This window comes from Capricornis sumatraensis, chromosome 19 (genome assembly GCF_032405125.1).
Source record: "Capricornis sumatraensis isolate serow.1 chromosome 19, serow.2, whole genome shotgun sequence".
Classification (NCBI taxonomy): domain Eukaryota; kingdom Metazoa; phylum Chordata; class Mammalia; order Artiodactyla; family Bovidae; genus Capricornis; species Capricornis sumatraensis.
In genome coordinates this window covers 72,615,446-72,759,624 of record NC_091087.1, presented here as the reverse complement: position 1 = coordinate 72,759,624, position 144,179 = coordinate 72,615,446, and the positions used below count along the sequence as shown (strand labels likewise).

Sequence of the window (144,179 nt, the reverse complement as noted above, 5' to 3'; positions counted from 1 at the left end):
CATACATTTAATGTATTCCAAAGATGTGTGGATGCATTAACAACAATTTTCATCGCCAAATGTCCTCATTCTCTCAGTTCCATGCATAAAATATTAGCCCTAACACTACGCTCCAGCCTGTTGCAGATGTGGTTCCCATAACACCCAGCTCTGGGTGCTGGAGAGTTGGCTAGAAGTGGGGAGGGGGCTCAATTGGGGTGTGTGGGGTTATACTGGGGCTTTTCACTCCTTTTGGGGCCCTGAAGGCACTAGAAAGTGGAAAGAAGGGCCCAGACCCAACACCAAACCTCTGACTCTCAAATGACATTCTGCAAAGGGCAGAAAAACACAGAAGATCAAACAGCTTTTAACAAATGTGAAGAAATTCTAAAAACTGATTACCATATTCATATGGTTATCACCACATCTTCTTGAGTGCCTTGGCACTTTGCTAGAGATTCACTTGATAAGGTCCCAGCCCTCAGGGAGTCGGTCAGTCAATCAACACTCACTCACCTTTCTTCTACTCTGGTCCTGGCCTGGATCCCAGGACTAGGGGCACAGCAGGGAACATGAGAGAAAAAATCTCCTGCCCTGAGAAATTTTACAATCTAAGGGGGAGAGAGAAAGAAAATATTAACATCCATTTAGTTTAATTTCATGTAATTTCAGATAAGCTAGGAAGACAGTGTTAACAGGATGATGAAAGAGGTGGCTAGGAAGAGGTAGGGACTAGACTAGGTGATCAGAGACAGCTTTGCCAAGCAAGCAGCATTTCATCACCTCTGGAATCCCAAACTCCTGCTCTAGAAAGGGCGCAACAATTGGTGGGGGAAGGGGGAAGCAAGAGACTCTGCTGAGGGTCCCCAAAAAGGAGCATGAAGGGCATGCTTAGGACTCAACTCTATCAGAAAGATGGATGGACCTAAAAGGGGGATAAACCGTAAAGTGTGGCAGGCAGAGAAGGAGGTGGGCCACCCTGGGGGCCCTGAGACCCTAGTTACTGTTTTGGAGCCCAGCATGTGGGCAGGGGGGGCTGCCAAAGAGGGGCTCTGGGCAGGACAAAGAGAGCCAGACTGCACTCTGGAAGGGTCTCCCTGGCAAAAGGAGGAGAAGGGAGCCTGGAAGGAGACCCAGGTGGGGGCGGTCTGTGCATTGGTCCAGGCCAGAAAGGGTGGTCCCTCCTGCAGTGCTGTGGCTGGGGGCCTGGAAAGAGAGCGTGAGGACCCCACGAGAAGGAGGAATGTCTGTAGAACTTAGAGGCCTGACACTCCATTGGCGTGGTTACTGCTGGTCTTCCTGGAGCTGGGGAAACCCCTCTGTGCCCTGGGCACTGAGAGGCCATGGGCCAGAAGAGGAACCAATGGGGGAAAAGCATGCCCAGAGAGGAGATGTCAGAGGTTAAGGATGTTGCTTCATGGGGATGGGAATGATGCCCACGTCAGGAGGGGCTTCCGGTAGCTCAGGAGGCAAATAACAAATATCAAACAGCCTGAGGTCATCCTTTGGAGGCGCTCACCTTTCCAGGGGCCCTGGACCCTTCCCATGCCCTGGGTGATCCTGCCGTGCGGGGTCTGCGCAGGGTCGGGGTGGGGTTGGGGGGTCCCCATGTGAAGGAAGAATCAGCAGGTAAGCCTAGCCCAGCACCTTGGCAGCACAGCAGTCAGGAACCGTGGGAGCCGGGTGAGGGGTCCGCTCCGCGCTGCTCTCAGGAACCCTCCAGCATGGATGCAGCTGGAAAATGAACAAGCCAGTGGCTTGTCCTACATCAAGTCCCCAGGTCAACCTGTATGGAGGCTTCGGAATCAGCACCGGAGGTGTGCAAGGTGGGATTCGATATCGGAAAGAGGTTGACTGTATAATATTCATCGTTTAGAAAAGTGAACACCTCACAGGCAACCTATTTCAGGTACCACTGAACAGGGTTGACTGCAGACAGAGGCTGCTTCCCCAGACGTCCCCCGCCCCGACATCACAGGCCCGCCCACAACCCCGCCCTGACCTGGCAGTCCCGTCTAGGGCCCCGCCCACAGATGAGTCAGCACGTGCTTGGTCCTCAGAGGACACCGGACACCGGCGAGCGTGCGGGAGGCATGCAAGGTGGAATTTGATACCGAAGAGAGGCCGACCGTGTATTGTGCGACATGAAGAATGCGAACGGGCCACGGGCAACCTCTCCTCAAGCATCAGGTGCAGCAGCACGCACGGCAGGCAGACAGGCCGGCCCTGGGGGCTCTCCTCCAAGGGGGTCGCCCCTCTGTGTCTCAGGGCACTGGGACGCGAGGGGAAGCAGCTGGGACACATGCTCAGGTGCAAGCCATACACAGGGTCCATCCTAGGCGGGAGGCCTTACGGAGTGACAGGTGCAGGCCAGTTGGGGCGACCCCTGCAGGGACCCCCCCTGTGATTCAGTGGCACTGGGCTTGGACAAGAGACTGAAGCTGAGCCATTCATCACACACCAAACAAATGCTTCATGATCAGCCTCCCGGGGCAAGCCCCACCTCCTCCCAAAGTCAGCCTGCCCTCCAGGAAGCTCTTGCAGGATGAATGTGGAGCCCATGCATTCACATACCCTGGATGGGGTGGGCTTCAGGCCTGGCCCTGCGCACGAGGGGTGGGTGGTACTGAAAACAGGCCATCTGTGTTATATTCGTCATTAATAAAGCGAACTCATCACAGACAACCTCTCCTCAAGTACCCAAAGTGGCGCCTACTCCACAGACTGCAGGTGTGCACCAAGGATGCTGGCCTCCCAGGAGCTGTCCTGAGGGTGGATCAGACGCCACAGGTGAGAGGAGGCAGGGAACGGACACAGCCAGGCACCGCCCCCCTCCCCTTAAGAACCAGGCCTCCATCTGGGCACCCTGCCCGGCGGGCAGTGACACGGGAAGCCCCCACCCCGTTCTCACCCCGACAAGGGCTTCGTCAACAAGCGCTCCTCCAAGGTGAGATTTGATACTGAGAAAAGATCAACCATGTATTATTCGAAGTCAATAAAGCGAATATAACACGGTCGATCTCCCTTCAGGTACCAGGAGAGATGCTGAGCTGAGGAGCCAGTGACTTGCCCTGGCCCGTGGGCCCTGCAGGCTGCAGTGGGTACGGACAGCTAGTGGACCAGGTGAAGTACATTAGAAACAATTACTTTCCAACTGGTCGACCATCCGTCCTGTACCCCAGAGTGGTTGCCGGTACTGACGTTCTTCCCTGAGGTGCCACGGCCTCCCAGATGGCCTCTCTGATGGATTTTGATACCGAAAAGGGGTTCACCGAGCAACATTCGTCGTCCAGATGCAAAGTTGCTCGGGTAACCTCTCCCCGCGTACCATGGAGAGGCTCGGACGCTTGGACTAAGGCGGATGCTTCAAGGTGGCTGAGCTTCCAGAAGACCCTCCCCACTCCAGGGCAGCTTGAATGCTTAAGACATCACCCTCGGCGGGAACCCTCCCGTGTCTAAGGCCAACCCTCCCAATGCCTCCCTGGAAGGTAAGCAAGAGACCCAGGTGGGGATCTTATCCCGCAGAGAGGTGCCCACGCTTGGGCATGGGGATCCAGTGACTGCCCATGGGCATCCATGGATATCTGAGAATGCTTCTTTCCCCCAGCCATCCCATCCTTGGGCGGTCTGCAGGTGGAACGGACCCTGACCAGAGTTAACAGAGATGAAACCCTGTGGGGCCAACTCTCCAGCCCCAGAACCCAGAGAGGGTGACTCCGGGCACCACCCCCCATCCCCGGCACAGGGGCTCCCCTTGGAAGACGTTGCCTTTGGAAGGAGCTCAGTGAGGTGCTGTGCGTGTGCCTGACCCTGACACCCACAGCTCCACTCTCCGAGCTCCCACCAACACTGCCTCTGGCCCACGCGGAGGGGCCGGGGGGTGCCACCCCAGCATCCTTCAGCGGGTGATTCAAAATGGAGAAACCGGTGGACCCTTTGATTAGCTTCATACACAAATCACGGGAAACACCAAATGCGAAGGGGAGAAAGAAAGAGTACGGAGACAAGCAAACGAACCGCAGACAACTGCTCTTCAGGACAAGGCAAGGCAACTCTGTCGTTAGAACCCCAGCCTTTCTCAGAGTTGAATATGCTCGGACCCCGCCCCCCAGTGACGGGCTGGCCCCTGAGGGTTGGGGAGCAGACGACGTATGCCACAAGCAGAGGCCGGATTCTGTGCCCACCACCCATTTTTCGAACTTTGGAGTGGGACCGACAGCAGAATCCTTTCCCTGACGTTGGCCCAAGTTCAGAAAACCCTGTGGGGCTTGCTACAGTTGGAGCAAGAGGCCAGCTACCCAAGGTCTGTCCTAAAGAGAGAAAACATTACGGGCAGGTGCCCTTCAGGAGTCACGGATACTGACCTGCACTTCTGAGACTTTCCCAGAGCTGGCACTGCCTCCCGGAAGGGCTCATGGGGACCGTCTGGACATTGATGGCTAGCGGGGCAGATGACATACATCATCAGTACCTCCGGGGCATGTCCTGGGGCCGCACCCCTGCACCTACCCGGGAGAGGGCTCCGGCTGCTGGCCACCTCCTGTGGGTAGCATAGCTTCTGCAAAGACTCCGAGCTGGGAGTTGTCCTGGAAAGAGACCCACCATGCCAGGTTGGTCATCTGGGAGGCCTGCCTGCAAAGGACAATCTTTTTTTTTTCATGTCCCAGGCAATGGTTTTGACCCCAGAAGCACCAACTCCAGAACCACCTCCCAAATAAGGCTCAGCCTTTGTGACCATGTGGCAGTCAGCACCAGTGTGGAGCGTGTCTGTGGGGCCAGCATGGAGCCCTGAAAGGTGCCAACACCGGGCCCCCAGGGAGCACCACACCCGGGGACGCCATGGCCCTCCTCTGTGCTCACTAGTACTGGGTACGGTGGTCCTGAAGGACCAGACCCCACTGACCAAGGAACCTCTCACTTCCGGAGTCAGCCTGTCACTCAGAGCCCCACGAGGGGGTGGAAGGAATGCACAAGGGAGCAGGCCAGGCAATATGTGTCCCCAAGATGGCACCTACTCCGGGGACAACACACACCCACTTTACCAGCATGTCACCCCCAAGTCAGCACGTCGCTCTGGAAAGCTTTCTGGGCAGATGTGAGAAAGAAAGAAAAGGTGCATAAAGGATGCTGAGATTTGACCCCATCTTCCTACTGACCCCATTGATTCCCATCCAAATACATGTGAATTTAACCATCTTAATGAGAATTATACCAACATTGATTTCCATAAAAACTTGTTTTTCAGACTGAATTCCATTAAACTAATCCAATTCCCAGTTTAGCTTTCCTGGCTTCGCTGTTGAACTGTTTTCATTTCTTTTATTTCCCTTGTTACGTTCTCCAAATCATTTTCATTAGGATCAATTCTTTTCCATTTAAAAATTTGAATGAAGATTTGATTTCCTCTACTTGCTTCTGCCTACATCAAATCTCCCTGTCCAGAGCGGCTGCCACTGTCAATTTCACTGTGTGGCCGCCATGTCTACAATGTTCTATTTCCCCAGGTCAAATGTGGCAGCTGACACGCTGTCAGGAAAATTGGATTCTGCCAATTTGTAGTCTGTTGAACACGCTCTGCTTTGCTGTGTGCCATTTTGGCTGTTTTTAATTTTATTTTGTGTTGATTATTTTTATTACTCTTGTTTAATGCAAATGGGATGAAACGTTGATAGCCTCTATTCATTTCATAACCCAGGAGAAAATTGAGAACAGTGTTGGGGAGATGGAAAGAGGAGAGGGGGAAACAGAGAGAGGATGAGGAGCTATGGCCTCTAAAATTTCCTAGGACAAACTCTGTGCCTAGTCACAAGGTCAGAGTGCCTTCAGAGAGGCAGAAGGTCTTTGGGGTCAGCGGTAAGACGTAAAGGTGATTACAGAGGGTCTGGGGTAAGAACTGAAGCGGATTCAGCACTGACACCCTCCTTCGGGGGCCTGAGTGACCCACATCACCAGTCAAGCTGGTGTTCTCTGATCAGTATCCATCCTCATCCACTGGACAGGTGTGGACACCCACAGCCACACTGTCTGTTCTTGATCAAGGAAGGGAGAGGTGTAGACCCTGAGCTCACCACTGGGTCCCAGAAGCCATCCCAAGCAGGATTTGATACTCAAACAAAAGTTGCCTTTGTGTGATTCAACATAAATAAAGCGAATTCACCAAGGGCAACCTCTGCTCAAGGATCAAACGTCAGCAGGGCCTGAGCACCAAGATACCTCTTCAGGAGAGGTGGCACTGTCTCCAGGGTCCAGCTGCGCACGTCCACCTGGGCGGGCGTCTAGCGGGACGCTGATCCCAACTATCCTGTCTCTGGGGGCTGGCCCTACATCCAGGGGACCCCTTGCATGTGATCGAAACATACTTGTTTTTGCTTTCTTCCCATATGGGAGAGTATCACGCACCAGCTCTAATGGCACTAGGGGGAGGGATGGGCCCCTGAGCTGGCTTAGGCCAGGCCTGAGTGGAGGATGAGGTCGCGAGCTCACAGGTCACGAGCTTGGCCCAGGCTTGGGGCAGCACATGGTCCCTTACCCTGGAGAGGCGCAGACAGCAAGGTCCTCCCAAGGCCAGCATCTCCTCCGAGGGGTCCCTGAGCTGCGACTGAACAGAGAAGGGAGCAGCTGTTTCACATTCTCTGTAAGTGTTGTGGCCACAGCAGGGTCCACCTAGCACCAAGCTCGAAGGATCCCTGACCTGAAGACCAGAGGCTTTTCTTCAAGGTGGGCAGGATTGCAGGGCAAGGAGGCCTTGTCACCAGGAAGACGCAGACTCACCACTGTCCTTCTTCCACTCTTCTGCCCAGGAGGCCTCCAGGAGGGCATTTCATGGAGAAAATATGTCACCTGGCATTAATTCACTCACCAAGCACCACCTTCACTGTGTGTAGCTGGGGACACAGCAGTAGGCTAAACAAAGACTCTGCCTCCAGAAAGCTCACAGTCTAGTGGGTGAGGGGACAAGAAAGGAAGATCTAAGGTGGAATAACAATATCATAATGTCAGTGGTCATCATAAGAACCAGTGCTTTTTCAGCTTAACTATGTGCCAGACACTGTCTACACCCTTTGCACATGATTGAGTTTTTATACCTACCCTATGAGTGGGCATTAACCCCATTTTACAGATGAATAAACTGAGGCACAGAGCAATGGCACATCAAGTAACCTCCAGATCACATAGCTAGCAAACATAAGGTGTTAATAAATGCGTTACTGATTCTTATCTCACACGAGGAATACATGAATCAAGCCATGGAAACGTATCTTCACATTCCGTTGATTCTCCCTGTGGAGGAAACCCATCCAGCCCCCACAAACACACCACCATCTCCCCATTGCTGGCTTTGATTCCCAGAGGTCACCCTGAGGATAAGCATACGTCAGGGGTAGTAACACACTGCATAAATAAAGTACGCACCCTCTACTCATTCAGCCTCTTGGGATAATGCAGAAGGCCCTTCCCCTACAGGGTGTGTCAGATCCAAGGTGACCTCATACCTAAAAAGAGGCTTACCAAAGATGTTTTATTCACCAGTGAGTCTTCAAGGAAGGGAGGAAAACCAAGGTCTCACCTAGAAAGTCAGTATCATTCCTGGGAATTCTGGGCAGAGTGGAATGGGTCACACATCATCATGGGTAAATGGTTGGCTTCCTTACCCTGGAGAGGCATTTGCTGAAACTTCCTCTTGTGATGTCTTCCCAAGAAGAATTTAGTACTGAAAGGAGATTGGCCATGTAATACTCATCATAAATAAAATGAACACACCATGGACAACCTCCATTCGAGTACCCGACTCGGATGCTGGCTTCTGACGTGTCCCGGACATCGGGCCTGAGGACGGATGGGATACCAACAGTGAAGATGCTGGCAACACACTGTCAAGGAAATAGGCGCGGACCCTACTGCCCCTTCCCTGGAATTAGCACCCCTTCTGGGAAGCCATTCAGGAAGGACCCACTGCAACCAAGAGGAGCAAGGCATCATGTTGTACACGAAGAGAGCGGCACGGGGACGACTGACTGTCAGACAGGAAGTGGGTCTACAATGAAGGTCCTGCTTCTCTGGGGAAGCTGGCATTGTGGACCAGCAGTGCCCCTAGAGGTGGATGACACACGGAAGTGCGTGAACACAGGTGACACATATGTGGGGCGACACGCACACACTCAGCTCAACCATCCATCCAGGCGTGCGGACATTGACTCTAGTTTCCGGGTGCTTCAGGGCCAGATTTGATACCTAAAAAAAGGTCAACCATGTATGATTCGTCAAAGAATAAAGCGAATGCACCATGGAAGACCTCTCTTCAAGTACCACCAAGTATCTCTGGTAAGCAAAGCCCCACTTCTTGCTTCATGTTGGCACCACTTCCGGGCATCTTCCTGTGGACAGTCTCACACACACACAGGATGAGGACCAGGACACACAGCATCAGGAGACCGCAGGCGCTGCCATCCAGCTGCGATCAGCACTCCCTGCACTTACCCTGGAGAGGAGCTGACTCCAAGGTCCTGTGCCCTGAAGGGGGGCTCCGCCCCCAGGAAGCCCTCCAAGGCGGGATTTGGTACTAAAAAATAGGTGAACCGTGTATGATTCGTCACAAGTAAAGCGAAGGCTACACGGATAACCTATCTTCAAGTCCCGCAGATTAGCACTAACCAGGTGCCAGGGCCTCATCTTCAAAGCTGGCCTCCTCCGGAAAGTCCTAAGGACAGAGGGAATACTGAGTGTTAGCACACTGGAAGAAAGGGTCATGAGTGAAACATACCCCTGAGTTCATTCAACTGTCCCATCCTAGACCCTGAAGTAGCCCAGACATCAACACCTTTGCCTGTTTGACAGGGTATCTAAGAAGCACTTTCAAGGGTATTGCATGGTGGAGAGGTCAAGGGATAAGAATTCATTATTTATCATAGCAGGGAACACAGCCTCATTTCATATTTGCATCCAAGCTGACAGCAGTGGTCCTTTTCTCACTTACACCTCATGTCCAGGAAGCCCTCCAAAGCTGGAGTTCATCCCAAAGAAGTTGAGTTTGCAATACTGCTCATAAAGAAACGGACAGCATGGGACACGAACTTCCTTATATCCCAAGGTCTACTGCACTGACCTCAGAGTTGTGACCTCATCTCTAAAGGTGGGTTACTTCCAAGAAGTCTCCCTAAGGATAAAATGCATACTTAGGGTTACTAGACCAGCAGAAATATGATGAAAAAATATCCTCCACATACCTAGCAAACGGTACTGACTCCATGTACATCCTGGAAGGTGGCACTACAATGAGGCATCCTGCCAAGGTGGAAGAGGATACTGAGAAGGAGGAATCTGGGTGTAATTCATGTTAAACAGACAAATGCAGAGTGCAAATGACAATAATGAGTCTTCCAAATAGAAGTGGCAGCATGGGGCCAGATCATAGGTTTTTCCCTTCTCCAGCCGCCAATGATATAATAAATGACCATTTACCCTAAGATAAGACCAACACATAGAACAGAAAAGTACTTATACTAGAAGAAGACATCCTTGAAATGAAAAAGTAGCTAACTTGACTCATTAAGAAGGGATACGATTCAGAAAAACTGATGAAGAAAGATAGTGACTGAGTCAGACCCTGCAAAAGAGCTAATAGAGAACCCTCTCCTCCACACGCAGAAAGAAACGACGGATAAAATGAAATCGAGGCCAAAACCAAGTGATACATGCACAGCTGTAAAGAATGAAAGGGAAGCCGGCCGTCAATGATGAGAGAAATCTGGACCAAGGGATCTAAAGGACGCTGAGAGGCTTAGAGGGTCTTTAGTCTTAATGTCCAAGCAGGAACAGGACACGTGACATAGGGATGGAAAGAGGCGGAGGCCTGGGATGGGAAGGAGAGTCAGAAAACGCTGTCCTGGCCTAGAGAGATGACAACAGGGTATTTCCATGAAGCTGTGGGTAGAATGTGCTCCCCTGTGAGAATCCAAGCTCCTGGACCAAGATGTGGTGAGGATTTATACCAGACATTAAGGCGTGGGACTCCTTAAGCTAACAGATGAGTCCTGACTGCTGAAAGCCTGATGCCATACAAAGCCAAACGTAGAACCATCGCGTTGTAAAGCGGATACCACAACACACAAACGTTAATCCCCCTGATGATAACCTCACAGAACAAAGTTACAAAACCCGGGACGGAAAGCATTATTATGAGTCAACCAACTCACCAAAGAATAGCATATACCCTTAAACCTGAGAGAAATGAACAGCAAGTATTGTCAAAATGTCTAAGTGCAAAAAGAACTGAAAATCACAGGGCCAAATAGAAGAGTATGAAAAAAAACAAGCAGATGAGTAAAAGTGTAACAGTCAGGGTGAGACAGTCTCAGAGATGAAAGACCTCACAGAAGACAGTGACCCAAAGCCTTTCTAACAAAGTATACGCAGGTCCACAAGGTATGTATCTAGCTAAGCCAGAGCTATGTAGAGAGTTCACGGTTTAAAAGCTATTATGATACTGAGTGCAGAAGACAATGAAACTGCATCTACCAAGTTCTGAGGGGAAAGAAAAAGTAGACGAGCTAAGGTGTCCCTTGTGTACATAGACAAGAGGCAGGCATCCCCAGACGTGCAAGCACTGAGCAGTGTTACTGAGTCATTCTTGAACAAACAGTTATTCTGATATGAATTAAAATTAAAAGCAATTATTCTGAGATATGAATTCAAAGTTAGGAAGAAAGAAGGTTTAGTTTAAGGGGAGAAAAAAGCACTAATTGTCAGCCATGAATCCATTTAAATACAGAACTATGATTTAACATCTATAAGAACTGTGATTATAGAACACAGTGCAAATATTTATAATGAGAAAATTATATTGTACAGTAGAGCTTTAAAAAAAAGGCAGGAGGTGGAGCTGATTTCCGTATCTTTCAGAACCTCAAGTGAAATTAAAAGTTAAAAAATATGTAATGATCCCAACTATTTCATGTTTTACACAATGATTTTTCTTAATCTTATAGGGATCTTTTAGGAATTAATACTTCTTTCAGAAGAGCAAGAAATATTTATTAATTCTTCTAATTTTCTTAAGCATATTCTTTATGTTCAAGTAAAATAATGGTTAACATTTTTAACAAAAAACTTTAGTAAAATTACAGTTAACATTTTAACAAAGATTACATACTGGTAAAATATTTGCATCTCATTTTGTCTTCCTTTCTATTTGGATAGATGCTCGGGCAAGTATTTAGAAATTTTTAAAGCCCTGACGCTTACTTCCGGGTTGCAGAGATTGGATACTGTCTCCCTTTGTTACTTACATTTTCCCACACTGCTTGAATTTTTACTGTTAAGTATGTGTCACTTTTATGTCCAAGTCTTTGCAACCCTCTTTTATATGTATGGTAACAATGCAAAATAATTAGTCATTTTAAAATGAAAAACAAGAAGTTGAAACTAGCACTGCTCTCTGTCCTCAAATTTGGTAGGACTTCCAGGCCAACAGGTACGATGATTCATCCCTTCTTAGCCCAGAAAATATACTAATACTGGTTCCCCCGCTGTGACTTTGCCCACATGGCTCAGAGGTCCTCCTCTCCAGGACAAGATATAATACTAAAAACAGAAGGGAACTATCCACTGGGTTTTGGTTTGTTTTTCTTTTAGAAAACCCAGATTTCCCAGAAGCATCATGAACATCCCTACTGCCCCAATCACTTGGGTCTTAAACCTAAATCACATGGTCATCCATGAATTGACTGAGTGATAGGGATGCTAGTGGCACCTGTCTGGTAGTTCCAGGGCCAACTGCATGTTCAAGTATACTGGCATGGAACCCACACGAGGGTGTCTTCCCTGCAGGCCCCATCAGCTCCGAGTAGATGCCCGGTGCAATGTGATACCGAAAAGAGATCGACCGTGTACTGGGCATCATTAAACAATGCGAACTCACCACGGACAACCTCCCTCCAAGTACCATGAGGCAGCACTGCTGGTGGCATTCCCACATCCACACGGCCTGGGCAGCTTGGGAGTGGCCACTGGGGCGGACAGGATGCTGAGGATGAGGATGAGCGGACCAACTGGGTCAGTCCCCGAGTCAAATCCATGCCCCTGGTTCACCAACCCAGGATTCCAGGGGACAGCAATGCCACTTCCCGCACTTGGATGGCCATGCAAGGAACACGCAGCAATGCAAAGAAGCCAGCCCCACGCGAGGCATCACCAGTGAAGCCAAGAGCTCTCGAAAGACCACGTGTTTGCAAGAACAGGGAAACCACTGCCTCCTCGGTAAACCTGGCCTCACCCTAGAGGAGGTCCCTGGAGGGTGTGAGGCTACAGAGGATTAGGAAACCAGGGGTCACACAGTCTCCTGGTCTCACCTCTATCCTGACAGCTGACTCATGAAAGATGCTCCTAGGCGCCCCTTCCAGGTTAGCCATGTGTATTGTAATGTATATACACATAATATTTTTAATTAGGGCATTTCTGCAGCCTCGCTTGCTTGTCCTAAAGTTGACAGCACCCCAGGAAATTGCCTCAGGGTGAGCAGGGGTTAGCGTCAGTAAAGCAGGCATCCTCAGGAAAGCACACGTGGGCTCAGCCATCCAGGCACCTACCTTGGAAGCGGCACTGGCCTGGAAAGCCCTCCGAGGCAGAATTTGACACTAAAAGAGAGGAGAGCCGTGTATGACTCGCTTTGATGAATCGAATTCATCACGGCCAGCCTCTCTTCAAGTACCATAAGTGGACACTTGTGAGAAATCCATTGCCTGTCCTGCCAAGGTGGCTGCCTGTAAGGAAGGGGTGGAACAACCTTGGGTAGTGGGCCGAGTGACATGCGAGCACATTCATTGCATGCTCACCCGAGACGCACTTACCCTAAGCAGGGGTGACTCCCGCTCGTCCTCCTGGACCAGGAGGGCTGCCATCTCACGGCCATTGCCACCTCAGCACATCACGGTAGCCCCTCGGATCCTGTGATGGTTGAACCGTGGCTGCTTCCCCACGTGGGCATCACCTCCGTGGGTCTCTGTGGAGAGATGGGAGGCCAGGAGTTAAAGGGTCAGGTACGAGATCTAAGCAGTAAGTATGTATTCAGGGAACAGTCACACCCCCCCAACAGAAGCTGGCCACTGGCTTCTGGTCCCTCAATGGAAAGCAACGCGTTGTCCCAGGAGCACTCCAAGGAGGCTGTGGCCGTGACGCGGATGCCACCACCACAACTCATCCCTTTTAAAGTCCACGTGCCCTCCCTGCCATGGTTGTCCGAATCCACAGAGCAGCCGCCGGCGCACGTCCACCGCTGTCCCCAAAGTCGGCAGGACCTCCTCCGCGTCTCGCAGGCAGGTGGGGTTGGTGCTGAGGGTTGGCGACAAGGCGGCCCAGAGGGTGAACGGAGTGCTTGCCCCTCTGGTCAACCAGTCACACACCCTGAACGGTGCTGACACCAGGGTCTCCTCTGGGGCCCAGGAAGCCGCTCCTCGCCGTCTCAGGAGGTGACACTGAAGACAAAACCACGGCTGTTTCCCCAGAGTGAGAGAGGCCCTTGGAAGGCCTCCTGCAGGAGGACGCCCAGGCGAGGGGCCCAGAGGACTTACAGCTCAGACGAGCCCACGGCCCTGGCCGGCCGGCCAGCCAGTCGCGTCTTCCATGAAGAGCACGGAGTCCTCTCTTCCGGAGTGGCCGTCCCATCTAGGGTGGGCATCCTTAGAGGTAGTATTTGGTACTGAAAAAAGTGTTGTCCGTGAATGATTCGTCATAAGTAAAGCGAATCCACCACGAACAACTTCTCTTCAAGTACCACAGAAAGGCAGAGGCAAGACAGAGCAGGGTCCCCTTCCACTTCTCCGAGGGGCGCAGCCTCCGACTGTGGTCCTGCGGGCAGATGGGACACAGAGTGTTAGTGAGACGGATGACGCGCATCCCGAAAACACACTGGGGTGCAGGCAGCTGGCCACTTACCTCCCTGGAGCGGGGCAGACGCCCTGCCTGCCTCTTCCCTGGAGCGGTGATGGCATTCCCAAGTCTTCGGGGGCAGGGCTCAGAAACGAGAAGAGAGGGGCTTCGCAGTGCCAGCTTGTCCCAGCTCAGGACCCTCCGCGTGGGTGTGGACCCTGGGCTTTCAGAATAGGGACCTTGGACTTCTCAGCACAGCACACTTGGTTCTCTATCAAGCACATCGAAGCACTGGGACTTGTGGGAGCTACCAGAAGACGAGGGGAGTTCCAGAAGAGCCACCACGGGGGGCTCCTGAAGAGGGAGCCCTTCCCACCCCGCCATCCCACTGCTCGTCTCATCCCGATGAACCACACAGGAACACAATTCCCAGAAAGCTGGCATCAAAGGTCACCACCTTCTCCCCAACAACCTGAGACCAGTAGGACCGGGTTCAGTTTCCCAGTCCTCACGCCCTACACTCCTTCCACATTTGGAACCACGACTCATCACCATGTCCTCATTTCTCCGCAGGGATTCACTGTCCACCACTGAGGGCTATCTGCACCCTGCTACCTCCTACACTGGAGGCTTGCAGTGGGTAGATGGCCTCCCGGCTCAGCCTCACCTCCAGACCGTTCTTCTCTTTTCCTTTTAAAATTTCAGCTCACAGCATTTTCATCAGACCTCACTGCCCACTACCTGGAGCACAGCCACCCAGGTCCTCTTTCTGGTTCACCATCCTCCTCCCAGAACACCTCCCAACCTCCTTCTTGGTAATGCCCACCCAGTGATGCTGTCCCCAGCTCTCATTGGCCTGGAGGCTGCCTCACCTCCAGGTACCTCTGCCAACATCCCACCTGACCCTCAAGCCCCATGGTCACTGCCTCTGCTTGGATCTTGGCAATACTGGTAATGATACTTCTCCCAAAGCTCCTGGGACTGACTCACTCCAGAGCCCCAGTTCAGCAGTGGTCACACCTGTAGACCCTCTGGTTCATCCCCAGCCCCACTTTGTCACTCCTGACCCTGGCTGGGCTCATCCAACCCATGCCTGGGTCTGCTGGCTCCACCTGTGGGGCCTCCCATGTTCTTCATGTGGAGACCCCTGTCCTCTTCCTAGCTTCCATCAGCAACTCAGAGATCAATACAATAGCCATCCATGTGGGCTCTCTATCACCACCCTTGTGGTCAGAGTGACCATTTCAATACAGACCACACCTCCCTCCCCACCAGAATCCACCCATAGTTTCCATCACACTCAGACTAAAATCTGGAGGTGCCCAAGCCTCAGAGGCTGCCTCTTTCACCCATAGTCCAGTCCAGCCCTACCTTCCTTCTTGCTGTTCCTCAAAGACGTCAGAGAGCTTTCATGCGCCATGAGCTTCTCCTGAAAATCTGACTCCCAAACCTACTTCATCTCCATTTCCCTCCCCAGAGAAACTTTCCCAGACCCTGTATTTAACATAAATGTCTGTTCTATCTACGCCTCTTCCTCACAGCGTACCCTGCTCTCCTCTCCTTCATAACTCTACGGTGGATAGAATGACACCGCTCGGCTTTGATCTTCCATCTCTCCCACCAGATTGTCAAGTTCACGTGAACAAGGACTTCATCGTGCTCACTGCTCTACCCTCAGCTGAGCGGACCCAACTAAGGTCTAGAATCATCTAGTAGATAGTATGCTCTATCATGATTTGTGGAATGACATTCCTCATTGATTGATCAACTGATGGAAAATTCATTAGCAAAGTGGTTACACTCATTACAAGACAATGCAGAGAAAGAGCCCTGCTGAAAAAGTATCATGGCCCAAGCAGACATCCCTTCCGCAAAGCAATTATCCAAAGGGCTGGGTCTTATGGGGGAGGAAGCCAAGTGCGCCCCACCAGAGACAAAAATGAGACTCTGCTCAACTCACTCTCCACGTGCACTGGAAAGATGCCATGCCAACACGTCTTCCCCAGGTTGGCACTGCTTCCAGAACGCCTTCCCGGGCAAGAGTGGACCATCACAGAGTCTTTCCTGGAGCAAATACCATAAGGATGACCAGTTAGGTTATCAGACAGTATCACCCCACATCATCATAGAGCATGGTCTCCAGGGATTCATTTTATGAAAGGTCTGGTTATCTTGGGAGAAAACAATGGCAACCCACTCCAGTACTCTTGCCTGGGAAATCCCATGGACAGAGGAGCCTGGTAGGCTGCAGTCCCTGGGGTCGCTAAGAGTCGGACACGACTGAGCGACTTCACTTTTACTTTCCACTTTCATGCCCTGGAGAAGGAAATGGCAACCCACTCCAGTGTTCTTGCCTAGAGAATCCCAGGGACAGAGGAGCCTGGTGGGCTGCCGTCTATGGGGTTGCACAGAATTGGACACAACTGACATGACTTAGCAGCAGCAGCAGCAGCTGGTTCTCTTGGGACAGATGGCAGGTGTTCTGTGTGAACAAGATTCTCAGGGGTCAATCTTTCAGACGGGTTCAGAATCAATGACAACATCCCTTCCAGAAATCACAGTCCTACTAGGCAGCCACCTCCTGCCTAGGTTAGATTCCAGCCTCGGGGGCAACAAGTGACAAGCATCTTAAAGGATGCGCCTGCACTGTGATCCACCAGCCACGTACATACCTCGGGTGGGCACGAAAACCAAGACCTCCTCCTGGAAGGTGGGATGCTGTCGGGGAAGCCCTCCAGAGCAGTATTTGATACTGAAAAACTGGATGTCCCTGTATGATTCGTCATAAATACAGCGAACACAGCAGGGATAACCACTCTTCAAGTACCAAAGGCTAACGCTGATGAACCGTGTCTTCACCAGAGTCTGCCTTGCCTGCAGCTAATCCTCCTAAGGACGAATTGGGGACTGGGGGTTAGGAGCATTGGGTGTGGCCCTTTGTAAATAAAGCCAACCATGCATTCCTGTCCCCTGGGAAGGGGTGGAAGCCAGCAGCTCTTCCCAGGAAGCGTTCCAGGAAAGATCAGCACTGAGAAACAAAGCTTCCCTTATGTGACTCAGCATAAAGAGAGCCAAGCAGCAAGGAAAAGGTCTTTTCCAGGGACAGGTACTAGCATGAAGGAGGAAGCAGCGCCTCTTCTTCAAGTCTGTCCTGAGAAGTGACTGGATAGGGAGGGACTGTGGATCAGTTGACATACATCATCGACAAAATGTATGTTCTCTGATCAACCATCCACTCCCCTATCACGGACCATGCCCTGCCCTCAGGCTGGAGTCCTGGTGGAGCACCTCTCCAGGTGGGAGCTCGTCCTGCAAAACAGCAGCTCGGATGTGATCAGCCACACAGGCTGTGATGACATGACCGTGAACCCCGCCTTTGCTCAGCCCTGGGGGCTAAGCATTTAAGACCTCAATGCTCCAGCTGGGGGATGGGGGGGGCGGGCGGGGGCTTCATCCTAACGGAGACCCAGGGTCTGAGACGGGCCATTCTTTCAAGAGTCATGGGAGGTACTTCCTTCCTGAAGGTGGAATCAGGTCCAGGCAGGGTGTGACCGGGCTCCACACTTCTGACCGAGCAAGCAATGAAGAGGGACCCTGCCGTGGACCGCACCTGAGCAGGTGCCTCCTCGTGTACCCAGACTAAGATGCCAACGGTCAGGGGCACATTAGCTCTCCCTAGACTGAGGATTGGTACCAAGAGGCATAACCTTTCTCTGGATCAGAGGTGGCCTCCAGGAACTCATCCTGGACAGAGTAGGGATAACCAGAGCTGAAGGAATGGTCAACCATAAAGACCACACTCCCAGACTAAACTCTCTCTTCGAGGGAGATGGGGTGAACCTGAGTCCCAAAAAGGCCTGGCCCCCAAAATCCCCTATGGACGATTCTGTTCTGAGGGCCCAGGGGTCCTCACAGGCCACCTGTGGACCCAGTGAGGGGGACACCATATATCCCCGTCTGAAGGTGGAGCCCCACAACGCAGTCTTCCATGGTACCAGAACCTCCACCACAGACGACAGATGAGCGCCCGGTGGAGCCGGCACTGACGCTGATAACAGCGTCGGCATCCCGTCTTCCAAGCTTGGGTCACTCCTGGGCGTCACTGAGGGTGGAAGGCATTCTCAGGTTCATGGACGGGGGCCGTGTCCATCCTCCTGGCACACCCTGGGGGGCAGTTCTGCAGTCACGTACCTGAGGGGTGGACAGCTCTCTTACTGGGAAGCTGGGATCACCAGTGGGTGCTGGACTGAAGCCGTAAAAGACTCTGCCAGGCTGGCCAGGAAAGCCGCAGAGACCGGAGCACAGGGCTTCTCGGGAGCCCCAGGAGGCCCACACAGTCAAGACTCTGGAGGCGGCGGGTCATGGGGGCCCCCATCCTCCACTAAACGAGGGGTCCGGGTCAGCCTCCTTTCCCCATAAGCAGGAGGGATCCAGACTCAGAGAGAGCACTGCGTGCAAGCTGCAGAGGGGGAGAGATGTCGGCTGGGCAGTCCTCCTCCCGAGGGAAGGGGCTGTGGCCCCACCAGCCTCTTTGTGTGCCAAGTGGGGGGACGGGAACCCTGTAGGCTCTGCCAGCAGCGCCTCGGGGAAATCTGCCTGGACGGGAAGTGGACCTGGGAGGTCAGCACAGCGAGCAGAGGTGGGCCTGCCTTTCGCACACCTGGGGAGACAGATGCAACCGTGTATGTCCGGGGAGCTGGTCTGGGTGGGACCTGACCCTTGAAAACAGATGGCCCTCAGAGGAGTCTTCGGGAAGGGAGTGACCTCTCCTGGAAGGTCCCGGGGGAGCAGAAAGCACATACTCTCCACAGGGGACGGTGTAGCCTCCAGGAAGCTGCTCTGCAAAGGGCAAGTCTGGGTCTGGATGGTCAGGGCTGGGGAGAGCTCTCGCTGTGGGCGAAGCTCAGCCATCAGGCCCCCACTGACCAGCCCTGCAGGAACACGGACTCAGGGGCCCTGTCTCAGCCCCTCACCCCCAGGCAGGCTGGACTGAAAGTGGGGGCGACCTTGTCCAAATCAGAGAAACACACCAAGTTCACTGCAAAACCACTGCAAAGCAAGCCTGGGCCCCTCCCCCAGCCGGCCTCCCTTCCAGGAAGCATGCCTTCCACATCGCGGCTGGCCCCAGGGTCACAGCTCACACCAGGCACACGCTCTCACGTCTCCTGTGCGGGCGGCCCTCGAGGCAGAGTTTGATATTCAAAGAGAGGTTAACCATGTATTATTCATGATGAGCCAAGCGAACATAACACGGATAACCTCTCCTCAAATATCCCTGAACAGTTCTGAAACGAAAACCATGGCCTCTTCCCCAGTGTCGGCTGTCTCTGGCTCCGGAAGGTTCTTCTCAGGAAGACCTGAATCCAACCAAGGCTCAGGGAGCTGGGAACTCAGATCCTGTAAAGAAAGCCCACAGGCGGGCATCAATCATATATCCCCCATACCTGGGTCCCAGGGCTTGCACTTGGCCTCGACACCCCAGAGCTGGAACCGTGCTCAGAGACACTCCCAAAGCAGGTTCGATCCTAAAAACAGCAACAATGACAACAAAGACAACAACAATGGCAATGCAAGCTCCTTCAGGGATTCCTGGGAGATGGGATTTGATGCCAAGAACACACCCAAGGAATGTGTGTCACAGGTGATGCAAAGCCATCGTGATAATACCTTTTCTGATAAAAACGAAGCATATCACGGATCCCCAAGATAGGGGGTCCCCAAAAGACGGCCTTGGCCCAGGATTGCTGCTTCGGACTGACTGGAAATGGGTGATTCCAGAATTTCGTAGTCCCAGGCATCAATGCCGCTGATGGTCCAGTGCCTGATGAGCCTTGACACTGGTGGCCTCTCCTCGGCGAGGGTCTTGCATCCAGGAAGCCCTGGGAGGTGGAATTTGACTCTAAGGGAGAGTCACCTCATGACATGTATGCGTAAGAGAGCCGGGGGCTGATAACCATTGCGCACGAACAGAAGAGCGGTGTGTTGGCCTGGGAAGTGTTCTCACGATATGGAAGGTGGGGGACAGGGGACACACATCACAAAGAAAGCACATCCTCTCCAGCCCCGAGCTGCTCCGAGTGTTGTCCACCGACCAGAAGCATTAGCATCACTTGGGAACTTGCTAAAAATGCAGAATCTTGGTCCCTGAATCAGAATCTGCCTTTTAACAAGATCCCTAGGTGATGAAAATCTGAGAAGCATAATTGAGGAACACCCCTCTAGCTGACAGTTCACAAATACACACACACACACACGTGCACGCACACACACCCCAGAGGTGCCATTGACCACAATGTCTTATCCCAGGGTCTGTGTTCCCTTGGACTGCAAAGAGATCAAACCAGCCAATCCTAAAGGAATCAACCCTGAATATTCATTGGAAGGACTGATGCTGAAGCTCCAATACTTTGGCCACCTGATGCAAAGGGCTGACTCATTGGAAAATCCCCTGACACTGGGAAAGAATGAAGGCAAAAGGAGAAGGGGGTGACAGAGGATGAGATGGTTAGACAGCATTGAGCAAACACCAGGAGATAGTGGAGAACAGAGGAACCTGGTGTGCTGCAGTCCGTGGGGTCACAAAGAGTTAGACACGACTTAGCAACTGAACAATAACATGTCTCGTGGGAGAGTCTCTAAGATGAAGTGGGTCCAATAACAGGCACAGAGCCATAAGATGGACATTCAATAGATTGCTCCTTAGTAGCGGTGGCAGGAAATGGACTGTGATTTCCTTAATTTTGCATCTTCTCTAAGACATCTTCATGATCAGATTTATGCCAAAGATCAGGGGGCGGGAAAACCAAATGACCCAGTCCATCTTCCAGCTGCCTAGAGAGATGCTTCACAGCAGTCTCTCGTCCAGGAATTCCTCACGGCTGAGATTGAGTAACAAAAAGAGAAAGACAGATGAATCATTACCAGCATCTTCCAAACAGCCATGAGCACCCGAACTGTATGTCCACCCCAAAACTGGTGTTAGTTCAAGGGGCATCATGCTGCAGGCTTGCATTCCCAGGTCACTGAATTAGTCGTCAGGGATCATCAGCAAAAACATGCTCCGTGGTAAGTTAGGCCCCCGTGTCCTCTTGCTGAAGTTAGCACCATCCTCAAGAAAAACCGTGAAGCACATCTGGATATTTGGATACTAAAACAATGGTTGTCCGATATTAATCACCATAAATACAGAGACCATACTACGGACAACCATTCTTTAAGCATCAATGAACTGTGCCATCCAGAAGAACTTGGGCCTCGTCTCCAAGGTCAGTGTCCTTTCCAGAAGGTTCTTCCCGGGTAGTCCAAACAATGAGGGTTAGTGGGTCAGTTTCACACAGAGTCGGCCGCCTACTTGGGGGTTGCTCACGTCCTCAGGCAGGGGACAGGGGAGCCGACAGCAATGACTTGATCCTAAAGTTGCCTTCGTGTCCAAGCAGTGACTTCAAGAAGCAGGATCTGATGAGCCTTGAATGTTGGGTCACTCATCACACACACCCATGACCAATGCAGGTCGAGACAGTACCAGGGAGCCTGGTGGCCCCTGGCCAAGCTTGGCCCCGCCGCTAGTTCCTGAAGGATCGAGCAGTGGTCCCCCAGCACGAGTCCCTGCAAGCTCTCAGCCCGCAGCCAGGCAGGAGACCCCCAAAGGGTTGACACACGCATCTCTATGGAACTCGTCATGGGGTTCAGGAAGTCCGCCAAGGCAGGATTTGATACTCAAAAAGAAATTGTCCTTGTATGATTCATCCCAAATAAAGCAAGCACACCAAGGATAATTTCTCCTCAAGTATGAAATAGCAACGTGGACAGGAACACTGGCACCCCCAGGTCTTCGGTTCAAGAATGGACAGGGACTGCAACTCAGCCAAGCTGAGCACACACACATGTGCGTGCACACACCACACACACACACACACATCATGGACCATGTGTCTCCAGGTGCCAGGGAGGCGGAACTGAACTGCTGCTCACTCTGCTTGGTGACCATGCCCTAGCATCCTGCAGAGGGGGCTGGGGCAGAGAGCCAAGGACTGTCCGCCTTCCCTGGAGCCAACGCTCTTGGTGGCCCACGGTCACAGCCGAGGGCCCCACCATACCCTGCTTTTCCAGATGGCGTCAGGAGAAGGGCTTAGTGGCTGCACTTCCAAAGCCTCCACCACCCTCACTGAACACAGTGGGCTCGAGCATCCATGCACATACCTGAGGGTGATCTGCTGCCCACATCTCAACACCGCTCCAAAACGCCAAAGAGAAATTTCAATAATTGCATCACCATTACCAAGCATTTCCTAGCACACAGTGTCTCGACTATAACTCTGCTCTAAACCATGTACAAGTCTTAACTCACCCAGCCCCCCACTGCCCTCCGGCCCCCCTTCCACACAACACAGCAAGCACGGCACGATGAAATATCCTTGCCCAAGGTTGCCCGGTTAGTAAGTGTCAGAGGCAGGATCCAAACACAGGAAATCGAACTCTACAGTCTGCGCTCTTGATACTGAAAAAGTGGATGACCCTGTACGATTCGACATGAGTAAAACGAACAGGACAGGGATAACCACTCTCCAAGTACCAAAGGTTAGCACGGGAAAGAAAGCCACTGCCTTGGGAGGACGTGGAGCGTCTTCAAGGCACAGTCCTGGGGACAAATTAGACGCTGAGGGTTAGTGCATCAGTTCATGGGCACCCAGCATACACGTGCAGTGACGATACGGCCACCACCCACACCAGGGCCGACCTGGCCGTCTCAGGACCCGGGTCATACACACAGAGTGCATGCCTCCTGACTGCCCCCATTCCCACCCCACGCAGAACCTGGAGGGTTGTCACTCCCCAGGGCCCATCAACTTCTCTAAAGTCAGCCGTGTGCCTGAGATGTCACCTCTGCCAAGTGGTGACCCTGAAGCCATTTGCACACACCACTGGACACACGGTCATGCATACACGTACCGAATCCCTTGCTGTATGTGGACTGGGTCCAAGGTTTGATACTCACAGAGAGCTTGCCCTTGTATATTCTACGTCAAAAAACCGAATATACAAAGGGCAACCTCGCTTTAAGTACCAAACAGTAGTAGCATTGGGCAGGTCCATCGCTACTGTTCACAGAGCTGGCCTTGTCTCCCAGGAAACATCCTAGGGAAGGGGTGGGGGGTGCAGAATCGGCAGACCAGGGGGCAGACACCGCCTGCCAGGTGTGTGCCTGCTGGACCGCTCTCCATCCCAGCTTGGGGATGGGCAGAAGCCAGTGCCCCTTCACTGACATCAATGTCATTCTCAGGAATCACTCCAAATCAGGGCTTATTCCTGAAAAGATCAACCCCACGGCCTTCCAGAGCATGCCCAGAGCTCAGCTAACTTCTTGCTTTCTGCAGAATGATGCTGGAGGTGGAACCAGCATGGACACCTCCTCCAGGAAGTCCTGACTATGCACCCAGGGTGAGGGGATTGGGTGAATTTACATCATGGATGAAGTCAAGGCCCCGTGGTCACCATCATACCTCCCACAGGAGCCTCCTCCCCACACTCCCCATGCCCTACCAGAGGTTGGCATCACACCAGGAAGCCGTGCTAGGAGAGTCGACATTGAAAAGGAGTCTAACTCCACGTACCACAGAGAAATGGATTCAGCAGACCACGACCAGCTCCCCACGGCAGCCTCAACCCCAAGGAGGCCCTATGGAAGGAGTACAAACGGAAGGCCATGGGCGAGGAGGAAACCTAGCTCATCCCCCAGGCGGAGGCACCCACCTCTCGCAGACGGGGCCATGGCAATACGTCTTCCCCGATGCTGGCCTCAGGGCCTGGGGACCCCCACGGTGGTCAGGCTGTACACCAAGTGGATGGTTACACAGCTCAAGAAATGTCTCCACAAACACAGAGCCAGAGCCCTCGTCTTCTAGTCGTCATCCTAGAGATGAACGGGATGCAGGAAGGTCAGAGGCCTGGAGAACACGCGTGGAAACAGAAGCACTTCCCTCTGACCTTCAGCATCCACGTACCTGGCCCAGGGCGGTGGCTCCCATGCTCCTCCCCAGAGCTGGGTGCTTCCTGTGGAGGATGCTCTCTCCAGGCAGGACCGGAACCACGAATCACAAACAGAAAGAGTTCTTACAGATTCATCTTGGGGACCGTGAGCAGGAGGGTGCTGTCCTGAACATCGAAGAGGAGTCTTGGCCAGGAAACTTCAGCCTCTTCCCCTGAGTGAGCGCCACCTCTAGGAAGCCTTCTGGGATGGACTCGCAGGTGTTGGTCCATCCTGCTTGGAATCATCATAAATAAAGCCAGAGCCCTGTGGTCCACCATCACTCATGCGTCTCCTTCACAAGGGTCTGACATCAAGGTCTCTCTTCTGAGTTAGACATGGTACCAGGAAGTCTCCAGGGTGGGACTCGGTAGTGAGAAACGGTAGGTCCACGTGCCTTTAAAAGAGCAAATCACCATTAGACTCAGCACAGACAACAGACAGCATGCACAGAAGGCCACCGCTGTCCTCCACCAGCCTGGCGCGGCCTCTGGGGAGTTCCCCAGAGGAGGACCTGCAGCTGACGTCATGGCCAGAGCCCACATCTGGGCCTGGGAAGCAAGGACATACCTGCGCGGGGCCGACAACAGGGTCTCCATCCAGAAGGTGGGGCTGGGTCCGAGCGCCTTCCCAGGCAGAGTTTGATACGCAAATAAGAGTCTCCCTCTGTATATTCACCATTAATAAAGTGAACATACAAGGGGTATCCTCTCTTCAAGTACCAAAGGGCCGCTCCAGTGAGCACCACGCCGCAGCCGCCCCAGAGGGGGCTCGCCTCCTGCAGGCCCCGAGACCAAGGGAGAGGAGCCGCTGGCGACCCCGCCCCTGCGCACTGAGACCCGGCCCTGGGGTGGCTGGGCTCCCCAGCATCTCTCCAAGACAGGACTGCCTCCGAAAGCCAGCGCTGTCCTGCAGAGCCTGACAGCAGACGTCAGATGACCGACAGTCCTTCAGAGCCTGCGAAACCGCCCTTCCACCCAAAGTCTTTCCCTCCAGGAAGTTGCTCTGGTGACAGGTGGGCTGCCAGGCGTTAGAAGACACAATCTCATGCATCACGAAAGAGCAAAAGCAAAAGAGGAAAGCAACACAGTCCATGACCTGCTCCTCACTCACAAATCGTGCGGCAGCGCTAAGGTCAGCATCCCTCCACCTGCAGCTGACGCTGTGCCCAGAAAGTCACCTGAGCTGCCACTCAAAAGCACTCATCTAGGGCAAGATTCACTAAAGGACAAAGGAATGCCCAGGGGCCAACTCTCTCCAATGAAACAGATAATGTCATTAGACATCCCAGGGTCCTCCCATCACAACTAGCTATGAGGCCAAGAGGAGGACTGTGGACTAAGAGAACACTGGGCTTCTGGTCCCAGGGTGAGTACCATAAAATATGGCACTCAGGGCTACCCGGTTCCTTTCCTCTAGACTAGCAGCCACACCCACTCCCTTCCCTCCCAAGGATGTTAAAGCCCAGAAGTCAGCCCAAGAATAGCCTGTGTGTGTAGAGTGGGTGGGGGCTTCCCTGGTAGCTCAGACAGTAAAGAATCTGCCTGTGATGTGTGAGATGCAGGAGCCATGGGTTCAAGTGCTGGGTCAGGAAGATCCCCTGGAGAAGAGAATGCAACCCACTCCGGTCCTCTTGCCTGGAGAATTCCATGGACAGAGGAGCCTGGCGGGATACAGTCCATGGGGTAGACCAGATGAGTCAAGGATGAGCCAGACCCTGACTTGCTGTTGAGCCTTCTTTCCTCATAGCTGGGAGACACACTGACCTTGAGGTCTCCTTCCAGAGCCTGGCATCGTGGCTGGGGACACTGGCCAGAGTGACAGCTCATGGCAGCTTCAGCATCACACTAAGCAGTCTTCCCACCAAGGAAGACACCACATCCCACACTGAACAGAAAACCACCGCATCCTCTTCAAAGCCATCATCTCTCCCGGCAAGTTCTTGGGAGGGTGCAGGAGATGAAGAGAAGAGACCAGGTCACAGACAGCAAGACAGAGGCACATACAGAGTGGTCAGCATGCATCTGCCCACCCTGTGGTGGTCCTGACCTCCGATTCTCCAAGAAGCCCTCCAAGGCAGGCACTCGCTTCTCAGAGAGATTGCCCTATGCATGTTAAAGACAATCAATGCAAAACCAAGAAGGATAATCTCTCTTCGAGCAAACACCACTACCAGGAGGAAAGCCGCTCGCATTGTGGCAGGGCTGGCCTCTGCTCCAGGAGTGAGTCTAAGACAGACAGATTGGACAGGCAGGGTTAGTGGGCAGGCAACACGGAGCTGTGGGCAGAGTTCCTGGCCGTGGGTGAATCCTGCATCCCGGAAGTGGTACCTCCACCAGGGCCCCCTCCTAACGCTGACCCTCGGGTAAGATTCCTGCAGAAGAAGGGGCTCTGGAAAATGCTATATAAACATGGCAAACACACAGAGAACACAATTCATTCAGACTCGAAGTAATCCCGAGAGCAGTCTCAGGACTGCACGACAAGACCGAGGGCAAGTCAGCTGAACGGCACACCTCACACAGAGCACAGGAGACCCCTGACCACCCCCTTCCTTCTTTGATGGCGATGTCGCATCCTCCGAGGTTTCCAAGCAGCATTTGATACTGAAAACGTGGATTTTCCTCTATGATTAATCGTAAATAATGTACTCATAGAAGGAGAATCTACCTTTTAAATACCAAAGAAGGATTCTGTCCAGGAGAACTCCAATCTGTGCTTCAGTCATCAAACATGAAAGTCACGTCGGGTGGACAAGCCTCCATGGATGGATGGACGAGAGACCCACAACGTGCATCTTACCGAGTGGGCTGCTCGGCCAGAGATGGTTCCCGAGTATGGATGAATCCCAGGTGTCCGTCCTTAACTAAGACACGGCATGCCATCCACCCACCAACCTTCCACCTGCCCAGGCCCGGGGGCCTGGGAGCGGGCCTGGCCCTCCAGTCTCTTCCAGAAACATTTCCAGAGTAGCATTTGATACTGAAAACATGGATTTTCCTCTATGATTATCTATGAATCACGTAAACATAGAAGGAATATCCACCTTTTAAATACCAAAGAAAGATGGAGTTCTGGAAAGGACCTGCGTGCGTAATTTACCGAAAATGGAAGGAAGACGGCCAGTGAAGCTGTGTCCAGTCCTGTGGCAGAGCTGCGGCCACACGCCACGCCTCCTTGGCTGGTGCGTTCCTCAGCGAGAGGGCTCTGAAGGTGATGGTCAGCAGACATATGACACGACGGAAGCACATGCTCCGCAGCCCACCACCTTTCCACTAACCCAGGTTGGGGGCTCAGCCCTGCCTCCTGCCCCTGCCCACAGGTCAGTCCCGATCACGTCTCCAAAGCAGCATTTGATACTGAAAATGTGGATTTTCCTCTACGATTAATCACCAAACCCGTAACCATAGAAGGAAAATCTACCTTTTAAATACCAAAGAGGATGGATCCCAGGAAGCATCACCCTAGGCACGATCCATCTGAAATGAAAGACACATAGCAAAAACTGCTGGGCTGCCCTGGAGAAACCGGGACCCCAGCCTCTCCCCCCAAGTTGGCTGCTCGGCGGGAGGGTCTCCCCAAGACAAGCAGGTGGTCCGCAGACATGTGCCAGGAACGGATCACATGTGCTGGGGTCCACCAACTTCCACTTACCCTGGAGGGGCTTAGCCCCACCTGGCTCCCCTGATGGAGATTTCAGTCCAGGAAAGTTTCCAAGCAGCATTTGATACTGAAAACGTGGAATTTCCTCTATGTTTAACCATAAATAACATAAACATAGAAGGAATATCCACCTTTTAAATACCAAAGAAGGATTTAGTCCCGGAAAGCATGAACCTGAGCACAGCCCGTCAAAAATAGGGACAGCGCAGGACAGGTCCACTAGGCATAAGCCTTTGGAGCTGGTGGCCGGGAAGGTCGCCTGTCCCATCAATAAGGGGGAGGGGGTGGAGTACATTCACTCCCCGCGTGTGTGTGTGTGTGTGTGTGTGTGTGTGTGTGGTTGTGTTCAGGGGCGATAGGTAACCTTCCTCGCTCTTCAATGAGGGGGCAGATTTTGTGTGCAGCAATGTCTCAAAAGCAAATTTAGATACTTAAAATGTGGATTTTCCTCTATGTTTAGCTGTGAATTCTGTAAACATAGAAGGAGTATCCACCTTTTGAATATCAAACATTGAGCAGCCCTGGGAAGCACAAGCCAGAACATGATACAGCTAGAGAAGATGCCACTGAAGGCCGTCAGGTCCTTTCTAAACTCCAGGAAGGTACTATGACATCAGACCCTGGCCCCTTGGGGTCTGCCTTGCTGTCAGCCCGCCTGCTGAGGGAAACCCTGATATCTCCACCCCAATTAGGTCTGGAAAAGCAGAGTCTCATTCTGGAAAAGTGAACAGGCTTCAGAAAGTCACCATAAATAAAGCAAATACAGTAGGTATAACTATCCTCTCAGTAAGTCCTGAAAATATCATAGTGAAGTCGCTCGTTCGTGTCCGACCCTTTGTGACCCCATGGACTGTAGCCTACCAGGCTCCTCCCTCCATGGGATTCTCCAGGCAACGTTCCTAAAGTTAAGGTCAATTCCGTTAAGCCCTCCTGAGGACTCCTACAACACAGAGTGTGGTAAAGTGTACATCCTTTCTCATACCTTGGAGGGACGAGGACATCAAAGAACCTTCTAGAAAGGGAGATTGTATTTGGAAGGTCCCAAACGCAGCACTGGTAAATTGACAGGATAGGCTGTTGGGGCGCATTAGACAAATACATCACAAACAGTACCACATCAAACCCCACCGAGAGGCAGCCGAACATGATGCTTACCAGCCACCCTCCCTCCCAACCAAAAAATTTTACAACTTCCGGAGAAATTATTTTTCAGGTAGACCGGGGGGATACAGAGACTTACCAAAATAGCTGCTGTGAATTCCTGGTAAAGCGTGCTTCCTAAAGTGAAGGTACAAGTGTTACTCAGTCGTGTCCAACTCTGTGTGACCCCATGGACTGTAGCCCACCAGGCTCCTCTATCCATGGGATTGCCCAGGCAAGGATACTGGAGTGGGTAGCCATTTCCTTCTCCAGGGGGTCTTCCCGACCTAAAGCAAACAATACATCAGCAATAATCCCAGACTCAGTCCCTCTTCTGCACAGTTGCCATCACCTCCGGGAAGTCCTTCTAAACACAGATTCAATATTGAAGACAAATGGGCCAAAAGGCACTCTTCAGAAACAAAGCACATATTCTGTGGTTGACCCTCCATTCTTACTCCACAGAGAGGCACTAATACCAGCATTGCTTTTCTACAGTTGGAATTGGTTCAGAAAAACCCTGACCTGGAAAACTACGGCCTGTCACAAGGGTGGAGGCAGGCACTCCTTCTAGAGATGAATGGACCCCAAGGGGAGGGGACCAGGTCACCCCCATCATCTACAGAGCCAGAGCCCCTCCCCTACAGCCTTGGCTTGCTGAGGAAGCAACCCTGAACCCCTGACGTCCCCCAAGCATCGTTTATCATAAATAAAGCAAACATACATAGCCCAGTGCTTTCCACGGGCCATCGGGAAGTATGCCATGCCTTCCAGGTTGGTGTTTCCTCCATGGAGCCTTGTCCAGAATAAATGGGCCATGGATATTTATGGGATCAGAGGGCCTAAGTTTGTGACCAACATTGCTCAAGTACCCAAGAGTGGATCTTACAAGCATGGTCATGCATGAGGAGGATATACCGTTTAAGCAATAATTCCCAGTTGGGCTGTACTTTCTTAAAAAACTGAAATGTAGGCAGCCAGTTGAGATTTGGAACAGACGTAGTGACTAGCCATGAAACTCCTCTGCAGGGGCCCTGGGGAATCAATGTCAACTCACCTGTTGTCTCTTTCAAGAAGCAGGCACCACGCCCTGAGTGTCCTGCTGAGGATAACATGCCAGGTGGGCTACCATGGGTCTATGAGCCGATAACTGTGTCTGCTCACTGTTGGGCATAACCCCCTCCCTCTCTTGTTACCCCCACTTCCCTCTGGAATGGTATTCCTGGAGAACTCTGCCTACAAGTCTCTAGGAACTCTTCTCCAAGTTTAGGTATTAACTTCTCCAAGTTTACATATTAAAAACAGCACTCTGCTCCCCAGCAAAACTACAAAAAGATAAGTCAGAGACAATCAGATGAGATACAGCAGAGGGGCCTTTGAGGAGTGTGTAAAGACTTTGTAGTCGCTTTCTGTTAAGAATTTTAAAATTGTAACTTTCCCAAGAAGACTGGTATTTTGTCTTTAAAAGTTATTATTAAAATAAAACAATCTGAAAAATAAGTTTTATACTAAAACATCGGTACACCTGCCACACAGTCATAACAATTCCCATGATCATCTCATCTTTATCATTATAATTTGTTCAGTGTATTTCTGGTGGCTCATCTGTTCTTTCAGAGGTTAAGCTTTGGAAACCAAAACACTGGAGGTTTTGGTTCAGGATTCTTCTAAAACTCCAAAAAAAAAAAAAAGTGCTAAACAACTTTTTGTTCACATTTATTTGTCAACTCTTTTAAAGAAATTGGTGTTACACAGCCTAATTTTTCACATTGACAGCTTTACTGTAAAAAAACAGGATGATAGGGTATCATATAATACATTCTCAATTCACAAAAGAAGAAATGAAGAAAAACAGAGGAGAACACTAGCCATCTGGTCAACCATCTGTTCCCATGCCCTCAGAGTGGGGTAACACCTCCCCACTCCCCATGCCGGAGCTTGACCCCTCACATGCAGCGAATCCTTCAAGAAGGCATTTGATGAAGAAAAGAGATCAACCGTGCAATATCTGCCACAAATAAAGCAAATACATCACGGACAACCTCCTTTCGAACATCTCAGACCAGCTTCTGTGACACGTTCCTCCTCTGTCCGCTGGACATCCTCCTGCAAAAGAAATGGATGGTGAGCACTCACACGCAGAAAACAGATGCCATCAAAGACCTCACGCTCCCTCCGAGCCTTTCTTTGACCTACCTGTACGCAGGTATGGGTGGCTCTCCCTGACATCAGCTGCAGGATGCGGACGGCCTCCCAGGTAGGAAGGAGGCTCAGTCCTGAAAGCTGTCCCTTTCCTGTTTCCTTGGGTATAGGACAGAGGCATCACCGGGCCACTTCACATCCCATGGGTGGCTCAGAACCAGAATCCCCCCTCCAGGAGGTCCTCAGGGCTGCAGAGACTCTGGGGCTCTGGGGCCAGCTGCCCTCTATCTTGGTTCAGAAACCCTGGCAGGTGTTCCTGCATCTGAGCCTTCCCATCGCCCAGGAGGGTGGCACTTGACTTGGTCCATCAGGTAGGCTCTTTGAGCCACATCTTGGACAGCCTTTCTTGATGGACCTCTAGTGATAGCTGCTTCTTCTCCAAAGTTGTTTGTGCCCCCACGACAGTCTCTGAAGGGAGGACAGGCCCCCGAGGATGGGTGGGGCAGGAGTCAAGCGTTCCGCAGGCAGCCGCTGAGCCCAGCATCACCCAAGTGCCACTAATGGGGCTCGTCATTAACGTCTCTTCCCGGAAGCTGGAGCTGGGCTTCCGTGATGGGATATGATACTCAAATAGAAGTGTACCCAGATTTTTCATCATAAACAAAGCTAAGAAACACAGACAACCTCTTTTCTAGTACCAAACAGAGCACTGAGAGGAACCAACCCTGCGGCCTCTGGTCCCAGTTGGCAGAGCTCCAGAAACTCCTCCTAAGGAAGAAAGAAACTGAGCGTTAGGGGATCGACTGTCCAGGACTGCCACTCGAACTCTCTAGACAGCAACTGGCCACTTACCCTCCGGACCTGCCAATGCCAAGAGTCCCAGCTCCGACGGCCCCTCCTCCATGTCGGATTTGATACTGCAAAGAGGCTGGCCAAGATCGATTTGTCATAAATAAAACAAATTCACCTGGGAATACCTCTCTTCAAGGACCACATAATAGAAGGGTCCATGGAGCCCTGTGGTGCTTCCTGCAGGAAGATGGTGGCAGGTGCATGGAGTGCAGAGGCCGAAAGATGGGACAGCATCAACTTGTCGGTCCCAACCAGGGGGCTGACACCAATGTCCCTGCTTTGAACGACATCTGGGAACATGTGCCTCGGGGGCAGGACTGGAACCTAGAAAGATGGGCTGAGCAGAATTAGACCCAGTGAAATGGCTGTCCTGGGAAAACACCTCTTCTAGAACCCCAGGGACTGCCGCCCTCCACCACAGCAGGTGTCCCTGATCAGCCCTCCTAGGGAGGTGTGGGGGACAGTCCCCCAGGGGACGATCACAGCTAACATCCATGCACCTGGGCACCATCCACCTCCACCTCTGGAGAGGGCTGGTGGATAGTTTTCATTGGCTCTGAGTTTGTAGTTGGCACTGCCGCTATTTAGTTATATTATTTCGGGAAGGGGGCCGCTTCTCATCTGAACCTCCCCCTCAAATGCTGGGTGAAATTCTTCACTCTGGAACCTGGACATGTTTACCCAACCTTTCTTGCAGCGGGAAGTGGGAAACGTGACTGAGGCCTCTCGTAGTCATGCCCGTTCTTAGAGGCAGGCATGACCTGTGATCAAACCAAGGATGGTCAGATACTGGGTGTCCCTGAACCCACCAGCACACAGTGGATGAGGGCTCAGCCTCCACATACATACCCAGAGAGGTAGGGACACCAGAGCCCCTTCCGTGAACCGCCGTGGGGCCTGGGGGCTCCTCACGCTGAGATTTGACACCGAAAAAGAAGTGCACCATGTTTGTTTCGTCACATATCAAGCGAAAAGAACATGGGCGACTTCTTTTCAGGTACCAGCGGTCAGCCCTGATGGGCACGGACGTGCTCACAGCCCACGGTCCGCCTGCGTGGAAGGGACACTGAGCGTCAGGGTGCAGCGGCTGGGCCTCGGCCAGTACCATCCAGTCAATGGGTGCGCGAAGGCAATGGGGCATCTGCTCACCTGGGAGGAGGCGGACCGCGCTCCATGTCTGCAGCATCTGGGCAGCCCACACGGGCAAGGTTGACACGGGGCGGAGGTAGGCCAAATGGTCATCATGGATGAAGTCAGTCAACCCCAGCCTCTCTCCCACTCACGACTCCAGGGAGAGCTCACAGGCAGAATCCAATAATCAGTACAGCTGGGTTCTGTATGTTTGCGATCAAGTCCACAAATGGTCATGCGGAGCATCATTTCAGAGGAAATGGGGTGGTCTGGGACCCTGATATAAAATCTCCTCCATGAGTCAGTGGTTCTGCACGGCATCCTCTTGAGAAATGCGAAGCCAAGGACCACAAATTAGGTGGGACAAGCCACCGAAGTAGCATCTGCTGTCCGTGGACCATCTCTAGGGTGTCTGGCAAGCTCCTGACTCCAGCAGCCCCTTCTTTCAGACACACCTGGTTCCTTCGAGAGATGGTTTAGTCTACAAGACAGGCTGTTCAGGACGACTTGTGACAAATACAGCAAATCCATCACAGAGGGCCACTGGACAGTGGGGATGAAGACATGATGTCTTTTCCAAAGTCAGCATCACTTCCAGGAAGTCTTCCCAGGGAGTGGGTAGCCTGGGGGTGAAGGAGGCAGGGGAGATGTTCTGGGGTCCAACCGTCCTTCAGGTCTCTTGGAGAGGGGCCCATGCCAATGGTGTTCCCTGGACACAAAACACATTAATTGGGGGTTACTTGTCATTCATAAATTAAACCAAGAGGACAACATTTTTGAAGTGCAAACACAGTAAATCCATAAGAAAAAGTCATTTTTCACCAAGAATTCACCTTGGGATATTGAAGATAGCTGAACTAAGAGACATATATCCTTGAAAGATAAATGCAAGGTGTTTTTTTTTTTTTTGGATCACTGCAGCAGCATGGTATCATCTGTTTGTATCCAAGTAAGATAAAACCCAACGCAAACTGGCCAAAACAATAAATGGAGAGAGAGGCTTCATATAATTGATTGGCTTATACAACTGAAAACCATCAAGCTTCAGGCAAGGTTTGATCCAGGGGCTCAAAGATGAGATAAATCAGGGGACACTGGGGAAGAAAAAAAGATTTAGAGCGGGGGGGCGCAAAAAGCTTGACCAGAGTCTACTACAAGTGCCCACATGCCTTCCGTGAAGATGGCACTGGAACCAAGAAGTCTTCGAGGCTGAATTGGATACTGAAAAAGAAGTGCACCGCGAATGTTTCGTCACATATAAAGCGAAAAAGACACGGGCAACTTCTCCTTAAGCACCACAGGTCAGGATCATTTGGCAGCTCAGCTTCTCTACGGTGGCATCACTTCAGCAGACTTCTGAGAGCAAATGGGCCCTGCTGGTGCATCAGCCGATATGTCTTCATGAAAAGGGTGCCAGAAGGGATGTTTCACAATTGTCAAAACACAGAAGACAGCTCAAGGACGACACTGCTTCAGAGCAAGGGGAACAACCTTGGGCCTGGCAGTGTCGCCACTGCTGACTGCTTCATCTCGCAGAAGCGCCCATGCAGACAGGACACAGGAGGTACGGTGAATGAAACCTGAGTTTTCGGTGGCCCATGTGGATGGCTGACACATGCTCCCCTGTCCCCACATCCCACCCTCGTAACCTCCTCGTGCTGGCGTGGACCTCCCATCACGTGTCTTTGGGTTTGGCTGTGTGACTTGCTTTGACCAATGAGACATGGACAGTAGTGTGCCTGTTGCAATTTCCAGTCTTAAGCAGGCTCTGAGTTTCCCCTTACTTTCTAGGGCCCCTGTCATAGCTGCGAGACCCATGCACCAGGCAGTCCAAGAAGAGAGTGACAGATGGTGAGTCCCACCTGCACCGCCTGGAGCAAGCCTCATCTCCAGAACTTGTCTTAGATATGGCAAAAGTGAAAGTCTCTGAGTCCTGTCTGACTCTTTGCAACCTCATGGACTGTAGCCTGCCAGGCTCCTCTGTCCATGGAATTCTCCAGGCCAGAATACTGGAGTGGGTTGCCGTTCCCTTCTCCAGGGAACCTTCCCAACCCTGGAATCGAACCAGGGTCTCTTGCATTGCAGGTGGATTCTTTATCAGCTGAGCTACCAGGGAAGGACACTCAGAATTAGTGGACCAGGAGACATATGTACTAAGCTGAGCATACGGTCTTGAGTGAGATATCAGCATCCGTACCTTCATAGATGGTGAACTCCAGGGCCCTTTCTCTGCCATCAGTGTCATGTCCAGAATGCCTCTGAAGCAGCATCTCACAGTCTGGATGGGTCCTCCTAGGTCAAAACAATGCTGAACAACAGACACGGAGATGAGTGATGGCAACAAAGCCTCCTCCCCAAGTAATGAACGTGGACTTGAAACGCACTCAAGGAGAGGTTGGGTTCTACAGGTGGTAACGATCCGGAAGGGGCACACTGAAACCTGCCTGTGAGCACACTGAGGCCGGTGCCTCAGCTACTCACTCACTGGTGGTGGTACAGATACCAGTGGTGCTGCCTGGAATCAGGTGTCACATCTGGGGAATCCTCTGGGGTAGTTTTACTACTGAAAAGAGATGGACCATGTGATATTCATCTCATACATGACAACCTCATTAGACAGCCTCTTTCCAGACCCCACAGAAGAGAGTTGACATCACGAAAGAAGGTGCTCCCAACATTAGCACTATTGGCCACAGACACACACACACACACACACACACACACACACACACACACACATGCACTCTGGACAGACTGGACCCTGAAGCAGGTAAGACATGTCCTGTCTTCAGCCTGTGCTGTGGGGTGGGCCTCCTCCCGGACGCTTGCAGTGCAGGTTAACCATCCTCCTGGGAGAGGTTTGACTGGGAAGAGACGATTGACTGACGATTGCTTCTACTTATTTTTTAAAAGGCGGGAGACGGACCCCCCAAGAGGGTGACCCCTCTTCCCATACAGCAGACCCACACCGGTCCCCCATCCTCCTACATCGTTTCCAAAGTCGCCATGTGCACCAAGACGTCATCCCACAGATGGACTGGGTGCTGGTGGATAGTGAAACGGGTGACCTACATCATAAATGAAGTGCACGTCACCGGTCTACCATCCCCTCAGCTACCCTGAAGAGCGGCTGGTGTGTCCAGAGAGCCATCCGGGCCGGATCCCACCCTGAGGCGCCACCACCCGCCGTGAGTCATCAAACAGACGAGACCCATAATGGGCAGCCTCCCTCCAACACAGCAAGCTGGGCCCTTCTCCAAACGTGGCTTCCCTTCCAAGGAGCTGTCCCTTGGAGGGCTGGATCCTGGAGGCCACCCTCCACCCCCGCGCTGCGACACACGACAGTCCTCCTTCCCCTGGCTACTCAGAGTGCAGCTGGCCACGTCCCTTCCCTGAAGGATGCACAGGGAACTGGACGTGCCTCCAGGGTGGGATTTGATACTAAAAAAGAGGTTTCCCGTGTATGTTTCATCATAAATAAAGAGAAGACAACACGGATAACCTCTCCTTCAAGTATCGAAGATAAGCCCTGGTCAAAAACACACACCAGAAAAAAAACAAAACATCGTGCAGTCTTCCGCTGATGCTGGAGAAGTTTTCCTGAGCCTGTGTGGCCCCGGATGGACGAGTTGACATGTGTCATATACAAGCGAAGAGTCTGAATCGAATGTCTTGGGGTTGCTTCCGGAGGTCAGCCAAGAAACCCTTTAAGACTTAACACTGAAAAGAGGTCACTTGTGAAATATTTTCCACCAGTACAGAGAACATTTAGTTACAACTGCTTTCCAGGAATTGGAGCTTTCCTTGATGGGGAAACTGTAATCTCCTTCTAGAAATATTGCTATATCAGGCCTCAGGAAGTGTCCCAGCAATGGCTTGCACCCCAAGGTCAATGCATCAGGAGCAAATTCACAGATAAATCCCACATTTTGTGGTCAAGAGGCCGGAGATGTGGTCTGCAGTGAACAAACACCCAGGCCCCTGCAAGGAATCGGCTACGGGTCCAGGTAATCTTCCAAGGAAGCTGTGGTTCTAAAAACAGATGCATGATATCAAGTTAGTCCTTGATAAGTAAGCGCCAAGCCAGGGTAGGGACAGATGGGGATAGAGCCAGGCCTCCATCTTCCACATGAAACACCACTTAACTACCTTCCACTGCCTTCCATTTAATTCAGCAGAATTAAGGAAGAAAAACAACTTTCATTTCTGGAAGTCAGTTGGCCAAATGTTTGGGCCACATCTGGGTTAGCTTTTCTGTTTTACTGCAAAACCCTTTTGACCATAATTCTTTTATGGGGGAATATTGATCTCTGCAGACTTTCATTTCACTAAGGAGGCAGGCCCACCCCAACAGGCCTGGAGAGCTAGGACTCAAAAGTCACAGAAAAAGAAACCCAGGCTTTCTCTTGTCAAGTGGTATAATGGTGCCCTCCCCTCTCTCCGTAGCTGGCCTTTAGAGCTGAGGACAGAGGGTCACCACTCAGGCTGGCCCCCTCCACCCTGACAATCTGTCTCTGATCCCCGGTGAGCCACCAGAGCGCCCAGCCTGCAAGAACGCAGCAGCCGCTACCCTGGACACATCCGAGGCGATGGCCCCCGCCGTGACCCCACTTCTTCACCTTTCTCTATTTTTCCCCTCATGGCTCTTTTCTGGTGTAAGGATTGATGTTTGGGCATCAGCTAACAGGATATAAAAGACTGGTAGGCCTTCCTGGTGGCTCAGATGGTAAAGAAGCTGCCTGCAATGCAGGCAGCTGGGTTCGAACCCTGGGTTGAGAAGATTCCCCTGGAGAAGGAAATGGCCACCCACGCCAGTATTTTTGCCTGGAAAATTCCATGGATGAAGGAGCCTGGTGGGCAACAGTCCATGGGGTCGCAAAGAGTCAGGCACAACAAGCGACTAACACTTTCACTTTCTTCAGTGCCGTTCATGGCTATCACCGCAGCCGTTCTGACACTCATCAAACCAAGTGGGGATGAAGTGGAAAGACCTGGGGCTTCCCAAGAACCCATGCCCCTTCCCCAGCTGCCACGAAAAAGCCCAGCACTGAGACATGGCCTACTGCCATTGAAACAAACACAAGGCAGACGACCTACCTCTGTGCCCCAAAGCCGACGAAGAACCACTTCCTTCCCCAAAGGCTGGCTTCACCTCCATGCAGTCCTACTGGAAAGGATATGAAAGGAGCATCAGGGTCAGATACACCATGCAGAGCAAGGGAAACAGATGTGTGGGCTCACTCACCCTGGACTTGAGCTGACAACTTCTGTGTCGTTCAGGACATCTTCCAAGCTGGTATTTGATACTGAAGAGAGGTTGGTGTGGATGCCTCCTGATGTGTGCATGCTCAGTCATGTCCAACTCTTTGCGACCCCATGGGCTGCAGCCTGCCAGGCTCCTCTGTCCATGGAATTCTCCAGGGAAGACTACTGGAGCAGCTTGCCATTTCCATCTCCAGGGGATCTTCTTGACTCGGGGATGGAACCTGTATCTCTCGTATCTCCTGCATTGGAAGGTGGGTTCATTATCAGCTGAGCTGCTGGGGAAGCCCTTTGGTGTGAGTAATTTGTCATAAAAGATGGAGTATACGAAGGAAACCTCTCCTTGAGGATCGCAGAAAAGAGCCACCTCCAGACACACAGCTTCTTCCTGGACAGCAGCACTGCTCCCTAAGGATGAAGTAGATACAACGGTAAGTGAACCGGGTGTGTCGCAGGTAAAGCACGTGGCTGCAGTCTGCTCATTTCTCCTGGAGCAGGGTTGATGATAAAGCCCCGTTCCTTGAATTGGTGTAGCATCGAGCATTCCTAAAGAGGCACATGCACTCAGAATTCCTACTGGAAATAAACAGCTCCTATCCCAGACCAACTCTAGCGACCCCCAAGGCCTCGTCTTGATCTCAGAACTTATTTTTCTTCCCAAAGATGTCATTATGTCTAGGACATCTTTTCGGAATAAACCAGAGATTGTGGGGCAGTGGTCTAGGCAACCTACACTGTCCAGGGCTTGCTGGCCATGCAACAGGCATTCACCAACATGGGACTTGAGGGCTAAGTCCAAGCTAAATGCAACCACAGATGACCTACCTGCGTGTTTCAGACATGGAGCTATCTTGGGGACCATGGTCTTCCTCTAGGTGGGCATTCCTTCAGGAAGTACTCCTGAGAATGGATAAGATACTGATGGTTAGTGGAATAGGTAACTAAAATCAGAAATACAGGGCAGGCTTGTGGGCAACAAGTTATTCGTGTCCACAGCACCCCATCCCACAGGCTGAGGTCTGGACCAGAAGGCCTCCAAGGTGGGATCTGATACTGGAAAAAAGGTTAACCAGGTGTGTTTCATCCTCATGAAAGAAACGGAGACCTAGAAAACCTCTCCTCAAGTACCACCAATTACACTGGCATGAGCTGGCTCTTCCTCAGATTTGACAGCCAATCCCAGAAGCCCTGTTAATACGGATTGCAGACGGATGGTTAGCAGACCAGGCGACATGAGTCAGGCTTTGTGGTCACCCACTTATTTCTGTCCACTGGGCAGGAGCCGACAGTAAACGTCTTTCCCGGAAGCTGAGGTCTGGACCGGAAGGCCTTCAAGATGGGATTTGATACTGGAAAAGAGGTTAACCAGGTGTGTTTCATCCTCATTAAAGAAACAGAAACCCAGAAAACCTCTCTTCAGGTACCATGGGTGAACACTGACCAGAACACCAGTAATTCTTCCCCAGACTTGACCTTCGATCCTGGACGTCCTGTGAGTAGGGAACTGGACTCTGTGGCGGTTGCAGTGCTGGGTTAAGCCACTGGTTGAGTGCATGCTGTCCATCCAAGTCCCCCAGTGGAGACCTGGTAGCAGCCTCAGCATCCTGAAACTGGCATCGTGGCCAGAGGCTGGAGAGACTACAGAGATGCTGCTCAGAAGAGCTGCCACATTTTTGGTTCACCCCTGGGGCAAACTTTTCTCAGTTACTGTAGAGACATATACGCCCCCAAGCCAAGGTGGCTTTCCCCCCTCCAAATTTCCCCCCAAGGATTCCCTGGATACTGAGGTGTATGACCTGGGTCACACACCCTGGTCAGCTGGTCACTCCAGTACTTTGGGGTGGTACAGACAGCATGCCCCTCCCCCTGAGTGAGGATGGCCTCACAGCTGGGAGGCCCTGCAAGACAAGATCCCCTACGGAAGACAAGTCCAGATCTGTGGTGCATGGCACGCGGGTGGCAGACGCCTTGACGGTGTTCTCTTCCGAGTCTGGCGGAGGCCCGGCTGATCCCGCAAAGTCTTCTTCCCCCAGAGTGGACACTTCTTCCGGAAGTTCTCCAAGAGGGGATTAGATACTGAGGGTTAGTGGACCAGGTCACAAACGGCACAAATGAAGCGTGTGCTCTCTGGTCAACCACCTCATGTACCCAGGCACGTGGTGAAGCCATTCTCCTCGTCCGCAAGTTAGCCCTGCCCTCAGAGCTGCCAAGCCAGCGAGGTCTGCTGAGAAGAAGGCTGCCGCGCGTCAGTCATCATCACACACAGGACAGATGCATCACAAACACACCCCACCGTGTGGCAAAGAGCGCAGAATTAGCGTGCCCACCCCGCCGCTGATGTTAGCTCCAGGAAAGCTTGCAAGGCGGGATTAGATACTGCAAAGAGGTCGACCGTGTAATGTGCGCCATAAATAAAGCGAACGCGCCACGGACCACCTCTCTCCAAGTACCAAGCAGCAGCAGTGCTGACACCGGGCCAGTGGCTCTTCCTCAAAGCTGAGATCTCCTCCTGGAAAGTCTTCCAAGGCGAAGATGTGATATCGAGAAGAAGTAGACCATGTGTCCTACGTCATAAATAAAGCGTACACACCATGGTCAACCGCGTCTTCAAATACCAGGAAGGGACGCCGACCTCGCCTAGCTCCCCTTCATCTGGGACCACCTCCCGGAAGCCCTGGCAATCTACATCATGAGTTGCCAGCCATTAGCAAGGGCGACCAAGACCACACACACCCACGCCCAGTGCCACTACCACCTCCAGGATGCCCGGTAAGGCTGGGATTGAGTGCTGAGTGTTGGCCGGGGGAATAAAGCCCGTGATCTGTGCTGGATGGTGCCTACCACCTGCTTCCGAGCTGGCGTGGCCTCCAGGAAGTCCCCTCAGGCTGACTGATGCTGAGAATTAGTGGACCATGTGACATACGTCATAAAGCACACGTACGTTTTATGGTCGACCATCTCTCCACATACAGCGAAATGGTGCCGAAGCCAGACCAGCGCGTCTCCCACGACGTTGGCTTTGCCTCGGGGAAGCCCTCTGCGACTGAATTTGATATTGAGAAGACGTGGACCACATTACATACGACATAGAGACAGCGCATGTTCTGTGGTCAACCATCTTTTCAGGTACCGTGGGAAGGGCTGATGTCAGAACCGGCGTCTCTTTCCTCTCCTTAGCACCACCTTCCGGAAGCCCTCAGAGGCCAGATGCAGTATTGAGAAGTGGCCACCATGCAATGTCTGCTAGCGGCGCAGTGGACGCGGCACAGAGAAACCCCTCGAGAACCCACAGCAGAGATGACGCCGGGACGAGCGCTACGCCTGATACTCAGCACTGCCTACAGGAAGCCCCCCAAGGTGCAGCGGCTGTTACGAAAAGGTGGACTGAGTCACATGCTTTGTAAGTAAGACGTATGAAGCACGGTCAACTTCTTTTAAGTATCTCAAAGCAGTCCTGGAGCCAAAACCGATACCTCGTCTCAGAGGTGGACATGACCTCCCAGAGACCTTTGAGGCTGAACGCGATACGGAAAAGAAGAAGACCACATTCCATACGCTGTTAATCACACACATGCAGCGCGGTGGAACCCTTTCCAGGTACCGTGAGGTCGGCGCGGGTGCCAGAACCAGGGCTCCGACTTGCCTCTCAGGCTGGCAGCATCTTCGGCAAGTTCCTCAAGTCTGGATGGGAGATGGGGGAAGAAATGGGCCTGTGGACAGCAGATCATCTGAAAGCACTTGAGGCCACCCAGGTCTTCATGGAGGTTCAGTGTTGAGTCCAGAGCCGAGGCGTCTTCCCCGAGAAGACTGAGCTTGATATGGAAAAAAGATAGACTGTACACGCATTGTCAATGAGAAATATGAGTCAGTGTGTCTCTTGAAGTACCTGGTGTGGCATCGTCTTGTGGGCCCCGTATCCGCCTCTACATGGGCACGTGGTCCTGACGTCAGTGAGCATAGCCTTGAGACTGACGGGACGCAGAAGGTGGCACAGCCCTCTGAGAACATTCTCCATGCTGGCCACGGTTACTTCAAGGACCATGGGTGAGGGGTGTGCCACGGTGGAAACAGGATAGCTCCTGAGAGGTGAGCATTGTCCTAGGGAAGCCCCTGAAGGCTGCATTTGACAGGAGAAGACGGCGTCGCAAGCATTAACAGATTAAGTACACATCTACCAGTCAACCATTCCGCCAAGGACCACGGAGCAGGGAGGGCGCGGAGACCAGCGTCGTCTCTCTTAACTTCAGGCTTTCTCCAGGAGGCTTTTGATGGCTGGGCAGGATACCAAGAAGCGGTTTACCGTCCCACATACATATTCAGAATGTATGTGGGACGGTAAACCATTTCTTCAAGTACCGCACGATGGCAGTGACGCTGGAGGATGGCCGGCATCTGCAAAGTTCCGTCTGGGGACCTCTTCACGGCTGTATTTGATGCTGAGAAGAAGCAGGTCATGGTGTCATACTAAACAAGAGTTGCGAAGTCAACCATTGTCACTGAATGCCAGAGAGCAGCAGTGATCCCAAAAGAGAAGCAAGATCCACTCCCCAGAGACGGTGAGATTTCCCGAGGCAGAACTTGATATAAGGAGAGCGAGAGCATGTGATTTCGCATCATGCAGAAAAGAACATGCCATACAGAAAACCATCTCTTCGAGCGTCGTGGCGAGGCCTGGTGCTGGGTCCGAGGGCGCCTCCCTGAAGATGGCGTCACTTCCGGGGGCCTCGAGGATGGATTTGATACTGAGGGTTAGTGGACCGTGTTACATACGTCACAGATAAAGCGTACGCTATACGGTCTACTATCTCTCCAAGTACCACACAGGGACGCCGAGGACAGAGGCTGGGGACACGCCCAGAAAGTCTTCCAGAGCTGGAGAGAATCAGGGGGCAGGCCGACTACAACACAGACATGCGACAAGCACAAACAGGCCAGAAGTCTTGTCTCCACTGTCAGGAGTTGGCGCGGGTGCTGGAACGGGTGGCTTATCCCCAAAGCCAGCAACTCCTCCAGGAAGCCCTCCAAGGATGCAAGTCCCAAAGAGCAGAAGTGGACGATGTTCTGCTTCATCACTCCAAAAATACCGATCAAATGCCTACTAGGTGTCAGGCACTGTGTTGGATCTGAGAGAATGGGTAGGTGGGTATGGCAGGAGGGTGGGCATGGCATGTGGCAGAGAGGAACATGTGAGGGGCTGGTCGTGAGCAAATTGAGAAAAAGAAGACGGCATCTGTGCCGTCACAAGGAACACCTGTCTAGTTCTGAGGAGGCCAAGCAAATAGTCTCCAGGCACATGAAGCCCAGGTCGTGAGCCCTAGTTTTGAGCATCAAAAAAAAATAAATTAAAAAAAAAAAAAAATATATATATATATGCCACAAAGAAAGACTGATGGCCAAGGGAATTTCCAAGAGATTGTTCCAGGCCAGATGGGATCTTAGCAGTAATCATCGTGCCATCTTCGGTAAGCCAGGCAGATGTCATTTTGGTCAACAGACTCCCTAAGGTCAGAACCTCCATCTCATCCCCAGTCTTGGCATCGCCTCCAGAAAACCTTGGAGGAGGAATTTAATATTGATCAGAGGTGGACTTTCATACAAACATAGGAACTTGGACATAGGGGACTATCTCGCCAGTGCCGTGATGGAAGCTGGGCTGCTGGGTCTCCCTGAAGGTGGTGTCGGTTCCATGAAGCCCTCCAAAGTTGGCTGGGCAACTGGGAAGTGGTGGCCCATGTCACACCAGTCTTTCCTCGTGCATAGACCACAAAGCAAGCCATCTCTTCAAGGACCATGACTGAGGCTGGAAGCAGTGTCTCTCCCCCAGGCAGCATCACCTCCAGAAAAGCCCCCAGAGGATGCACGTAAAAGGCCTTGTTGCAAGATTCGGACATCAGACACAGGCCCCAGGGGTGACCGCAGAGTAGGGCCACAGCTAAACCCAGTGCCCTCTTCCCTCACGTTGGCAACACCTCCGGGGTGCCCTCCGAGGACGGATTGGATACTGAGAGTTAGTGGACCATGTTACATAGGTCAGAAATCACACAGCCTACGTTCCATAGTCTACCATCTCTGCAGGAACCGTGGAGTGGTGCTGACCCCAGAATCAGGGCTTGTCCCTGAAGTTGGTGTCGCTTCCAGGCTTAAGGTTTCTGAGGCCCCATTTGGCATTAGGAAGCAGGCACGTGGGGAACACAAACTGCTCCCCTCAAATGTGGGGGAGCAGTTCTGATAGGGAAGACGTGCCCCCCCTCCTGAACCAGCATCTCCCGTAGGAAGGCCACGCCCACTCGGGAAGCCCGAGAAGAGACAAACCACACAACGCTGACTGTGCTTAGGCCACTGCACGGTCAACGGTGTCTTAATCACAGGAAGGGGCAGAACAGGAAGCTCTAAGAGCAGAGCTCGTGAGTGAAAGGGGGCCCTTGACTTCTGGGTAACGACCTTCGCGAGCTCACCCAGGCTCTGACAGTCCTCGCCACATGCCACACCACCCTTGTAGGCTTGAGCCACAGGGCTGGGTGTGAAATGGGCTGTTACCCTGCTCAACACCTCCACCTCCTCCCCGAGGTCTTCCCTGGGTCTCTCCATCCCCTCTCATAGCCCAACTGCCAATACAACCACCCTGGATGAATGGGAGGCACAGCCGTGAGGTCGGGCAGTTGCCATGGAAAGGGTGGGGCCGACTCCAGGCAGCACGGTGGGGCACGGCTGTCCCCTGAAGTCTCGAAGCCCACTGCATGGCACCCCCTGCTCACAGTCCAGCTGTTGAAGACCGAACTGCCTGGAACCGCATTCAAGGCGTCAGCCTTTGTCCCCATCCTCATCCCTGGGCTCCCTGAGCCCTGATCCCACCCTCCAGCTCCAACCTTTGCATCCCCTGCCCCTGCAGGGGGCAGGCTCCACAGCCCCCTGCCCACGTGGTCAAAGAAACAAGCTCATGTTTATCAAACACCCATGAGCTGCTGGAACTGTGAATAAAACATGATCTCTGTCCTCATTGATTTCAAAATTAAAAGGGGCCAAACTGTGAAAAACCAGGGACGTGTAAGAAGAAGGTCTGACCGTTTTAGAGAAAGCTTCTTAGAAGAAGGATAAAGTAAAAGGTAAAGGATGAGGAAGCTAAGCCAGGAAGAGAAGCAAGAGAGGACCATGCAGGACTGAAGCACAGGAGTGGACGCAGTGTGGGCTAGAGGCGTCTCACGGACCAGAAGGAGCATGAGCCAGATCAATGGCTCCTGGACCAGACAGGTGCAGCAAGGGCTGGATGGAGCACCGTAAGCCAAAGAGCATCTACGTGAATGGTACTTGGAGAGCCAGAGATGTGCAGAGACCAAGCCAGGTGACGTCTAGATCATTTAGAGCCTTACAGCAAAGCTTAAAGATTACGGATTTTATCCTCAAGCCAAGAGAAAGAACTGATAAAGACCTTGAGTTTGGCGTTTTTATACGATATCTCTTGCAAATGGGAAAAGAAACTGCTGGGGGGCAAAAGTGGAAGCAGGGAGAAACAATACAGGCGTCTCAAAGAAGAGAGCGGTGCCCGGGACAGAGAAGGAGCCACGGACACGGGGGGAAGTGGGATGTTTGGGAAGAGTTAGGAAGAAGAGTGGAAGAGACACGGTAAGGTCCCAGGTGTGGGTGGGGAACAGGGAGCGGTAAGACCGTGGGAAGCATCTGGGCAAGTGTTGTCCAGAAGCCAGGAGAGGGCCTCTGGGCTGGGAGGACACCTACGAGCATGGGTCGGGGGCAGGCGTTCACTGCTGAACACTCCGAGTTCAAAGCGCTGGTAAGAAATCCTAGTCCAGATGCGGAGTCGGCAATCGGATGCGGGTCACCGACGATCCTAATGGAGGCACTTCTGGGGGAAAGATAGGGTCAGAGAGCAAACAAAAATGAGACACGAAGGATCCACCAAGAAGATGGTGGCTCAATATTTCTTAGACTAGAAGGACGGCAGCCTGGTAGGAGCCCATGGGAAGGCTGTAGGAAGTGGGTGCTGGAAAGGGCAGTGGGAGACCCCTGAGAAGCTGAAGAACGGAGTCAGGCTCCGGGGCAGGTGCTGCTGGGCCAGAAGTAGGTCACCTCCTCCAGGGAGGGAAAGGGAAGCAAGGGGCCGGGGAGGATGAGGGGAAGCCATGGGGGTTCTCTTGGATGGCCTTGATGTTCTCTGTGTCCGGGATGGGGGAGGAAGCCAGTCACATCGCTCCTTGGTACGGGGGCTCCTCTGACGCAGGGAGGGGGTCACTGGCCCAGCATCAGATAGTCCACAGAGTAGTGGGCAAGGGAAGAATGGACAGAGATGGACCCGGAAAGTACCCGTGTCCTCCTGGATAAAGTGACATGCCGCTCCACTGGCATCCTAGATCACTAGAGACGCAAGGAAGCCCACCTTTCCCTCCCACCCTCCAGACCCCAGAGGGTGGCTCTTGTCATTTCCCCAGAGGCCAGGCATCACTCCACTCCTTTGCACACCTACCGGCTCATCCACTCTTTCAAGGGCACATCAACCCACCCATCCACTCGTGTATTCTGCCTCACACACTCACCCCTCACACACATCCATTCCCCCACTAATTCACCTGTTCATTGATGTTCTTGTAGACACACAGCCACAAACACGCATGTGCCAACATCAGGCCCGTGAGGAGCCCAAGGCGGCCCTGGGGCGACTTCTGTGTTCCTGCCTCCTGGGAGCTCACAATCCGCAGAGTGACGGGAGATGACGGAGCGGGACTGAGGGCAAGGATTTCAAGTCCAGAAACAGGACAAGGTTTCAGCTCCTGCAGGATGGGCCGGAACACAGAAAGCACCGCGTTCCTCCCAAAGAGTAGGGCAAGCGGGCGGGGAAGGCAAGCAGAGGCGTTGGTGAAAAGACCCACTCACCTCTTAGCATTTGGGAGGGGATACACAAGAGGAAGTGGAAGAAACAGATACATCCTCAACTGAATAATTACACAGAGGGCAGAGGGAGTACAAAATCATTTCACTTAAAAAAGAAAAAAGATTTCGTTTTTACCATAGAGAAACTTAGATGTAAGCTGTTTAAAAACCAAGCAAACAAAACTGAGGTGTAACCACTAACAGACTTGGAAACTGATTGTATACTTTTTGAATCATCAAAACACAATTTTAAGAAAAATGTTATTGCTGTTGAGTCACTAAGTCATGTCCGACTCTTTTGTGACCCCATAGACTGTAGCCCTCCGGGCTCCTCTGTCCATGGGATTTTCCAGGAAAGACACTGGAGTGAGCTGCCACGCCCTCCTCCAGGGGAACTTCCCGACCCAGGGATGGAACCTGCCTCTCCTGCACTGAAGGTGGATTCCTTACAACTGAGCGACCAGGGAAGCCCAAGAAAAACGTAGTGGATATAAGACAGCAGGACAGAAAGTACGGGAGAAAAAAGGAAACAAGCCTTAAGTGGCATTTTCTGAAGTTAAAACAAGAAAATCCAGAAAACAAACGCGAGTTTAATACGCCCTTAAACGGAGTTTCCAACTCAAGTCAAAAATCCTCAAAGCCAACTCTATGTTGTCTATGTGAAGCACACATTCAACAAATTAAAAAATAATCAAACCCAAGGAATGGGCATCCATTTTCATGCATTTGACTCTCAGGCAGCCCACACAATCATGCGACGACCTCTGAGAAAACCACGGAATTCATACAGCAGCCGCCGGCCAGCAATCAACTTCCTATCAACAGCATCCTCAGTTTTGCATATATAGCAATTTGCTCAATTTGTTTGTGCAATTCCTTAAATGATTCATTGTGGAGGTTTTCAAATGGTATTTTAGGGGTGCTTGGGGCCCCTACCACTCTCAGGATGATGCCCACAGCTCAAGATCTCCATCCAGGTCCAAACAGGGCAGCTTTGATCTGATCTATTTTACTTATTGGGGTTCTGGGTAATATTTGGTCTGAATAAAAGGCTTGGCTGCTGTTGAAAACCAGTATTTAATTACATTTTGCTCTTATTGTTTTATAAAAATAAGTGGAAAATGGAAAAAGAAAATCACTGATAGCAGTGGTAAGAGTACAGATCTTATATGTACTTAAGAAATTAAGACAAACATGGAAATCCTTAGATGAACCCAATATGGCCAGTCCTAAGCCTCAATAATTGAATTTAAGGCAGTCAACTATGTGTTTGGAAAAAATAAAATTAAAGAACATCCATGGAATGCTAGAAATTGCCTGGAAAGGTACAGAATGTTGAGCTCTCGAGGAGCAGAATTCTTTGGAACACGCAAGTCTCTGGTTCAACTTTCAAACAAGACTTTGCCTTGAATACAGACTTCCAGAAACAATTATATGAGAAAGCAGGGTTACCTAACTCCAGAAAACAAATGAAAATGAAGCAGAAGTGCTTCTGAATTTCAAGTACCCAAGAGCAAAGTCATTATATAGGTTGATGAAAAACTCCTCTCAGAGACAGAAGGTACCATCCACAGCAATGACATTCACAAACATTTACATTAGGAATAAAATAGCATCCAAAGATGGGGAAATAGAAGTACAGTTTCCAGAAACCTCTCAGATCAAAGTCATCAAGTGGGCAAAAAGAAAGTGAGAAAAATACCTCGAATCTAGAGACAAGCAACATCATATTGAACAGAAAATGAGAAATAAAGAAAAATGTTTACTTCTTCAATATTAGTTTATACTGTTCAAAAAGTTCTAATCAATATAACAAAGGCAAAAAATAGACAAATGTTATAAACTCTTAGAGTGAGGTTTAAATTATGACTGTTTTATAGGTTACTTAATTCTTTACTAAGAAAATCCAAAAGAATAAACTGAAAAGCCTATAAAATGAAATGCCTTTTGCATCCAAATCTGTATCCTATAAACAAAATGTCACCTTACTTTTCAAGGCCCTCGAGTCATTCAAAAAACTGATAAAAGAAGACACAAAGAAGACATCCATAAATTCTCAAAGTAGAAATTTGTGTGTCCACATTTTCTAACCACAATAAGATCACAATTTAATAAGAAAGTATAGGCAACAATACAACCCAAATAAAGTAGAAAATAATTTTAAAAGTAAGCTCCATTTTTGCACATTTTATTCAGATAATCATTTCTTCTAAGAACAAGAAGAGATGAAAAGCATTAATTACAAGAAATTGAAAGCATAATTACAAATATTTTAAAATTTTGAAAAGACTACATATTAAAACTTTTCACATGCAGTCAAAATTGCAACTAGAGGCAAATTCATATTATGAAATGCTTTCATTATTAAAGAAGAATAACAGAAAGGACATATGAACAGGTCCACAAAATAAGGAAACCAGAAGGCAGGAGTCCATAAGGATAAAGGCAGATATTGGTGAATTTGAACACACACACACAAAAGTTAAGTTGACAAATTATTCCAAGAACTGATTCCTTGAAAAATCTCTAAAAAATACACTCCTATAGCTCATCTAATAAAAAAAGAGACAAAGTACACATGCCCAAAATTAAGAATGATAAAGACAATATAGAAATAAATTCTATTATACAAATACTAGTTATAATTCTATACTAACAAGTATTTACATCTCAAAACATAGATTATTTTCTAGGATTAATATTAGCATTTAAAGAATCACAGTGCACTCACTATGTGCCAGACTCAATGCAAGACACTTTATCGCTTTAATTCTCACAGTGGCTCTCTTGGCTTCAGGCTCTTATTATCCATTTAACAAGTGCACAAACTTAAGAATTAGGGAGAAGACATAGTTTTCCTGAGGTCACATGAGAAATGAGAGAGCAAGAATTTGAACCCAAGTTGTCTGATTCCAGTGCCTGCACATGTAAACACTAAGCTATATGAGAAAAAGAAGCAAACAATCTGAAGACTTAGGAAATCTACAGCATCCAGTAAATACAGAAGAAATAGAGAAGGTTGCCAGAATTATCCCACGAGAGTTATATAGCTAAGTTCTTTCAAGTTTTCCATGAAATAGATCATTTAAATGACGTACATATGGTACAGAACACAGAAAAAGATGCAATGCTCCCCAATTCATTTTACAAAGCTAGCATAACTTTGATATCAAATGACCAAAACTTTAATTCCAAATACCAGCAGACCAAATCATGAAGTATATTAGAAGAACAATAAACGGAAACCAGGTAGAATTTGATCCAAAAATGTTTCAAAGTTATGAAACATTATTATAATTCATTTCATCAATAGATCAATGGAGAAAAACAACACAAGTATCTCTACAGATATGAAAAAAGTATTTCAGGAAATTCTAATCCATTCCTGATTTTAATCATACATGAAGTAGATACTTAATTAGCATTATAAAAAATATACAGCCTTAAAAAGTACCTGTTATCATACTTAACATGAACCAGAAAGGAGACAAAGATTTGTTATCAACAATTTGATGTTTTGGAAGATCCAGACAATACTATAAGGCAAGAAAGAAAAATAAAAGAGACAAAATATTTTCAAAATTTTCTATAATTGTATAGATATGTATGAAACTTTACCTAGAAATTCCAAAACATTCAACTGAAAATTTGTAGAACATGAGAGAATTTAATGAGATAGACAATAACAATAGATACATAATCTCTTCCCTACATACCAATAATAACCAGTTAGAAAATACAAGAAAAATTCACAACAGAAGCAATACTTAGTTCCTTGAAATAAACTTAATAACAAATTTAAATTGTCAAATTTGATGAATTGTGACTGTATATTATAAGCTATGAAAGATGTAAAGCCCAAGTGTCAAAACATACCAATTCTCTTTAATTTATAATTTTATAAAATTTCACAGAAAATCTATAAAGAATGTTTTTAACTTTGCTATATCACTAAAATTCACCTGGAAAAATAACAAGTGAGACCAATCAAGAAAATTTGGAAAAATAAGAATGAAGGAAGACTATTTCTATCAAATACATATTTTAACAATATGATCTATTATAACAAAGCAATACTAGGATAAGAATAGACAGATTAATGTCAAATAGAAAGCCACAATGAGAAACAAAAACTATCTAATATCTAGCATGTGGAAATGGAGCAAAAAGTTGTTTCTTACAATAATTCAATTAAAGGATTAAAGATTCAATATAGAGAAGAAATCATGAAATAACTAGAAAAAAATAAAAGTGACTAAATATATGAGCTTGGGGTAGGAAAGGTCTTTCTAAGTAAGAAGTAACTATAAGAAAAAATTAGTGATAGATTTTTTAGAAAATAAAATTTCCCATGAACAAAATGGAATTGGAAATGAAAAATCGGGGCGGGGGGGTAGGATATTGGTAATATAGGATGGAAAAACAGTTACTATTCTTACTTTGAAAGGTATTAACAAAATAAAAATAAAAGATACAGCAATAGAGAAAGATGGGTAAATGACTTTCAGTTCAGCATAGTGAGGAGCATATAGATATCCACCAGCCTTTGCTCTTCAAACTGCGCTGAATGAAAGTGAAGAGATTTTGATCTTGAGCATGAGTACATAGGACAAACAGAAGACAATAGGAGATTTGGAACTGATTCAGAGCTGGGAACCCTGGACTGGCAGTGAGGAGAGCTGAAAGAAAGGCCAGTGTAGTCAACAGAACCCACAGAAGTCTCAGGAACCTCCAGGAAAGCCTGGGCCTAAATAAGATCAATTGGCTAAAAGTCCGTTAAAGAAGAAGACACAGCCCCCAGTCTTCACCCGTTAGGCAAAGCCTTCCCTAACCTGGAGAGAAGACTGAAAAGGCATTACATGCAGAGAGCAAGGCAGAGAGGACTGGAGCAGCTGGATGCATGCACAGCCGAGGGCCAGAGCCCTACACTCAGAAGAGAAAGAAGGCAGATTCTGTAAGCTGGATGTGCAGACCACTCAGTCTTCCTTCCCAGACCTCACCGAGCACCAGCAACTAGTGAAATTCTACATCAGAAACTCTTTGGATCATCCAATCAATCCAAAAGAAAAAGACATAAAAATCCTAAAACCTGGGGTTCCACAATACAAAGACCAGTTAGCTCTCTCTACAGTAAACTCCACAGTTTACAAGACCCAACCACATACTGAGAGCTTCCAAATAGTTCTTTAGTTTCTCTGGATGTGTGCATTGTATATATATATGTCATCCATATTTATATATCTATCTATACAACAACAGAGTTGAAAAAACAACCTAAAATGAAAGTTAGACAATGACACACACTTGGAAGAAAAAAAAAAAAAGCTTGGAGACTCTTTAAGAGAAAGACAATTTCAAAAAACTATTATTAATATTTTTAGAAATATCAAAGAAGCAATTGTATCCATGAAACAAAATTCAATAAAATAATATTTGGAGTGTAACAAAAAATTCTTGAAAATCAGAGATTGCAGAAATGAAAATAGATTAAAAGATGAAGACAGAGTAATTGCTCAGTAAGAGAACAAAGAGATTAAGATACGAAAATCAGAGGAAAAATACATGAAAAGCAGAGAACCTGTCAAAGAGATCCAACATACTAAGTTCAAGAGAAAACGGATGGGAGGCCATTGTTCAAGGAATTGAACAAGAAATGTCTACAACTGAAAGACATATGCTTTCAGATCAAAGGGTCTGGCAAAACAGATGAATGTAGACCACAGCAAAATACATACACGTGAAATTCAAAACACAATGAGAAAAGATGAGAAGTTCCAGAAAGGGAGGGTAACAGAAGATCGCATACAAAGATGGGAATCAGAAGTCTTCAGACTTCTGATCAATCAGTATCACTGGAAGTTAGAAGACAACTGTTTATGCTTTTCAAATCTAAAGGGGGAAAAAGGTACCAACTAGAATTCTGTACCAAGCTAAACTATCAACATCAGTGTGGACTAGACATTACCCTTTTCTTATGTGAAAGATCTCCAAAAATTTACCTCCTATGGACCCTTTGCCAGGAAACTGCTAGAGGATGCACTCTAGCTAAACAAGGAGTAAACAAAAAATGAGAATAACACAGGATTTACAGAACTAGGGATCCGACCAAGGAGAATCCCCAGGAAGAAATGAGGTAGTGATTCCACTACAAGGGCAGAAAGCCCAAAGATGAACCAATCCTGAACAAAAGAGGGAAGGAGGCTCCAGGAAGAGATGTCTTCAAAAAGATAAAACACATTAAAAAAAACGAAAAACACTAACTGTTTGGATGTCATGAAAGGCTGGAGATGAATTTGGGATAAGTTCATTAATAACCAACCAAATAGAGAAGGAAAAAAGAAAGACAAAACCAAAACAATTATCTACTCCAGAGAAAACAAAAGTTGCAAAGGAAAGTAAACAATCACAGGGCTGTTGTGCTCTCCAGTATTTACACTGTTGTAATATATAAAGACTGGATACTGATCAAACCAAAACTGAGCTAAATATTTTAAAAGAAGGGGACAGACAGGTATTCTTGTGTGTGTTGAGGCCAAAGGTGGAAGATTTAAATCTTCATTTTCTGTGGTTGAAAAGTCAAGGTAATGCCTAAGTCAAAAAAAAATTTTTCTTTTGAGAACTAGAAAAGTCAGAATGTTACTTAGAAAACTTGTTGTAAATGTCAAAAGAACCATTTAAAAGAGTAAAACGCTGTAGCTTAGGTGGAGTAGGGTATGGAATTGGAGTGGAGAAGGACGCTTCTACATAATCTTGTAAAGCTATTCAACTCTTAAGATGAAGCATATGCGTGACTTTGACAAAAATAAAACTTAATGAAAGCTGAATAAAGCAAAGAAACTGAACTGGCAATTCAGCTACAGAGAACCAATAAAGATATGGGGCAAATGCTCTAATCACAGATAATAAAAGAACTGAAAATGAGAAGAATGAAATTTGACAAATTGATGAATGTTTAAAACCTTGATAATTCCTAGAGAAAGTCACTTATTAAACCGATTCTGAGAATGTAAATTGGTATAACGTTCCAGGGGGACAATTTGGCCATAAAATGCTCACACCTTTTGACATGGCCAGTCCACTCTTATGAGTACAAATGTGAACATATGTGAAGATGAAAAAACAAAGCTGCTCACTCCAACTTTTATCATCCAACTTTTAAAAATCATATAAATATCTGACAAGAGTGAGTCAATTAAATCAATTATGATATAGTCATTTGCTAGGATACTAGGTAGGAAAAAAATCATAAGAAATTATTTAATGGCATGGGAAATGTTTAGGATGTCTACTTAGGTGAAAAATTAGGATGGCTATGATGAACCCAATTAAAAATGTGGGTACATATGTACACACACACACACACACACACACACTCACTCACTTTTGCAATTTACAGGTGAAACCAGAAGACCAGAAGCTGGTCTTCAAAACGCTGGCAGTGGTCATCTTTGAGTGATGAGACTAGGGGGAGTCCTGTTTTTCCTCTTGCTCTGTTCAGTGTTTTGCAATAAATGTGTTTGTTTTTCTAGAATTATTACATGTAATAAGATTTAGTTATCAGCTATCAGTTATCTTTTCCAGGAAACACTCACATGACTCCCCCTTCTTTGTTCTCCTCTACAGAAATGAAATTATCTGCATAATTTGTAAAAGAGATTCAGTGTGGGGCAAGGGTGTGCAGGTAACCCTGAGTCCTAAAGAGGACTCTGGTGTCCAGTCAGCTGCAAAGGGACCAATTGGGTGGGACCAGAGATGAAGGCCAGGTGTCCGGGCTGACCTCACCTCTTTGCCCTGGGTAACTTCTGAATGGCTTCACCCTCCACTGAGAGAAGCAGCTGCCAGAAATGGCCCCACCGCTACCTGCCACCGCTCCAGGTGGGCTTCTCTGGGACCTGCATGTATGCCCCAGCTCTCCTAGGATCCCCTCCAGGCTTTACCTTTTCTAAACCATGCCTGATCCTTAGTCACAGGCACACATGCCTCTTAGAGTGTAACCCAGAAAAGCAGAACTCACCCAGCGAAGGAAGGGATACACCCATCGGAATCACCCACGGGAAGTCCTGTGCTCCGCCAACCACACCTCCACGGGCTCCGTGCAAACAACCTTCCAAGACAAGAGGACTGAGTCACAAAACCAAGTCCAACTGGGTGAGCACATGTCTGACCACAACCGCAGTGTCCAGCCCAGAAGGGCTGTTGGACGGTAAGGCCAGCCCTGGGGACATGGAGCTGGAGCAGAGCCGCTCCCACCTTTGGGATGCTTCTAATCTAACGAGAAATGAACAGCTATGGCATGAAACTAGGGGTGCTGCATGGGTCTAGATGTGAATGGGGGAAAGACGAGAAACTCAGGCTGGAACGTGGCAGAGGGGAGGATGCAGAGTTTCAGCCAGCCTGGATGTTCCTCAGGATAAACACAGGGCCCATGGGACTGGCTGAGCCAATCAGCGCCCTCAGCCTTCCACCCATCCAGGTAGCACTACTATTAGCATCACTGTCGTCATCCTTATATCCAGGGACACACGGAATTGGACTGATGACAGTCTTCAATCCCAATACCAGCCATCACTGGTCTACAAATGGCTCTTTCAGTTTATCCTCTTTAGGCGACATTTTAAGAAGGTACTGCTCATTCATAAACCCACCAGAGCGCCAACCCAGAGACACTGTCGTTTGCATCCCCCAGGGCTGGGTGGCCATTCTGTGCAGCCCCAGGGTCACAGGGCTCCCCTGCAGCCCTGACATTGGAGGTGGGCATCCCCCCAGTCCTGGATTATGGGAGCTATGCTCTGGCCTCCACCTCTCAACCCTGATCAGTTCTCGCCTCGCCGTTCCTGACCTGGGGACCAGGCTCAGCCTGGCTCTCCCTGCTGGAAAGGAGGCAGGCTGGTCTCAACAGCAGACCAGACCCAACCGAGTTTCTCCCGAAGGTCCTGGCAGCCAGGGCTCAGGGGCAAGAGAGCACCAAGTGGGCTCTGGGGCAGGGGGTGAGCTCAGGCAGACCCAGGGTAGACCTGCACCAGCTTCCCTGGTGGGCAGGGCCCTGTGATCCTTGCATTTTGAAACGAGCTGTTTGGGGCAACTGTTAGGAACAGGAAGAGCATTTTCTAGATGCTTCTCTGCAGGGTTTTCATAACCCTTCTCTGCAGGTAACCAAAGTTACCGCACTAGTGGACCTGGCCAAGAGCCCTGGTTCAGTTCTTTCATCCCGACACACAAACTGCAAACCGTGCTGTGATGTTCTCAGGACCCAAATCCTGGCATGCATGGAGATACTGCCTCCAATCCCACAGGGGGAACAGCAGACACCAGGCTCCATGCCCAGAGCACCTCCTCACTCCTCTCTCAGCAGAGGTGAGGGGACAGTCAGGGCCGCAGCTGGGATACATCTAAGTGGGCCCACCTTCCTCCCCTCCAGGCAGCCGCCAGCAGCTCACGCTGACACTGGGGATGTCTCCCGGGGACGTGGCCCAGCCCCCACCAAGCTAACAGACGCCCATTGTATCATGTTGAAAAAAGACATGAGCGGGGAGATGCCTTAGATCTGCGGGAAAAGAAAATAAAACCTGGCCCCAAAATCACAAGTGAGGCTCAAGGACCTGAGAGGATCCATGCAATGGGACAGACTTTCTCTTGCCCCAGTGGGCGAAAGGAGGTGAGAGAGCGTGGTGTTGTCATCCTTGCTTCAGTCTGCAGACGGGGAAACTGAGGCCAGGCTAGGCAGCCTCTGGCTACAACCGCGAGACTCAGGTGACGAGAAGAAGGATGCAACTCCCCTGAGAGGGTCCCTGGGGGAGACCAAGGTCCCCTGCGAGTCTGGGAGACCAGGGGAGGGAAGGCCAGTGGGGAGATTCCGCGCGGGAGGGAAAACCAACAGCACGGCTGTGGGACGGGAGAAGGACACGTGACACAGAGCACACACGTGGGAGAAGAACACGTGACACAGAGCACACACGTGGGAGAAGAACACGTGACACAGAGCACACACGTGGGAGAAGAACACGTGACACAGAGCACACACGTGGGAGAAGGACACGTGACACAGCACACATGTGGGAGAAGGACACGTGACACAGAGCACACACGTGGGAGAAGAACACGTGACACAGAGCACACACGCTGCACCGGGCAGGGGGCTGCACGCAGGGGCCACGCACACAGGTCAGGGCACAGCTCTTCACACTTTCAAGATGCTGGCAGACTCAATGAATGAAATTTGACTTCCCTTTTACAGATGACGGGCATGGGACTTGGAGAGGCCTGGTGATGTCCCCAAAGGCACACCTTGTTGTCCTTCCTGGTAGAAAGAAAAAGAAGTCAGAAGGGAAAGAGACACAACAGAATCGCCTGTCCTCGGGGGTCCAGTCCGGGGCCAGCGTCCACTCAGCGAGGACTGTCGGCCCCTCAAGTGCTCACACACGTGTCCCATTGATTTCACGACCCGCTCAAAGTCCCCTCTGGCTTCTGGAGGGTCTGAGGCCTCCACCAAAAGCTTGAAAGAAGAGCTGATGAGGCTGACCCGGCCCGCTCCAGTTTCATCAAAGAAGCAAAACCAAACCGCAAAATTCTGTCTTGCTAACCCTCAGCCTACTCAGTGACAGCTGAAGGTTTGTTTTCAATCTTCTCTTCCCTTCTTTGGGATGGAGGCCTCAGAGACCCCCACAAACCAGACTAAGTTCTGGCCGGTGGCCACTGGGTTTCAAATTTTGAAACGGGCCTTTTGCAAAATGTTCAGTTTCAAGCCCTTGGTCCGATTGCTTACATCCTGTCCAAACTTCCTGGGGGAGTGAGATTTATTTAAGAAAGGAATAAAATCCCCATGTTCAGCCCATTGAGTGAAAACACGTTCCATCCCAGGCAATTTCAAGGATTAAGGTTACATATCTCTTAATGAGTCGCAGGCAGAAGGCAAAGTGGAGCTGGCTAGAAGAGTAGGACCAGCCTCAGTCATGAGGAGGTGCCAGTCCTTGGTGCCAAGGACCCCGATTCTCTGCCAGGGAGGTAATCTGCCCCCAGCATGGCCTCACAATCATTCCTTTGTACATTAATCCATTCTTTCACTTTATCTGCATTCTTACTGATAGATGAACCCAACTGCATAGGTTTTGTGCTAGACAGTGGGGGGTCCCAGGCACCCGACACTGAGCACCCCCAGTTGGGAAGCTCAAGGCTGGCTGGGAAGGCACATGCCTAACCAGATCATGGCCTAGCAATAGGACAGGTTTCTGCACAGAAGTCACGTTCATGGCCATGGAACAGCTCTCAGTGTGGCGGGGGAACTCATCCCACCTGGGGACATGGGACAAGTCCTCCAGTGATTGAGCACTGTGAGGAGAGGGCTAAAGGATGACCTTGTGCAAAGGGATGGAGAAAGAGACACACGCAGACCCGGGCGTAAGGGGAGTGGTCTGCTGGGTGGTGCAGGAGGCCAGGGAGCATGTGGCGGGAGCTGTGGCTGGAGGACAACTCATGAGGATCCTCAAGCATGAAGCCAAGGAGCTTGGACATCACCCCGAGGCTCTGGGAACTCATGAGAGAGCTCTAAGGAGCGGGGGGAATCTTCTCCAGGCATCCTCGAAAGATGCGTAGGGTGGAGGAGCAAGAAGACCAGTCAGAGGCAGATGAGAGCCCAACTAGCCTGGACCAGTGTGGAGTGATGGAGATGAGAGGGGTGGACTCCCTGGGCTCCCTGGAGAGATGCTGAAGGTGGGAGGGACTGGAGTCCGAGGCAGAGTGAGGGAGGGGTCCGGGATGGTGAGGAAAACAACACCAGTGGTGCTGTAGAACATTCTAGCAATGTTAGCTAGCAACAGCTGGTGTCCCAGGCAGCCATTTTGAGAAACTCAGTGGAATATGGTAGAGGAAAGAGAGAAGAGTCAAGACATACTTCATTCTACCCTTGCCTTGCCATTTGGCAATGCGTCTAAGAGAAGTACTTGAAAGCTGACGGGGCACATCAAAGCCTGACATGCAACAGAGCCTTCCTTAACAAGTAGGGTGCTTGCATGAAGGCAGTGGTGGCTGGCTGGTCACACCTGCCAGGAAATGACCGATCAACAGCTGCACTCCAAACTCCAAAGAACACTGGTCTCTCTCTCCTTCAAGGATGACCGAAGACCCTGCTGACCTGATTGATTCCAGGGAGCTGAGCCATCGACCGGCTCTCTCCAAGGCTACAGCCTTGTCCTCCTGTCTCTCCCTGGACATGGGAGAGAAGCTCAGGGGGCTTCTCATGAGTCCAGATGGCAGGTTCACAAAGCCCTGGGCACCTGGGCTTTACAGCACTGCTCACACGTGTAATTAGGTAATTTTGAAAATCTATCTCCCACTCAAGACTGGACCCTCCACCAAGGCAGAGATGAGATGTGCCTTATTTCTTGCCGTCCAGCTTCTTGCACCACAGAAAGAGCCCAGTATTTTTTGAGTACATGAAAGAGCGCATGATTCATTCACCAAGCACTTCTGGATGCCCAGACCTTCTTCTGGGTGAGCGTGACACAGAAAGAAGACCCCCAAACTCAAGAAGTCCAAAGCCCTTTGGGAGAAATTGGGAGTTCATAGTTAATGAGGCAATGTGGGCTCTGTCAGCAGTATGGACAAAGGATGAATGAGTGAGAAGCGGCAAGTTTGGACAAAGGGAGGTGGAAAGTGGAAGGAGAGTGCAGGGAGCTGTGGGAGTGTGAGAGGCAGGGGGCATCTGTGTTAAGCTGAGAGGTGAGCTCACCTCATTTACCCAGGAACTCTGGAGAAACATAGGAACCTGGCTCCAGTACTTGCACACACTCGCCAGTCAGATCGAAGAGTCTAGCCCAAGGCCATCAGTGCTTATCGTCCTGCTCACGGTCAGCATTAGGAGGGTCCACCAGCTACCAATATGGTCTGAACTCTTCTACGGAGGGACTGGAGTTTAACCAGATGGGAAAGAGTTGACCCAGAGGACTCAAAATTAGAGGCCCAGATGCCCACGGTTAGGAAAGAAGATTCGATTCTACCTGTTCAGTCTGCAGTAGAAAGGTCAGTGGTTTGAGCCAACATCAAATCCTTGTGAGGGAGATGGCTATAGTCCAAGCCCGATGGCCAAGCAGCATGATCAAGTTCAAAGGAAGGATGCAGGATGAGGAGTGGGAGATGGAATCCAGGGTCAGGAGCCGGTCAAGACAAGAGAGGAAGAGGAGTGGTCAGTGTTAGATAAACCACGGATATTGAACAATTGCTGGAGGGAAGGAGCGGATGGGAGGGGTAGAGGGAGGGAGGGTGGATTTGGGGCAAATGCCCCATACGGTGAAAAAGTGCGGTCAACTCACGTTTCTTGTTGTCTGTCCCTGGAAGAGGGACAGATGCTGCCTGAAAGGTGAGTAGTCTGGGCTCATCCTAACTGGCATTCTATAAAAACTCAGTTGAACTCTTCGTTCTTCTGGGACAGGGCAGTATGGGCACCGCATCCATTTGGGAGCTTTTAAATGAATGCAGGTGACACTATCTATTACAGCTCCTTAGTAATTTCAAAGGCATCTCTTCCCTCCCTGGCACCACATTATGTACAGGACAGGTATTATGTTAGGTAAGAAGAGCCTCATAAGCTTTTGTTAGATAAGGTTGGGCTTCCCAGGTGTCTGCTAGTGGTAAAGAATCTGCCTACCAATGCAGGAGATGCAAGAGACTTGGGTTCAATTCCTGGATCAGGAAGATCCCCTGGAGGAGGGCATGGCAACCCACTCCAGTATTCTTGCCTGGAGCATCCCATGGGCAGAGGAGCCTGGCAGGCTACAGTCCATGGGGCCACAAAGAGATGGACACAACTGTGTGACTGACCACACACACACACACACACACACACACACACACACAGACAAGGTTAATTCTCAGGACAATCCAGCCAGGGAGCTATCATTATCCTTATCTTAGAGGTGATGGGGAGGCTGGAGGTCCAGGCTGTTCCCCGTCTAACCCACTGTCCCGCAGCTGGAAAGCAGGAGGAAGCGGAGGAGCAGCCCCCTCACTGGAGGCACAAAAACAAGACTGTGTTATTTTCGACCTCTTGTCTTGGCAGAGGCAGGGGCAGCTTTCGGGAAGACCCAGGGCCTCCATTCTACCAGTCCAAGCCAACGTTGCCCAAGGATGGGCCGAGGTCCAGGGCAGTCGGAACTGCCAGGATCCTGTCTCACTGTCTGGCACTGGACGCAGGAAGCTGGACTCGAGGGAGAATTTGCACGCGGGTGGGAGAATGCTGCGGACCATCTGACACACCGCCACCTCCCCGCAGAACGGCTCCCGGCGGTTCCTGAAGGGCCATCCCAGTTCCACAAAAGCACGTGTATTTTTAGCTCTTCGTTCATTCATTCAGCAGTAATTTACTGGGCGCCTCCTAGGCTCAGGCTGGGAAGGCCCTGCGGAAACAGAGAAGAACCTGACCCAGTTCTTGGCTGTCCGGGCAGGTCAGCTTGGTGGAGACATGTAAACAAATGCTTGTGAACAGAGGATGATGGGTAGCCCTGGGTATTTAGCATGTGCCCTGAGGCTGGGGTGTGGCTGAGTGGTCAGGGAAGGAAGCCCAGTGGGACCTGCTCCACTCACTGCCTCACACAAGGGTCACTGACTTGCTCACTCATTTACTGATCTGTTCACTTATGCACTCTTCCATTCACAGAGCGCTCCGTTTATTCTTGGATGACATACTCATTCATTGAGTCATTTACTCACTCAATAATTACCCTTTACCTTGATAACTCTAATATACGCATTCCCCCATCCGTTTGCCTATTCACTCCCTTGTTAATTTGTGCCATGCATTGATTTACGTACTCATTAGTTGAATTATTCAACTTTGTCCTATTTTTACTGACTTTATTCCCTCACTCATTTTTTGACTTATTCATCAATTAATTCATTTGGTTCCTCATCAACTCACTGGCTTATTCATCCCTTCCTTACTAACTTCTACTAAACCATTCACTGATAAACTCGTTCTGGAATCCGTTTATTAATTCACTCATCTTTCACTTATTGGAACACTGACCTACCAGTCTTTCGTCCATTCCCTCCTTGGCCTGTTTGTCACTCACCATCCACCTCTTGACAATTTTACCTACACAGAGACTCATCCACCTAAGAATGTAACATACACATATTGATTTGTTATTAATTTATTAATTTATTCCCTCATTCTTATACTCCACATTTTCACTCAATTTTCCATGCCTTTGTTTACTCAAAGACTCATTCATTCACTAACTCACGGCTTCATTCATTCATCATTTATACCATTTATTCAGTAATTCATTTAGCAAATATATTAGAGTGCTCTACGTGCAGTGCAGATGAGGAGTGCAATTCCTAATGTCCTGGGTGTTACAAACCAGAGATTCAGTCATTGCCTCAGGCATCTTCTGTTTTATGAAGCATGTGATATGTACGTGAGGTCCTGCCTTCTGTGCTTCTGGAAAACCCATGATTTGGCTTTATATTGAATTATTATATTTATCAGTTATCCCAGCTAATCCCAAAGAGTTACGTGCTGGCTGGAACTAGATCTGATTTAGATAAGAATGCCATGACTAATACGGAGCCTGACATGGATTTGGATCTGTATTTGCTGAGCTGAAATTATTACCCTAGTATTGGTTATTTTTGCACTCTCTCAGATACCAAGTGCCAGAAAAAATTTTTAAATGTGGGGTACAGGGACCTCCTGCCATCACCTCCTATCAGATCACTAATATTTACCCTGAGATAGGATAAAAAAATAATTTGAGTAATGAATTCTCGTCTCAGCATGCAAAGTACCCATATAATTTCAATGCAACACTCAGAGCAGAACTGCACACTGGGCTGCCCCGTGCTTAGTGGCTGTTTTGTGGCCGACTCTTTGTGACTCTGGACTGAAGCCCACCAGGCTCCTCTGTCCAAGGGATCCTCCAGGCAAGAATACTGGAATGGGCTGCCACGCCCTCCTCCAGGGGATCTTCCCAACCCAGGAATCGAAGCCAGGTTCCCTGCATTGCAGGCGGATTCTTTACCATCTGAGCCACCAGGGAAGCCCAAGAATAGTGGAGTGAATAGCCTATCCTCCTGCATTGCAGGTGGATTCTTTACCTGCTGAGTTACCCAGGAAGCCTGAACTACACACTATGTACTGTTACAACAAATATCTTTTAAAATGTTTTATTTCATAAATTTCAGTAATGTAGAATTGTAATAATTGTAACCCTTGTTTCAAAATACATTTTCACCACTGGTCCTCTTCTTACTTAGCTTTTCATAGATTTAACTCATTAAAATACAAGAACGAAAACAACGAATATTTTAACTACTATGTCCTCACTATACACAGAATTAATATTGATAGATTAAATCTTCTTGGTTAAATGGATCTCAGAGAAGCAAAACTGGGTCGACCACAATCCTTGCTTCACAAAATTTTATCATTGGAATATTCTTGGTCATTTTATATATGAATTTTATTTATTAATGTAGTCAGGTAGGCATTTTCAAAAATAAAATCAATAGCAAAGAATCTGCTTCTAAACAAGAGGGAAGTAGGCATGTGCTGTATGAGGCAGGGAGCTCAAGCTTGCTGCTCTGTGACACTCTAGAGGGGTGGGATGGAGGGGGAGGCGGGCAGGAGGGCAAAGAGGAAGGGCACGGATGGCTGATTCGTGTTGACAAGTGGCAGAAACGAACATGATATTGTAAATCAATGATCCTCCAGTTAAAAGTGAGTTGATAAAAAAATAAACAGCAGGGTACGCTTTGACTATTGAGTCTCTCTGTGCACCCCTTAAACAGAGTGATAAACAGTTGAATGAAACAAATCTCTGTTTCATGAATAATCATATCATTGGTCATTGGCCACTGTGATTTTACTAGCCTGTTTATCCTTAATTTGTTTAATTATTTAAAACCCAAGGAAAACACAACCAACCCAAGAATAATATCTTTGACTAAGTCTAGAATTCATCTACGCCCTTTTTACTTTAAGAGGTAGCATTAAATCTATTTTCTAATGAAAATCTTTTTTTTTTCCCTTTTTCAAAATGAATCAACCATGACGTTTCTCAGACAAATTCTTATCTTTGGTGCCAGCATAATCTTTGATTGGTTTTATAACTGCATGAAACAATCTATTTTTAAAGAATATACTCATCATCTATAAACAAAATGACCAAACCAAGAATAAAAACTTAATCTCATACTTACTTTGATCTATATTCTCCTTGACCACATAGGTAACAGTTAAATAACAACTAATCATTAAATAATAACTAAAATAACCAAGGTGCAGCCATTCTGGGGCACAAAACAGATGAAGAAAAGAATAACGTACACTGATCTTTATCTCATATTTTACACTCATTCATTTAGGGAACCATTTCTTTAATACTAATTTTTTTCTTTCATGAATCAAACCCACTTCAAACTAAGAGAAGGACATATATTTAGCTTAGCTGTGTCTCACACAAACCAGTAACAACTTAATGTGTGTCTTCTTAATGGACCAACGTACTTCAGATTGAGTGAGTGAAGTAATTATATTTCAGAACTGAAGTTCCAAACTGAACTGAAACTAATTTCAGAACTGAAGTAATTATATTCCTTGTTTTATAAATATCCTCAAAGTTGGTCTGTGTTTTGACCTCTATTTTCTTTTCAATATATTTATTGATCCATTCATTTATTTGCAGATAGTATAAAGCCAGTATCTATGAACTCTGTCAACCAGATTCTCAAACATCCTGAGATGATTCCCCCAAGAGTCATACACTGTCTTTTCACCATGGACCTCAGGGGTTCCAAACATGATTGATCATAATTTTCATTCAGATGCATTCCATTGACATCATTGGTCCAGGTGTGGTCCTTCAGCATTTAATTTGAACAGTTTTTAGATGTTTCAATGAACAGCCCATAAATCCGCTGTCCTAACTCAACAAATGGAGTACTGACTTCCTAAATGAGTAACAGCCTAGACCATCATCGAGAGAAGAATGGGACAAACGTTAACAAGGGACATATCAGTTTTGAAATGAATGGGAAAGCTCCGTTTTGTTTTTTCTATCATTTGCGCTAAATTGTGTTAATCATGAACTTCAGCTCATAACACATTCTCATCATAGGTCTATGCATGCGGTTTAATTTTAACTACATTTATTCTTTTTTAATGATACAGTGGAAACCCACAAACTAACCACCCAAACCAAGAGCTTTATTACTCACATGGTGAGCTCCCTCCCCAGAGGCATTAGGCAAAGCTCTTCATGGGTGGAGAATAACTTAATGAGTTACAGTCGATCCATCCTGTGGAATGAAAAGATGTTGACAAATGAAAATGCCTGGATTCGGGTTTCAATTTAGTGAACACTAGGTAACCATGACAACAATTAATTGTAAACAATCTTTTATACTACATTCTCATCTCTGGCTCTACGAATGAATGGACCTCCATTTTATTAATTAATGTATTCAGTTCATTTTAATAGCAAAATAAGTACCCTTAAATGAACCACCCAACGTAAGAACTATGAATCTTGCAGACAAGAGACTCTGGGCCCTTTACCGACATCGATAAGAGGTTAGAACTTCATTTTGTAGAAGGTGCCTATTGTGTTGAATCACATTCATCAGGGACCTCGGTTGACAATACAGTCTTATCATTGGTCCTTTTATTACCTTCTTTGTTTATATCCTGTCTTTCCTCTTTTTCAACTGTTCGACTTGCAAAAACCAGGAGTCACTATCAGATAGGCAAGCCATCCGCATGGTGCTCTGGGTGAAAACAAATCTGCTTGCTCTATGATGGACTAAAATCCCACTACCCAAGGTATAAAGTAGTGAGAGGAACAGCCATCAAATGTATCCCATACTTTCAAACCATACACTGAATATTCTAAACACGCTCCCCCAAAGAAGACGAGAACTTGGCTATTACTCACCTTCAACCATGAAGGTCTTGATCATTACAGAATGATTAGTAGTTCATGTCCATTCTATGAAGGACAAAGAAAATAGAAAAAAAAGGGGGGGGGTTGGGGTGGGGAAGGAGAAATGAATAGGCATTCTTTTATAAATCAAAATGTTAAATGAAATGACAGAATATCTCTTGTCACCAAAAAGAGAAAAAATGGAAAGGAAAAAAATTCTTTCCATTGATCCATGTTTTCCCCTTGATTGACTTGCTATTTAGGTTTTGACTAATTTATTTCATTATTTATTTCCATTTCTCTTAACAAACTAGAACTCACCACGGATCGAGAGCAAGAACACTGACTATGACTCTTCTCTGTCTAAATGACCTTACCCCAAACAGGAGACTACTCTGGTTTCCTGGTCCAGTGGTTAAGACTTCACCTTCGAATGCAAGGGGTGTGGTTCTAGGATGATATTTTAAAATGTACAACTCAACAGTTGTATTGACTGGTTACAGCCTAATCCTTAATGTGTAATTCATTCTCAACTCTGGTCTTTTAAAATTGTGTGTCCAGATGTAGCCTTTTGTCCATTGTTCTATAATACAACAGACTGGTAGCCCAAGGATGGAAACTCTGTTTACCACTTATACAGGCCTACGGGCTTCTTCTCCAGAAACTCCCTAGCCACGACATTTACCTATGAGGAGTCACTCTAGGGAGCACAAAACAAATATTAAAAAGAATAAAACAGCCTAGATTTTGACTTTGCTCTAATACACTAATGAATGCAGAGTGAGAAAGTTTAGCTTAATCTGAAAACTTAGGGTGTGCCACTTGCTTCAGTTGGCAGAAAGTTAACCCCCCTTTAATCTAATTAGTTCAATGATAAATTTTTTAAACATTTTTTTAAGACTCTTTTTGACATGGACTATATTTTAAAGTCTTTAATGAATTTGTTACAATATTGCTTCTGTTGTTTAAGGTTCTGACTTTTTGACTATGAGGCATGAGGAATCTTTGCTCCAGTGAAGTCTTAACCACTGAACCACCAGGGAGGTCCCTCAATATTCTTCTTACCCAAACCAGCAAGAGACAGGATTTCTGCTCTAAGAGGAACATCATCTGAGTGGAACTGGTTAAATCATAATTATTTCAAGACACGCTCATTACCGGCCCATGCTTTGTCCCTTTGAGCGACTGATTGTTATTAACTTATTCATTTATGCACTCTAATGATAAAACTGCACACGCTCAGTGTCATAGCATGAATAATACTAACACATGCGCAGTGCATTGCTCATTACCAAACTGATAACAGACAGTGTGCCTCTGTAATGGAATTCTGTGAGCACAATAGCTCGTGCTGCCTAACAAACTTTTATCAGTGTCCTTCTTTAATTTAAACAGTGCTTAATCTTTTATTTAATTTTATAAACATGTTTCCTAATTAGTAATAAAACAAATAACCAGTAGACCAAAGACATCCAAGAATGTGAAACTGACAATTCACGCGTCTGTCTCTGTGTGTTGCATTCTGAAAGATAAGCAATGTGAATACTAACTCCTCAAAAATAGGTTAATAATACGTGCTCCATTACGTATGCAATCCCTGCTCTGGGCCTGGCCACATTTATGCATTAATTCACTTATACTAATATAGTCATTATCCATGACCCCAAAATGCCCCAAAACAGGATAATCAAATATTTATAACAATTGTCTATAGGATCATTTTCAACAGAGCCATAGATTAGATTTCTTCTCATGGTGGACCTCAGATATGCAAAGAAGTATTATTCATCATCCTTGACTCAGACCCCACAGGTCATTAGCACAGTATCTTTGTCTTCATAGTGCAAAGTCGCTTCAATTGTGTCCGACTCTTTGTGACCCCATGGACTTAGCCGTCCAGGCCTGTCTGATGGTGGCATTCTCCAGGCAAGACAACTGGAATAAGCTGCCATGCCCTGCTTCAGTGGATCTTCCGGACCCAGGGATCGAACCCATGCCTCTTATGTCTCCTGCACCGGCAGCGGGCTTCTATACCACTAGCACCACCTGGAAACTCCCTTTTCTTCATTATATTCTGCCCATTGATATATTAAGTAATGACTTATAACTAAAAAGAAATATACATGAATCAGAAAAAAAAAAAAAGAACCTTGATATCCCTAAGATCTACCTATCAAATCATTCCCCAGAAATGAGATCTGTTTCTTGAATTGACCTCAGTGCTTCATACATGGATGCCTTGACACAATTTGGCCTGTCAACCCATGTTGCTGGACTACAGTTGCCCTGCTTTGATTATATTCCTTATTTCTTAACAATGCACTGACCGTGATAAACCAATCAAACCAAGACACAAACTTTAACTATGACTCACACTGGTCTCCCTGCTCCTAAGACAACACTGCATTTGAGGCCATGGCAGAATGCTAAAATCCGTGCAGGAGTGATCGTTCTGAACAGCACAAAAAAGAACAAGAAATAAAGCCTGAGACCTTCTATCTATTGGTTGTTTGCATTCCACCTTTCCTAGACACAGTCATTTAATATTCACTAGTTTACAGTATTCTTTCCAGTCGAACCTCAGAGTTTGAGACACATATTCATTGTACATGACTTACACATCACCAGTAGTTATCACTGATCCAGCATTCCTTTTTAGAGTCACAGATTATCAATAGTTTGTTCCTTTTTATTGATGAGTAGTATTCCCCTGCATAGATATACCAGATTTCGCTTGTCTCTTCACCACTTGATGGACATTTAGACTATTTGTATGTGTGTGTGTGTGCAGTCGTGTCCGACTCTCTGAAAACCCATAGGCTACAGACCTCCAGGATTCTCTGTGCATGGAATTTTCCAGGCCAGAATACTGGAGTGGGTTGCCATTTTCTCCTCCAGGGGACATGGATTAAATATTGTCCCACTTTTGCTTCATTCATAACTGATCAAATCTCATATGCTGCCGGTCATCATTCATGATCCTTGTTAGACCCCCATTTTACTCATTTGTGTTACATTTGTATCAATTAAATCATTCATCATGGATATTAATAAAAATCACATTATTTAAGAAAATACACAAATGAGATCCTTAAATATTCCTGAACTCTGTCTAAAGAAGCTTTTCCCATATACACTGTGTGTGTGTGTGTGTGTGTGTGTGTGTGTGTGTGCGCACTTAGCTGCCCAGCCATGTTCAATTCTTTGTGACCCCATGGACTGTAGCCCACCAGGCTCATCTTTACTCAAACAATAAGTGAAACCAAAATAAGATCTTTGACCACGATTACTCACCACGTTCTCTTTCCTAACACAGGCAACGGAATCTTGACCAAGACAGAACCCCAGATCAGCTCGGTGCTGAGATATTCTCCTCTCCCCACTGATGTACAGTTTCCAGTCTCCATGTATGGAGTCATTTAAGTGTTTATTAATTCATAGTAATTTTTATTTTTCTTTCAATACAATAAACATCAAACATGCAACTGACTCAGGGCAATTACTGGTTACTACTTATCACTGAAAATATGCTTAATTTAAGACATAATATATTCAGTCCATTTTATTATCTATTTCAATATATAATATTCATTTTCCTGACTAAATATTTTATTAATGAACAATGTTTCACCCTCTTCATCTTTATTCATTGATACATTTGCTAATTTATTCTGCCATTGATTCATTTGTAATTATATTTTTAAAATTCATGAGCACAAAGACCGAGAAAGAGATCACTGTATAATACCGAAATCTGTCTACAGTCATTTTCAGTATGTTGAATAGATGAGCTCTTTTGCATTGAACCTCAGACTTCTGGACACACAGAATTCATTGTATGTGATTCACACACCAGACAGCATCATTAGACAGTGACTGGTCAACCTTCTCTTCATTTGCATCTATATTTGTTTATTAATTCATTAATTAGGAAAGTGAAAGTAAAAGTCACTCAGTTGTGACCAACTTCTTGCGACCCCATGGACTATATAGTCCATGGAATTCTCCAGGTCAGAATACTGGAGTGGGTAGTCACGCCCTCCTCCAGGGGATCTTCCCAATAATTCTATTCCTCCTCATACATTCCTGACTTTAGTTCAAAGGGTCAACTGAAGCAGAGACAATAAAGTAGAATTTTTCACGTTGGACCATCTTCCAGGCACACATCTATATGACTCATACATCAACACTGGTCATAATTGATCTAATGTTGCCCCCCTTTTTTCAATCATTTCTATAGCATTATTGATCAAATAATTATTTCACTAATAATAATTTTTAAAGTGATGATTCACAAAATTTCAAGAATACTTTTTGTACCCCTAATCTATATATAGAATTATTCTCACAATGATATATCTCGTGTTAATTATCCTCAGTTTTTCTTATTACATCAATATACTGTTAACTCTATCCCATATTTATCACTAAAATAGAGCTGCGTTCTCTAAATATATTTCTCACTTTTAAATGAATAACTTAAGAAAAACAGAAACCGAGAAAGCAACTTCACTATTACTCACATTAATCTTTGTATTCCTATTATGCACAGGCAACCAGAGAGCTCACGACGGCGGGAGATGCACCGGTTCTGAGAAGCACAGACAGTAAAATAAATTAAGACACAATCACCATTTCTGAAGAGGCATCAGTGTCTTCAATTTCATTAAGGATACCTTTTGCTATACAACATACATTCCTAACTGCGCCACGTTTCCTCCTATTGTTTTTTTAATGAATTTATGCATATATGCCTAACGAAGTGACAGTTGCTCAGTCATGTGCAACTCTTTGTGATCCCATGGACTGTATAGTCCATGGAATTCTCCAGGCCAGAATACTGGAGTGGGTACCTTTCCCTTCTCCGGGGGATCTTCCCAACCCAGGGATCAAACCCAGGTCTCCCTCATTGCAAGCGGATTCTTTACCAGCTGAGCCACAAGGGAAGCCCAAGAATACTGGAGTGGGTAGCCTGTCCCTTCTCCAGAGGATCTCCCCAACCTAGGAATTGAACCGGGGTCTCCTGCATTGCAGGAGGATTCTTTACCAACTGAGCTGGGACGGAAGCTAATTCCATTATTAAAAACAAATCTAAGGCTAGACAAGAATATGACCAATATTGATCACAATCAATACAAGAATATGATCTTTGGATATGTCTCATATCTCTTTACAGAAGCAATTTCAACAGAGGAACAGACTAATTTTGTTCCATGTTGGACCTCAGAGTTTCAGACACACATTTTCTCATTGCCCATGACTCCTTTATCATCAGTCATCGTCACTGGTCCATGACTGGATCTATTGCTCTTCATTCGTATGTTTGTACTGATTACATTATGAATGCATTGATACAAATAAAAATAATACATGGTTCATAAAAACTCTAGGACAAGATCAAGGATATGCCTAACATCAGTTTGCAGAATCACTTTCCACATAGACTAAACCTTTTTAATTAATAGACCTCAATCATGTTCATTATTGATAAATCAACATAGTACTTCATATTTATCATTAGGCCATGATAAACTTTTCAATGAATTTAATATTTTCTAATAATACTATAAATACCCTTAAACAGATGATCCAGTCCAAAACAATAATGTTGACCATTACTCACCTTGGTCTCACAATCTTGGTAACGGCAGAGGCTAAAATCAGCTCCAGCATCTATTCCCAAAAGGATCAAGCAGACAAGATGATAAAAATGTTGAGACTTTCTCTCCGTTGATTCAGAGTTTTCACAATTCATTTGCATAGTCATTAATTTACAGGAATACTTATTTTGCTCTTAACAAACCAAATATAAACATTGTAACTTTATCAGTAAATGACGATCATCACTATTATTCCCACTCAAAGACATATACACTTGATTATTTTATTTTCCATACCAATTTATGTCATCAGATTTCTTTCTAATACTTTTAATGAACAGTGTTTCCTTGTTTCATATTTATTCACTTATATATTTGTTTATCTTGACATTGATTTCTTAATAATAATAATAATTTTAGCTATTATTGTACACAAAGACTAAGAACATGATCCCCATATATGCCTGGCATCTCCCTATAGGATCACTTCAAAAAAGAGGAAAGTATTAGATTTTTTGTGTTGACCTGTGGTGTTCCTCATCAAAGAATCATACCACAAATCATCATTGTTTGTCCATATTTGTCCTTGTTACCTTCCTTCATGTCAACACTTTTTACTGATCATCCATTCATTATTAACTACATGAAGAAAAAGTGCTTCAGGGTCACAAAAGCTTAAAACAAGGAAGGTCCTTGGCGCTTTCATTTGTCTATAGAATGACTTCCCACAGAAGCTGTCATCAATTGCCCTCACAGTTTCCTATCCAGATGCATTAATATAATGTTTCATATTAACCCTACTTTTACCATGTGGCTATGGTTCACAAACATCGATTATTTTTTTTATAGAATTTAAAGAATGCAGTGAAAATCTAACAGAAATGAAAACCACAAAACCACGAAGAGGACTGACTCACTTTGTTCTCCTAACCCTGAGCGCATCAAGTGCAACCGCAGAATTCATGACCACAAGGAAGGCTTACACTAGCCCACGGTGACAAGCCTAAGGAGGAGAAGATAAACCAGAAGACAGAAAAGGCATTAAGACAGTATTCTAACTAGTCTGTGAATTCCATGTTTTCTATAGTCATTTAAGTAGGTAGTGAATTGGGATCGTTTAGACTTTAGTTTCTCCTAAGTAAATGAGCAGCGTCAATCTTGACACTGATACAGATCACAGACACAAGACATAGAGAGCTTAAGCAATTTGCTTATCAATAACGATGTCATCTTAGCCATAAATTTCCTGATTTACATTTGTTTATAATGTATATGAATAGAATTTCTTGCCTAACCACTTTTCTATGGTTGAACAAAGTTTCACCAATTTCATCTTTATATATTATTTCATTGATCCAATTATAAACATAAAAAGAAAATGTATGAACATAAAACAAGATGTTTGTATATGCCTGACAGGTGTCTATAGGGTCACCTGGAGCAGAGGCAATGGGTCTCCATTTGCGTTGGACCTCAGAGTTCCAGACACGTATTCATTGCATATGACTCATACACGCACCAAAAACCCATCATTGATCCCATGTTGTACCTACTTTCTTCATTCACTTCTATGGTGTTTATTTATGAATTCATTAATTCACTAAAAATAATTTTTAAATACCCAATTATTTGCAAAAAGCAAAAAAAAAAAAAACCAACAAACCCCAAACCACTATTCTATGTAGAGAATCATTTTCATACCAATATATCTCTTTCTTTATACCCTTTGTTTTTCTGTTACATGTCAATTCAGTGTTTATCACTGGGCTACTGCTGGCGATTCTTATTATATGTTACTTTTCAACAATACATTAGATGCTCTGAAAAAAAATCACAGAAAAGACACAAGATTTTGACTTTTACTCACACTGGTCTCTGTGCTCCTGACACAGAGATGCAAACACAGAGCTCGAGGGCGTAGGGTCTGCAAAGAACAAAACAGTCAATGATTAAAAAAAAAAAAGTTTAAGTACAATGCCCATCGATCCTTGATTTGCACATTTCATTTACTCACATATTGAAGTATTTATAAATTATTCATAATGGATCTATTTTTCTCTTAACAAAATGAATAACAAACTTGAGACAAATCCATAATAGTATAAGTGACTCTTAATTGATATAATACTTAGTCAAAGATATCCTGGTGAGCCACTTTTTCCTGACTGAGTTTCAGTATTTTCAATTTGATTAATAGTACTTCTTGCCTTGCCACCTGTTTATACTTAGACAAGGTTTCACCCTTTTTACTTATTATTTCTTAACCTTTTTCTTTACCTATTATTTACATTTTCAATTTGATTAATAGTACTTCTTGCCTTGCCACCTGTTTATACTTAGACAAGGTTTCACCCTTTTTACTTATTATTTCTTAACCTTTTTCTTTACCTATTATTTACATTTCTTTATTGGTTCTAAAATTAATCTTTAACAATAATAAATATAACTCGATGAATATAATAGATGTACTGGGTATATTTCAACATCTGTCTCTAGGATGAATTAAAAGAAATACACTAGGTTTTTGTTGGACCTCAGTATCAGGACATATATTATTCCTTATATAGACTCATCTGCTACCCAGTCATCATCACTAGCCCAAGAAAAAACCCTTTTATTTTTCATTCTCATAAACATTTGGGATTATTTGTAAACTTGCTCCTAAATACACATAAATGAAAAATAAACTAAAATATCTGCAATATCTATCTCAAAAATCTTTTCCAGAGACCTCAGAGATACATGTATAGATTAATAAAGATAATATTTCAGGTCAATCTGATACTTAACATGGCATTTCCCCGTCTTTGATTGTTTGAGCAAGCTCCAAGAAATCACCAAACAAGAGTTGGTGATGGACAGGGAAGCCTGGCTAGCTGCAGTGCATGGGGTCGTGAAGAGTGGAACACGACTGAGCAACTGAACTACCAACTGTCCACTCAAACTAAACCATTGGCTATGACTTACATGGTCTTAACATACCTACCACACCAACGAAACCAGAGAGCGTAACCATGGAAGATGCTTCCACCCGCCTAAGTGCACCCATTCTGAGGAGTGTAAGACAAAGGAGATGATAATAAAATGAGGCACTCTTTCCAACGTCTGTCTACAGAATATCTTCTCTGCTGTGAATGGACAAGCTTAATCCAATATTGGACCTCAGAGTTCCAGACACGCTTTCATTGTATATGATTCATATTGATGATGACCAGACATCATCATTGATCCAACATTGGTCCCCTTTTTTCTGCACATATTTCTTTATCTTGACTGGTTAAATAAAAATCCACTAAGAAATTTAGCAAGAACAATTCAAAAAATAAAGCAAAAAGATGCCAGGTGTACACTGAAGTATTATTACTTTAATGTATCTTTCTCAATAATACACTGTTTTCCATATATACATTCATCAGTACAATAGCTCATATACCCATATTCAACACTGATGCAGCTGCCTTCTTTACCTATAGTCAACATTTCTTTACTTATATTCAACATTCAACAATAATACAGTAAATTACTTTAATGAAAAAAAAACCAGAGAACTTCAACTATTACTCACATTAATCTCCACCTTCCTGTTATACAGAGGCAACCCCAGAGCTTCTGTCCGTGGAAGATGCTAAATCATCGGTATTGGCTTCTTTCTGAGGAGTAGGGAACACAGACGATAATAAAAATATTGACACCTAATAACCACTGGTTCTTGTGTTCTATACTTCGTTTACTCAGTATTTAGGAATGTATTACTTTTCCATTCTGTTCACATTCTTTTAATCTTGTTAAAACAAAAAGCTCAGTCTTAGCTTGAAGCAGAGCTACTACACTGTCTCTTGAGCATTTCCAGGTCTTCCCTGGTGGCTCAGTTGGTAAAAAGTCTGCCTGCAGGAGACCCAGGTTCAACCCCTGGCTCAGGACGATCCCCTGGGCAAGGATATGGCAACCCACTCCAGTAGTCTTGCCTGGAGAATCCCATGGACAGAAAAGCCTGGTGGGCTACAGTCTCTGGGGTCACAAAGAGTCAGACATGACTGAGTGACTAATATTTTCACTTTCATGCATTTCTATCTAATCTTGGTCAAAGATGTGACCCTCACTCATTTACTGAATACGATTCAGTGTTTTCAGGGTTTATTATGGTATCTTTTGTCTCACTCAATATGTTCCTATTTGGACAGTGCTTCACTTTCTTGCATTTGCTCAATGGTTCTTCAGAGATCCATTAATAGTAATGAATTTAAATCTATGAAATCAAAAGAATATAACCTACCTATATTCCTGATATCTCTATAGAAACAATTTTACCAGAAGGAAGAGACTGCTGATGTTCTGGGTTGGACCTCAGAGTCTGAGACATGTTTTCATCAAATAGGACTCTTCCCATCATGATCATCATCGCTGGTCCACGATTAAGTCTCTTTTCTTTGTTCATTTCTATATTTCTTTTCCTTAAATCATCGAATAAATGGTAATATATATTAATCACTGAATGAATAATAATAAGAAGCATATAATAATGGTTGTTGTGTTGCGTTAGTTACTCACTCATGTCCGATTCTTTTCAACCCCATGCATTGCAGTCCACCAGGCTCCTCTGTCCATGGGATTCTCCAGGCAAGAATACTGGAGTGGGCTGCCATTTCCTTCTCCATTTAATAATGGTAATAGTTTAATAATAATAAAGATAATAATTGTGATAATAAAAATAAGTATCCCAAGAATGACACCCTTCAATACCCCTAACCTCAATTTACAGTATTAGTTATCATTAGGAGTCTTCTCAACCAGTTTTTGACCTTTATTCTGCCCATTATCAATTATTTGAAATAATCATTCTTGATTATTTATCATCGAACTATGGTAATTTTTTGATTAATTTAATACTTTTTTAACAATGCCATGAGGACCCTCAGACAAATCACCCAATCTAAGACAACAAGCCTGTCCATTGTTCACCTTAGCTTCCTCCCTGTCACAGTTGGTGTGACAATTGAGCACAACGAAAGTTGAAGTGTCAGTAGCATCTGTCCTACAAAATAACAAACACGCAGGGTGGCAAAACTACTTAGATAGTCTCTCCATTGATCCAAGAATTTGACCATTCATTTGCATAGCAACTGAGGCATCAACTACATTATGCTCATATTTGCTCTTCCCCTTAATAAATCAAATGTCAAACTTGTAACTGACTCAGCCAGTAACTAATGCCTGTCACTTTCTATATCACCCTTAGCCAAAGAGGTAATACCCTCATAACATATCTTTCCTATTGATTATCAGTCTTTTCATTATATATATAATAGTAATTTTTGCCTAACCACGTATTTTTATCATTGAAAAGGCAACATATTCATCATTTTTTATACTATACATTTGTATATTAATTATTTCATTGATCCAATTATAAAAAAGGAAAAAAATGCATGGTAATAATAACCAAAATAAATATCTTTTTGTATTCCTAACCACTGCCTAAAAGGTTACTTCACACACGTCAGTGGACTTGATTTCATTTGCATCAAACCTCAGAGTTCCAGACTCATATTCATTGCACACAACTTGTACGCCTCAGGGAGTCACCATCGATCCATTACTGTCCATCTCATACGAATACATTTCTGTTATTTATGAATCACAAATTCACTAATAATTTTATCAGCACAATTTTTTAGAAAGAGATGATATATACAGAATTATTCTTACTTTAACACTTTAATACAAGAATATCACCTCTGTATATTCCTGAGATCTCACGAAAGAAACAGTTTCTCATCAGAGGGAAAACATTGCCTATGTCTGTATCCTGGACCTCAGAGTTCTAGCCACGGTTTCATCGTTTAGGACTCTTCCCGAAATGATCATCATCATCGGCCCACGACTGACACTCCACTCTTTGTTCAGTTCTGTTTGTTGCCTAACTCAGTAATTCACTAGTAATAATTTTAATATCCTATTATTCACAAAACTCTAGAAAAGTCATGATATTCCTAAGGTGTAAACAGATCATTCTTGCAACAATGTATCTCTTTTAAATTAGATGCTGTTTTTCACCTACGCAGTAATCAATTAATGTGTCATAAATTTCAATAGTTATCACTGAAATAGACTTGGCCTTCTGTTATTCTATATGGAACATTCAGCCACACACACACACATGCACAGATCAACAAAAAAGAAATGAACAAAACCGAGACAAAAAAGTTGGTTATCACTCACATTGGTCTCTGTGTACCTAACACAGAGGTGCAATCATAAGGTGGAGCACCAGGGAATAATGCTTAATCAGCCGAACTGACTCCCTGCAAAGGCCCTGATCCCGGGAAAGACTGAAGGCGAGAGGAGAAGGGGACGGCAGAGGATGAGATGGCTGGATGGCATCACCGACTCAATGGACATGAGTTTGAGTAAGCTCTGGGAGTTGGTGATGAACAGGGAAGCCTGGTGCTCCAGTCCATGGGGTCGCAAAGAGTTGGACATGACTGAGTGAACCACACTGATCTGAATCTTAGCCAAAGGGGTGACATAATTCATAATGGTCATCAGAGGTGGGAATTTTTATTACTATTTCTTTCCTCACCATCTATGTTCACAACTAGACAATAATTTATCTGTTCTTCTTCATCTTCTATCTATCTGTATCTTTAATGGTACTCTCAATGATCTATTAATAATTTTAAAACTCAGTCTTAGAACTTGAACTTTAAACATTCCTAACATCGGCCTACAGGAAAAAATAAACAAAGAAAAGGAGTGTGGAATGTATTGGGCCTCAGGGTTCCAGACCTTTATCATTTGTTGTCCATGACTCATCTGCTAATTGTCACTTGTACATCTGAGACCCCGTTTTAGTTCATTCATTTATCTATTTATTTCGATTAAATCCTCATTCATTGAAAATAATACATGATTAGTGAAAAAAACAAAGAACAAGACACTTGAATACCCCTACTTCTAATTAACATCAAGATAGATTATACCTTTTACTACTAAATATCACTGCTATATATTATCAGTTAATAAATATAAGGTTATATATCATTATATTATTGGCCCATGTTAATCTTTTGCTTCTGTTGCTTTTGAGAATACAATAAAAACACTGAAAACAAGTCCCCAAACCAGACCAGAACCCTGGCCATTACTCACCTGGCTCTCTGTTCCATAGCAATCTGAAGCTCATGCATGACCTTGATCTCATGGAGGCTAAAGTCCCCTTGAGCTTCTATTCTGAAAAGGAATAAGCAGAGAAGGTGATCCCAGATATGGAAACTTTCTCTTCACTGACCTGCAGGCATGTTTATTGATGTTTTTAACGGTTCCTTTACCATAATCAATGAAAATGCATGAAGAGAAAGACCATATTTCTTTCATTTTGGACCTCAGAGTTCCAGACACATATTATTCATCATCAATGACTCATATGTTGGTGTTGATCATCACTGATCCACAAACGATGACTTCCTCTTCATTTGATATTGGCTCTTTGCGACCCCATGGACTGCAGCACACCAGGCTTCCCTGTCCATCACCAACTCCCAGAGCCTACTCAAACTCACGCCCATTGAGTTGGTGATGCCATCCAACCATCTCATCTTCTGTCATCCCCTTCTCCTCCTGCCTTCAATCTTTTCCAGCATCAGAGTCTTTTCCAATGAGTCAGTTCTTTGCATCAGGTGGCCAAAGTATTGGAGCTTCAGCATCAGTCCTTCCAACGAATATTCAGGACTGATTTCCTTTAGAATGGACTGGATCTAGGTTGGATCTGCTTGCAGTCCAAGGGACTCGCATCATCATAACTCTCTTAAATTTATTACCAGCTTTTAGCTTCCTATCAGCTCCTTGGCATCACCGGCTCAATGGACATGACTTTGAACAAGCTCCAGGAGTTGGGGATGGACAGGGAAGCCTGGCATGGGGTTGCAAAGAGTCAGACATGACTGAGTGACTGAACTACTCAGTTCTTTGGGATAAAAGTCACCTTCTTTCATTTTTTCTCACCCATGAGATTAGTGCAGTCATTAGTTCTTGAGAAATCATCCAGCCCCAGACTAGGAATGAGACGATGCCCATATAGGTCTCCTGGCTCCTACAACAAAGATGCCAGCCTAGGCTGGTGCTCCAGAAGCAAACCTTCCTTCAGGTCCCATGCATCCACTCTGAGGGGTATAAAGCAAAATGGACCGACAATGTGGTAGAGACATTCTCCGCTGCTTCTTGTTTCCACACTCACAGGGGTATTCAGGCTATCCTTAACTTAGGGTACATAGAAAACCTTTTGACAATGAACCATTTTGATATTACCGCTGAGCCAGAATATAAAGGTTGACTAGGAGCTTCACGGGCTTCCCTTGTAGTTCAGCTGGTAAGGAATCCGCCTGCTATGCGGGAGACCTGGGTTCAATCCCTGAGTTGGGAAGATCCCCTGGAGAAGGGAAAGGCTACCCACTTCAGGATTCTGGCCAGGAGAATTCCATGGACTGTATAGTCCATGGGGTCACAGAGTCTTACATGACCGAATGACTTTTGCTAGTGACTAGGAGCTTCCCAGGTGACAAAGCGGTAAAGAATCCACTTACTAGTGTGGGAGACACAAGAGACGTGGGTTCAATCCCTGGGGTCTGAAGATCCCCTGGAGTAGGAAATGGCAACCCATTCCAATATTCTTGCCTGGAAAATTCCATGCAAAGAGGAGGCTGACAGGTTATAGTCCATGAGGTCACAAAGAGACAGACACAGCTGAGCATACAACTCTGATCACTTACTCTGTCCCCCTCAACCTTAACCTAAGTGGTAACAGCTGTGTGCCATTCATTAGTAATTGAAATTCAGGGTGTCCTTGGTATATTAATAGTATTTCATGGCTCACCACGTATTTCAGTAATTGGAAATTGCTTCATTTCATCCATCTTTATTTTTAATTATATATTTATGGATTCTTTCATTTTCCAATTATAATAATACAATGAAAATTCATGAACACAAAGACCACAGATAAGCCCCTCATTTATTCCTGATATCTCTCTATGGGATGCCTTCTCAAGTTGAGAATGGACTAGATTACTTTAATACTGCATCTCAGAATTCCAGACAAATATTCACCATATATCACTCATAGATCCAACATGGTTCCTATTTTCCTACATTTATTTCTACTTGTATTGATTAAATAAAAATTCAATAATTTTAGCAGTACAATTTTTAAAAAAGTCTTAATGTGTATAGAATAATTCTTACTTAAATATATCTCTCTTTAATAGATTGTTTTTCATATATGCTTTAATCAAAATAATGGTTTGTATATATCAATGCTCAACACTGATAAGCAGCTGCCTTCTTTATTTTATTCTTTATTTCTTAATAATACAGTAAATTAATCTAATAAAAAAACAGAGATCCTCAACTATCACTCACATTAATCTCCATGCTCTTATTACACAGAGCAAACTACAGAGCTCATTTGTCCATGGCAGACGCTAAATCATCTAAACTGCCTTCATTCTAACAGGACAGAACACGGCTGATAAAAACACTGAGACCTAATAACCACTGATCCTTGTTTTCTATGTTTTATTTTCTCAGTATTTAGGTATTTATTACTTTTTCTTTTGCTACTTTATCTTGTTGAAAGGAAAAACTCAATCTTTAGTCTGCGGCAGAACAATTAAACTGCCTCTTACGCATTTCTATCTAACCTTGGTCAAAGAAGTGACCCTCCACCATTTATCTAATGGGACGTAGGGACTTCAGGGTTCATTACAGTATCTTTTGCCTCACTCAGTATGTTCATCTTTGGACAAAGCTTTACCTTAGTTTTCCTTATATATATTTATATTTGCTTAATGGTTCCATTGCAGAACTCTTAATTATAACAAATCAAAATCTATGAAATCAATGTAAGAATATAATCTACTTATATTCCTGATATCTCTCTAGACAGAAACAATTTCACCAGAAGGAAGACACTGCCAATGTTCTGGATCGGACCTCAGAGTTTGAAACACAGTTTTTCATTGTTCAGGGCTCTTCCCATCATAAACATCACTGGTCCAACACTGAGTCTCTTTTCTCCCTTATTTCTATATTTGTATTGATTAAATCATTGATTAATTGGCATTAATAAAAATAATATATGATTCACTAAACATCCCAAGAATAAAACCCTTGAATATCCATAACCTTAGTTTACAGAATCATTTCCCATTAAGGCCCTTTCTCTTCTAATTTTGGACCTCAATCCCGGCCATTACCAATTATTCAAAATAATCCTTCTTATCATATTTATCACTGAGCAACTTTTTGATTAATCAAATACTTTTTTAATAATACCATAAACATCATCAGACAAATCTCCCAATCCAAGACAACAATCTTGAGCACTGTTTGCCTTAAGCTCCTTCCTGACACAGAGGTGGTGTGACCACCACGCACAGCAGAAGCTGAGGCAGCAGCAACATCCACCTGCAGAATAACAAGCAGACAAAGTGATGAAAATACTGAGCTGCTCTCTCCAGCGACCCAAATATCCCACTGTTTATTTGCACAGGAACGGAGGCATTGACTGACATATAATTAGTAACTGATGAACTTATTGTCAAAGTTGGAACTGACCCAGTCAGTACCTAATACCTGTCACTTTCTATATCATCCTTGGGCAAAGAGATGACACCCTACTACTATATCTTTCTCGATGGGTATCAGTGTTTTCAATATATATTAATGTATTATTACATGATACTAATTTTTGCCTAACCACATTTTTATAATTGAAAAAGGCTTCACATTCATATTTTTAAATTTTACACATTTTTATATTGACTATTTCATGGATTCAATTATAAAAACAGAAATACATGGAAGAAAAGTTATGACCAACCTAGAGAGCATATTAAAAAGCAGGAAACATTACATTGCTGACAAAGGTCCGTTTAGTCAAGTCTATGATTTTTCTGCAGCCATGTATGAATGTGCGACTTGGACCATAAAGAAAGCTGAGTGCCGAAGAACTGATGCTTTTGAACTGTGTATTGGAGAAGACTCTTGAGAGTCCCTTGGACTGCAAGGAGATCCAACCAGTTCATCCTAAAGGAAATCAGTCCTGAATATTCACTGGAAGGACTGATGCTGAAGCTGAAGCTCCAATTCTTGGGCACCCAATGCGAAGAACTGACTCACTGGAAAAGACTGATGCTGGGAAAGATTGAGGGCAGGAGGAGAAGGGGATGACAGAGGATGAGATGGCTGGATGGTATCACCGATGTGATGGACATGAGTTTGAGTAGGCTCCGGGAGTTGGTGATGGACAGGGAAGCCTGGCGTGCTACAGTCCACGTGGTTGCAAAGAGTCAGACATGCCTGAGCAACTGAACTGAATTATCTGACGTGATCATAAAAACCAAAACAAAGTCTTTGTGTATTTCTAACCACTGCCTATATGGTCATTTCGAATGGGACAACAAGCCTCAGGGTTTCAGACACGTATTTACCATACACGACTCATACAACACGAGCAGTCATCATTGATCCAATATTATTCCTCTTTTTCCTATGTGCACTTCTATTTCTTTATTGTACAAGCCACAAATTCACTAATAATGTTAACAGTACAATTAAAAAACAAAAATTGCCTGGATGTACCTAGAATTATTCTTCCTTTAATATACATCACATTAATACTCTCAACTTTATGTATGGTTCGTACATCCATACTCAACCCTGAAATGCAGTGCCTTATTATAGCCCACATTTATTAATAACACATTGCATTATGTTAATAAAATAACAAACTGAGAAAAATTTCAACTATCACTCACGTTAACCTTCATCCTCCTCCTGTTCCGAGGCAACCATAGAGCTCATGCCCATGAACTATGCTAAATCTTCTCTATTCCCTTCATTCTGAGGCGTGTAGAACAAAGATGAGAAAAATATCCATACCTAATTGCCATTAATTCTTATTTTCCGTATTTCACTTGGTCGGGTAGTTACTACTGTTTCTTTCACTCAGTATCTTTTATTTTGTTACAAGGAAAGTTCAATTGGAGACAGAATATCTAGACTGACTCTTTCATATGCATTTCTAGCCAAGCTGGGTCAAACAGGCACCTCTCACTCATTTATTTTGTGGGCATCTGTGTTTCCAACGTGTATTAATAGGATCTTTTGTCTCACAAATTCCAATATGGACACTGCTTCATCCTATTTGTCCTTATATATTTATTTTTATTTGCTTACTGCTTCCACCATCACAGATCCGTTAGTAATAACATATGCAAGTCTACGAAATCAATACACGAATATACATTTTTACATTTCTGATAATTGCACACAGGGAACACATTACTTATGTTCTGTGTTGGACCTCAGAGTTTCAGACATCTTTTCACTGCTCGGGACTCTTTTTTTCCTGATCATCACTGGCCCAATGACCGAGCCTTCTATTTGCTGTGTATTTCTATTTGCTCAATGACTAATCATTCTCAGAGCAGTGTACTCATTTTAATTTTTTATAATTCACTAGTATTTTCATATTGAATATATGTTGATTCATTGGAGTATAATTGGTCTACAATATTGGGTTAGTTTCAACTGTATAGCAAGATGAATCAACTGTATGTATACATATACCCCCTCTTTTTTGAATTTCCTTCCCATTTAGGCCATCACAGAGCACTGAGTGGGGTTCCCTGTGCTTTACAGTAGGTTCTCATTATTTAACTATTTTATATATAGCATCAGTAGTATACATATGTTAATCCCAATAAATAATATGCTGTTATTCATCTATGAGTTAATAAATTCCTGTTTCATAAAGTTCTATATTTATCACTGAGCTGCATTGCCCTTTGGTTATAGTACATGGAAATTCAAATAATACACTGTATACGCAGAGGTAAAAAAGTCACTGAAACTATGATGAGAAATTTAACCATTATTCACATTGGATTCTGTGCTTCTAACATAGAGATACAATCATAAGGCGCATTACGAGACTCAAAGTGTCCATGTGTCCATTGTGAACAACAGAAAGCATGATCAATGAGAAGAAAAAAAAAAAAATGGATCACCACTGACTCTCCATCATTTAACCAGTCACGCGGGAATTCACACCTTTTTTAGAATGCAGACATTGTTTTCTCTTAACAGAAAGAATAACTTCAAATGAAAGAATAACTTCAAATGTGAGATTGACTCAGAACAATAAAGTCAACTCTGAATAGTTCATGCCTATCTGATACTTGGCCAGAGAGGTGACTCCCTTGAACCATCCATTTCAAAATGGACATCAAGGTTGGCACTTTTTATTAATATCTCTTGCTTCATCATATAAGTTCATAAGTAGATAATAATTCACCATTTTCATTCATCTATTATCTATATATCTTTAATAGTGCTTTCATTGATATAGTAATAGTTTTTAAATGCAGTCTAAGAACTTGAACTTTGTACATTCTTAACACCTGTGCACAGGAAGAAATAAAGAAAAAGAGTATGGGTTTCATTGGACTTCAGAGTACAGACTCTTTTATACACCATCCATGGTCAGGCTATCATCATCACTGGTTCATTTGGGCCCACTTTTAGTTCATTTATACTCATATTCATATCAATTAAATCATTACTTCACTGATAATAACAAAATAAATATTTGAGTAACAAAAACCAAAGAGCAAGCCATTAAACATCCCTGACTCTTCTTTAATTAACACCAAAATAGATTATACCTTTCATTAATAAATATCAATGTTATATATTATCAACTAATCAACATATGGTCTCAAGTCATATTTATCACTGGGATATAGTTAACCTTTTGCTTATACTTACTACTTTCACAGAGTATTATGAAACCACTTCAACAACACAAACCAAGATGAAATTTTTGAGCATTACTCACCTTGCTCTTTCCTGAAAATGATATTGATCACAGTAGAAGCTGAAATCACCTTGAGCTTCTGTTCTGAGAAGTATCAAACAAAGAAGGTGAAAGCAGAGATTGAAACCTTCTCTCCATTGATCTGCAGACTTGTTTATTGATGCTTTCATTGGCTCAATTATCATGACCAATGAAAATGCTTGAATAGAAAGACACTGCTTTTCTATTGGATCTCAGAGTTTCAGACACATATTATTCATTATCAATGACTCATACGCCGGCATTTATCATCACTGATCCAGAAAAGAAGACTGGCTCCTCATTCCGTATTGTTAATTGATTAATTCATTGATTTGCTAATTATAACTTATAACTCTATGATTCACAAAACCCAACAAAAGACTTGACACAGCCAACACTCATGTTTCTAGAAAAATACTGACACCATTATGTCTCTCTTGCCTATGATCGGTTTTTCACATAGGCAATAAGCAATATAATGCTTCATACTAATTTCTTCATTCTCAACAGGATTAAAATGACCCTCTCTAACCATACTTCAAATATATTAATAACACAGCAAAAACATTAGACAAGCCATTCAACCCAAGACCACAAATTTGATTATGCTCACACGGGTCTCTGGTTCTAACAGCAAAGATGCCATCCTAAGCAGGTACTCCACGAGGAATCCTTCCTTCGGGCCTCGGGTTCGCCCTCTGAGGAATACAAACCAAAGCAGACCGAGATGGCAGAGACAGTCCCCACTGTTCCCGGCTTCCACACTCACATTATTATTCAGGCCACCCTCAACTTAGGATACACGCAACATCTGTCAAAAACGAACCACTGGGATCTCGCCTCTGTGCCAGAACCTGAAGAATGTCTTTCACTCAGATCCTGTCACCCATATCCTGTCCCTAAGGGGTATCAGTCATGCACCATTCATTATTAACTGAACTTCAGGGTTTCCATGATACAGTAATACTATTTCTTGTCTCACTATATATTTTGATAATTAGTGTTTTACTCCATCTTTATTTGTAATTAAATATTTATTTATAGAATCTCATATTATCCAATTATATGGATATATGCAGCCTGGCATGCTGCAGTCCATGGGGTCGCAGAGTCAGACATGACTGAACACATGAACTGAACTGATATTCATACTCAACGCTGAGATACAGCTGCCTTCTTTACTTATATCCCACATTCCTAATAATACTGTGAATCACCTTAATGACAAAACAAACTGGAAAAAAGAACAGGTATTACTCACGTTAGTCTCCATCCTCCTGTTATACAGAGGCAACTACAGAGCTGGCGTCCATGGAAGATGTTAAATCATTCTATCGCGTTCATTCTGGGGAGTACAGAAAATGCAATATAATAAAAATATTGAGAACTAAGTTTTCTCAATATTGAGAACTAAGTTTTCTCAATATTTAGGTATTTATTATTTTTTCTTATTCTCTCAATTTTTTTTGTTTTGTTAAAAGAAAAAACACAATAATTAAACTGCCTCTTATTTCTGCATTTCTATCTAATCTTGGTCAAATAAGTGACCCTCAGAAAATGTGTTCACTTTCAACCATACTTCACCCTATTTTTTCTTTCTACATTAATTTATATTTATTTAATGGTTCCGTCACAGATCCATTAATACATAACAACAAATTTAAGTCCGGAAAATCGATACAAGAATATGGTCTTTGAATAATCCAGACCTCTCTCTGGAAAAGCAGTTTCGAAAAGGGAGGAGACTGCAGGTGTTCTGGGTTGGACCTCAGAGTTTCAGACATGTTTTCATCGTTCAGGACTCTACCCGAAACGATCATCATCATTGGTCCGTGACTTAGTCTCTTTTCTTCATTCATTTCTATATTTGCATTGATTAAATCATCAGCTAATTGGTATTAATAATAACAATACTACGTGATTCAGTAAATGTCCCAGGAATAAGACCTTCATATTCATAATCTCAGCTTACAGAATATTTTTTCATTCAGAGGCTTTTTCTTGCTTTGTTCAACCTCAATCCTGCACATAATTTATTAATCAAAACAATGTTTCTTATCACATTTGCCACTCAACTATGGGCAACATTTTTATTAATTTCATACTTGTTAATAACATCATGAGTACCTCAAACAAATCACCCAAGCCAACAACCTGACCCATTATTTACCTTAGGCCTTCCTGACACAGAGGCAGCCGAGGACTGAACACAGCGAAGGCTGAAGCAGCAGGAACACCCCTTCTACAGAATAACAAGCGGACAAGGGAATAAAAATATTCAGATGTTCTCCCCATTGGTCCAATAATCTGTGCTTCATTTGCACAGTAACGTAGTCATTTACTAAATGATGATAATATTGACTTCATTTCCCCTTAATGAATCTAATGTCCAATTGATTACCGCCTCAGTCAGTAACTATTGCCCATCATTTTCCAAATCACTCTTAACCAAAGAGGTACCATCTTTCCAGGACTTTTTTACCTAATGGATATCAGTCTTTTCAATATATATTAATGTATTAGTCCATGTTAGTATTATTTCCCAAAAACCACAAATTTTTATTATTGAAAAGTCTTTATAGTCATCATTTATTCTATAAATTTGCAATTAACTACTTCATTGATCAAATCATAAAAATAGAAAACAAAATGCATGGTCATAATAACCAAAACAAAGATCTTTTTATATCCATAAACTTTCACTATAGGATCACTTCAAACAACACAATGGACTAGATTCCATGCCTTGGATCTCAGAGTTCCAGACATGTATTGATCACGCATGACACATACGCCACGGGTGGTCACCACTGATCCAATATTGACCCTCTTTTTCTACATATGGTTCTATTTCTTTACTGCATAAATCATAAATTCACTAATAATCTTAGCAGTGCAATTAAAAACACAGGAGCTTTGGTGTATACAGAATTATTGCTAGTTTAATATATCTCACATTAATAGTCATTTTCCATTTAGGGTTAATCAGCATAATGGTTCATAGATACATACTCAAGACAGAAATGCAGCTACCTTCTCTGCTCATATTCCACATTCCTTAATGATTGAGTGAATTTCTTTAATAAGAAATACTGAAAATGGAACTTCAACTATTATGCACATTAATCTCCATTCTCTTATTATTCAGAGGCAACCACAGATCTGGTGCCCACGACAGATGCTAAATCATCTTTAGCGCGTTCAGTCTGAGGAGCGCAAAACACAGAAGAGGATGGAAATAATAGACCAAATCGCCACTGATCCTTACTTGGGGCATTTCATCTACACCACACTTAATTATTCATTATTTATTCCTCCTATATTTTTTTCTTAAACTTATTAAAAGAAAACTTCAATCTTTAGTCTGAAAAAGAATAAATAAATGGCTATTACATAAGCATGTCTATAGCATTCTGGCCAAAGGGGTGACCCTCACCAGTTTAATGGGATTCAGCATTTTGAATTTTTACTCACAATCCCTTGTCTAAAAAGAAGATACTCATATGAGAACACTTTCACAAGTTTTCCTTCCATGTTTATGTGTTTAATGATTTCATCATAGATTCATTGTTAATAACCACTATAACTATGAAATTAACAAGCATATGATCTTTTTGTATTCCAGACAACTCTTTATAGAAACAATTTCAACAAAGGACATAGACTACTTATGTTCTGGGTCGGATCTCAGAAAGACTCCTCAGAAACGTTTTCATCCTTCAGGACTCTTCCTGGAATGATAAGCATAATCGGTCCATGTGTGTGTCTATGTTCTTTCATTTCTATTTGTTTATTGACTAAACAAGTAACTAATTAATAAACATTTTAAAAGTCTATTATTCCCAAAAAACCTAACAAGCCTAGGACATCACTACGGTGTAAATAGTTCAATTTCACAGCAATGTGATTTCAGCATCTTTTTTTAAATTAAATGCTGTTTTTGCTTTATATATTAATCAACTAATATTTCATCAAATTCTCTATTTTTCACTGAGCTATAATTGAAAGCTATGACTTTTTGTTATTCTGGATGAAAATTTCAAACTGTAACCTTAATAAACACAGACACGCACAAATAACACAAACGCAGAAATCAACAAATCCATGATAAACTAAGCAAGCAAACCAAGGCAAGCAGTTGGCTATTACTGACAACTGGGCTTTTATTTCTAACACAAAGATGCAATGGTAAGGCACAAAATCAGGGGGAAAGGCTTAATTAAAATTTTAACACTCGGTACTTGGAAAATACTCAACAAAACCTTGTTATAGCTAATATATCTCTGCAGAAACTCTCATCTCAAATGTGTCTCATATTTATTGTAAGGTTTCACAATGCATTAATCAATAGAAAGCTTCATATTCATTACTTATTTATCAATGGGATAAAAATGGCCTTATTTGATTATCTGGAGAAGGGAATAGCAACCCACTCCATTATCTTGCCTGCAAAATCACATGGATAGAGGAGTCTGGTGGGCTACAGACCATGGGGTCACAAAGCGTTAGACACAATTGAGTGACTAACTTTATTTGATTATATTTCAAACATCTTATTGGAAAAATAATAACCAATAGAAAACAGCAAAAAGAGTTAAAGAGCAGGTAATGCTCAAAATGGTCTACTGGCTCCAAAAAAGTGCATTCCAACACGAATGCCTCCCCCCAAATTCTTAGATTCCCTTTATGTAATACCTCAGACTCCATAAAATGTATTCATCACACACAACTCACATGAAACTAGCAGGCACCAATCATCCAATGTTATCTTCTTTCACCCCATTTATTTCTATATTATTTACTGAATAAACACTCACCTAGCTCTCTGTCTCAGAGCAACCTGAAGCTCACGACCTTGATCACCATGGAGGCTGAAATCTCCATGAGCTCCTATTCTGACAAGTACCAAGCAGAGAAGGAGCGCACAGAGAGAGCCATTTGCCCTTCACAGATGTGTATGCATGCTTTTTGATACTTTCATTGGCTCAGTTACTGAAACCAATGAAAACCCATGAAGAGAAAGACCACATTTCTTTTCTATTGGACCTCAGAGTTCCAGACACGTATTATTCTTCATCAAAGACTTATACGTTGGCATGGATCATCACTGATCCAAACACCATGACTTTTCATTCCACATTGGTAACTGATTCATGCCTTGATTCACTAATGACGATTTTAACACTATGGGGTTAAAAGGAGGCCAAGAAGGTGTCATATGGCTCATAGGTCTCCAGAAAATTTTCACATCATTCCATCTCTGTCTTATCTTTGCTATCGTCTTACCCCTCCATCACTTCCTTGTTCATCAAGAAACTGATAAAAAATGGCCTTCTTTCATTTTCTGCCACCTAAGTGAATTGTGTAATCTTTACTTTTAGAGAAACTACCTTAGAACAGATGAGGAATCAGATGATTCTCACATGGGTCTAGGGTCTAGGGTTCCAACACCGAAGATGCCATCCTAGGCTGGTGCTCCATGAGGAATCCCTCCATCAGATCCCATGCATTCACGCTGAGAAGTATAAAGCAAAGCAGATCATCAGGATCGTGGAGACACTCTCCACAGCTCCCTGCTTCCGTTCAGGCTTTCCTTAACTTAGGCTATGTGGGAAATCTCTTGAAAACAAACCACTTGGATCTTAGTAGAGTCACAAGACAAAGGCTGACTATGACCTACCCTGTCCCCGCCATCTTTTCCCTAAGTGCTAACCTTTATGGCCCATGGCCTCCTCATTGAACTCTGAGGTGTCCTTGCCATATTCACAGTCTACCTTGTCTCAACCCATACTTCCAGGACTGGCAATTGTCTTCTGCCTTTCACCTTTACATCTCTTCATGTGTTTAGGAAGACCTACTCTATTTGTCCATTCTACTCAACAGAAAGTTCCAGCATCAAAACAAGGACCATGAGACCCTGATGCATTCTTGACCTCTGCTATAGTGTCACTCCCATCAGGATAATGGATGGACTCGATTCTATTTGCATTGGACCTCAGAGTTCCAATCACGCATTCATCATACACAATTCATACGCCACCCAGTAGTCATCATCGATCCACTGTTTTCACTGATTTCTACATTCGTTAACCATTAATTCCACACATCTCTCCTAGATACACTGCTTAAATGTGATCATTACTCACACGGGTTTCTATAATCGTAAGGTTCACGACCACGGACTACTGACAGTCTATTCAGCTCAAAGGCGTCAATTCTCATGAATAGAGTCCAGTCCATGAAAACCAAAGAAAAAGAGAGAGGAAAAAATATTTAGGGTCAGTGATTCTTCCACTCCAGATTTCATGTTCTGAATCATGAGGAATCAATACCTATTTCATAATGCAAAGATGTTGCTTTCTAGAAATAAAACTATCCTCAAATTTGAGAGTATACAATCAATACAAGTGACTCTTCCTGTGGTTCATCTGCATGGCGCTTGGCCAAGCAGTTGACCTCTTAGGTTCATATGTTGCTAAATGTGCATCCACAGAGGCAATTTTTATCATTATTTCTTGCTCGACCGCAAGTGTCCAAAGGAGACACTAACTGACCTTTTCTACTCAATCTAGTAGGTATATCCTTTCAAGGAACCTGTCTTTTGATAACAAGAAATCTAAATTCACTAACCCAACCTAAGAATATGACTTTGTAGATTCCCAATATCTGTCCACATGAAGAAAGACAAGTAGACAAGAGGGATGTACTGTCACGGCCCTTGGGCTCCCAGATACTCGGGGTTACTTGCCCACCCCTCCTCCTCTACCCAAGTTCATCTTTGCGTCCGTTAGGCCCAGTTGTAGGTCTTTCATTCATTCATTTTGATCATATAAATCATCACATCATCAATACTGATGAAATAAAAGCAGGATGACCCCAAGCACAGCAAAAATACCCTTGAATATCTCAAACTTCTCTCCAATCACTACCACCATTGAGGAACCAATGAAAATCCATGTTGAGAAAGACCACATTTCTTTTCCATTGGACCTCAGAGTTCCAGATATGTATTATTCATAATTGATAACCCATACACTGGCATGGATCATCATCGATCCAGAAACCATGACTTTTTTTTTTTAAGATTTTTCTATGCGGACCATTTTTAGAGTCTTTATTAAATTTGTTACAATATTACTTTTCTTTTTATGTTTTGGTATTTTGGTCATGAGGCATTTGGGATCTTAGCTCTCCAACCAGGTATCAAACCTGCAACCCTGCCTTGGAAGGTGAACTTAACTACTAACTAGTGGGCCACCAAGGAAGTCCTTGATTGAACTTATTACAATGAAAACACTTCAGCCAATTTCCCAAACCAGGATGGAAATCTTGGCCATTACTTCCCTGCGTCTCTGTCCCATAGCAACATGAAAATGATAACTTTGATCACAATAAAGGTTTGAACTTTGATTCTGAAAAGTGTTAAATAGAGAATGTGATAGAAATACTGAGACTTTCTCTTCATTGATTGACATATTTATTTGGTGATTCTTTCATTGGTTCAATTATAATTAAGAATGAAAATGTAAAAGAAAAAAAAAATTTGTTTTGCATTAGACCTCAGAGTTCTAGATTTATATTTATCAGACATAACTCATACCCCCCCAGTAGTTATCATTGATTCAATGTCATACCTCTTTTAATTCATTATTTCTATATTATTTATTGCTTAATTCATAATTCAGTAATAATAATTTTTAAATGGTATTATTAGAACCACAAAAAGCTTAGAAATCTCATATATAGAACCACTTTCATGTCAATATTTCTTTAATTATTCTGTTTTCACTATATGAATTAATCATATAATGCTTCATATTAATCCCATATTTCACACTGGGCTATTTGGATTTCATTGATTGATTGTATGTCACAGTTCACAATAATAAAGTCAGTACCTTTAAACAAAACATTGAAACTAAAACCAAAATTTCTCTATTACTCATATGGCCTCCACATTCTTAACACATGAATACAACCAGGGATCTCATGACTGTGGAAGAATGCTTTTACCAGTTTAGGAGTACCCACTCTAAGGAGTACAGAGCAGAGAACATGACAAAATGGAAACTTTATCGCCACTGATCCTTGTCTTCCACCTTTCATTTACTCATTTAGGCATTTATTAATTTTTCATAATGTAGCATTCTTTTCTCTTAACAAAAGAAACACTTAAACTTGAAACTGACCCAGAACAATAATGTTGACTCTTACATATCAGTGTCTTTATGACCTTTTCAGTAAGAAGGCAAAATGCTTAGCTTAACGGGCATGAATGTTTTCAATTTTATTAATAATATTTCTTACCTCACCACATATGTTCCTAGTGGACAGCGCTTCCCTGTCTTCTTTTACATTTTTAATGGTTTGCTTATTGATTATCATTGATATATCTAAATATATAATCTGCTGCTGCTGCTGCTAAGTCACTTCAGTCATGTCCAACTTTGTGCGACCCCATAGACGGCAGCCCACCAGGCTCCCCGTCCCTGGGATTCTGCAAGCCAAGAACACTGGAGTGGGTTGCCATTTCCTTCTCCAATGCATGCAAATGAAAAGTGAAAGTGAAGCCGCTCAGTCGTGCCCCATGGATTGCAGCCCACCAGGCTCCTCTGTCCATGGGATTTTCCAGGCAAGAGTACTGGAGTGGAGTGCCATTGCCTTCTCTGAATATATAATCTAAATATATCTAAATTTGTAAACTCCAAAATGAAATAAGATGTTGGTACTTTCCTAACATCCATCTCTGCGGTCATTTAAAAAAATCAAAGATTGACTAGATTTTGCTTTGTGAGGAATCAGGGTTACAGATACACAGTATTTACCAGAGACTCCCATGCTTCCAGTCATATGGTCTAGGAGGGGCTCTTTTCCCTACTAACATCTACATTTACTAATTCATTATTACTTAAGTGAGCATAAGTTACACAAATAAATCATGAGTAAGACCCTCGAATATCTTTGACATCCATCTAAACAATCATTTCCGCTGACAATCAACTCTTTCATTAACTGATCTCAGTGCTTCATATATGAATTAATTGTCATATTGCTTTGTATCGATGGTATTTGACATCAGATTTTTGGAATTTTTTATGATATTTAATTTTTAATAATATCTTTTAAAAATATGGCTTAATCCAAGACAAGAACATTGACAAGTACTCACATTGTTCTCCACTGTCCTAACATACAGATGCAACCACAGGCCTCCAGACCAGGAAAGATGCTTAAGTCAGCTCAAGGGCATCCATTCTGAGGAGTACATGGGAGAGCAAACGACACACAACGGAGACTAATCACTGATCCTTGCTTTCGCATTTCATTTTTAGTGATTTAGCCAATCATTAATTTAGAATGCTCTAAATTATTTCATTCTCTCTTAAGAAAATGAAACTTAAAACTTGTCCCTAACAAGAAAATAAGCAGTGACTACGACTATTGTCTATTATTCTTACCCCAAAACTTAACAGTCAGGCACTGTCTGCTTCCCTTTGGACTTCTTTTCAAATTTATTAACAGTATTTCTTGCATGAACACACAGTTTTTCAATTGAATAAGGATATATTCATCCAGCTTTATGTACATATTTATAGATTGTTTCATTTCTCCGATTAGAACAATAAAGTGAAAACGCATGAATGAACAAAGAAAAAAATAAGATCCCTGTATATTCCTGATTTCTATCTATGGGATCTTTACAAGCAGAGATAACGTATTGGATTTCCTTCTCCTGAACCTCAGAGTTTCAGGCACACACTATTTATCATCTGTGATTCAAACCACCAGTCATCATCATTGGTCCAGGATTGGCACAATTTCTCTTTGTTTATTCACTCATTAATTCACCCTAATCATAGGGTAAATACTCCTAAGTAAATACTCAAATTAACAAAAGAACGTTTACTATTACTTACACTGGCCTCCATACTTCTATAGAGGCAACCAAAGGGCTTGGGATCATGGAAGATGGTTAAATCATCTCAAGTATGTCCAGTCTGTGGAGTACAGAGCACACTAGTTTATAAAAAAAGATTAGGATCTTATCTACATCGATCCTTCCCTTCCACATCACTTACTCCATTTTTTGGAATCTATTAATTTTCCATTACACATACACATTTTTTCTATTAACAAAGAGAACAAACCCAACCTTGGAACTGATCCAGAATAGAACTGACTCTTAATTAGCCACGTCTACATGATCCTTAGCCAAAGAAGCAACATACTTGAACCATTTATTCCTCAATGGGCTTCAGTGTTTTCAAAATTGATTAGTAATATATTTTGCCTCACCTCACGGTTGAAGACTACTTCATTTTCTCCTTCTTCCTTCTCTAATGATTCTATCTATGATCCATTCATAATAAACCTAAATCTATAAACCTAAGAACATGGTGTTTGTGTCTTTCTGACAGTTGTCTATAAAATCCTTTCCAAATTAAAGTTTGAACACGGTATTTTGGGTGTTGGATCTCAGTGCTTCAGACACTTCTTTTCATCATCTACAATTCAGATGCCACCAGTCATGACGACTGTTATGTGATCCATGTCTACTGTTTGGGTCTCGTTTTCTTCATGGATGTCTGCATGTGCATTGATCAAATTATTAATTATTGAATTATTAATTTTCATAATAAGGAAAAAATAATTCCTTATGAAAAAGCCAAGAGGAAGATTCTACAGTTTGTCTATACAATCACGTCCCACATGGACCATATCTCTTTTGTTATTCAATCTTAATGTTACATGCTATCAATTAATCAAGTTTCATAGGTATTTACTATTGATAATCGCTAACTTCTTAATTTAAGAATTTTTAATAATACCAAACACGCCTTTAAATGAAGACTCAAACCAAGACAAGATTTTTGATCGTGACCCACCTTGGTCTCTTTCCTGACAGAGACACTGATAATCTTCATTGTAGCAGAAGCTGAAGTCCACTCCAGTATCTGTCCCGAAGAGTACCAAGTATACAAGGTGATTAAAAGCAGATGGAGACACTCTCACCATTAATCCATACTTTCTACCATTCATATACATAGTAACTTAGGTATTTGTTAATTTATAGTAATATTTATTATTTTTCTCTTAATCAATCAGATATTAACTATTCTCCTATTGATTCTGTTACAAAAATATTTTTTAAATCTCTGATCACACGTCGAAAACCAGATCCTTGCACATACATGAGAAATGTCTAAAGCAACATTTCCTACCAGATTCTTTCTGTGTTGGACCTCAGAGCTCCTGACACGTAGTATTCACTATACATGACTCATATGCGCCAGTCATCATCATTGGTCCAGATTTAACCTGTAGTCTTCATTTTTTGCTTAATACAATCATTCACAAATAATAACAAAATTAATTTGTGTAAATCACAAAGACCTAAGTAGTTTCTGGAAAATTCCTAACATATGTCTCCTAACAGACTCAGTGTTTAATATACCAATTAATCAACATCATGCTTCATACCAACACCACCTTCATTGTGAGGCTATCATTGGCCTTCCATCATTATATTTCATAGATTTTTTTTTTTTTTTGGCTGCATAGCATGTGGGATCATAGTTCCCTGAAAAGGGATTGAATCCACGTCCCTTGCAGCGGAAGGATGGAATCAAAACCACTAGACTGCCAGGCCAGTTCCAAGTCTTCAGAGTGAATACAATTAGCTACGTCAGTAAGAAACTTAACTGTTACTTACACGGGTTCCTACACATAGATAGATGCAGCCATACATTTTTTGATCACAGGAATCATGGTAGAAACTTGAACAGCATTGAGAACCCATCCTGAGGAGTACAAAGCATGGCAGATGACAAAATAATTCAGGCCTTATGTCCATTGATCACTGCTTCCACATTACATTTTCTTAGTCATTTAAATATATACTAACTGATGTTAATACTTCTGTCTCATGTCCTAAAAAAAGAACAACTCTTAACTCACTACTGACACAGAGCATTATCAGTGACTATATATTATCTCTGCCTATGCATGAGATAGTTAGCTAAAGAGGTAATACCCTTGATCCAATTATTTCTTAAAAAATACTCATACTTCCAGATTAAATTAATAGTATTTGTTGTCTCATCTCCCATAATTGAACAACGTTTTACCCTCTTGATCTTTATTTACTCAAGTAACTGAATAGATTTGTTCTTGATTTTTTTTGTAGTAATGATGCCACCAAAATTCATGAACCACTAAGGTCCAAGAACTTTGTCCAGGACTAAATTCTAGGACTAGCATTCCTAGCCTGCCTCAGGATCACATCCAGCAGAGACAACAGACCAGGTCTCTTTCTGTATAGTACAACTCAGTGCCGGACACAGGCCAGCCATCACCCCTGATGAACTCATACCCTACCAGCGGTCCTTTGTTGGTCCACAATTTGCCCTTTCTCCTCATTTATTTGCACACTTGTTGATTTTTAATTTTTAATTGACTAATATTAATTAAAAAAATGTACATGAAGCACAAAACCTCAAGCACAAGAGCCTCAAGCACCCTTAACATCTGTACATACAATAATTTGCCTCAGCAATTCTCAGTCTAGGTGAGCACCTACTCATTAAGGACCACGTGTGACATATGAATTGCATAATGGGCCACAGCAAACTTCTTAGATTATACTTAATGCATGTTTTAAACAAAACAGTGAATATTCTTAAACAAGACACCCCCACCAGGATGAGAGCTTGGCCTATTACTCACATTTGCCCCTTTGCTCCTAATACGGAATTCACTGCCATGGCAGGAGGCTTACCTTATTAGTTCAGTTCATTCTGGGTATAAGCAATGCAGATAAAACCTTGAGACATTCATCCCATTAACACCTGCTTTTCTCATGGCATTTTCTCAGTCACTTGTGTATTTATTATTTATAGTGATTTCTTTTTTTCTAAAATAAACAAACTAACTTGAACTCAGACTCAGACTCAAAGCTGCTGCTAAGTCACTTCAGTCGTGTCCGACGCTGTGCGACCCCACAGACGGCAGCCCACCAGGCTCCCCCGTCCCTGGGATCCTCCAGGCAAGAACACTGGAGTGGGTTGCCATTTCCTTCTCCAATGCGTGAAAGTGAAAAGTGAAAGTGAAGGCACTCAGTAGTGTCTGACTCTTAGCGACCCCACGGACTGCAGCCCACCAGGCTCCTCCGTCCGTGGGATTTTCCAGGCAAGAGTGCTGGAGTGGGCTGCCATTGCCTTCTCCGCAGACTCAAAGCAAGAACAGACTTAATTTGTTTCCCTGCCGCTATCATTCTTCCCCAAAGTGTAACCTCCTCATCCGTTTACTGCTTAATGAGAACCTCCTTAATGAGGGTCTAAGTTATATTAACAGTAAGTCATGCCTCACCACACATTTTCATACTCGGATATGCTTCACCATTTTCATTTTATACACTGACATATTTGTTTATTCTTCCATTAAATTATTTAAGATAATAAAATCAAAATTCATGCACCACCAAAGACTGAGAATATAATCCTTGAACATTACTGAAATATATCCCTTTCCACAGATGTAAACATAATTTTTTGTCATGGACCTCAGTAGTTTGTAGATGTTTGATCATAAAAAAATATTTCAAAATGCATTCCATTCCCATCATTGGTCCATGGTAGGCCTTTTTCTCATAATGTGAACGCATTGTGCACGTCTGACTCTTTGTGACCCTATGGACTGTAACCCGCCAGGCTCCTCTGCCCATGGGATTCTCCAGGCAAGAATACTGGAGTGGGCTGCCATGCCCTCTTCCAGGGGATCTTCCTTACCCAGGGATCGAACCCATGTCTCCTGCATAGCAGAGAGATTCGTTACCGCTGAGCTACCGAGGAAGCCCATGAACCCAATCAGAGCTAAATATTTTTTCAGAACTAAACTACTGACTAGTATTATACTTACATCTCCAATGTGCTCTTCCTCATGATGAAAATAGCTTATATTGCTATCAACTAAGGAATGTTTAGGGAAAACCTAAAACAAAAATTTAAACAGCTGTAAAACTGGATGACTGGGACTCAAACTGTTTTTAAAATCACCCAAAGTGATCCAATTAATCATAATCAAATTAATCATAAATTTTCATTTCTCATCATTCATACAGATCTGTCCTTGACAGATTTTGTTCATCTATGTAGTCATATACTCATTTCTTAAACATACTGGCAGCCCAGAGACCTTGGTCTTTTCAGTTCAGCTGCACCCATTTAGTGGTCTGTAAAGATAATATTAAAAGAATGAGACATTTTCTCCATGTGCATGCGTGCTCAGTTATATCTGACTCTTTGCAACCCCACTGACAGTGGCCCACCAGGCACCTCTGTCCATGGGATTTTCCAGGCAAGAATACTGGAGTGGTTGCCATTTCCTGCTCCAGGGGATCTTCCCAACTCAGGGATCGAATCCATATCCCCTGTGTCTCCTGTGGGTGGATTCTTTACCATCTGAGCCAACTGGAGAGCCCCCTTTCTCCATTAAATATTCAGATATTTATTAATTACTAAATTTGTTATTTCTTGAAAAATATGCTACCTGAAACTCAGCACTGACACACAGCAAGAACACTAATTATTATGACATATATTTGACTTTATCAGTGATGCTCTAGAAACATTGCTTTCTGATAGGCAGCATTAGCAGAACGTGGGAACATATTAGGAAGACAGATAAGTGGAACCCACAGTAAGGGTATTGAGTCAGAAATGCTGACTCTGGGGCCAGCAACCTGTCATCTAACAAGCCCTTTGGGTGATTCTGACCAAGCGTGAGAACCCTGCTGCACATTTACTGAACCAGAGAGGAAATACCTGTGATCTACTGGTTTCTTAACATAATGCTGCACTTCAGAACTAGATGAACAAAATTTTCTATCTATCCATCTACCTATTGATTCTTTAATTTATTCCTGTATACTACTGTAACAAGTCCCCAGGATCTATCTAAACCCCAGAATTAGATTCTTGAAAATTACAGAAATCTAACTAAAGACTTATTCCCACGGATAATAATATCAAATCTCCTTTTGAAATGAACTTCAATGATGCAGAAATGAATTAATCACAAGACACATTCAGAATGCATTCCATTCACATCATGGGTTCCTGCTTGACTCTTTCTCATTTAAATTCTACCTTCTTTAAAGATGTAAAAAAGAACCATCACAGACTCACTATCCACTCCGCATTCAAGCACTGTAAATATCTTACATTTTCCTGCAGGTTGCTTCACTAAGTTAATAGCTTAGATCTTCTCGACAGAGGAATGTTTGTAAACCGTGGTGCAAACCTAATCTGGAATAATAAGTAGCTGTGAAAGAGAATGTAAAAGCCTCAAACTTTTAGAAAATTATACTGAATTCAATGACTTCATAAAACTTGCCACACTGCATATCTTCAGCATATATCCATATTTGGTCTTCCTTAACTTTATTTTGTTGGTAGCTACTTATTAGTAATTTTACTTTTCATCTGTCCATTCTTTAATTCATGAAGTAATTTCACAAACTATTCATGTTTTTAAATAAAATGAAAAATGCCAATAGTGTGGGTGCGTGCCAAGTCACTTCATTTGTGTCCAACTCGTTATAGCTCTTTGCAACCCTATGGATCATCCGCCACCAGATGACTCTGTCCGGGGATTCTCCTGGCAAGAGTACTGGAGTGCCCTCCTCCAGGAGATCTTCCTGAGCAAGGATTCAAAACGGTGTCTCTGTGTCTCCTGCACTGGCAGATGACTTGGGCATTGCTCTTTATCTACCTACTTCTATTTTATTCTACCATCACTCCATTAGTAATAATAAATCGAGGATGTCAAAATAAGAATGCGATTCTTGATATATTTCTAACATCCATCTACCAGATCATTTCCAAAAGAGAGCTTCAACTAATTATCTTTTGTGTTGGGAGTAACAGACACATAGTATTCATTGCCTATAATTCATTTGCCACCAGCTGACATCACGGGTCTATGTTTGAGTCTCTTTTCCTTCATTCATTTCTACTTCTGATCAACTAAATTAAATTAATTCATTGATAATGATATGATGAATACATGATTCCACAATCCCAGAACAAGATATTTGAATATCCTAAACATACTATATAGAATCCTATCTCATGTAGACTTTATCTCTTTGATCAATGAACTTCAATTTTTGTTAACAACATAATATTTCATTATCATTTAATTTATATAATGTTTCAAATGATTTTTATATTTGGACATAGTCCATTTTCATTATATTTATTATTTTTTAATATTACTGTTTTTTTTTATTAAATTTTAAAATCTTTAATTCTTACATGTGTTCCCAAACATGAAACCCCTGTGAAATCCTTAAACAAATAAACAAAGACAAGAACTTTAACATTTACTAACCTTTGTTACCCTCCTGAGAGAGGCAACATGATGATCTTAATCAGAGCAGAAGCTTAAATCAGCTTGTAGGATCCATTCTGGATAGTACCAAGCAGAGAAGATGATAAAAAATGGAGACATTCTCTCCATGTATTCACTTTTTCCATCAAAGAGTCATTTATGTATTCACTGATTAATGGTAATATTTCTTTATTTTTCACTTAACATATGAAGCATCAAAGTTGTACCAGATTCAGAGTAGAAACTATTACTTACTGTCTGCATCATCCTTGAATAAAGATATAATACACTTGATCCATCTAATATTGGCTTCAATTTATATTAGTATTCTTTTCATGACTATACATTCTAAGAATGAACAATATTTCAGCCTCTTCATCTTTACTTAAACATTTGTTTATTTATTCTGCCATTTATTCTTTTAGAGTAAGATTTGGTAAAAATTCATGAACACAAAGACCAAGAACAATGTCTTTGTATTGAAAATATTCCTGACATCTGTCAATAGAATCAGTAGAATCAATAGAGGGATTGGGCTAGATTTCTTCGTGTTGGACCTCAGAGTTTCAGACACGTGAGTACTCATCGTATATGTGACTCATACTCCACTAGTCTTCATCATTGGTCCAAGTAAGGAACTCATCCTTCATTCTCATATATATTTACTGATCAATTCATCAGTTCACTAATAATAGTAAAATAAATATCTGTGAATCACAAATACTCAAGGAAAAGATCCTTAATATCTATCTATACAGTCATTTGCCACATGGAATATACTCCCTTCATTGACCATCTTCATTGATATCAACACCAATTAAGCAACAGAACATCTCCTGTCACTTCTGTATTCATCTATAAACCATGGCTACTCTTCTTTGAATACATTTAATGCTATTTTTATTATCACAATGAATAAACAAACACCCAATCCAAGAGAAGAATTTGACAACTACTTACATGACCCACATGTATTTATACACAGGAAAACCAGCCGAGGCCCTGATCACAGTCAAATGCTTAATAAATTCAGGTGCATCCATTCTGAGGAATACAAATCAGAGCAGTTGATAACAAAATTGAAGGACACTGCACTAGTTTTAGTTTTTACATAGTTGCTTAGGAATATAGTACATTGGGATCATATTTATTAACTTATTCTTAACAAACAAAACAAGGTCAAGCTTGACACAGACCAAGAATAAGAACAATTACTGTCATTTACTGTCTGCATCATTCTTAGCCACAGAGGTCAAGGACCTGAACTTAATGAACTTCAGTATTATCAATCAATATTAAGAGTTTTTATTGACTCACCACATATATTAAGAGTGAATATACTCCAACATCTTCAATGTAATTTATTTACACTTGTACATTGATTTTTTCTTTGGGCAATTTTTCATAGTAAGATGAAAAATTGATAAACTCAAGCCAAGAAAATTATTCTTTTGCTTTCCTAATATTTGTCTGTAATAGTATGCCAAATAGAAGCAACAGATTATATTTTGTTTTTATTGGGCCTCAGGCTTCCCTTGTGGCTAAGCTGGTAAAGAATCTGCCTGCAATATGGGAGACCTGGGTTCAATCCCTGGGTTGGGAAGATCCCGTAGAGAAGGGAAAGTATTCTGGCCTGGAGAATTCTATGGACTGTACATTTCATGGGGTTGCAAAGAGCTGGACACAACTGAATGATTTTCATTTTCACTGTTTTTGGACCTCAGAGTTTCAGGCACATATAGTATTCACCATCCATGACTCATACGCCATCAGTCATCATCACTGGTCCATGTATAGGCCTCTATTTCCTCATTCTTATCGGCATAAGTCTGTTGATCGATTCATTAATTAACTATTAATTATGTTTCACACTTTTATAATACAGTGGATACGTGAGAAAAAAGTTCTCAAAGACATAAATTTTAATTACTGTATTACTCACATCAGTCATAGAGTCCAAGACCACAGAAGATACTGAAACCCACTGGTGTGCGTCCATTCTGAGGAGTACAGAGCAGAGAAGACAAAAAAAAAAACTAAGACTTTCTCTGAATTGGTCTTTGTTTTCTTCAGTTATGAGTACTATTTTTCATAATTTATACTTATATATAAGCTTACATATAAAGATAATAATGTGATCCTGAGAAACACAATTCTAACATCTTTCCGTAAGATCATTGCAAACAGAGGCAGCAGACTTTGACTGGACCTCAGCGTTTCAGACACGAAGTGGTCATCGTCCGTGACTCATACTCCACCAACAGTCATCACTGGTCCAGACCTGAGCCCGTTTCTTCATTCTCATGCACATTTTTCATGATCGGTGCTTTGAATTACATTTTACAAAACCTCATGAAATACAAGAACTTGAACCTTTACTCACATTCTTCTCTAGGCTCTCAATACACAAAGGAAACCATGGAAAACGCATATATCCGCTTGAGTGCACTGATTCTAGGAGGCACAAGGAAAAATAAATAATGAAAAATCGAAATCTTTCTTTTCTCCCTCAGTCTTTGTTTTCATCATTTTTTGATTTACTCAGGTAACTATTAACTCTTCTAAACATATGTACATATGATCTACATATAAATTTATAATATTACAAAGTTGACATTCTCTATTTGAGACAAACCCAGGCTTATCAAACTGGGTCGTACTTATCAATGTCATTGTCTGCACGATCCTTAGAAAAGGGGGTGACATCACTGGTCCATTTACTTCTCAACACGCATCAGTTTTCTCAGTTTATATTATTTCTCGCCTCACCACATACATTCATGGGTGGACAAGGCATCAGTATCACCATTATTTTTTTCCATGTCATTTATTAGTTCTGTTATGGATTCATTTATATTAATAATATAGAAACCTATGAATTGAAAATTATAAGAAGAATATAATTATATATTCCTAACATCAATCCATAGGCTCATTGATGAGAAAGGAAACAGATGAGATTTTTGTGTGTTGGCCTGCAGACTTCCAAACATGTGGCATGTGAGTGACTCTTATGCCACATGGACCTGAAGTTAGGCGTCTTTCTCTCATTCTCCTCTACATTCCTTATACATTAATTCATCAATATACTAATTGAAATTAAGTAAATATACACGAATCACAGAAGCACAAGGACAAGAGCCTTCAGTATCATTCTTCTTTAGAATCATTGGCTAATTGAAAATAGCTCTTCCATTAGTCACTATTGTAAAAATAGATTAAACACCATCCTGTTTCATACATTTCCAGTTTAATTGCTGGACCGTAGTTGGTCTCTTTTCTTATACTTAATACATTTTAAATTATTACAGGGAAACCGTCAACACATCACCCAAACCAAGCACAAGCTTTGATTACTACTTACAGTGGGCTTAACGCTCCTACAGTGAGGCCACCATGAACTTCGAGGTTCAGCATTCTGTTTCTGAGAAGAACAAAGCAAAACACATAACAAAATCAAGACACTAAATCCATTATTGTGTGCACTCTGCCTTACATTTAGTCTATCAATTACTAATATACTAATTTGGAATCATACTTACAAATTTCCTTTTTTAAAAAATGAGTAATATTGAACTGGCTATGGACCCAGAATAAGAACATCTATATTAACATGAGCCAAAGAAGAAAAGGCACTCAAACCACTTATTTTGCTTAATGGAATTCAGTATTCTCAATATATTTTAGTGGTTTTTAATGCCTTACCACATATCTTCATGCTATTAATCTTCACTTTTCAATATTTATACATTGTTTCTTAATTAATTGATCCACTTATAAGAAGAATCAAAATCCAAGAAAATAATCTAAGAGAACAGTCCATTTAGATTCCTAAAATCAGCCTATAAGATCATTTCAAAAAGAGGCAATAGACTCTATGTCTTTTTCGTAGACCTCAGATTCCAGAATGAAGTTGTCATTGTCCATGACTCATACTCCACCAACGGTCATCATCGATCCACATTTCAGCCTCTTTTTATTCACTCTCCTGTACGCTAATTCCTTATTCCTAAATAATAGTTTCTAAAACTCTACAATTCATACAAAGCCAAAGAATAGGAAACTTGAGTATTCTACGTCTGTCCTTAGAATCATTTATCACATGATCTGTTTCATTAATTACTCTTACTCTACCCTAAATTTTAACTTAAAAAAAGGCTTGGGAATAATCTCATATTTATCATTGGCCAATAAATATGCTTTTTAAAAACCTATCAAAAGAAGACAAAAACTTTATTACTCACATGGGCCTCTATACACCAAAGGCATGGAGACAACCAGAGAGCACGTCCGTGAAAGAGCTTTTCAACCAGCTCCACTGGTCCATTCTGAGAGATACGAAGCAGAGTAGATGAGTCAATAAAAATGAGACCTTCTCTGAACTGATTTTCCTTTCCATATTTTATTTATTTAAACCACTTTGATAGTCATTAATTTTTCATACTTTAATTTTTTCTTAACAAAAGGAATAACCTCAAATTTAAGATTGACATAGAAAATAAAACTGACTCTAATGGTCAGAAAATAAAAACTGACTCTGTGATCTTGGATCAGTTGATACCTAAGAGGCATCAGTGTTTTCAATTTCTATTAATAATAATTCTTGCCTCACCACATATCTTCACAGTTAGATAACACTTCACTCTCTTTTTATTTATCTATTCCGTTATTACTTCTTTAATACTCCTTCATCTATTTATTTACACTTCTTTAATAGTTACATTATTGATCCACTAACAATAATAAATTTAATCAAAGAACCCAAGGTAAGACTATGATCTCTATATCTTTCTAGTATCTGTCTCTACAAGATCTTTCCAACAAAGGGATTTGATTAATTATGTTTTGTGTTAGACCTCAAAGTTCCAGACACACATATTATTCACCATCTACAATTCATGTGGCATCAATTATCTTCATTGCTTCATGTTGACTTTCTTTTTCTTCATTCATTTCTACATTTGTATAAAATCAATCATTAATTCATTAGTAATAATAAAATGAAAAAAAAGTCACACCATCCAAGAATAAGATCCTTGAATATCTCCAATATCTATCTATAGAAATATTTCACACATGAACTGATGCTCTTTCATTAACCAATGTCAATGGGGCACAATACTAATTTAAAAATATGTTTCACAGCATATTTATCATTGGCCATAACTTCTTTATTTAATACTTCAAATAATTCAAGGAATACATTTAAACACGTGACCCAATCTAAGGTGACAAACTTGACCATCATTCAACTTTTTCTCTTTCTAATCCAGAGGCAATAGCTGAAATCCTGATCACAGCAAAAGCTGAAATCAGCTGGAGCATCATTTCCGCATAGTACCAAGCAGACTCTGGTGATATAAATTTGAGATATTCTATCCATTGAGCCCTACTTTCCACAATTCATACATAGTCACTTAGGTATTTATTAATTTATAAAAAAATGCATAATATACTTGATTCATCATTCATTTTAATTCATGTTGATTCCATTTCTCTTTACTACACATTTAAGTAGAGAACAATACTTAACCCATTTGTAGTCATTCATTCATTTTTCTTCATTTATGTACTTTTTGATTCTATCAGTAATATTGTTATAATAATTTAAAAAATTTAATTTAAAAAATTAAAATTAATTAAAAATTAAAAATTTAAATTAAAAAAATTTAATTATAACAATATTACTGACAGAATCAAAAAGTATACAAATAAATAAAAATGAATGTTTGGTTAAGGGAAACACAATTAAATATATATTAATTTATAGTAATATTTAATTGTGTTTCCCTTAACAAAACAAACATCCAACTTGCAACAGACTCGGATCAATAATGGGCTACTACTTATCAATGTCTATATCATCTTTACTCAAAAACGCATAATATACTTGATTCATCAGTTATTCATTTTAATTCATATTAATGTCATTTCTCTTTACTACACACTTAAGTAGAGAACAATACTTAACCCATTTTTAGTCATTCATTCATTTTTATTCATTTATATACTTTCTGATTCGGTCAGTAATATTGTTATAATAATTTTTTTAAAAACTTCATGACCCACGAAGAATAAAACAAGGTTCCTACATATTCCTGACATCTGCCTATAGGGATACTCCCAACTAAGGAAATGAACTAGATTTCTTTCGCTGGACCTCAGAGTTTCAGACACACAGTATTCACTGTATACAACTCATATGCCATCAGTCATCATCACTGGTCCAACCTTCAGACCCTTTTTCTCCATTCTGATCTACCCTTGTTTCCTGATCACTTTACTAATTCATTACTAGTAATAACATAAGTATCTATGAATCAAAAAGCTGAAGGGCAACTCCTTCAATATGACTAACTTGTGCCTGAAGAATATTTTGGCTCATGGAATATATTCCTAATCAACTTTATTCTCATCTGTATAAGTTCATTAGTTACCTCATTATTACTAATGCTAATTATATTTCAAACTTTTCATAATACAGTGAATACAGAGAGAGAAAAATGCTTTCAAAGACACAAATTTGCTTACTGCATTACTCACCTTGGTCTACAGAGCGTATGACCGTGGGAGATGCCGAAATCTGCTAATAGGCATCCATTCTGAGGAGTAAAAAGCAGAGGAGGTGATAGAAGAAAACTGAGACTATCTGTATATTGGTTCTTATTTTCTTCATTTCATTTACTCAGTCACAAAGGTATTTACATTTTCCATGGTTTACATATTTGTGAACATAAATAGAAATATAATGATACGATCCTTAGACAAAGAGCTAATTCCTTTGGTCCATATATTTCTTTATGTGCATCAGTTTCTCTAATTTAGATTAATATTATTTCTGGCCCCATGAAATACACTATGGTCGATAAGGCTTCATTCTTGTTTTTAGTTATATTTTGTTTACTGGTTCTATCATTGATCAATTTATATTAATAATATAGAAATTCATGAATCTAAAATTAGAATAATAATATTGTTGTTTACTCCTATCACTGATCCATAGAATAATTTGCAACAGAGGAGACATATTTTGTTTTGTGTTGAACACAAAGTATTTACCATGGTATTTACCATATATAATTCACACGCCATCAGACATCATCATTGATCCAGGTTTGGACCTCTTTTTCTTCCTCCCATCTACTTCTGTTTAGTGATTAGTTCATTAATTTACTAATCATAATTAAATAAATATCTGAGTCACAAAAGCTCAGGGATAAGAGCCTTCAGTAGCTTCCTCATTTTTCTTTACAATCACTGCTTAATTGAGTATACTTCTTTCATTAATCACCCTCATTATTCTAAAGATAGATTAATCAACCCAGTGTTTCATACATTTCCAATTTAATCACTGGACCATGGTGAGTATTTTTTTATCCTGAATATATTTTTCAATATTTCAAAGAATAAACTAAACAAACGACCCAAAGTAAAATCTGAACACTCTTATATTGGTTTCCAAGTACAGGCAAATTTAGAGACTGCTGACCAAGGCGTATGCTTAAATCAGTCGGAATGTGTCCATTCCAAAACATGATTGAGATGCTTTCTCTATTAATCTTTGGATCTACATTTCATTATTCAGTGATTATGCTATATATTACCAGGGTTAATATATAACTCTTTGCTAAGAAAATAAACCACACTGAACATTCTACTAATGCAGAATAAATACTGGCCATTATTTATATTATCTATAACATCTAGCTGGAGGAAACGTGCTTGAAGCATTTATTTTTTAACTAACTTACTGTTTATTTATTAATATTATCTCTAGCCTTACACGCTCAGTCGCTCAGTTGTGTCCGATTCTTTGCAACCCCATGAACTTTAGCCCACCAGGCTTCTCTGTCCATGGAATTTTCCAGGCAAGAATACTGGAGCGGGTTGCCATTTCCTGAGTGGGTTGCCATTCGCTACTGCAGGGGATCTTCCTGAACCAGGGATCAAACTCACATCTCTTGTGTCTCCTGCACTGGTAGGCAGATTCTGTTTGACTACACCACCCAGGCAGGCCTTCTAGCCTTACATTTATAATAAAGCAGTTGTTATAAAATACATATCTATGAAGGAAAACAAAACCTTCAAGTATCTCCAACATCTTTCCATAGACTCATTTGTTTTTTTTCTGAATTTACATTTTGCTGATTATGTATACGGTTGCAAATATTGATAAATCAATATAATGGTTCATGTCGATTCCAAATATATTAGGGGGCCATGGTTGGCCTTTTAAAATTATATTGTTATTTTTTAATATTATAGTTAACATCCTAAACAAATCACCACAAGAAATAAGACTATAACTTTGACTCTTACCTAGAGCTCCTGACCTGGAAAGATCTTTAAATTAGCTTGGCACACCCACCCTGAGTACAAAGCAGACAAAATGAAAAGAACTAAGATATCATGTTCATTAATCCATGCATTTCATCTTTCATTACACCAGTAGTTTAGGTATTTATTTATTAGGGTTAATATTTACTGACGTTTCCCTGAAGAAAGTGAACATCAAGCTTAACACTGAGCCAGAAAAGGAAGAGTAATTATTACGTGTACTTTCTATAGCATCATTAGCCAAAGACATGACTTTCTGAACTGAACCAGTCTTTTTAACATTTATTTACAGATTCTCTTACTTCCTGGGACATTACTAGAGTTGGACAATGCTTCAAACTCTTTATTTATTTGTATACAGTTGACCCTTGAACAACACAAGTTTAAATTCTCTGGGTCCATTTATACACAAATTTTTTTCAATAAATACAGTACTTATGTTTTTCTTTTAGGGATCTTGAAATTGACTAAGTGTGGGGAAACTTTGTGTTTGATTAGAGATCACAATATGTGCTATGAAAAGAATCAGGGTTTGATTTTATCTAAACTATTTCAGACCCCTGTCCTTGAGTGAGTCATTTAACAGTTCCTTTGATTTTCAAGCACAGATAGCCTTATGTGACAAAACTATGTCTTTATAGAGGGAGGCTTAAATCAACTGTGATTCAAATTAAAATTGATAATACATTGTACATTAATTAATTGAGTAATTAACTGTGAAAATAAATAAAATGGTCTTCCTTTTTTCTTCTTAATTGACCACAGATGTACTGAATTGGCCTACATAAGACCTCCATTCATTTAATTTGTACTTGTAGCCATTTATCCCTTCCAATAATAGAGTTAACACCCATGACAAACCACCAAACCAGAAGCAATTACTTTGACTGTTACTTACATAAGTTTCTACAGTCCTTAATTGAATCATTGAGCATCCATTCTGTAGAGTACAAAGCAAATATTAAAATAGACAGATAAGACAGGCAGGTAGAAAAATAAGGAAACCTAGATTCAGGTTTTTTTAGTTAAATTCAAGTCAACTAAACAAGTGATGAGGAATAAACGCTAGTACTTATTGTTTATTAAAACTCTGAATGACATAATGATTGATTGAACCAAGTATTAAATTTAATGAATATAATGAGCACCTCTGAAACTAACATCAGACAGAAGAATAAGCACTGTGACTATTACGTGGCTGTGTGCATGCCCTCTATCCGGTCAGGTGAGAGCTATAGCTGTTCAGTTGCTAAGTCGTGTCACAGCCCCATGGACTGTAGCCCACCAGGCTCCTCTGTCCATGGAATTCTCCAGACAAGAATACTGGAGTGGGTTGCCATTTCCTTTTCCAGGTGATCTTCCCAATGCAGGGATTGAACCCAGGTCTCCTGCATTGCAGGCAGATTCTTTACAGTCTAACCAACGGGGGAAGCCCATGAGCTATAACACCTTTCCAAATGAAACTTGTGTGGAAAGAATTCAGGTAATCTCAGTCTTAGATTCAAGCACATTCTCAGAGATTGTCCATGCCTCTTTCACCTTCATAAATGTATGTATGTATATAACTACACATCGAGCCATTTTATCTTACATTTCTTAAAGAAACTACACCAACAACAAGGAAGAGAAATACTCTCTAAATATAATGACCATTCCAAAACTTAAGAGCCTAGCTCCAGTTCCTTTATCTAGATAGCAATTGTTAGAAGTGGATTAATCACTCTCCTTGTTTCATAACAAATGGTTCAAGTAACTGATTAAAATATTAACTTATTACTTGATACATTTATAATAGTAACATTAATATTTGTGACACAAAAGAATCAGGACAGTATTAATGCCTGTACATATGCTCATCAGGCACAGGAAAAAGATTAGATTTTTTTTTAATTAAAAAGTAGCAAAGATCATTCGATTAATCATAACTGGTCATGTGACATATTCTTAACATAGATCCCTGTATAAAGCCTTCTCTCTATTAGGTAGGTAGTTAATCAATAATTAAGTAAAAGCTTTGCCCTTCTCTTAATAAAAAAAAAACCAACAAACCAGCCCAGAAATATAGCATGAGCTCTTACATCCACTTATGGAAATGTTCTTTACCCAAAGTGGTAAGCTTTAGTCAATTTATTTTACTGGAACCCAGTGCTTAAGAAATGTATTAATAATGATTTTTATATTACATATATTATTCTCTGTCATATTTGAACCAGGAATAAACCATTTTGTCCTTATTCATTTATACTTTCTTGATTTATTCATGCATTGATTTACTGAAAATACAATACTAAGAAGCCCAAACACAAGAACAAACTCTTGAATATTTTTAAATCCTTGAGCAAGCTCATTTCAAGAGAAATGAATCTTTTTACAATGGACCTCAGAGTTACAGGGTTTAATCAAAGTCCTTGACTTCAGACACCCCAGGGTACTCATCATTGATCCAGGCTAAATCATCTTTTACTTCATTTATACCTTTATTCATTGATCCATTCACTGATCCACCAACAGAAATAACATCAATGTCCGTGAATAGAAAAAAATGCCAAGAACAAGATCCTTAGAAATGACCGAGATCTGTATGCAACCTCTTTTCTAGTGGCTCTCATTGAGGAATGTATGGGTCAGTGAACACCCCTGCGTCATATGCACCTTACTCCAGCTCTCGTGCACTTTCCTAATCTAAATAATTCTATTAAGTCTAATGAAAAACTCACTCCAAAATCTTATGACAAGATCTTTTGACTATTACTATTATATTTGAGTCATTAGGATCCTTACCCACAAAGGAACTGCCAAGATCTTCCTCAGAGAAGACTGATTGAAGCAGCCAGTCTTCATTCTGTGGGGTCAAATGCCAATGTTCAAAAGACGGAACAGTCCAGATGTAGACAGACTGAAAGGATATTAGCTGTGTGACACTAGGTTAATCATGAAGTCGACTCAAGTCTCATTTTCATCTTTGACCCATGAGGAGCACTCATTCTTACTACTTGGTTTAACGAATACTTTCAGATACTCCAATGAGCACAGTCGAGTTCATCGCTCGAAAAGAAAAATTGCTACTACTGCTCATACCTGTCTATAGACCCCTACCCACACAAGTAAAAGCCTAGATAATCCTTTTAATGGACTCAATTTGCAGAGAAATGGGTGAATTTAGAATTTATCATTCATGGCATATTCTCACCAAAGTCTATGCTTGACCTTACTCACACATTAATTCAACTGTTCACTGTTGTATTTATTCAGGCATGGAATTATTCGTGGAATATGTGATCATATGTTCAAATATGCAAACACACAAAGAAAATGACAGAAATCCAGAATGGAAACAACTCAAAATAGAACTGATTTTCATGTGCCCGTCTACATGTTCATACTAAACTAGGAAGAGAGAATTAGTGGTTTACATAAAGATGAGTTGGTATTCTTCTTTCTTACTGAGCCATGTTTGCCTCCTTTTAAACTATTGCCTGTGATTAGAACTTCATCTATTTATATGTAAGAACACATCAATATCTAGGAACTAACATTAGGTAAGAAACTTGAATAATATTTATTATCTCCATATGTCTATTTCAATACCCATAGAGATTTAAAAACTACGTAGTTTTGTTGTTTTTAATGAATGAATGAATGATGTCGCTCAGTCGTGTCCGACTCTTTGTGACCCCATAGACTGTAGCCTACCAGGCTCCTCTGTCCATGGGATTTTCCAGGCAATAGTGCTGGAGTGGATTGCCATTTCCTTCTCCAGGGGATCTTCCCAACCCAGGGCTTGAAGCCCGGTCTCCCGCATTGTAGACAGAAGCTTTACCGTCTGAGACACCAGGGAAGTCCTATAAAACTCAGTGAAGACTTGGATTAACAATAACCATTTTCATAAGGCACATTCTGAAGATGAGCTATGTTCATCCTTTTCTCAATTAGATAATTACTCAATCAGCATTTATTTATGTAATTTTCCCTTCTCTAAATAAAGCAACCAACTAGCACCCCACCCACATCAAGCAATGCTACTGAATCTGATGCACGTCTGCCTACATACTCCTTTGGGAAAAAGACTCATATTTCATGAATATATTTCACTAAAATTCAGGGCTGTGTGCTGTGCTGTGCTCAGTCACTCAGTCGTGTCTGACTCTGTGTGACCCATGGACGGCAGCCCACCAGGCTCCTCTGTCCCTGGGATTCTCCAGGCAAGAATACTGGAATGGGTTGCCATGCCCTTCTCCGTTCAGTGCTATAGTAATGTATAATAGTAACGTGTAATAGTAATCCATGTTTGTTACATACTCACATGACTGGTCCATGCTCAGCTTTCTTTATATTTACCCATCTTTATATTTCTTCATTTACTCATATATTCATTTACTTGTAAAAACCAATCTATCTCCAGAAGATGTCTGTGATCCAGATATCTGAATATTCTGAACTTCTGCTGTATACTTATTTCCATAAAGGAAAAAAAAAAAAAGAAGGCCACTTGTAAATGATGGACCTCAGAGTTAGATATCACTTTAATCAAAATGTTTGATTCAGACACCCTCCAATCTCATCACTGGTCCAGGCTTAGCACTCTCTTTTTCTTTGTTAATTTAGACTTCCATTATCCCATGAGTCACAAACTCCCAGAACGGGATCCTTGATGTAACTCTGATCATTGCCTCTAGGCTGATTTCTGACAGAGTTTGCAGACTAGATATAAGTGTAACCTTGCATCATACCAGGACCATCACAAAAAATGGGCCATAACTGGGCCATACACATTTAATTCAATCGATTTTAAACATGATGTAATGACCATCTGAAAACCACACACAATCTGGAACACACACAATAAGTTGCCCCTTCTAGGAGTTTCCTCTAAACAATTAATAGGCTGGGTCTCTAACAATATTGAAATATTAAACCAACTGTGGTGCTGAAATAGTATGGAATAGATAACAGCTTTGAAAATGTTAATTGAATGCATTCCATCTCTTTTTAAGATGAATCTCAGAGGTACTGAAACGTGTTAATTCTGCTCCTTGGCCCATAACACCTTCTCCCTACTGGTCATACTTGGTGTTCTTAGATTTGGTTTCATGCATACAGCCTTTTATTCTATTGAACTACTTCAGTGACCACACATGAATAAACCATACAAACCAAGAAAAGAAACTTTTGTTACTTACATTGCTCCTTACCCACAGAAGTAATAGCCAACATCCTCATCATTGGACAATAACTCAATTCAATGTGGAGTGTTCAATCAGACAGAAAAAAACAGACTTTTTTAAAGAACAAAAAGTGTAAACTTGGATTTTTAAAACAGGAGTTAGTTCTACATTACTAGATTAATCAGAAATCTTGGTTTCTGCCACATTTTCCTCAGTCAATCCAACAGAGGAATCCTTTGCATCTACTGACTTACTTTTTAGTGTGACATAAACTGGTGAAGACTTTCAAAATGTTTTTATGAAGACCTTTTAATCTATCACCCAACATATGACTTATATTATTAAAATTTGTCTATATATCCCTACAAAAACAGAAAGGCCAGATAACTTTTTAATGGGGAAGATTTTGATGAATTTAAATTCTTCTAAAAAACAATTTGACTATATCATACACTTTAACTCATTAATTATTAATTAATTAATTAATTATTAAATAGCTCTAATAAATGGATGGAAAATCCCATGGACAGAGGAGCCTAGTGGGCTATAGATCACAGAGTCACAAAGAGTTGGACACAACTCAGCAACTGAACAACACCAAATAGCTCTAAAGACAAATTAACTTCCCAGACCTTTTTTAAACAGTAAAATGCGTACAGATAGTCATCTGCTACTCAACACTAAATGTTACTACATTCAAGTTTCCTCACTGATGACATTTTCTCCAACAATGGAAATATTCTCTATTAGCACTGCCCATTATGCATTCTACAATATATTAAAGAGATAACTGACAAACACATACTATATAGCATAGGGAATTCTACTCAGTGTTTCTTAATAACCTGTATAGGCAAAGAATCTTAAAAACTGAAATATATACACACAAAATTAATTTACTTTGCTATACACTTGAAACTAACACAGCATTGTAAACCAACTGAAAGTTTTAATGAAAGTCGCTCAGTCGTGTCTGAGTCTTTGAGACCCCAAGGACTATACAGTCCATGAAATTCTCCAGGCCAGAATACTGGCAGGGGTAGCCTTTCCCTCTCCAGGGGATCTTCCCAACCTAGGGATCAAACCCAGGTTTCCTGCATTGCAGGCGGATTCTTTACCAGCTGAACTAGAAGGGAGGCCCGAGAATACTCGAGTGGGTAGCCTATCCCTTTTCCACTGGATCTTCCCAACCCAGGAGTCAAACCGGGGTCTCCTGCATTGCAGGCAGATTCTTTATCAATTGAGCTTTCAGGGAAGCCCTCATAAATGAACTATACTCCAGTTTTAAAAAATGGCAGGCACTGGCCACATAGTGTTACTAAGAAACTAAATTTTTATTTTTGACTATTTGAATTTACAAGTTAATAGCAAGATATGTTTAGAGAGTAGGGTGTATATTATCCTTCCCTGAAGAAGGAGGGGCTTGGATCTTTTTTTTTTAAGTGGGCTTCCAGGGAGTAAAACAAGATTAGCTGAGCTCCTTCACATATTACATGTGTTCCTCACTGGCCCTCAGTTTTTACTCTTTTAAATAATACAGATATGAAATTATGCTTTGACTCACTTGTAATAATGGCACCAATATTGGTGAAACCTAAAGACACTTAACAAACATACTGAGAGACACTAAATCTATCCATCTGCTTACCACAAAAATCTTCAACATGCATCTACTTGATTAAAAATAAATCAGTGAACACAAGAGGATTCACAACTCTCATGCTGAAACATTTTCCACGTTTCAATAACTATCTAATCACTTGTATCTTATTTTTCACTGTTGATTATATTAAACTCCTATTTATCAAAATATTTTACAGTTTATCATGATTTGTTATATTACTATTGATCATATCTATTATATTAATTATTATTATAATAAATTATATGAACATTTTAAAAATAAGACATATGGCCAGAAGCTCACCACCAAGAACACTGATATTCACATATGTCTATCTACACTTTCTCAAAGGAGGAGCACCCTTAGTCTAGCTTACTGAACTCCACTTTTCAGAAATGTATTAACAATAATTTTTGGTTCATAAGCTCCTTTCACAGCTGGATAAGGGGTAGCTCTCCTCTTTATTTCTATTTCATTTATTCATGCATCGATTTACTTATAATAATACCATCCATATTCATGAACAACAAAAGGTCAAGAACACCATCCTTGAATATTTCTGACTTCCTTTATAAGCACATTTCCCAAAGACACAATGGACCTCAGAGTTACAAACTGGGTTTAATCAAAATGGTATTCAGATGCCCCACGCATACTCATCATCGATCCCAACTTGGTATTCTGTGCCTTTGTTTGATATGTTGTTCTTGACATATTCATTGATTCACTGATAATAATAGAATGTTCATGAATTAGGAAAATAAAACCAAGACGCTTGAAGATATGAATATGTTTGTGAAAGTTCACTTCCCACAGAGCTAGAGAAATAGCTTTTTGTGCAATGCAGCCCAGCATTGAAAATATGAATTAATCCATTTCCTTGTATCGTATCAGTTCCATGTTAGCCATTGGTCCATGCTTAGACTTCTTGCATCCATATTTTAAAGATAGGACAATGAACTTTCATTTTCTACCATGATTAAGAAAAAGGCAAAATTTTTCATTTTCGTATATTCCCCTCCTTGATGGGTTCATAGTCTATAACAATATCAATAGCGTTTATATCCCTTGTCGTATGAAAATTAAAATTGAAAAAAAATTTAAATTTAAATTTGAGTTAGAGAGATTAAGTGGAACACTAAGACTCTTCAAAGTCCCTTGGACAGCAAGGAGATCAAACCAGTCAATTCTAAAGGAAATTAGTCCAGAATATTCATTGGAAGGACTGACGCTGAAGCTGAAACTCCAATACCTTGGCCGCCTGATGTGAAAAGCTGACTCATTGGAGAAGACCCTGATGCTGGGAAAGATTGAGGGCAGGAGAAAAAGGGGATAACAGAGGATGAGATGGTTGGATGGCATCACCGACTCAATGGACATGAGTTTGAGCAAGCTGGGGAGATGGTGATGGACAGGGAAACCCGGCCTTATGCAGTCCATGGGATCGCAAAGAGTCGAACACAACTGAAGGACTGAAGTGAACTGAAACTTTTCAGAAAATGAGTGAAATGTTTTTCATCCTTTTTTCCTAATAAATTCAGTCACGCTGAAATGGATTAATCGTAACTCAAATTCCTAACATATTTTAATCATTTACCAATGCATGTCCACGTTAGAATCATTGATGTATGTAGCCATTTATTCCTTAATATCTCAGTGGATACCCATGACCAAGCCCCCAACAGAACATGAATATTATTACTTATATTGATCTCTTCTCTCTTTATCTAAGAGGTAAAAGTCAAGATCTTCGCCATGAGTGAATAATCAAATCTGGCAAAATGCTTGCTCTGAGCAGTTAAAAGCAAATTTTAAAAAGAATCAATCTACAATTATCCACTTTAAATGATCACTAATTAGGTAACCATAATCCTGAACTTGCATCTTATTTTCAACATTTGGAAAGAGCTCTACTTTATATATATTACCTTGTGCAATCTTTTATTTTATAAAATATGATGGATACCACTGAATCTAGCAGTAAACACCAGAAAAATAACTTTAACTATTAAGAATATGTCTCTCTATATATTACCCATGATGGGCTGAGACCATCTTTTTCACTGAACTTTAATTGTGTGGAACTGGATCCATAGGAGAGGCAACTCATGGCACAATCTCACCAAGGGTCCAAACTTGACCTTACTTAATAAATTTATTAATTTGCTCACTAATTCCTTTATTTAATTACTCACGGAATAATAAGACCATTTCTTTATTTTTCTAAAAGAATTCCAAAAAGTTTAAATAACCATCAAAACAGAACTGAAACACTATTATTTATCAAAGTCTGTGTGTACCACTGGAAAAGCCTAGAGTGTTTTATCTTCCCATGGACAACAGCTGTGTAAAACATGATGAATTAGGATCTTTCCATCCAATTGCATGCCTTCCACTGATGTACTATTGGCTGACTTTTTGAAAAAGTGACTGAGATACAGATGTATACATTTGATCACTTATAATTATACTTCAATATCTGTGACCCACGCACATTGGATAAGGACCTTAGATAATATTTACATTTGTCCTCATGTCATCAGCCAAAGGAATAGCAAACTGGTTCTTTTAATGTTTGTTTGTATGCAACATAAAATTGCATAAAAAACTGAATTAAACACAAATGTGGTTGAATAAAACAGTCTCATCATTGTTCCATGCTCTCCCTCCCAATTACCCAGTTTATTCAATAAACTATTTATGTAAATGTATTTCTCTTTCCTTAGTAAAATGATTGACTGGCAACATGCCTCCACACAAAACAAAAACATTCAGTTTTGTGTGCAAATGACCATCTGCTCCTTACAAAAATGACAAGAGCCTTGACTATTAAGAATCTAAAAAACTGTTTTCAGAATTATCGGTTTCATTACATACCTTACAAAGTTGGACGCGTATATCTCTTATTCCTTGATCACTGCCATATTTTAATTCATAGGCTAAATTTATTTTAATAAAGCTATTCATACCCTAAACCAAAAAGCCTGAGAAGAAGGTGTGGTAGGTTCATTTCCCACAAAGAGAATAATGAGATGCCGCTCTGTTATGGACCTCAGAGTTGCAGATGGGCTTAATCACAGTTCTTGCTTGAGAAACCCCATGAGATTCATCACTGATCCCTGCTAGGAAATTTCTTTTCATGTATTGATTAATTTTCTGAGACACACACACACACGAAACACAATCACAAAATTCCAAAAATCAGATTCTTAAACTTTAGGCTCTCGCCCTGTAGAGCTAATAAAACAACATTTCTTCTGTAATGGAACTGAAAGCTACACATGTGGATGGTTCAAAAATCCCTGCTTTCTATCAAACCCACATTCAGTGTTCTTTCCTATGTGGCCCTCTCTGATTTAATTCATTCGTATGTCAAAGATGGTTCCATGAAAACATAATGAAACTACCATCAGCAATCATCTCTAGGCTGCTGGCAAAGTTATCAGCCCCTGTACCCACATGCAGATGGTGAAAGCAACCGTGGAGAAAAGAGAAGATAATACTAAATTAAATCACTACTATCTTCTTCTAAAGTGACCTCAGTTGTACTGATTTAGCTTAAACACAATTTGGGGTTCGTGACACATCCCTATCACTGGTCCATACTGGAAGTGTTTTATGTATTTCGTGTATGTAGTACATAATTCTTACTTTGGAATTCTTCAGCTGACCCTCATGAATAGACTATTCAAACAAAGAATGTGAACCAAGGGACTTACTTATATTAGGCTTTATGCTGCTTGCTCACGATAAAAATTCTTTATTAAGTGATTAAATCAGCTGTCCTATGTTCACTCTGGGGAGGAAAACAGCTGATTTAGAATAGATTTTGATTTTATTTTTTTAATGATTGTTAGTCAGGCAGAACTAGATAACAATAAACTTTGGCTCAAAATCAATTTTTTACTAATCCAGGATTGAATTTTTAGTTATGAATAATATAATAAACATTATTCAGTCCACCACCAAGCCCCAGATTGAGATCTGTAGGTGATGGACAGGGAAGCCTGGTGTGCTGCAGTCCATGGGGTCGCAAAGTGACAGACATGGCTGAGTGACTGAACTGAATGATTACAAATACCCATCTGTTAAGTACATGGTTAGTAAGGCCACTCGGTCTTGTCTGACTCTTTGCAATCTATCCACTGTAGCCCGCCAGGCTCCTCTGTCCGTGGGATTCTCCAGGCAAGAATACTGGAGTGGGTAGCCATGCCCTTCTCCAGGGGATCGTCCTGACCCAGGGACTGAACCTAGGTATTCTGCATTGCAGGTGGATTCTTTACCATCTGAGACACCAGGGAAGCCTCTAAGTTATGGTTACTTGAAAAATATGATGGATACCACTGAATCTAGCAGTAAACACCAGAAAAATAACTATAACTATTTTTATAGTTATAGGCAAACATCTTTTCCTTCCTTAAAGAAAAAAAAAACAACAGACAGCATTGTACCGAAACTCAAATCTTCTGACCACAGACACTAATACATTCCATGTGAAAGAGGATTACAAATTAAACCTGTCCATTTTACTTCAAGATTTTATTAGTATTAACACTTATTTTATTCCATTCTACTAACTGTTCCAGGAGCAGGTCTCTTCCTATTTCAGATGTACAATTCTTTCTTTATTCATCTGCTGATTCACTTTCAATAATATAATCCACATCCACGAACCACAAAAGCCCAAGAAAAACCACATTGTCTTTTCCCGTCTTCTCCTACTACTTAATTTCTACAAAGAATATTGACTGATTCTCTGTACAGAATGGACCTCGGAGTTACACAGAAGGCACACTCAATGCTATTAATTCATTCACTTCCACCAATAGCCATCACTGATCCAGGCATAACTTTCTATTTCTTAATCCACATATCCCTTCCTGAACTAATTCATTCGTTCACAGATTCACGAACAATAATTACACAATCAATAATCTGCAGTGACACAAAACTAAGAACAAAGGCTTGAACACAACCAAGGTCTGTTCGTGGCCCTGTTAATGTAGCATGAATAGACTCAATCACTTTTCACAATAAGGCTCCGTTTTTGCACATAGGGGTTAATCTGCACACTTCCTTCCTATCGGTCGCTTCCTTGAGATCAGTGCCCACCTGCTCCTTTTCCACTTGATTTGTCATGATATTAAAACTGGTGATCAATAGGAACAGCCCTATGATCTTAGCCCACAACCAACAAAAAAGACATCTGCCGTCCTCCAAAGTACTCCAGCCTCAAACAGTTAACAACTGAATCTTAATCAATTAAGAAATGGATTTAGCAAATGTGGCCAGAATATTAAGTAGGAAGTTAATATAATACTGCTCTGAAAATATGTGAAATTCCTTGCATCTCTTTAGTAATGAATGATCCCTAGTGGGGCTGAGTTGAATTAATCATAAATGTTAATTTATGACACATTCCAATCATGGGCTCATAATTGGCATTCCTTAATTTCATGTGCTATTTGACTATTTATTTTATTGAAATAATTCAGTGGGATCCCATTAATAATCCCCATCGGAGCTTAGAACACCAACACTGATATTTCCTTATTTCAGTCTTTAAGCTCCTTAGTCCCAGAAGTAATAGCCGGGGTCTTCACCATTAAAGCTGATTAAGTCAGCTGTGTGGTATTCATTTTATAAAGGGGGAAAAAAAAGTCTATTATTAACAACTCTAAAAATAGAGTTAGCTTTTTTAAAATTGATATTTGTAGGGAGGACTAGATTAATCATAAACTCACTTTATATCATATTCTCATCATTTTCCTAAGAAGGGTACTCTTTCATTTACGTAAGTTTGGCTATCAAATAATATGATAACCACTGAATTCACTGCTCAACAAACTACCATCAGAGACATCTTACTTTACCTGCTACTTACACGGGAAGAGCCCAGGATCACCTTATTGGACTTAACTTCTATGGAATTGGACGTATTTTGTTCATCAGACAATCTCACCTATTCACCACTATGTGGATTTAGGGATTCATTCACTTACTGATTTATTGTGTTATTCAGGGAATAATACTATCATACCTTTATTTTTCTAAACAGAGCTCAAAATGGTTAGACACCAACCCGGAATCAAGTCACTGGGCCACAGAAAGGCTCAAGCATGTCTTTCAAAAAGTAGACGAGCTTAGAATTTTCCCTAGAATATCTAACTCAGAAAACAAGACGGATCAGTATCCTGATACCAAAACATGGGTTCAGATTGGTATGTAGTTTGCTGACTTTTTAAAAGAAGATCAAGATATAAAATTATAACCTCTTCTTCTTATACAGATATATCAATATCTGTGATCTTATCCACTAGACAAGACCACTGAACAAAATTTTTGTCTATCTATATAGCCATTGCCATTGAGGAGAAAAGACTTGTTTCAGTTTTATTCTTTTAATAAAAATCAATGAAAAAACGGATTGGGTTAATTAGAAGTGTTGTCTTACAAAACATTCTCACCACCGGTCTCTGTCTCTTAATTAAATGTGGTTACTTGAACAAGAATTTATACAAGTTAATGCATTTTCATTTCCTTAATGCCACAACCACCCAGAAATGTAGCACCAACACGGAACAAAAACTGTTATATACAGATGACCATATATATATACACTTCTTTCCAGAACAGTAAGGTCTTTTACTGTTAATGTGCAGTAAACAGTCTCAGTTAGATTTTAATAATAATCCATGTTTTATTATATTCCTTAATAATAGGTACATGATATTTTTTTTTAATTTATTGACATATTTTTTAATCTATGGGTCAATATTATAATAAAAATACAATCCATCCCCAAGAACCACAAAAGTACAAACGCAAGGTACCAAGCACTCTTGTCCCACAGAGGGAATAATTTAGCCACGTGTCTTTATGATGGACCTCAGAATCACTTACGGGTTTAATCAAAACTCCTGTTTCAGATACCCCATGGAACTCATCATCGATCCAGACACGTTTTTCTTTCTGTATTTACTTCTTAATTGATCCATGAATAACAACACAATTATAAAAGTCCAGGAACAAAATCTCCTTTTATAATGGACCTTGGAGAACATGCGTGATCAGTGAACATAATTCATACAAAATTCATATTCAACATTGATCATTTTGGGTGCTTCTTCTATTTAATTGCCCATGTTCTAAAGAGGGTTCAGTGAAAGGGGTGGTGAAGTCAGCATCTTTAATCACTTCTCAAACACAGGGTCTTCCATGGGCTTGTGGAGGGCCACACGTTATTAGCCAGTGCTACCAGCGTGGTTTGTGCAGGAACATACAATGTACTGCTGCACGCCCGCATGCTCAGTCACTGAGCAGGCTGCCACTTCGTCCTCCAGGGGATATTCCAGACCCAGGGATCAACCCACCTCTCATGCAGCTCCTGAATTGGCAGGTGGACTCACCACTGAGCCACCTGGGAAGCCCCCAAATGTAATATAAAATAGTTCTTAAAATGAATGAAATGACTACTCTCTTTTTTCAATTGCCTCAGTTGTGCTGAATTAGACTAAACATAATTTTTGATTCATACCATATTCCCATCACTGGTCCATATTTGAGATTTCTATTTCCTGTATACACACGTTGATGCTTTTGAAATAACCACGAAATGTTTGTGAACAAATCATCCTATCCAAGGATAGGAAGTTCAAGTCTTCCTTCCTTATTTCTGTCTATGTTCTTAACCCACAAAGCTAACTGCCTAGATTTTGCTTCTTAGAAAATGAATGTGTGCTGTCCTATGTTCATTCTGCGGAGGAAATGGGAGAATTAAACTAGAATTTAAAAGTAATTTAGTTATGTGTAACTAGGTAGGTACAAACTTCAAGCCTTTCTAATTAATCCAATATTTGACTTTCAGATAATGTTATAACCACTGTTAAAACCACCACATAAGAATAAGAAAGACACTTATCAAAACTATCTTTATATTTTAACAGTTTAACAGAAAAAAGATAATTTTAATGGTGCTACTTTTGCAGAACTGGGTACATTTAAATCTTTATTTGGGTACATTTAAATACATCCAATAAGGGGTATATATCCAACACATACAAACAGCTCATATAGCTCAATATTTTAAAAAAATTGTAATGGGCAGAAAAACTTAAATTTTTTCCAAAGAGAAAAGTCAGGTACCCAACAGGCACAAGAAAAACTGCTCAGCCTCACAAATGCAAACCAAAACTACATGAGATATCACCTCACACTTGTCAGACGATCACTATCAAAAAGAACACAGATAACAAGTATCGTCAAGGATGTGGAGAAAAGGGAACCTTCATATACTATTGGCAGGAATGTAAAATGTGGAAAAGAGTGTGGAGGTTTCTCAAAAAAACAAAAATATAATGATCATATGATCCAACAATTCCACTCCTGGGTTTATATTAGAAGGAAAAAAAACACTAATTCAAGAAGATGCATGTACATCAATATTAACGGCAGTATCATTTACAATTGCCAAGATATGGAAGCAATATACAGCCCATTGGATTCTCCAGGTCAGAATACTGGAGTGAGTAGCCTTTCGCTTCTCCAGGGGATATTCCCAACCCAGGGATCAAACCCAGGTCTCCTGCATTGTGGGCAGATTCTTTACCAGCTGAGCCACCAGGGAAGCCCAAGAATATTGGAGTGGGTAGTCTATCCCATCTCCAGCGGAGCTTCCCAACCCAGGAACCGAAGCGGGGTCTCCTGCATTACATGTGGATTCTTTACCAGCTAAGCTACCAAGGAAGCCCATATATTAACTATATGTCAATTTAAATTAAAAAAAAAAGAAAAAGAAAATACCCACAATCTCATAAAATATTCTTATTTCACATTCTCAGTGGTGACTCTGCTTAATTCAATTTATATGTTCATTTATTTATTTATGTAACTACTCAAGGAATGATTAAACCATATGTCCATCATATGAAGAAAGTCAAAATGGCAAGCCAACTAGTACTCCAGAACAGAAATATTATTATATGCAATGTACTACATGTTGCTTATTAAACATGTAAGTAGGTTAGGAATTTTTTCTTTCTATAACATCAGTAGCAAAAGCTCAAACTAATAAGATAACGTTTTTTTATTCGTTCAATTATAACAATACATCAATATCTATGAAGAGAAAGAAAATAAATTCTGAATGACACAAACATCTGTCTATCCAGTTATTAGTCATAAACATAACTGACTAGATTATGTTTGAGTTAATAAAATTTAGAGAATACAATCTGGTCAATCCTAATGCTTCTAACATGATCTGTCCTCAAATGTGCCCACAGCTGTATATTGTCACCCTGTTTATTTAACTTATATACAGAGTATATCATGCAAAATGCTGGGCTGGATGAAGCAAAAGCTGGAATCAAGACTGCCAAAAAAAATGTCAATAACCTCAGATATGCAGATGACACCATCCTTATGGCAGAAAGTAAAGAGGAACTAAAGAGCCTCTTGATAAGGGTGAAAGAGGAGAGTGAGAAAGCTGGCTTGAAACTCAACATTCAAAAAAATAAAATCATGGCATCCGGTCCCACCACTTCATGGCAAACAGATGGGGAAATGATGAAAACAGTGACAGACTTTATTTTCTTGGGCTCCAAAATCACTGCGGACAGTGACTGCAGCCATGAAATTAAAAGACGCTTACTTCTTGAAAGAAAAGCTACAACAAACCCAAACAGCACATTAAAAACCAGAGACACAACTTTGCCAACAAAGGTCTGACTTGTCCAAGCTATGGTTTTTCCAGTGGTCTGTATGAGAGTTTGACTATAAGGAAGGTTGAACGCCAAAGAATTGATGCTTTAGAACTGTGGTGTTGAAGAAACCTTTTGAGAGTCCCTAGGACTGCAAGGAGATCAAATCAGCCAATCCTAAAGGAAATCAGTCCTGAATATTCATTGGAAGGACTGATGCTGAAGCTGAAGCTCCAATCCTTTGGCCACCTGATGTGAAGAACTGACTGATTGGAAAAGACCCTGATTCTGTGAAAGATTGAAGACAGGAGAAGAAGGGGACAACAGAGGATGAGATGGCTGGATGGCATCACCGACTTGATGGACATGAGTTTGAGCAAGCTCTGGAAGCTGGTGATGGACAGCGAGGCCTGGTGTGCTACAGTCCATGGGGTCGCAAAGAGTCGGATACGAGTGAGCGACCAAAAAACAATGACAATCTTCCAAATCAGAAAGCACCACCCCTAGGTGGGTTCTCTGGTGAATTCTATCAGAATATTTAAGGGAAAACAATTATACCAATTCTCTTAAAATCTCTTTTAGAAGATAAAAGTTGAGAAAAATTTCCTAACCCATTCTATGAAGCCAGCATTACTGCAATATTAATACAAAAAAAAATAACTATAGAACAATATCTCTAATGAACATAGGTGCAAAAATCCTCAACAAAATATGAGCAAATGAATCCAATAATGTATAAAAAGAAATACAGTACGATCCACTGGATATTATCCCATCATGCACACCACATCAAAAGGGTATGTGATCAAAAGGAGAATACCCACATGATTATATCAATAGAAGCAGAAAAAGCATCTGATAAAACATAATATTCATGAGAAAAAAAAACTCTCAGCAAACTAGAAATAGAAAGGAACTTCCTCAACTTGGCAATTAATATCTATTAAGAAAATACCTAAAGCTAGGCCTTACTCTCTGCAAGGGCCTACACTCTGTCTGTGGAGGGTGCTTCTCTCTGAATCAGAATAAATCCACTTTTTACCCATCAAAGAAAAAATACCTATAGCTAATATCATAACTAATGAGAAATTTGAAGCTGTCCCACTAATATCAGTATCAAAGCAAGGATGTTCTCTCTCAACACTTCTTTTCAATATTGTATAAGAAGTTATAGCAAACATAACAAGAGAAGAAGAAACAAGTATACTATTCGTGAAGGAAGAAATAAAACTGTCTTTGTTAACAGATGACATGGTCATCTATGCAGAAAATACAAAAGAACTAACAAGAACTCACAAGCAATTATAGCACGGCTGCAGGATACAAGGTAAATAAACGTCGATCACTTTCCTATATAATAGCCATGAACAAGTGGGATTCAAAATTTTGACAACCAAAAAATGAAATATGTATAAATCTAACAAAATATGTACAAAAACTATATGCACAAATCTACAAAACTCAGACGAAAATAATCAAAGAAGAACTAACTATGTGTAAAGGTATTCCATGCTCATGGATAGGCAGAGTTCATATTATCTAAATGCCGGCTCTTTCCTTGATCTGTAGATTCAAGGCAGTTCCAGTTAAAGTTCCAGCAGGTGTTTTGTGGTTGTAAACACCGTGATCCTCAAGTTTATATGCACAGGCCAGAAAAACCGGAATAGTGAACACGATATTGAAGAACGACGTTGGAGGACTTACATCACCTGACTTCAGGATTTACTATAAAGCTACAATAATCAAGACAGTGTGGTATTGGTCAAAGAACATATAAAGTGATCCATGGAACAGAAGAGAGCCCAGAAATAAGGCCCACAAAAATATGGACAACTGATCCTTGACAAAGGATCAAAGGAAATACAGTGGAACAAAGGTAACCTTTTCAATAAGTGGTGCTGGAACAACTGGATGTCCACATTTAAAAAAAAAAAAAGAAAGAAATACAGCCACAGATCTTACACCCTTCCTGAAAACTATCTTGAAATGGATTATAGACCTAAATGAAAAATAGAAAACAATAAAACCCCGAGAACAAAACATAAGAGAAAATCCAGCTGATCTTCCGTTTGACAATGACGTTTTTAAAATACAACACCAAAGACACACTATGTGAAATAACTGATAAGCTGCAATTCATTAAGTTTCTTTTCTGCAAAGAAACTTTCAAAGGAACAAAACACAAGCCATAGACTGGGGGAAAACAATTTGCAAAAGACATGTCTAATAAATGACTCTTTCCAAAACTTACAAAGAATCCTTAGAATCAACAGACAGAAAATAAACAACTTGATTAAAAAACGAATCAAAGATCTGAACAGACATCTCGCCAAAGATGATAAACAGATGAAAAATAAGCATATGAAAAGACACTCCACATTACCTGTCATGAGGGAAATGCAAATTAAAACGATGAAGTACCACTACACACCTATTAGAGCAGATATTTGGCAGTTTATTATGAAACTGAACATATTCTTACCATACTATCTAGAAATCACACTCCTTGGTATTTACCCCAAGGAGGCGAAATTTTATGTCCATACAGGAACTTCCACATGGATATTTATACCAGCTTTATTCGTCATTGGCAAAACTTGGAAGCAGCCAACACATCCGTCATTGGGTAAATGGATAAATAAACTGTTTTACATCAAAATAATGGAAGATTATTCAGCACTAAAAAGAAATGAGCTATCAAAGTCATAAAAAGGCCTGCTGCTGCTGCTAAGTCACTTCAGTCATGTCCGACTCTATGCGACCCCATAGACGGCAGCCCACCAGGCTCCCCCATCCCTGGGATTCTCCAGGCAAGAACACTGGAGTGGGTTGCCATTTCCTTCTCCAATGCATGAAACTGAAAAATGAAAGTGAAGTCGCTCAGTCATGTCCGACTCTTAGCGACCCCATGGACTGCAGCCTACCAGGCTCCTCCGCCCATGGGATTTTCCAGGCAAGAGTACTGGAGTGGGGTGCCATTGCCTTCTCCATAAAAAGGCATGAAAGAACCTCAAATTTAGTATGACTAAATTTAAAAAGACAATATGAAGTGGCTATGTACGGTATAATTCCAACACTACCAAATGCTGAAGTTGCCCGGGGTTAAAGGGAGAGAAAAATGAAGCGACACAGAGGATTTTTAGGGCAGCGAAATATTCTGAATGATACCACAATGGCAGATATATGTCATTATATTGGGTTGGCCAAAAAGTTCCTTTGGGTTTTTCCATAAAATGGTACAGAGAAACATAAACTTTTTCACGAACCCAATATATTTGTCCAAACCCACTGAATTTACAGCCAAGAGTGAACTCTAAAGTTGACTATGGACTTTGGGTGAAAGTGATGTGTCAGTGAAGGTCCATCAGTTGTAATGAATGTGCCTTCCGGTGTGGGATGTTGATAATAGGAGAGGTGATACACATGCAGAGAGCCAGGGCGCCGTGGGAAATCCCTGTACATTTTGCTTAATTATACCACGAACCTAAAACTGTTCTTAAAAAATCATGCCTTTCGGAAAAGGGAGCAACGTGTAAAAAATAACAGAAATGACAAAATCTGCTCTTCATCAAATGCAACATCGACTCTTACATGAAATTGTCTTTTCTGTTTCTTACTCAAAAGTACAAGAGCTTTGATCTATTTAATTTTATTGGAACTCAGCACTTCCAAATGGTATTAGTCTTGTTCCTTATTTAATTATATACTCTCATAATTGGTCCTTTCAGCGCCTTCCTTGTCTTCATACATTTACATATTTTATTCACACATTGATTTACTTAAAATATAATCTATAAGTGAGAACCTCAACGGACCGAGAATAAGAACTGCACTCCTTCACTTCTGCTACATGATCATGTCCCACAGAGTTAATGGGGTATTTTCTTTTTCTAATAGATCTTGGAGCTATAAAGCTTAGTAAAGTAAAATTCTGGATTCAGATACCCCAGGATACTCATCATTGGTCTAGGCTGAGCATTATACTCCTTCATTCATTTGCACCTTTATTGACTGAATCATTCATTGATTCAGTACCAAGAAAGTCAACACAGAAAAGTCAAGATAAGAAAGTCAACACAGAAAAATCTCAAAATAAAGATTTCTGAAACTTCTAAGATCAACTTACAAATCTCAGTGTCACATACAGATTTATTAGCATCCTCATTTCTTGGAAATTCTGTACTCATTGCTGATCCACGCTTACTCCCTTTCATTTAGTTTGTCCCACGATAAATACAGTAGACTGAACGACCCTGAAGTGAAGTGAAGTCGCTCAGTCGTGACCGACTCTTTGCGACCCCATGGGCTGTAGCCTACCAGGCTCCTCTGTCCATGGGATTCTCCAGGCAATAGTCCTGGAGTGAATTGCCATTTCCTTCTCCAGGGGATCTTCCCAACCCAGGGATCAAACCTGGGTCTCCGGCATTGTAGACAGACGCTTTACCGTCTGAGCCACCAGGGAAGGCCCCACTCCACAGCTGGAACCCTGGCGATCTCAACCATCTTCCTATGTGCTCTCACTGAAGACTCGGTAGCCTAGGTCACCTGAGGACATTTAAATTAGCTATGGTACAAAAGGAAAGTGGAATAGTTATCTACTCTGAAGCAGATGAAAATGGCCTCCATCTTATTTTCTTTCACAGCCTAATTTAGGTTGAATTGGAGTAATCTAATTTATTTTTGTTCATAATACATTCTTATTACTGGTTGAGGCATGGAACTTTTTATTTTTCTGAAATAAGCATGAACCAAATCTAGAACTTCTCCTATTACTTAGATCTGTTTTAACACTCTGACCCACAGAAATGATGCCAAGATTTGCACCAATGGAGAATAATTGAGTCAAAAGTGTGATAGATCCATTGTGTGGAGTTAATAGTGGATTTTAGAAAGAATCTGAGTCTTTAATTTATATTTTTCAAGGAATATTAGTAAGACTATACTAGATCAATCATAAACTTTGATTCATGACACATTTTAATCAAAGGGCCCAGAATGGCTAGCATATTATTTATTGACTTATCTAGAACTCAACACAAGAATATGAAATGGTGATTAAAAGAATCCCACAGTGCACTCTCTCCCAACATGGTAAGAATCTATCAATGTATAAACTATAATGGAAAACAATGTATATGTATATATGTATATAGATAGATATGTAACTGAATCACTGTGATGTACAGCAGAAATCAACACAATATTGTAAATCACCTATACCTTAATAAAATGTTTTTAGAAAAAGAATCTAGAGCATTTTTCCTAATAGTAGATGTCACTTGTGCAGGATGGGATTCATTTAAACACTTCTTTCACGGCACATTTTCACCAATAGTATATGCTGCTGCTGTTGCTAAGTCGCTTCAGTCATGTCTGACTCTGTGCGACCCCAGAGATGGCAGCCCACCAGGCTCCCCCATCCCTGGGATTCTCCAGGCAAGAACACTGGAGTGGGTTGCCATTTCCTTCTCCAATGCATGAAACTGAAAAGTGAAAGTGAAGTCGTTCAGTCGTGTCCGACTCTTCGCGACCCCATGGACTGCAGTCAGGCTCCTCTGTCCATGGGATTTTCAAGGCAAGAGTACTGGAGTGGGGTGCCATTGCCTTCTCTGTCATTACTCCCAGACATAACCAATTAGATCCTACCTTCTTATTTTCAATAAGCAGGCAGCACTTCTCAAATAATGCACAACATTGATTTCCAGGTATTTATCTCTGTATGCTATTTATCCAAATATATTTACATTGGAATTGAGCACTTTAGAAATGTATTAATAGCAAAAATATATTAAACACTCATAATTGGACCACATATGGCTTTCCTTGTCTTCTCTATAGATATACTCACTCATTCATTAATTCACTTATAGTAAGACCATCCAGACCTATGAATATTAATTGCCTGAGAACAAAATCCTGAGCATTAAATTCTGTTGTACAGGCATTAACTAGGTCTCTGACCTCAGAGATACGGGCTTTAACCAAATCATTTATTCACACACACCTCAGATATGCATTGGTTCAAAGTTTGCCCCTTTCCATTCATGCATACCTTTGTTTACTGATCCCCTAATTAAGTCACTAATAATAATAAAGTCAATGTATAAAATTCAAAAAACCCTAAAAACAATATCCTAGAATATTACTAAGGTCTATCTATAGGCTTCTTTTTCATAAAACTGAGATGCTACATCTTTTTTGCAGCAGATCACAACATTATACACAAAGATACTCAGCTTACTTGCTTCATGTCAATCCCATATTTATACTTTATCTACTATGCCTGTCCTTCATTCACGTAATTCTTCCATGTTTTAAAGATGGTACATATGGTAGTCAGCCTCCAAGACGGCACCCAGGGATTCCTGGTTCCTAGTACTCGTAGCCTTGCAGTCTCCTCCCATGTTAAATCCTGCCTGGCCTCTAAACCCAATAAAATACTCGACAGGCTGACAGTGTATGACCTCTGAATCTTAATTATACATACATTGAGCTTTCTGCCTCCCTTTCTCTTGTATTGATTGCTCTTGGGGAATCAGCTGTCATGTTGTGAGGACACTCAAGCAATCTTGAGGAGAGGTCCATGTATAAAGAAACTGTGGTCTCCCTGCCAACGACCAGCACGAACTTTCTAGCCTTCTGAGTGACTCATGGAGACAGATCCTCTGGCCCAAGCTTTCACATATCTGCAATCCTACCTGACATCTTGACTGCAACTTCACAAAAGACCCTAAATCAAAACTGCCCACTAATCCTCTCTAGATTCCTGCCCCATAGAAAATGTGATGCATAACAAATATTGACTGTTGTCTTCAGTTGCTCAGTTGTAGGGTAATTTGTTACACAATAAAAAAAAACTGATATCATACAATCATCAACCACCAAGTGTCCTATCTCACAATGAGGACATTGATACTATATTCTCTCATCCTATCTACTCCCCTTTCAAGGAGTTATGACCTATTCTTTATCACTGATGAAAGGTTTAAATTAACCATGGTATAAAATAAAATATAATACTAAAAACACTGAAGACGAATAAAAGTTCTCCATCATTTTTAATGGACCTCAGGTTACTCATAAAGCCTGGTTAATTACCACTTTTGGCCCTGCATGGCATCTTTTGTTCTTCCCAGTGGCTCTGAAGTAAACAAGCTATCTATGATGCAGGAGACCCAGGTTCAATCCCTGGTTCAGGAAGACCCCGTGGAGGAGGAAACGGCAAGCCGCTCCAGTATCCTTGCTGGGAAAACCCCACGACAGAGGAGCTATAGTCCATAGGGTCGCAGAGAGTCGGACACATGGCCTTCTTTGATTTTACATGTTTAGTTATTTTTCTTTTGACATAATGTCAGGATGAACAAATCTCGCTACCCAGGGACATGAATTTTGACCACTGTCATCTACCAAAGTCTCTCGATTACTTGTGTGCGCTCAGTCAACTCTTTGTGACCCCGTGAACTGTAGCCTGCCAGGCTCCTCTGCCCATGGGAATTCCCAAGCAAGAATACTGGAGTGGGTTGCCATTCCCTTCTCCAGCAGATCTTCCCAACCTGGGGATCAAACCCAGGTATACTGCATTACAAGTAGATTCTTTTCCATATGAGCTACAGGGAAGTTCCTCAATACCCTACCCAGAGGTAAAAATTAAACTCTTAAGACTACTGAACAATTAAATCAGCTATGGTGCTTTCATTCTGTGATATAAGATGCACATTTTTATAATGAATGGAATAGGATAAATTTAACTTTTTTAAACAAGCTGGAGTCACAAGGTACTAAAGTAATCATAAACCTTGGATCCTGTCACATTCTTGTTATAGATTTTTTATATATTGACTTGTTTACTGCTTAATTTTTAATTAATATAGCAAATGCTGTTAAATCCAGCACCTAACACAAGAATAATTCATGTAACTGGTATTCTGTTGATCTATATACTCCCTAGCCACACAGTTTACAGCCTCATTCATCTTTTTTAAAGGACCACATTCATGCATTGCTTAGAGTAGGCTGTGAAATATTGGTGTAATATTTACCTTAATTTTTCATTGACTTTTATTTTTTTCTTATGTAAATACTCCAAGAATAATTTGATAAGACAAGAATCCCTTTTTCATTGAAAATAGTTTATCGTTACCTTTGTTTCATGACACCTGCTCCTCACTGGCTCATGTACTACCTTCTTTTAAATAATTGACCAAAATATGAACTCATTCATTTATTTACTTTTAACAACACATTCAAAATGAATTCAAGCCAGGACCCTGAAAGAGAATATTGACTAACACTAGTATCTTTCCATACACTCATTCTCCACAGACAACTTGTTAGGTCCTTTCTTGTTTCGTTTTAAATAATAGACAGTAAACAGTGATTTGATCACATATACTAACATATTCTCAATACTTAGCTATGTTTGGCCTTTTTTCAATTAGGCACTTATTTAAACAATTATTTTTAATACGAATGGTTTGTTCCTCTCCTAAATAACCTAACAACCAACACCAATCCCAAAGCACCATGGATTCTTGTAACAGAATATCTCCTATATGGAAAACAGTTCAGTAAGACCGGATCTATTTAGGTTATGATTAGTACTTCAGGAAATAATAGATGAGTAATCCTTGCTCACTGCTGACCTGAATCATTGGTCATCACCTCATTTATACTTTTTCATTTATTCTTACATGCTTCACTTAGGATACATTTCACAGACACTAAGAAATAAAGCTCAGGAAACGCATCTTTGATTCCTCCTGACTTTCACGGTAAGCCCCTTTTCCACTAAGGAAATAAGATTTGTTTTTTCTAATGAATCTCAAAGCTACAAAGCTTCATCAAAATCCTTGACTCACACACCTCAGAATACTCATCAGTAGTCTATACTGAACATCTTTTTCTTCCTTTTTTATGTGTTCTTTATTCCTTTATATAACGATTCACTAATAATAATATCATCCATCCTCATGAATCCCCAAGAACAACATCTTTGACTATCACTAATAGCTGTCTATATATGCCCACTTCCCATTGTACTAAAAGACAACATTTTTGCAATATTCTTAAATATTTGCTTTTTGCACATAGAAACTAATCAGCACCCTTACATCCTATCAGTCCTGTTGGTCCATTAGCTTGGCCCTTTTCATTTAAAGACAAAGCAATGAATAACTAAGGGATCCATAATCCCACCCCACAACTAGAACAATTCTGTCCATCTTCCAGTGTGCTCCCCAGTCAAAAAATTAATACCCTAATTCTTTACCAATTGAGCAGTACTTGAAATGCACTGCAAAACTGAAACACAAGGTTTAGCAGCCCTGGAAATGAAGGAAACAGCTGCATCTCTTTTACTGAATTTTAAAAGAACTAAAAAATTAATCAATCATAAATCCCAATTCTGGCCCACGTTGGTGTTACTGATTTTATTTATTAATATACCCATTTATTACTTTGGAAAATTTAAGTGACACCCATAAACTAACCTCCCAACCCAAGAACATAAACTCTGTCACTTACATTACCCTGTTCTGTCCTTACCCACCAAGCTTGTAAAAGCCAAGATCTTTAGCACTAGATAATGATTAAATCATCTGTAGTATGTTCACTTGGTGAAAATGTAGACTTTCAACAAGGTTTCTCTAATGGAAGTTAGGTTCTCAGTGTTAATTATTAATATAAACTTCGGTCATTTAATCATCTCATCATTGCCCACTTAATTTTTATTTTTAAATAATACAGTGAATACCAATGTGAGACTACAAAACTTTTATCACTCGTAAATATGTGTCTACATACTCCCTATCCATAAATCTAACAACTTGGTGATTGCTTATAATGGAAATCACTTGTGCAGCATTGGATAAATGTAGATCTTTATTTCATGGTATATTCTAACCAATTCACATGATTTTTTCTGAGTTATAATGTCTAGCGATTCATTTATTGATTTCTGTATATAATTAGGCATGAAATAGATTATTTACAAATTTGTCTAAAGAATTTCTCCATATAAATTTTGTATGTGTACTTAGCCAAAGTGGGGAGGAACCCAGAGTTCTCCTTCTTTATCTTGACATTATTTGGATATATCCAGAGTACACATTACATCTGGTTCCAGACACATGTTCCTCCCTGGCGCCTCTTTGGCCTTCTTTTGAATAACTAGTCTATATATAAAATGCATTCCTTTATTCTCTTGTAACAATTTATCAAAGATCAATGAAAAAACACCAAAGTACTGCATAAGAGCACTGGATATCCTTCTTAATGCTCATAGCCTGTTGACGTAACTGACTAAATCCTCTTTTGATGTTTTTTAAATAAAACTCAATGAATACAGATAGATTAATCTTAACTCTGATCATATGACAAACTCTAATTTTGCTTTGTGTTTGGCCTTCTCTCAATAAAACAACTATGTAAGCAACTCTTTATGTAAACTTTTTTTCTTGTTCTTTTATAATTAAAACAGCAAAACCAGCAATGAAAGCAGCCACCTGGACTCTTGGTTATCTCTGGATTGTCCCCGTGGAAGGGTTCAGAGCTCTAATCTGTTCATCTACAGAACCCCATGTTTCCAACATGCACTAATAATAATCTTTGCTTTATTGCATAATTCCATAATTGGTCTCTGTGTGGCCCTCCTTATCTTTATTCATTTACTTACTTATTTATCCATTTCTGAGTTCATTTCCTAAAGAGTTTACCTTCTGCCTTTTTCTCAATAGGCCACCAATTTCAAGACAGGAATTAATCACAATTTTGGATTCAGACCTAACCCCCACTCTAGGAGTCATCATTGATTGGTCCAAGCCCAGCACTCGTTTTCCTCAATTGTTCACCCCTTCATGTATTGCTTCATTCACTAGTCCAGTAATAACACAATCACTACATATTCATCATAAAATCCTCAAAATATGATTCTTGAATGCTACTAAGATCTATCTATATGCTCATTTCCTATAGAACTAAGAACACCAGACCTCCTTTTCCAATGACCCTCAATGTGGACATACGTGCTTCCTCCCATGGAGATCCTTTGAAGGGAGAGTGTTGATATCAACTGTCGTGTGAATATAAAAGAATAGCAAACGTTACTGAAAATATATGAAACATTTTCCAAATTTTTGGAGGAGACATCAGTTGTGCAAAATTGTATTAAACATCATCACCTACGGTTCATTAGCTAGTCTGCCATTGGTACTGTACTGCTGCTGCTGCTGCTATGTCGCTTTAGTCATATCCGACTCTGTGCGACCCCACAGACAGCAGCCCACCAGGCTCTGCCGCCCCTGGGATTCTCCAGGCAAGAATACTGGAGTGGGTTGCCATTGTCTTCTCCATTGGTACTGTACAGTATTCTTTAATCTTATATTTATGTAGCTATCTAATTTTTAAAAAATATTTCAGTGAACAATGAACAAATTCTCCTGACCAAGAACATAAACTTGAAATGTTACCCAACTTCGTATATATGCTTCTTAAACAGAGTAATATCATCCAAATGCTTCTTCATTAGATATGATTAAGTCAGTTATGGTATATTAATTCTGAGGTGAAGTGGAGGCTTTAAAAATAATGAGAAATCATGAATTTAGGTATCTTTAGAGGATACTAATTGCAGAGTTCTAGATGAGACCTAAAACTTGTTTCATGTCTTTGACCCAAGAACATCACTATTTTTTATTTACTCAGTTATTTAATTTTCATTTTAAGCTATATACTGAACACCACTGAATCCACAATCTAACCCACAAGTCAGAACTTTAAAGTCAGATTTTCTTCTTAATGAATCTTTCTTGTGCAAATCAGATAAATTTTAACCTTTGTTTTTCATGGCCCAAGCTTGGCTTATCTTTAGGTATTCATTCACTCCCTCATTCATTCATTCATTTAATTACTCATGGAATAAGTTCACCAGCTGCTCATTATATAAAGAAAACAGAAAATGCTAAAATGGGCAGCAACCCAGAAACAAAATACTATTATGTGCATCTGTCTATGTGCACATTATGCAAAATAGGAAAAGCATAGATCTTTTTTAAGTAGGAAAGTCAACTGTGTAAAACAGGATAATCACTATGTTTATTCCATAATAGAGTGCCTCATTGGTGTGCGATTTGCATCTTTCAAGTAAAATATGAATCTATTCATTCATTCACTAACAGCAATATATAATTATAACATGTCACTATTATAATTATAACTCACTGGACAAAAACTTTCCAATAATATTAGCATGTGATCATATACTCACAGTCAACCATCTTAAATGAGCCATAACTCTTGTTATAGGACTTATTCGGATCACTGGTCCGTGATTTTCTTTCTATTCGATATTTAGTTATTTGTGCAAACATTTCGCCTTTTTCTTAACAAAATAAACAATCGGCAACCAACTATCAATCCATCGATCCATCATAACAGTATTCAACCTTGGGCATACTTGTCTATTCGCTCTCTGCCAAAAGAGGTAAAATCTTGATATATTTATTTTCCTAGACCTTAGTGCTTCAGAAATATTTGAAAATATTCTCATAATTGAACAACGTATGGCTTTCCTGTCTTCATTCCTTCCTTTCTGACTTTCTTTACTCATGCATTATTTCACTTATAATAAAGAAAATCCATACCCAAGGAACACAGAGCTTAAGAACAAAATCCTGAATACTCCTTTCTTATGCCACAAGCACCTTTATCTAGAGGGCATAACTAGATCCCCTCTTATAACGACCTCAGAGCTACAGAGTTTAATCCAAGACACTCATCATGGATCCAGACTTGGCATTTTTATCTTCTTCATTCACAGCATTCCTTCAAGATCATTTTTACATGAATAAATTATAATACAATCAATATCCATGAATTATAAATGCCGAGACCAAGATGAATGACGGTTACTAAGTTCAGTCTATTCACATTTGTCGCACGGAACTAACATATTTGATGTCTTCTTTCAGTGCACCTGTGTTGCACAGATAATCAACAGGTGTGTTTCAAAGCAAAACCATATTGATAATAGGTTTCTGCTCATCCCTTTACCCAATTTGTCCATATTTTAAAAGTGGTAGAATAAAACTATGAACTGCCATCTTCCCTTTCAACTAAAACAATGTAATTTTCTTCCTATGTTCGCCATCCTCAGTAAATAAGCGATCTTGATCTTCATCAAGGACTGGATGTCTAAATACACTTTGGGTTCATACTAAAATGGGACATTATGTATCCCTAAAAAATTATTAATCATGAACCTTGGTCCATAACATCCCCCTCTTGATCAACATGTGGTGTTCTTTAATTTTATTTATATATGTGAAACCAGTTTTTTAAAAAAATAATTTTTTGAAAATCCAAGAACAAACTTCCCAAATTGAGAACATGAACTTCAAGAGTTGTCTATATTGATCTTTGTGCTTTTTACTGACAATGGCAACTGCTCAGAGAGTGGCCCTTAGAGAATAATTGAGTTGGCTGTGGTATGCTCTTGCAGTGGAGGAAAAGCCAATTCTACACAGTCTACAGTAGATGGTTTTAAAGAGATGTGAGCTTTGCACTGCCAGATTAATCATAAACTTTAATCATACCACATTCTCATAACTGGTAGAAAAGCTGCAATCCTTTTATTTATCAACTTATTTTTCATTTTAAGCTATATAGTAATAAGCATCAGTGAATCCAATACCCAACTCAAGAACAGAGTTGTTAAATATCACAGGTACATAGCTGCATAGTCTCTGCTTTTAAGTTAATGGCCTACTAATTATTTCCATGAACTATGTGCAGAGTTGGATAGCTTTTTAAAACTAGTGTCTTGGCATAGTCTCACAAATAATCCTAGCTTTATCTTACTCTATGACTTTACAAAGCCTTTCATTTATTTATTTAATTTGCGATGGAATAATCTGACCGATTTATTTTCCTAAAAAATATATCACTTATAGTAAATAAAAAATATATTGTATAAATATCAAATATGTAATAAAACATATACTGTAAATATAAACTATAATAAAATTATATATATGTATATATATATATATGAAGTATTAAACTCTCCAACTGAAACACTATTTTCACATGCATAAGTCTCTATGTGACTTAGAAGGAAGAAACTAGGTCCTATTTTCTTGATATGAACATCAGTAGGATAGATCAGTATTAGCTATCAACCTTACTTCAGAACACATACTCCATCTTTGTTCATAGTTTGCCTTTTTAAAATAATCATTCAAGATAAATCATATTATCTCAATTACCTGAGAATCTACACACTGTATACTTGAATACCAAAAATGCTAACAATGGCCACCAGGCTAATTACCCACAGAAATATGTGACTATATCATCCTCCCACCAACTTTGAATGCCAACACGGATATGCACATGTGACCCTTTCTGTCTCCATTCACTTCCACATTTATTTATTCATTCATGCATTCCCTGATTCATTTACATCAATAAACCCCATAATGAGGAGCCACTAGGACCCGAGAACAGGCCCCCAGTTTGCCCTAAACTCTATCCCCTAAAGGGGAAAAAAACAACTCTTTTTCTAATGGACCTGCTGCTGCTGCTAAGTCACTTCAGTTGTGGCCGACTCTGTGCGACCCCATAGACGGCAGCCCACCAGGCTCCCCCGTCCCTGGGATTCACCAGGCAAGAACACTGGAGTGGGTTGCCGTTGCCTTCTCCAGACCTGAGTTAGGGTTTATTCAAAATTCTTGATTCATATACCCCAGAACTCTCATCACTGATCCAAGCTCAATACTCTTTTTTTTATTGACTTCAATACTCTTTATTTATTTACTTATAATTGTTTATGGATTGTTTATGCACATTATTTATCATTTCATTCATGGTTTCATTGATGTTTTAAAAAAATTGAGTCCTATGAATCACAAAAACCCAAGTGCAAGATCTTTGAATATTGCAGAGAGCTGTTTACAACTATTTATTTTGCACAGAGTTAACAAATGAGGTCTATTTTTAATTGAATCTCAAGTGTTTCAATATAGATTAATCAATAACCGTGCTTCATACCCTTCCCATGTGTTTTACTACTCTCTACTTGCTCAGCTTTCATGTAATTTCTTCATATTTTAGAAGCAGTACAATGAACTTACTATCTTACCCCACAACTAGAGGACTGACAATACTTTCTTGCTAGGCGCTCCCTCCTCCAGGATTTAACAACCTAGACTGTCATCAACTGAGAAATACTCCTACAATGTGGTACAAAAATAAAATGGAATATGAAGCAACTGCAAAAATGAAGGCAAAACCTTCGAACTTTGTTTTTAACGGCTCTCTGTTGCACTAACAGAGATCGCTCTTAATCCATGGTTCCTGACACATCCTCAGCAGTGGTCTACATGTGGCTTCCTCTGACTTTGTCTGCAGTAGCCACTCATTCCTTTGAAACAGTTCCATGGACCACATGAATTACCTTCAAACCAAGAACACAAACGTTGTTACTTACATGAGTCCCTTTGCTTTCTATCCACAGAAGTGACAGACAAGATCGTCAGCACTGGTAATGAATAAACCAGGTTAGGTGTGTCGAATCTGTGGAGTAAAACACAGGTTTTAGAAAACTGAAGATGCAGTGTAGATTATTTTAAGAGACCTTAGTCTTGCTGAAACAAATCTATCATAAAATCTCCTTCTAATCACATTCAGTTATCCCAAGAAGAGCTCTCTTTTTATTTTTTTAATTATTAATGTACAAAATGAAGACAAATGCTACGTCTATATTCTAGTATAATAATTAAGAACTATGTCTGTTCCTAATTCTTTCTATCAAACCCTACCCACATAGTTAAGAGCCTACATGACCATCCTTATGAGTGAGGTAAATTTACATCATTCTTTCTTCATATTTTCTCTCACCATGCTTGACCTTACTTTATGACTTCATTCATATATTTATTTTTTATTTGTTTAGTCGTAGAATAATTTGTCCATTTTTTTCCAAAACAATGCAAAGTGGTCTAAAACACTATTGTAGTGTTTTTAGATACATATTTATATAGAGAACTGTCTCTACAGTTCTTTACCTAAAGTGGGCATAGCCCAATCCCCTTTTATTTATATGACATCAGAAGAGTACAGTTAGATTAATATATGATTTTTAATGATACAATATCCTCATTGGTCTATGTCTGCCCTCTTTTAAATAACCTCTTCCTTCACTGGGGCTTCCCTGATAGATCAGTTGGTAAAGAATCTGCCTGCAATGCAGGAGATCACGGTTTGATTCCTAGGTCGGGAAGACCTGCTGGAGAAGGGATAGGCTGCCCACTCCAGTATTCTGGCCTGGAGAATTCTATGGACTGTATAGTCCATGGGGTTGCAAAGAGTCGGACACGACTGAGTGACTTTCACTCACTCACTCCTTAATTAGCTAACGATAATATCACCTACATACCCCAGGAAAGAGTCCAAAATAACACGAACATCTGCCCATAAACTCAACACCCAAAGAATAACAACTAAACGTATTTTTCAAAAATGATATTGGTTGAGACAATCTGATTAAATACGATCTCTTCTCATATCATGAATTCTTAATATTGGCCCATGCTTGATCTTCTTTAGTTACATAGTTCTGTGATCAATTATTGTATTTCCATTTTTCCCCTTTCTTAATAAAATTAACAACCACCAACCCAGAACAACACTGACTCTTACATAGAGCTGCCCATAGGCTCTTTATCAACATGTTAAACACCCTGGCCCCTTTATTCACTGGAATTCAACTTTACAGAAATGTTTCAAGAATAATTGATATCTCATTATGCACTCTCATTATTGGTGGTTATCTCACTCTATCTCTTTCTCTTCATTAAATAATGTTTATTTATTTACTCATTACTGATTCATTAATAAAAGGATCTACACCTAAGGTCTATCAAAGCCTGTATTCCTAACTTCAGTGACAATCTCGTATCCTACCAAAGCTGTAAATTAGGTTTGTTTCTAAAAACCTCAGCGCTATAGGGGTTAGTCAAAATCCTTGGTTTGGACACCTCAGAGTACTCATCAATGATCTAGGTCTGGGTCATTCTTCTTTCATTTATACATTTATTAATTCATTGATTGATTGATTGATTAATAATGAATCAATATCCTTCAATAACCATAAAGCAAGACTTTAAGAACATTACTAACTTTTGGGTTTTGCTCATTTCTCTCATTACTAAAACACTGTATCTATAAGGGACCTCACTGTGGGATTTCATGCAAATCCACACTCATAAAAGCAATTCTTGGTTCTTTAATGTTTCTTGAATTTGTCTGGATTTTATATGTGCAACAAAACAATCCAGGAACACCTTATTTTACTTCACTAACAATTTTCCAACTCAATAGTCTCAACAGATTAAAAGTCTAAATCTTTATTCCCAGCAGAATGTGTAAATCAACCATGGTAAAATAAATAAATAAAGTGAAATAGAAACAACTGTAAAATGAATGAAACATCTTCCTTTATCTTGTCTTTTAATGGACCTCAGTCATTCAAAGTTGGGCTAATCTGGGACTTCCCTAGTGGTCCAGTGATTAAAGCTGTCAACTTCCACCAAAGAGCCCATGGGTTCAATCGCT

General features: G+C 42.1%; 3 long non-coding RNA genes, 33 other non-coding genes and 2 pseudogenes across 37 annotated transcripts; all 38 read right to left on the bottom strand.

Moving 5' to 3' along the window:
- Nucleotides 1–64,709: 64,709 nt before the first annotated feature.
- On the bottom strand, nucleotides 64,710–64,783 carry LOC138095613 (small nucleolar RNA SNORD113/SNORD114 family). Its single transcript, XR_011146365.1, has one exon. It is a non-coding gene; the product is annotated as a small nucleolar RNA SNORD113/SNORD114 family (small nucleolar RNA).
- Nucleotides 64,784–65,077: 294 nt separating this feature from the next.
- Nucleotides 65,078–99,413, bottom strand: LOC138095055 (uncharacterized). 2 transcript variants are annotated; one of them, XR_011146294.1, is made up of 21 exons: nucleotides 99,268–99,413; nucleotides 97,064–97,151; nucleotides 96,237–96,305; nucleotides 95,268–95,348; nucleotides 91,497–94,605; nucleotides 90,741–90,865; nucleotides 89,019–89,081; nucleotides 87,521–87,592; nucleotides 86,612–86,695; nucleotides 85,964–86,048; nucleotides 85,351–85,413; nucleotides 78,603–78,683; nucleotides 76,002–76,099; nucleotides 75,762–75,904; nucleotides 75,019–75,103; nucleotides 73,321–73,377; nucleotides 72,371–72,456; nucleotides 71,477–71,526; nucleotides 70,377–70,444; nucleotides 65,866–65,919; nucleotides 65,078–65,230 (listed from the first exon to the last, which is right to left on the bottom strand). It is a non-coding gene; the product is annotated as an uncharacterized lncRNA (long non-coding RNA). The 2 variants fall into 2 exon arrangements; XR_011146295.1 differs by having other exon boundaries at nucleotides 85,351–85,408.
- LOC138095625 (small nucleolar RNA SNORA79) lies at nucleotides 65,637–65,782 on the bottom strand. Its single transcript, XR_011146375.1, has one exon. It is a non-coding gene; the product is annotated as a small nucleolar RNA SNORA79 (small nucleolar RNA).
- LOC138095614 (small nucleolar RNA SNORD113/SNORD114 family) lies at nucleotides 67,609–67,677 on the bottom strand (annotated as a pseudogene).
- Nucleotides 68,427–68,498, bottom strand: LOC138095592 (small nucleolar RNA SNORD113/SNORD114 family). Its single transcript, XR_011146346.1, has one exon. It is a non-coding gene; the product is annotated as a small nucleolar RNA SNORD113/SNORD114 family (small nucleolar RNA).
- On the bottom strand, nucleotides 71,070–71,145 carry LOC138095598 (small nucleolar RNA SNORD113/SNORD114 family). The gene has a single exon (XR_011146352.1). It is a non-coding gene; the product is annotated as a small nucleolar RNA SNORD113/SNORD114 family (small nucleolar RNA).
- On the bottom strand, nucleotides 72,920–72,993 carry LOC138095590 (small nucleolar RNA SNORD113/SNORD114 family). Its single transcript, XR_011146344.1, has one exon. It is a non-coding gene; the product is annotated as a small nucleolar RNA SNORD113/SNORD114 family (small nucleolar RNA).
- On the bottom strand, nucleotides 74,609–74,685 carry LOC138095596 (small nucleolar RNA SNORD113/SNORD114 family). Its single transcript, XR_011146350.1, has one exon. It is a non-coding gene; the product is annotated as a small nucleolar RNA SNORD113/SNORD114 family (small nucleolar RNA).
- LOC138095609 (small nucleolar RNA SNORD113/SNORD114 family) lies at nucleotides 75,791–75,862 on the bottom strand. Its single transcript, XR_011146361.1, has one exon. It is a non-coding gene; the product is annotated as a small nucleolar RNA SNORD113/SNORD114 family (small nucleolar RNA).
- On the bottom strand, nucleotides 76,975–77,046 carry LOC138095604 (small nucleolar RNA SNORD113/SNORD114 family). The gene has a single exon (XR_011146357.1). It is a non-coding gene; the product is annotated as a small nucleolar RNA SNORD113/SNORD114 family (small nucleolar RNA).
- Nucleotides 77,260–77,331, bottom strand: LOC138095615 (small nucleolar RNA SNORD113/SNORD114 family). The gene has a single exon (XR_011146366.1). It is a non-coding gene; the product is annotated as a small nucleolar RNA SNORD113/SNORD114 family (small nucleolar RNA).
- LOC138095580 (small nucleolar RNA SNORD113/SNORD114 family) lies at nucleotides 78,829–78,903 on the bottom strand. Its single transcript, XR_011146336.1, has one exon. It is a non-coding gene; the product is annotated as a small nucleolar RNA SNORD113/SNORD114 family (small nucleolar RNA).
- Nucleotides 82,909–82,980, bottom strand: LOC138095603 (small nucleolar RNA SNORD113/SNORD114 family). The gene has a single exon (XR_011146356.1). It is a non-coding gene; the product is annotated as a small nucleolar RNA SNORD113/SNORD114 family (small nucleolar RNA).
- Nucleotides 85,556–85,630, bottom strand: LOC138095575 (small nucleolar RNA SNORD113/SNORD114 family). Its single transcript, XR_011146331.1, has one exon. It is a non-coding gene; the product is annotated as a small nucleolar RNA SNORD113/SNORD114 family (small nucleolar RNA).
- On the bottom strand, nucleotides 87,112–87,183 carry LOC138095599 (small nucleolar RNA SNORD113/SNORD114 family). The gene has a single exon (XR_011146353.1). It is a non-coding gene; the product is annotated as a small nucleolar RNA SNORD113/SNORD114 family (small nucleolar RNA).
- LOC138095587 (small nucleolar RNA SNORD113/SNORD114 family) lies at nucleotides 88,097–88,168 on the bottom strand. The gene has a single exon (XR_011146341.1). It is a non-coding gene; the product is annotated as a small nucleolar RNA SNORD113/SNORD114 family (small nucleolar RNA).
- LOC138095588 (small nucleolar RNA SNORD113/SNORD114 family) lies at nucleotides 90,391–90,465 on the bottom strand. The gene has a single exon (XR_011146342.1). It is a non-coding gene; the product is annotated as a small nucleolar RNA SNORD113/SNORD114 family (small nucleolar RNA).
- Nucleotides 91,339–91,411, bottom strand: LOC138095579 (small nucleolar RNA SNORD113/SNORD114 family). Its single transcript, XR_011146335.1, has one exon. It is a non-coding gene; the product is annotated as a small nucleolar RNA SNORD113/SNORD114 family (small nucleolar RNA).
- LOC138095582 (small nucleolar RNA SNORD113/SNORD114 family) lies at nucleotides 92,335–92,409 on the bottom strand. The gene has a single exon (XR_011146338.1). It is a non-coding gene; the product is annotated as a small nucleolar RNA SNORD113/SNORD114 family (small nucleolar RNA).
- Nucleotides 92,904–92,975, bottom strand: LOC138095591 (small nucleolar RNA SNORD113/SNORD114 family). The gene has a single exon (XR_011146345.1). It is a non-coding gene; the product is annotated as a small nucleolar RNA SNORD113/SNORD114 family (small nucleolar RNA).
- Nucleotides 95,084–95,156, bottom strand: LOC138095594 (small nucleolar RNA SNORD113/SNORD114 family). The gene has a single exon (XR_011146348.1). It is a non-coding gene; the product is annotated as a small nucleolar RNA SNORD113/SNORD114 family (small nucleolar RNA).
- On the bottom strand, nucleotides 95,820–95,900 carry LOC138095608 (small nucleolar RNA SNORD113/SNORD114 family; annotated as a pseudogene).
- On the bottom strand, nucleotides 96,588–96,661 carry LOC138095584 (small nucleolar RNA SNORD113/SNORD114 family). The gene has a single exon (XR_011146340.1). It is a non-coding gene; the product is annotated as a small nucleolar RNA SNORD113/SNORD114 family (small nucleolar RNA).
- Nucleotides 99,414–101,738: 2,325 nt separating the features above from the next.
- Nucleotides 101,739–106,258, bottom strand: LOC138095056 (uncharacterized). The gene is made up of 6 exons (XR_011146296.1): nucleotides 105,987–106,258; nucleotides 105,107–105,166; nucleotides 104,126–104,196; nucleotides 103,685–103,742; nucleotides 102,703–102,786; nucleotides 101,739–101,819 (listed from the first exon to the last, which is right to left on the bottom strand). It is a non-coding gene; the product is annotated as an uncharacterized lncRNA (long non-coding RNA).
- Nucleotides 102,294–102,371, bottom strand: LOC138095583 (small nucleolar RNA SNORD113/SNORD114 family). Its single transcript, XR_011146339.1, has one exon. It is a non-coding gene; the product is annotated as a small nucleolar RNA SNORD113/SNORD114 family (small nucleolar RNA).
- Nucleotides 103,456–103,532, bottom strand: LOC138095577 (small nucleolar RNA SNORD113/SNORD114 family). Its single transcript, XR_011146333.1, has one exon. It is a non-coding gene; the product is annotated as a small nucleolar RNA SNORD113/SNORD114 family (small nucleolar RNA).
- Nucleotides 103,946–104,020, bottom strand: LOC138095581 (small nucleolar RNA SNORD113/SNORD114 family). Its single transcript, XR_011146337.1, has one exon. It is a non-coding gene; the product is annotated as a small nucleolar RNA SNORD113/SNORD114 family (small nucleolar RNA).
- Nucleotides 105,631–105,703, bottom strand: LOC138095593 (small nucleolar RNA SNORD113/SNORD114 family). The gene has a single exon (XR_011146347.1). It is a non-coding gene; the product is annotated as a small nucleolar RNA SNORD113/SNORD114 family (small nucleolar RNA).
- A 334-nt stretch (nucleotides 106,259–106,592) lies between the features above and the next one.
- On the bottom strand, nucleotides 106,593–106,669 carry LOC138095605 (small nucleolar RNA SNORD113/SNORD114 family). The gene has a single exon (XR_011146358.1). It is a non-coding gene; the product is annotated as a small nucleolar RNA SNORD113/SNORD114 family (small nucleolar RNA).
- A 1,227-nt stretch (nucleotides 106,670–107,896) lies between these two features.
- Nucleotides 107,897–107,971, bottom strand: LOC138095578 (small nucleolar RNA SNORD113/SNORD114 family). The gene has a single exon (XR_011146334.1). It is a non-coding gene; the product is annotated as a small nucleolar RNA SNORD113/SNORD114 family (small nucleolar RNA).
- A 244-nt stretch (nucleotides 107,972–108,215) lies between these two features.
- On the bottom strand, nucleotides 108,216–113,331 carry LOC138095057 (uncharacterized). The gene is made up of 4 exons (XR_011146297.1): nucleotides 112,861–113,331; nucleotides 110,978–111,019; nucleotides 110,062–110,111; nucleotides 108,216–108,344 (listed from the first exon to the last, which is right to left on the bottom strand). It is a non-coding gene; the product is annotated as an uncharacterized lncRNA (long non-coding RNA).
- Nucleotides 108,782–108,854, bottom strand: LOC138095611 (small nucleolar RNA SNORD113/SNORD114 family). The gene has a single exon (XR_011146363.1). It is a non-coding gene; the product is annotated as a small nucleolar RNA SNORD113/SNORD114 family (small nucleolar RNA).
- LOC138095595 (small nucleolar RNA SNORD113/SNORD114 family) lies at nucleotides 112,453–112,525 on the bottom strand. Its single transcript, XR_011146349.1, has one exon. It is a non-coding gene; the product is annotated as a small nucleolar RNA SNORD113/SNORD114 family (small nucleolar RNA).
- A 1,246-nt stretch (nucleotides 113,332–114,577) lies between the features above and the next one.
- On the bottom strand, nucleotides 114,578–114,651 carry LOC138095597 (small nucleolar RNA SNORD113/SNORD114 family). The gene has a single exon (XR_011146351.1). It is a non-coding gene; the product is annotated as a small nucleolar RNA SNORD113/SNORD114 family (small nucleolar RNA).
- Nucleotides 114,652–117,463: 2,812 nt separating this feature from the next.
- On the bottom strand, nucleotides 117,464–117,538 carry LOC138095601 (small nucleolar RNA SNORD113/SNORD114 family). The gene has a single exon (XR_011146355.1). It is a non-coding gene; the product is annotated as a small nucleolar RNA SNORD113/SNORD114 family (small nucleolar RNA).
- A 2,375-nt stretch (nucleotides 117,539–119,913) lies between these two features.
- LOC138095610 (small nucleolar RNA SNORD113/SNORD114 family) lies at nucleotides 119,914–119,988 on the bottom strand. Its single transcript, XR_011146362.1, has one exon. It is a non-coding gene; the product is annotated as a small nucleolar RNA SNORD113/SNORD114 family (small nucleolar RNA).
- Nucleotides 119,989–121,633: 1,645 nt separating this feature from the next.
- Nucleotides 121,634–121,711, bottom strand: LOC138095607 (small nucleolar RNA SNORD113/SNORD114 family). The gene has a single exon (XR_011146360.1). It is a non-coding gene; the product is annotated as a small nucleolar RNA SNORD113/SNORD114 family (small nucleolar RNA).
- Nucleotides 121,712–123,750: 2,039 nt separating this feature from the next.
- On the bottom strand, nucleotides 123,751–123,825 carry LOC138095606 (small nucleolar RNA SNORD113/SNORD114 family). The gene has a single exon (XR_011146359.1). It is a non-coding gene; the product is annotated as a small nucleolar RNA SNORD113/SNORD114 family (small nucleolar RNA).
- Between the last annotated feature and the right edge of the window lie 20,354 nt (nucleotides 123,826–144,179).